We start from the raw sequence: 144,179 nt of genomic DNA, 5'->3' as shown, positions 1-144,179 counted from the left end.
CTGCTTCTGCTTTTCGCAGATCTGAGAGAACCTTTCTCTCTCTAGCTACTAAGCTCCTTTTGCCAGTTAAACTAAAAACATCGGGGCGGGATTCTCCATCGGTTGATGCCAGAATCGAAACGCAATTGGGCGGAGAATCAAATTTGACGGCAAAATCGTGGCGGCCGCCGGTTTCACACCAAATCCGGTGCCTTGACAGGGGCTTTGATGCACTCTACTCCGTATGTACAGTAAAAGCATTGACATATCATTAGCAGGACTGGCCCGGTATTCTCCGGGACCTCCGCGAGACTCCGCCTCCACCGAGTCGAATTCCCGACTGCGAGGTTCACTTGTCCCTTTAAAAATCGTGAAACAGATGAGGAAGAGAGAGGAGGTAGGACATGGAGAGGCACGATCGTGGGCTGCCGGTCCTGACACTGGCCTGGCAGATTGTGGTGGGGGGGCCCCTGTCAGGGTCAGGGAGGGAGTGTCGCGGGGGTGGGCCGTGGGGCCGGGGTGACCCCCCACGGGACTGGGGAGGTGCCGAGGCAATGACCATCATTGTCGCAGCCTGAAAGTCAATCATCTTGCTGTGCAGACCACGAATCACCCACCTTGGCCCCAAGTTCTGCAAAGTGCCACCGGCCGCATAGGTGCTCCAATCCTCGCACCCCAGCCCCAACTCACGCACCCCACCAACCCCAGCAACCAGCCCCCATCGTCCATCCCACCACCCTCGCACCACACCCTCCACCATACCCCCCCCCCCCCCCCAATCCGGCTGCCACCCCCACCGGCAGGGCATCACGTGGCCAACCCAAGGGTAATGCCCTCAGTAGCCCCCAGAGAGGGGTGCCGGAATGGGGCCGCGGAGCATACCACAGTGCCAGGCGACGGTACACCTGACAGGCGGCAGGGCCAGTAGCCCCCACGGTGCATGGGCACTGGCGGGGCAAGGGGTGCAGGGATGGGGAGGAGGGGGCAGGCACATGCGAGGGCAGAGTCCGTTGTACCAACCGGGATCACCATGTTGCCCATTGAACCTGGTTGGGTACGGGGGTATGCACCATGCTAACATGTCAGCCTTTCACCCCCTGCAACTACAACCAGCAATTGTCTTTCCTCCTATTGGATTTGCGTTTGATTTATTGTACCAAGGTACTGTGAAAAGTATTATTCTGTGTACAGTCCAGAAGATCGTTCCATACCTGAAAAAACATAGGACAGACATAAATACACAATGTAAATACATAAGCAGAGGCATCGGATGAGCATACGGAGTGTAGTACTACTCAGTAGAGAAGATGCGTGGAGAGATCAGTTCCTTCCATAAGAGGGTCATTTAGGAGTCTGGTAACAGCAGAGAAGAAGCTGTTTTTGAACCTGTTAGTGCGTGGACTCAGAGTTTTGTATCTCCTGCCTGATAGAAGAAGTTGGAAGAGAGAATTACCCGGATGAGAGAGTCGCCGCAGTCCTGGGGGATGCCCTGCAGCTGTACGAGCTGGAGTTCCTCGAGGAGGAGGAAGCTGCAGCAGCAGAGCTTTCAGCAGCGGAATGTGCCCCAGAGAAACAGGAGACAACCGCTGAGGATGGAGAGCTGGCCACTCAACAGGCTGAATAGGAGGAGGAGGTGCAAAGGAGACACCGCATGAGGGTTGGCTCTTGGGCAATGGGGGTTATCCACTGCGGTTGTGGCTGATGAAGCCTATCCGGAGTCCACAGACTGAAGCGGAGGCCCCAACAATGATGCCCATGCCGCGACCAGGGACATGATCGAATGGTGCTTCGGCCTCCTGAGGATGCGGTTCAGGTGCCTGGACCGCTCTGGAGGGCCCCTCCAGCATGACGCTGGGAGGGTTGCCCGCATTATGGCGGCCTGCTGTGTCCTCCACAACATGTGCAGCAAAGCAGACAGGCGTCGTGCTAGAGGAGGAAAATGAATGGCAGAACTCGTCCGACAAGGAGGATGTGGGGGGAGGGGGAGGATGGGTAGGACATGGGGGCCGGGCAGGCACGGGAGGCCACACAGCGCAAGGACCAACACACAAGTGATGCTCTGATTGTCTCCAGGGTCAGCAGCTTGGGGAGGGGGGTTGCAGCCAGGGGCATGGTACAGGTGCTGGATGCTCACTGGCAGCCCCTCATGTCCCCGGGTGTGCGACTTCAACTCCACGATTGATGGGACTGACCATCCCAGAAGCCCCTCGGGTGTTCCTACCTCCACCTGATGTACCAGAGCATTTATGTGGTGAGCACCAGATAGTCTCCCAGGAGCCTGTTCACTAAAGTGCCCAACCGAGGTGAGTGTCTCTGGGATGGTGGAGGGTGTTGGAGACAGCTGCAAAGAGATATCTGAGTCATCATCTGTCTCGAACCTCGGGCCGTCCTGAGTCTCGGGTTTAGCTCTCCTCCGCATCAGTATCACCCTCGTCACTGTTTGGCACCCTGGGCTCTGGCTGTAGCTGGGGACGGGGGACACCAAGAAGGACTCACCCCATTACCTGCAGGTCCTGGAACACACAAGACAGGGAGCATGATTAGACCGTGAGCTGCTGGGGAGTGGGTGTGTGTGGAGAACAGGTGGTGTGGGGTTGAGGGTGGTGTGGGGTGAGGGTAGTGTGTGGGTGAGGGTGGTGTGAGGGTCATCTGGGGGTGGTGCGAGGTGAGGGTGGTGTTGTGGGGGGATGACACATTGTCATGGAGAACCGCAACTCAGCGGGTCTCACTTCCTCACCCGAGGTCGATCTCCACCCCGGCTACCGCCCTTTCCTCAGGTCCGTCGACCTCGTCCAGGGCCCCCTGCTCTGCCACGGTGAGGGGCCGCAGGTCCGCCAGTCCCCCTCCAGTTTTCTTCCGCTCCCAGCAGTTACGGGCGGCCTGCAGTTTTTACCTGGCACTGTTGGCCGGTCCTCGTGGTGTTGCCTAGGGCGCTGATTACCTCTGGCACCTGCATCCAGGCACTGCAAAATGCTCTGGTTGGCAGCCTCCTTTCCACCCCGGGGTACAGAGTCACCCGACTCTCCTCCACAGCATCCAGCAGCATCTCGAGTTCGGCATCCGTGAAACGGGGTGCCGCTATCTTTGCTGCCATCTTATTGGCTGGGATGGTGTATATAGGGAGTGCAGTGTGTATATGTGGCTGCAGCTTGTCAGTGTCCTGAGTGTCAATTGCAAATCTGGTTAATCCGGCACCCTTTTCTTTTTATTCATTTACGGGATGTGGGCATCGCTGGTTAGGCCAGCATTTATTGCCCATCCCTAGTTACCCTTCAGAAGGTGGTGGTGAGTTGCCTTGAACCAATTCAGTCCTTGAGGTGTAGGTACACCCACTGTGCTGTGAGGGAGGGAGTTCCAGGACGTTGCCCCAGCGACAATGAAGGAACAAAGTTTTATTTCCAAGTCAGGGTGGTCAGTGACTTGGAGGTGAAACTCCAGGTAGTGATGCTCCCAGGTTTCTGCTGCTCTTGTCCTTCTAGATCGCAGAGGTTGTGGGTTTGGAAGGTGTTGTCGAAGGAACTTTGTTGAGTTACTGCTGTGCACCTTGGAGATGATACACACGGTTGCCACTGTTCATCGGAGGGTTTGAATGTTTGTGGAAGGAGGAGCAATCAAATGGGCTGCTTTGTCCCGGATGGTGTCAAGCTTCTTGAGTGCTGTTGCAGCTGCACCAATCCGGGCAAGTGGAGAGAATTCCATTACACTCCTGACTTGTGCCTTGTAGATGGTGGACAAGCTTTGGGGGGGGGGGGGGGGGTCAGGAGGTGAGTTACTTACCGTAGGATTGCTAGCCTTTGACCTGCCCTGGCAGCCACCGTATTAATATGGCTAGTCCAGTTCAGATTCTGATCAATGGTAATCCTGCAGGACATTGATTGTGGGGGATTCAGCGATGGTAATGCCATTGAATGTCAAGAGGCAGTTGTTAGACCCTCGCTTGTAGGAGATGGTCATTGTGTGGCACTTGTGTGGCGTGAATGTAACTTGCCACTTGTCAGCCCAAGCCAGGATATTGTCCAGGTCTTGCTGCATTTGGACATGAACTGCTTCATTATCTGAGGAGTCACAAATGATGCTGAATGATGCTAAATGTTGTGCAGTCATCTGCAAACATCCCCACTTCTAACCTTATAATATAAGACAGGTCATTGATAAAGCAGCTGAAGATGGTTTGGTCTGGGACACTACCCTGAGGAACTCCTGCAGTGATGTCCTGGAGCTGAGATGATTGACCATAACCATCGTCCTTTGCGCCAGGTATGACTCCAACAAGCGGAGAGTTTTCCCCGTTTCCAATGACTCCAGTTCAGCTAGGGCTCTTTGATGCCACACTTGATCAAATGCTCTCTTGATATCGAGGGCAGTCACTTTCACCTCACCTCTGGCATTCAGCTCTTTTGTCCATGTATGAACCAAGACTGTAACGACATCAGGAGCAGAGTGACCCTGGCAGAACGCAAACTGAGCGTCTGTGAGCAAGTTACAATAATAATCTTTATTGTCACAGTGTTTACATTAACATTGCAATGAGATTCGTTTGTGAGCGGAGCGGTCGCAGCAAAAAGGCTCCCGCAGTTCCATGAAGTCGGGGCCCCCGGATTTTTAAAAAAAATGTTTAGAAAATTTTTTTTAAAAAAAGTTTCCCGCGAAATCGATCGGGAGCAGGGGAACTGGGCCCTCGGGAGTGGAGCAATTTGGCGGCACCCCCCCCCCCCCCCCCCCCCCCACCATGCAGGGCAGCAGAGCACAGGGCAGGACAAGCGGTGGCCAGGACCGAAGCGGCGGCCAGGACCGAAGCGGGGGCCGAACCTGCAGGGAGGAAGGAACGGAGGAGCGACCAAAACCACCTCCCCCACCCCCAGCAGGAGAGCGCAGGATGCGAAGAGCGGCAGCCCGGATCGAGCAACGGGGACAGCAGCGGGGAACGAAGCGGGTACCGACCGACCACCAACCACCCCACCCCCCGGCGGCGACCACCATGAGGCAGGAACAAAGAGGGACTGCGGGCCAGAAGCCACTCTCTCTCTCTCGACCTGGGTGAGTGAGGGAAAAGGAAGGAAAAAAGAACTTTTGCAAAAACAGAACTCTGAAAATAAAACTTTTAATACTTTTTTTAAAAAAAAATTACTTTTGCACTTTTCTTGTTCTCACCCAAAACATGTTCACCTGAGAAGAATTTTATAAAAGAGGGAAAAATAAAGTGGTAAAGGAGAGAAGGGAGGGGAGATGAAAAAGGGAAGGGGAAGAAAATAAATAAATAAATAAATAAATAAGAGGGGGGGAGGAAAAAAAAGAGGGGGAAAAAATGTCATAAGGGAGCCAAAGCAGAGGGAGAAGGGGCACCAAAGGCAGACGGGGCAATGGGCGAGCCAGTTATGACGAGCCAATCAGCGAGCAAAGCGGCAGAACGGAAGTATCGCCGCATCAAAAAGAGCTGGGCCAGCTGGTGCAGTCTCCCCCGGGGCCAGTGGGGAGCTCGAACTGGAAGGCAGCCTTTGCCGATGCGCTGAGGGAACATCAGCAGGTAAACAAGGCAGAGGCTAGGGCAGACATAGAGGCCCCAGTGCAGGCAGCAATGGCCAAGGTCCTGGTGGAGGTGCAGCAGGCCCTGGGCAGAGCAGAGGAGAAATTGGACGCCCAAGGGAAGAAACTGGAAGCCCAAGAGGCAACCATCAAGGAGCTGGAGACAGCAGCGACTGACGTGACGGACCGGATCACGGCCCTGGTGAGGGAGGTGGCGAGACTGGGCACAACACAGGGGAGCCTGAAGGGCAGAGTGGACGACCAGGAAAACCGCTCGAGGAGGCAAAATGTCAGGATAGTGGGCTTACCAGAGGGGATCGAGAAACCCCACGGCATACGTGGCCAAGATGCTGGGCAACTTAGTGGGGAAGAAAACCTTTCCCAGCCCACCAGAAATGGACAGAGCACACCGGTCGCTGCGCCCGAAGCCCAAAGCAGGGTAACACCCGAGAGCAGTTATAGCTAAACTGCACCGGTACCAAGATAGGGAAACAATCCTATGCTGGGTCAGAAAAAACAGAACCTGCAAATGGGAAGGACATGCCATTAGAATTTACGAGGACATTGGGGCAGACCTAGCCAGGAGACGGGTCGAGTTTAATCGAGCGAAAGCTGCTCTTCACAAGAGCAACGTGCGTTTTGGTATGCTGTACCCAGCGAAACTCTGGGTCACATACCAAGAAAGAGAATAATTCTTTACAGGGGGATCCTGAGTTTAGGAGTTGAGGAGCCTCAGCCCTTGACCTTGTCCAACAGGTATGAGGTACTTGCTCCCTGTGTGGATGAGGAAGAGGGCTGTAGGGAGGATGCGTTGACTGACCACTGCACCGTGGTACAGGAAACCATTCAAGAGGGGGGAGCAAAAAGACAAGTGGTAGTTGTAGGGGATTCTATAATTAGGGGGATTGATGGCATCCTTTGTAAGCCAGATCGAGAGACCCGCATGGTATGTTGCCTGCCCGGTGCCAGGGTGAGGGACATCTCTGATCGGCTTGAAAGGATTTTGGAGAGGGAGGGGGAGGATCCAGTTGTTGTGGTCCACGTTGGGACTAACAACATAGGTAAGACTAGGAAAGAGGACCTGTTTGGGGATTATCAAACACTAGGGACTAAATTAAAGGGCAGGTCCTCCAGGGTTATAATCTCTGGATTAATACCCGAGCCACGTGCCAATTGTCATAGGGTTGAGAAAATTAGAGAAGTTAACACGTGGCTAAAGGAGTGGTGCGGGAAAGAGGGATTCCATTTCATGGGGCATTGGCATCAGTACTGGGGCAGGAGGGACCTGTACCGTTGGGACGGTCTTCACCTGAATCATTCTGGGACCAGTGTTCTAGCGAATCGGATAAATAGGTTGGTCACAAGGACTTTAAACTAGCAAGTTGGGGGGGGAAGGGAAGTGTAAAGCTATGGACAGTATAATGGTTAATGGAGATCAAGGCAGCAGGTTACGTGACAGGTTATTATGTAGAATTATGGGTTCAAAGACAAGGAAAATTAGGAGAAAGGGTAAGAGGAAAAATAAATTGCGAAAAGTTACTGATCAAGGTGTTAGGATTCATAACAAAGACATAAAAAACAGCATAAGTGTACTTTACCTGAATGCTCGTAGTATACGAAATAAGGTAAATGAGTTGATGGCGCAAATCATCGTGAATGACTATGATTTGGTGGCCATTACTGAAACATGGTTAAAAGATGGTCACGACTGGGAATTTGGACGGTAAGGGCGGTGGTGTAGCTTTGTTGTTTAAGGATGGCGTCCGGGCAATAGTAAGGGATGCTATTGGTGCTATGGAGGACAAGGTTGAATCAATTTGGGTGGAAATCAGGTATAGTAAGGCGAAAAGGTCACTGATAGGAGTAGTCTATAGGCCACCAAATAGTAACAGGATGGTAGGGCAGGCAATAAGCAAAGAAATAACGGATGCATGTAGAAATGGTACAGTGGTTTTCATGGGAGATTTTAATCTGCATATCGATTGGTTTAACCAGGTTGGTAAAGGCAGCCTTGAGGAGGAGTTTATAGAATGTGCCCGGGATAATTTCCTGGAACAGTATGTAATGGAACCTACAAGGGAACAAGCGGTCCTAGATCTGGTCCTGTGTAATGAGGCAGGATTGATTAATGATCTCATAGTTCGGGATCCTCTTGGAAGGAGCGACCACAATATGGTGGAATTTAAAATACAGTTGGAGGATGACAAGGTAAAATCAAACACTAGTGTTTTGTGCTTAAACAAAGGCGATTACAATGGGATGAGAGAAGAACTAGCTAAGGTAGACTGGGAGCAAAGCCTTCATGGTGAAGCAGTTGAGGAACAGTGGAGAACCTTCCGAGCGATCTTTCACAGTGTTCAGAAAAGGTTCATACCGACAAAAAAGAAAGACGGTAGAAAGGGGAAAAATCGACCGTGGATATCTAAGGAGGTGAGGGAGAGTATCAAATTGAAGGAAAAAACATACAAAGTGGCAAAGATTAGTGGGAGACTAGAGGACTGGGAAGTCTTTAGGGGACAACAGAAAGCTACTAAAAAAGCCATAAAGAAGAGTAAGGTAGACTATGAAAGTAAACTGGCTCAGAACATAAAAGCAGATAGTAAAAGCTTCTACAAATATATAAGACAAAAAAGAGTGGCTAAGGTAAATATTGGTCCTTTGGAAGATGAGAAGGGAGATTTAATAATAGGAGACGGGGAAATGGCTGAGGTGCTGAACAGGTTTTTTGGGTCAGTCTTCACAGTGGAGGACACAAATAACATGCCAGTGACTGATGGAAATAAGGATATGATAGGTGAGGACCTTGAGATGATTGTAATCACGAAGGAGGCAGTATTGGGCAAGCTAATGGGGCTAAAGGTAGACAAGTCTCCTGGCCCTGATGGGATGCATCCCAGAGTGTTAAAAGAGATGGCTAGGGAAATTGTAAACGCACTAGTGATAATTAATCAAAATTCATTAGACTCTGGGGTGGTCCCAGAGGATTGGAAAGTAGCAAACGTGACACCACTGTTTAAAAAAAGGAGGTCGGCAGAAAGCGGGTAATTATAGGCCGGTAAGTTTAACTTCGGTTGTAGGGAAAATGCTGGAATCTATCATTAAGGAGTGTAGCGCACAAAGACTCCATGAGACGAATAGAGTGAAGTCGATGAGGCTTTATTAAGCGTGTCTGTTCCCCCGCAGCTCGATAGTAAACTGGCCTGCGGGGGAAGACTCCGGCTTCTTATACTCCGCCTTCAGGGCGGAGCTTGAGGTCAACGGCCAACCATGACCCGGGATCTGTCAGCCAATGACATTAGGGCTTCCAGTCCCACATGACCCCCAATACATACTACCACAAGGAGGAAATAGCGGGGCACCTGGAGGGAAATTGTCCCATTGGGCAGACGCAGCATGGGTTCACAAAGGGTAGGTCGTGTCTGACTAATTTGGTAGAATTTGTTGAGGATGTTACCAGTGCAGTAGATAACAGGGAGCCAATGGATGGATATCTGGATTTCCAGAAAGCTTTTGACAAGGTGCCATACAAAAGGTTGCTGCATAAACTAAAGATGCATGGCATTGAGGGTAAAGTGGTAGCATGTGTAGCGGATGGTTAACTAACAGAAAGCAGAGAGTGGGGATAAATGGGTGTTTCTCTGGTTGGCAACCTGTAACTAGTGGGGTCCCTCAAAGATCAGTGTTGGGCCCGCAGTTGTTCACAATTTACATAGACGATTTGGAGTTGGGGACCAAGTGCAATGTGTCAAAGTTTGCAGACGACACTAAGATGAGTGGTAGAGCAAAAAGAGCAGAGGATACCGGATGTCTGCAGAAGGATTTGGATAGGTTAGGTGAATGGGCTAGGGTCTGGCAGATGGAATTCAATGTTGCCAAGTGTGAGGCTATCCATTTTGGGAGGAATAACAGCAGAATGGATTATTATTTAAACGGTAAGATGTTAAAACATGCTGCTGTGCAGAGGGACCTGGGTGTGCTGGTGCACGAGTCACAAAAAGTTGGTGTGCAGGTGCAACAGGTGATTAAGAAGGCTAATCGAGTTTTGTCCTTCATTGCTAGAGGGATGGAGTTCAAGACTAGGGAGGTTATGCTGCAATTGTATAGGGTGTTGGTGAGGCCGCATCTGGAGTATTGTGTTCAGTTTTGTCTCCTTACCTGAGAAAGGACATATTGGCACTGGAGGGAGTGCAGAGGAGATTCACTAGGTTGATCCCAGAGTTGAGGGGATTAGATTATGACGAGAGGTTGAGTAGACTGGGACTGTACTCATTGGAGGTTAGAAGGATGCGGGGGGGATCTTATTGAGACATATAAAATTATTGAGACATATAAAATAGATGTGGGCAGGTTGTTTCCACTGGTCGGGGAAAGCAGAACTAGGGGGCATAGCCTCAAAATAAGGGGAGGTAGATTTAGGACGGAGTGTAGGAGGAACTTGTTCACCCAAAGGGTTGTGAATCTCTGGAATTCTTTGCCCAGTGAAGCAGTTGAGGCTCCTTCTTTAAACGTTTTTAAGAAAAAGATAGATGCTTTTCTAAAGAATAAAGGGATTCGGGGATATGGTGTACGGGCCGGAGAGTGGAGCTGAGTCCACAAAGATCAGCCATGATCTCATTAAATGGCGGAGCAGGCTCGAGGGGCCAGATGGCCTACTCCTGTTCCTAGTTCTTATGTTCTTATTACAGCCCCTGCCGAAGCAAACAAGTTTGTCGAGGAACACGGGCTGGAAAACCACCAGCGAAGGTAGAAATGAGGGGCCCCTGGCAGGGGGCAACAACACGCTGACGGGGGGGAGGGGAGGGGTGAGGCAACGCCAGGCCCCCCCGCCCCCGCCACGGCAAGCGCACCCTGAACTAAGAACAGACCACTGCCCGAGGGACCGTTTCAGGTGGGAGGCCAGACCCCAGCACGAGGGAACGAAGGGAGAGCAAGCAAGAGGAGTGCAGGGTAGGATAGGGGAAGAGCGGGCAGAAAACCGTAGAGGCCGGGCAGTGAGACAATAACTCCCGAGAGGGGGGCCACCGTACTAGCGGGAAAGCTAGCTCTGGGGGCATGCAATAAAGCAGGGCCGCAGCGCGCCCCCAACAGGGGGGAAGGCGCCAGGCTGGAGGTGGGGGGGAACCACTCAACAGAGACGGGAGAGCAAACTGGGACAGGAACAGGGGAAAGAGGGACAAAGGAGGGGTACAAGGGAGAGAGGGGAAAGGGGAGAGACCGGGAAGGGGGGGGGGGCACAGGGAAGGAGAGACCGAGGAGGGGCTACACAGGAAAGGTGGGACAAACAGGGCTAGAAAAGGAATTGGGCTACAAAGTGCCACAACCAAGGTCTCGAAACAAGGAATCGCTGCAAGCACCCACCCAGTACGGTCTCTGGGCGAAGGGAGACCCCAGAGTGCAGGGGACTACCCGCATGGCGGACGCATAGTGGGCGGCCACGTCGGGTGCCCCTGGGACAAAGGGAAACCCTGGAGCGCAGGGACCCAACCGCATGGAGAGAGCAGTGACAGCGGCCATCCTGGATGGCCCCCTAACAAAGGGAAACCCCAGAGGGCAGGGGCGCGTCCACCAGGTAAGTATGGTTAATCCCACAGGAGCGAGGGGACAGAAGCCCCCCACCAGGATAGTCACCTGGAACGTAAGGGGACTCAATGGCCCAGTAAAGAGATCCAGAGTCCTCACCCACCGAATAAATATGAGGGCCGACATAGTCTTCCTCCAAGAGACGCACCTGAGCGAGCAGGACCGACTGCGGGTAAGACAGGGCTGGGTGGGACAAACCTACCATTCCTGCTATGGAACAAGGGCCAGGGGGGTGGCGATATTGATCGGCAAGAGGACGATGTTTAGGACAACAAAGACGGTTACGGACCCAGGGGGATGGTATATCATGGTCAGCGGGGCCCTGGATGGGGCACCGGTAGTACTAGTTAACGTGTACGCACCCAACTGGGAGTAACAAGCTTCATCAAAAAGACCATGGCAGAAATCCCTGACATAGTGACGCATCGACTAATCATGGGGTGGGGGGGGCGGGGGACTTCAACTGTGTACAGGACCCAAAGACAGACAGATCAAACCCCAAAACGGGGAAAACCTCAAGCATGGCAAGGGAACTCAGACACTTTCTGGAGCAGATGGGAGCGGTGGACCCCTGGAGGTTCACCCACCCAGGGGAGAAGGAATTCTCCTTCTTCTCCCCAGTACACAACGTATACACCAGAATTGACTTCTTTGTGGTTGGGAAAACGGTGCTTCCAGAGATAGACAAGGTGGACTACTCCGCAATTGTGATATCAGACCACGCTCCACACTACATGGACGTGAGGCTGGAGACGGGCAGGGCCCAACGCCCCACATGGAGGTTGGACGTCGCCCTACTAGCGGACAAGGCCTTCAAAGAAAGGTTATCACGGGCCATTGCAGAGTACACAGAGAACAACCAGAACGGGGAGGACTTACCCTCCACTTTCTGGGAAGCACTAAAGGCCGTACTAAGAGGGGAAATCATCGCGTTCAAAGCGCAAAGAGGTAGGGAGGAAATGGTGGCGAGGCAGCAGCTGGTCGACTCCATACTGGAGGTAGACCGTAAATACTCTGAGGCTCCGACCGTAGAGCTCCTGGCGGAGAGGAAAGAGCTACAAAGGAACTTTGACCTGCTCTCCACCAGGAAAGCAGTGCACCAACTATGCCAGGCACGTGGGACCCTACACGAACACGGAGACAAAGCCAGCCGCCTGTTGGCACACCAGCTGAGAAAGCAGGCAGCCACCAGAGAAATTGCACAAATCAGGGATACCTGAGGCACACTAAAAACAGAACCAGAAAAGATCAACAAAACCTTCAAGGCATTCTACCAAGGGCTGTACACCTCAGAGCCCCCAATGGGGAAGTCTGGGATGAAACGGTTCCTTGATGGACTGGACATTCCAGTCGTGGGGGAGGGCAAAAAACGGGGCTTGGAAGCACCACTAGCACTGGGACAGATCATGGACTGCATTAACTCCATGCAGACGGGGAAGGCGCCGGGACCCGACGGGTTCCCGGTAGACTTCTACAAAAAATTTGCGACAAGCACTGGCCCCGCACCTGCGGGAGATGTTCACAGACTCACTAACGAGGGGCACACTGCCGCCCACGCTAGCACAGGCCTCAATCTCGCTGGTATCTAAGAAAGACAAAGACCCAATGGAATGTAGGTCATACAGACCCATCTCACTGCTGAATGCAGATGCCAAAATACTGGCCAAAATCCTAGCCAAAAGAACATAGAACATTACAGCGCAGTACAGGCCCTTCGGCCCTCGATGTTGCGCCGACCTGTGAAACCACTCTAAAGCCCATCTACACTATTCCCTTATTGTCCATATGTCTATCCAATGACCATTTGAATGTCCTTAGTGTTGGCGAGTCCACTACTGTTGCAGGCAGGGCATTCCATGCCTTTACTCCTCTCTGAGTAAAGAACCTACCTCTGACATCTGTCTTATATCTATCTCCCCTCAATTTAAAGGTATGTCCCCTCGTGCTAGACATCACCATCCGAGGAAAAAGGCTCTCACTGTCCACCCTATCCAATCCTCTGATCATCTTGTATGCCTCAATTAAGTCACCTCTTAACCTTCTTCTCTCTAACGAAAACAGCCTCAAGTCCCTCAGCCTTTCCTCATAAGATCTCCCCTCCATGCCAGGCAACATTCTGGTAAATCTCCTCTGCACCCTTTCCAATGCTTCCACATCCTTCCTATAATGCGGCGACCTGAATTGCACACAATACTCCAAATACGGCCGCACCAGAGTGTTGTATAGCTGCAACATGACCTCATGGCTCCTAAACTCAATCCCTCTACCAATAAAAGCTAACACACCGTACGCCTTCTTAACAACTCTCTCAACCTTGGTGGCAAATTTCAGGGATCTATGTACATGGACACCGAGATCTCTCTGCTCATCCACACTGCCAAGAATCTTACCATTAGCCCAGTACTCAGTCTTCCTGTTATTCCTTCCAAAATGAATCACCTCACACTTTTCTGCATTAAACTCCATTTTCCACCTCTCAGCCCAGCGCTGCAGCTTATCTATGTCCCTCTGTAACTTGTAACATCCTTCCGCACTGTCCACAACTCCACCGATTTTAGTGTCATCTGCAAATTTACTCACCCATCCTTCTACACCCTCCTCCAGGTCATTTATAAAAATGACAAACAGCAGTGGCCCCAAAACAGATCCTTGTGGTACACCACTAGTAACAGGACTCCAGTCTGAACATTTCCCATCAACCACCACCCTTTGTCTTCTTCCAGCTAGCCAATTTCTGATCCAAACTGCTAAATCACCCTGAATCCCATGCCTCCGTATTTTCTGCAGTAGCCTACCATGGGGAACCTTTTCAAACGCTTTACTGAAATCCATATACACCACATCAACTGCTTTACCCTCATCCACCTGTTTGGTCACCTTCTCAAAGAACTCTATAAGGTTTGTGAGGCACGACTATCTCTGTTGGCTATCTCTAATCAAATTATTCCTTTCCAGATGATTATACATCCTATCTCTTATAAACCTTTCCAAGATTTTTCCCACAACAGAAGGAAGGCTCACTGGTCTATAGTTACCGGGGTTATCTCTACTCCCCTTCTTGAACAAGGGGACAGCATTTGCTATCCTGTCTTCTGGCACTATTTCTGTAGACAAAGATGATTTAAAGATCAAGGCCAAAGGCTCAGCAATCTCCTCCCTAGCTTCCCAGAGAATCCTAGGATAAATCCCATCCGGCCGAGGTGACTTATTTTTTTCACACTTTCCAGAATTGCGAACACCTCCTCCTTATGAACCTCAAGCCCTTCTAGTCTAGTAGCCTGAATCTCAGTATTCTCCTCGACAACATTGTCTTTTTCCTGTGTGAATACTGACGAAAAATATTCATTTAGCCCCTCTCCTATCTCCTCGGACTCCAAGCACAACTTCCCACTACTGTCCTTGACTGGCCCTACTCTTACCCTAGTCATTCTTTTATTCCTGACATATCTATAGAAAGCTTTAGGGTTATCCTTGATCCTACCTGCCAAAGACTTCTCATGTCCCCTCCTGGCTCCTCTTAGCTCTCTCTTTAGATCCTTCCTAGCTAACTTGTAACTCTCGAGCGCCCTTACTGAACCTTCAAGTCTCATCTTTACATAAGCCTCCATCTTCCTCTTGACAAGTGTTTCGACTGCCTTAGTAAACCACGGTTCCCTTGCTCGACCACTTCCTCCCTGCCTGACAGGTACATACTTATCAAGGACACGCAGTAGCTGTTCCTTGAACAAGCTCCACATTTCCATTGTGCCCATCCCCTGCAGTTTTCCTCTCCATCCGATGTATCCTATGTCTTGCCTCATCGCATCATAATTGCCTTTCCCCCAGATATAACTCTTGCCCTGCGGTATATACCTATCCCTTTCCATCACTAAAGTAAACGTAATCGAATTGTGGTCACTATCACCAAAGTGCTCACCTACCTCCAAATCCAACACCTGTCCTGGTTCATTACCCAGTACCAAATCCAATATGGCCTCACCTCTCGTTGGCCGATCTACATACTGTGTCAGGTTAGAAGACTGTGTACCTGAGGTGGTCGCAGAGGACAAGACAGGCTTTGTCAAAGGTAGACAGCTTACCTCGAACATCAGGCACCCGCTGAACGTGATAATGACCCCCTCCGGGGAGAGAACACCAGAGGTGATCGTCTCCCTAGATGCAGAAAAGGCCTTCGACAGAGTCGAATGGAAATACCGGAGCGGTTCGGGCTTGGAACAGGGTTCACCTCCTGGGTAAAGCTCCTGTACAACGCTCCCATGGCGAGCGTGCGGACCAACAATACCAACTCCCGATACTTCCAGCTGCACAGGGGCACCAGACAAGGATGCCCACTGTCCCTGCTGCTGTTCGCTCTAGCGATCGAACTACTAGCAATCGCGCTCAGAGCAGCAAAAAGCTGGAGGGGTATCCGAAGGGGAGGCAGAGAGCACAGAGTCTCACTCTATGCAGATGACCTGCTCCTCTACATTTCGGATCCACAGAGCAGCATGGACGGAATCATCGCGCTCCTGAAAGAGTTTGGCGTCTTCTCGGGCTAGAAACTCAACATGAGCAAAAGCGAGATCTTCACGGTACACCCACAAGTAGGTGGTGAAGCCCTAACGGGACTGCCGCTTACACAAGCCCGACACAAATTCCGCTACCTGGGGATCCAAATAGCCCATGACTGGAAAGGGATCCACAAATGGAACCTCACTAGTCTGACAGAGGAAGTAAAAAAGGACCTGCAAAGATGGAACACACTCCCACTCTCCCTCGCGTGGAGAGTCCAGACGATCAAAATGAACGTGCTGCCCAGGTACCTCTTCGTATTCAGATCCATCCCGATCTACATCCCCAAGGCCTTTTTCAAAGCACTAGACAAACTAATCATGACATTCATATGGGGGGGAGGGGGGGGGAGGGGGGGGGGGGTGGAATAATGCTAGGATCCCAAAGAAGGTCTTACAAAAAACAAAATCCAGGGGGGGGCTTGCCCTCCCAAACCTACAACTTTACCACTGGGCGGCGACGGCCGAGCGAATAAGTGGATGGATCAAGGAGCCAGAAGCCGAGTGGGTGCGCCCGGAAGAGGCCTCCTGCATGGGGACCTCCCTCCGGGCCATCGCCATGGTGGCGCTCCCATACCCATCCCCACCCAAAAAACACTCCAGCAGCCCGGTGGTAATAGCCACCCTCCAGTCCTGGAACCAACTACGGCAACAATTTGGCCTGACCAGAATGTCGGGTAAAGCTCCCATCTGCAACAACCATAGGTTCACACCAGTGCTGACTGACGCCACCTTCAAAAGGTGGGGACAGGACAGAAGGACACTGACAGTCAGGGACCTATACACGGACGGCAGGATTGCAACACTGGTCGAACTGACAGAGAAATTCCAGCTAGCCACGGGGAACGAGCTAAGGTACCTGCAACTAAAAAACTTCCTACGAAAGGATACAGGGACATCCCCACAACCACCACGACAGACACTACTGGAAGAGTTACTGGATGCAAGCATACTAGATAAAGGAAACTGTAGTGACATGTATGACCGACTGGTAGAGGGGGCCGACACTGTATTGGATGCAACAAGAATGAAGTGGGAGGAGGACCTGGGGATCGAAATAGGATGGGAATTCTGGAGCGAAGCACAGCATCGGGTCAACTGCACCTCCACGTGCGTAAGGCTCAGCCTGACGCAACTAAAAGTGGTACATAGAGCCCACTTAACAAGAACCCATATGAGTAGGTTCTTCCCGGAGGAGGATGACAGGTGTGAGCGGTGCCAAGGAGGCCCAGCCAACCACGCCCACATGTTCTGGTCCTGCCCCAGACTTGTGGAGTACTGGACAGCCTTCTTCGAGGCAATGTCCAAGGTGGTGGGGGTGAGGGTGGAGCCATGCCCGAAAGTGGCAGTCTTCGGGGTTTCAGACTAGCCGGATCTATTCCGGGGAGAAGGACGGACGCCCTTGCCTTTGCCTCCCTGATCGCCCGCCGTAGAATCCTGTTCGGCTGGCGGTCAGCAGCACCACCCAAAGCTGCAGACTGGCTGTCTGTCCTCTCGGAATCTCTCCAAATGGAGAAAATCAAATTCGCCATCCGAGGGTCAGACGACGGCTTCCACAGAACTTGGGAGCCATTCACCCAATTGTTCCGAGACCTGTTTGTGGCCAACGAACAAGCAGAAGAATAGCCAGGTAGCCAAGAAACAGGGGAGAGTAACCAAAGCATGAGAGGGAGAGATAGACCGGGGAGGGTGGGGGGGGGGGGGACGGCAGCGAACTCCGTCCGGGAGAAGCAAGGGACGACAACACCATGAACAGATGCCTACTTATGTGTAAATAATTTTACCAAGTGTACAGAGCTGCTGCTGTTGAGCAGGGGCATAATGCCGTCCGATAGCTTCTCAGGGCAAATTAATGAAATGAAATGAAAATCACTTATTGTCACAAGTAGGCTTCAATGAAGTTATTGTGAAAAGCCCCTAGTCGCCACATTCCGGCGCCTGTTCGGGGAGGCTGTTACGGGAATTGAACCGTGCTGCTGGCCTGCCTTGGTCTGCTTTCAAAGCCAGCGCTTTAGCCCTGTGCTGAACAGCCCAACGTCAGCAGCAGCAGCGACCTGTGTGGGGAGTGGGGGTGAGTGCTCCGTTGGGAGGGTGTGGGAAGACTGAGGCGCGTGGGGTCACGTCTAGTCAATTGCTGTTGTACATTCTCTTTTTGCACTATGTTAATGTTCACTCTATTTTGCTGTGTTAGGATTATTACTATTTATTATGAAAAACTTTGCAAAACTTTAATTAAAAAAATATTTTTAAAAAAACACTGCAATGAAGTTATCGTGTAAAGTCCCTAGTTGCCACATTCTGGTGTCTGTTCGGGTACACAGAGGGAGAATTCAGAATGTCCAAATTACCTAACACTTGTCTTTTGGAACTTTTAGGAGGAAACCGAAGCACCCGGAGGAAACCCACGCAGACACAGGGAGAATGTGCAGACTGGGAATCAAACCTGGGACCCTGGTGCTGTGAAGCAACAGTGCTAACCACTGTGCTACCATGCCGCTGAGTAAGTGCCGCTTGATAGCACTGTTGATGACTCCTTCCATCACTGCTGATGATGGAGTTTAGACTGATAGGGCGGTAATTGGATGGGTTGGATTGGTCCTGTTTCTTGTGTACAGGACACACCTGGGCAATTTTCCACATTGCCGGGCAGATGCCAGTATTATAGCTGTACTGGAATAGCTTGCCTAAAGGTGCGTTGCGGCCAGTCCTGGAGAACAGGTCTTGAGTACTATTGCTGGGATATTGTTGGGGCCCATAGCCTTTACAGTATCCAGTGCCTTCAGCCATTTCTTGATATCACGTGGAGTGAATCGTATTGGCTGAAGACTGACACCTGTGATGCTGGGGACCTCCGGACGAGTCCGAGGTGGATCATCTACTCGGCACTTCTGGCTGAAGATTGTTGCGAATGCCTCAGCCTTGTCTTTTGCAAATATGTGCTGGGCTCCTCCATCATTGAGGATGGGAATATTTGTCGAGCCTCCTCCCCCAGTGAGTTGTTTAATTGTCCACCACCATTCACGGCTGGATGCGGCAGGACTACAAATTTTAGATCGATGGGTTTTTGAGCAATTGCTTTGCTTTGTCTATTACTTGCTACTTATGCTGTTTGGCACACAAGTCGTCCTATGTTGTAGCTCCATCGGGTTGACACCTCATTTTTCGGTATGCCTAATGTTGCTCCTGGCATGCTCTCTTGTACTCTTCATTGAACCAGGGTTGACCTCTTGGCTTGCTGATAATGGTAGGGTGGGGGATATGGCTGGTCATGAAGTTGCAGATTGTGGTCGAATACATTTCTGCTGTTGCTGATGGCCCGCAGCGCCTCATGGATGCCGTCTTGAGTTGCTAGATCTGTTCGAAGTCTATCCCATTTAGCACGGTGGTAGTGCCACACAACACGATGTAGGGTATCCTCAATGTGAAGACGGGATTTTGTCTCCACAAGGACTGTGTGGTGATCACTTCTACCGATACTGTCATGGACAGATGCAGCAGACAGATTGGTGAGGATGAGGTCAAGTATGTTTTCCCTCTTGTTGGTTCATTCACCACCTGCTGCAGCCCAAATCTAGCAGATATTTCCTTTAGGACGTGGCCAACTCGGTCTGTGGTGGTACTGACGAGCCACTCTTGGTGATGGACATTGAGGTCCCCCACCCAGAGCATATTCTCCGCACTTGTCACTCTCAGTGCTTCCTCCAAGTAGTGTTCAACATGGAGGAATACTGATTCATCAGCTGACGGTGGCCGGACGTGGTAATCAGCAGGAGGTTTCCTTGCCCATGTTTTTTTAAATAAATTTAGAGTGCCCAATTCATTTTTTCCAATTAAGGGACAATTTAGCTTGGCCAATCCACCTAACCGTCACATCTTTGGGTTGTGGAGGTGAAACCCACGCAAACAGGGGGAGAATGTGCAAACTCCACACGGACAGTGACCCAGTGCCGGGATTGAACCTGGGAGCTCAGCGCCGTGAGGCATCAATGCTAACCACTGCGCCAACGTGCTGCCCATCCTTGCCCATGTTTAACCTGAAGCCATGAGACTTCATGTGGTCCAGAGTCGATGTTGAGGACTACCAGGGCAAATCCCTCCCAACTGTATACCACTGTGCTGCCACCTCTTCTGGGTCTGACATGCTGGTGAGACAGGACATACCCAGGAATGGTGATAGTGGTGTCTGGGATATTGTCTGTAAAGTATGATTCCCTGAGTATGACTATGTCAGGCTGGTGCTTAACTAGCTTGTGAGACAGCTCTCCCAACGTTGCTGTCCCAATTTTGGCACAAGCCCCCAGATAGTAGTAAGGAGGACTTTGCAGGGTCGACAGGGCTGGGTTTGCCATTGTCATTTCCAGTGCCTGGTTCGATGCCGGGTGGTCCGTCCGGTTTTATTTCATTTTTGCATTTTCGTAGTAGTTGAATACAACTGAGTGGCTTGTTAGACCATTTCAGAGGGTCACCACATCGCTGTGGTGTCTGGAGTCACATGTCGGCCAGTCCAGGTAAGGATGGCAGATTTCCTTCCCGAAAGGACATCAGTGAACCAGAGGGTTTTTACAACAATCAACAATGGTTTCATTGTCATCATTAGACCTTTAATTCCAGATATTTTATTGAGTTCAAATTCCATCACCTGCCGTGATGGGATTCGCACCCGGGTCCCGAGATCACTATCCTGAGTCTCTGGATTACTAGTTCAGTGACAATCCCATTATGCCACCACCTCCCCCATTTGAATCAATTGTGTTCCATGGTGGTGCTGGTGCTAGCCCCTCAGGTCGCTGAATCGGTCCAGGTGCGGCACCAGTTTTGCTGTCGTAGAAATCCACGAATCCTGCCTTACCATCAACATTTAGGGCGCAATTCTCCAGAAAAATGTCCAATTGCTGTAGCGAGCGGGAATTGCCGGAAACTCTATTGAACGTTAATTCGTCCACTTAATGAGGCCTCACCGGCTTCCCGCCCCGAATGCCAGCTGATTCACCGGGACCGCGCACACCAGTCCCCCACTAACAACAGCACTTAGGCTGCACTTGCTCAGCTAACCCCAGCCAGCTCACAACAATGGTGCCGAGGAGCCCGGCCCCAAGATTCGGCGATGCTGACCTTGGCAGGCTCCTGGACACTGTGGAGGCCAGGATTGATGTCTTGTTCCCCCGAGGGTCCTGGAAGGTGAGCCACAAGGCAGCCAGTGCTGCCTGGGATGAGGTGGCAGCAGCAGTCAGCTTGGAAGAAGGTCAACCATCTACACCGGGCAGCCAGATTGAGTAGACAGCAATGTCCCACACCTCAACCCCCAAGGGAGTATCCCCCAGGTGTACTCCAACCCTCCCTTCATCCCCTCCCCCTTCAGCACTCCCTGCATCCAACCCTTCAACTCCCCCTCCACCCCAACCTTCCCTTCACACAGCCCCTCCCCCCCACAACTCAACCATGTGTGTGGCTAATGATGCCCTCCCTATGACCCCTCAGGAAAAGCTCTCCCATTATCGTAGGGATAGGGCCCAGACTGGCGTTGGGGTGCCGGACTTGAAAATCCTCACCTGCTTCGAGGAGAAGGCCCTGGAGGTGACTCATGTGGCGAGGACAGGGCGGTCATGCATGTGGAGGCTGGCGGACGCCGCAGAGATGAGGAAGTACTGGGCCCCACCAAAGGACCTGTCAACCGTGAGTAGTGTCAAAGATAAATGGGAAGTGGAGTTGGGAGGGTAAATCAACTGGGGAGCATGGAGTGAGGCACTGCGTAGGGTAAACGGGACCTCCTCATGTGCAAGGATGAGCCAGGTACAGTTTAAGGTGGTGCACCCGTAGTGGGTCGGATTTCAAACAATGACGAGACAAAGTACAGGAATGAGATAGAGAATCTGGTGAACTGGTGCGACAATAATAATCTCTCCCTCAATGTCAACAAAACAAAGGAGATTGTCTTTGACTTCAGGAAGCATAGTGGAGAACATGTCCCTCTCTACATCAATAGGAACGAAGTAGAAAGGTTCAAGCTCTTCAAGTGTTTAGGTGTACAGATCACCAACAACCTTTCATGGTCCCCCCATGCTGACACTATAGTTAAGAAAGCCCACCAACGACTCTACTTTCTCAGAAGATTAAGGAAATTTGGCATGTCAGCTACGACTCTCACCAACTTCTACAGATGCACCATAGAAAGCATTCTTTCTGGTTGTATCACAGCTTGGTATGGAGCCTGCTCTGCCCAAGACCGCAGGAAACTACAAAAGGTCGTGAATGTAGCCCAATCCATCACGCAAACCAGCCTTCCTATCTATAATTCCCGGACACCACTCACCCCGGGCATACACTCTTCCATCTTCTTCTGTTAGGAAAAAGATACCGAAGTTTGAGGTCACGTGCCAACCGACTCAAGAACAGCTTCTTCCCTGCTGCCATCAGACTTTTGAATGGACCTACCTCGTATTAAGTTGATCTTTTCTCTACACCGTGCTTTAACTGTAACATTATATTCTGCAGTCTCTCCTTCCTTCCCTATGTACGGTATGCATTGTTTGTACAGCATGCAAGAAACAATACTTTTCACTGTATACTAATACATGTGACAATAATAAATAAAATAAAATAAAATCAGAGTGCATATGACTCGGGGGAGAGTGAGTCGGTTCTTACAGGGGGTAGCAGATAAGTGTAAGAGGTGTGGGCGAGGTTCACGTTTTTAAAAAGGTGTACTAATCTGCGCCAGCATGTGCACTTGCTGGGGAGGCCGGTGAATGACAGGAGGCCGTTGGATGACAGGTGGCTCTCGTTAATTGTATGGAAATGGGGCCTAAGTGGTGATAATTGGTTTCTCGCCATGCTATGGCAAGATTCCGATTTCACCTATGGGAGAGGCCAGTTGCATCCCAAACTGTTTAGCATCTCCCCCGGTACCTGTTTTTGGCCTCTCCCGCTATTCAGCTGCCTCGTTATGCTTCAGCGCATGTGTAACAAGGCCAGAAGATCGCGCCCTTAGTCTCAGGAACAGAGAATTTCACTGCAGTTCTTTCATCTGAAAATGGGTCCTGGTTGCTAAGCAACAGCTTATTCTTTCCCCAAGTTTTTGTTTACTTTCATGCCATAAGTACAACACAGGCACAGTTTGAACTGAAACCAAACACCCCAAACATGCAAACACCTTTGTTTAACATGATTCTAACTTGAATGTTACCCTTCCTTACACAAAACCAAACTCCCTAAATCTATGTCTTATTTTTAATATCCAACTATACAACCATAGATTACAACCTCTGCTTCCTGGAAATTTACGATCATGAAGTAATTCAGGATGATGGTATATTTCTTCCTCACAAACCTTGAAATCCCATCAATTTCATCCCTGAATCTGGTACAATATATAAGCTACAGATGTAAACTTGTGCCTCTTGTTTCCCCTCCAAACCACACCCCAAACAGCCTCTCTCTCATGCTAATCTTTCCCCTTATGCATATATGCTTTCAGTTACACAAGGACTGCTATTTGCCCAACCAGTGATGCCTGAGAACAAAGCAGAGTGGAAGAGCAGATTCTGATGAAGAAGCATAATAACTTTACCTGACATTCAGTCACTTGTTCAGATACTGGCACCGCATTTACTTTATAGGGTAGTTTATAGGTGACACATGGGGAGATATTGGACACGAATGGCTGAACCAGGGTAGGGAGAATAGACAGCCCTTGAGGTTGTAAAAAAATTCTGCTACAGGGGACTCAGATGAAGACTTCAATGGGGTGGCATTTAGGAAAAGGCAGGCACAGAGAAATGTTTTGTCCATTGGCAGGGAACCACTGTTTACTGTCAAGCAGCATTCTTTCCAACATGGAGGCTCTGGCCAACTTTATGACTACCGTTGCAAACCCCGTGATGGTGCAGTCTGAAGACTAATTAATGTCTTAGCTTCCCCTGAAGTACAGGCAATGGCCGTACAATGTCTGAATGCTGCAATGGAAGCACAGATTGGGGTCAGGAGCTGCTTGCCATTCTGGAAGCACAGTCTGCTGCCATGCAGATTCAGATGACTTTCTTCAAACTTCTGATGGCAGTTCTCAAAGGGATTTGCAAGTTTCATATCAGTCCAGTAATCTATAAGTCTGCAAATTTTTCAGATTGTTAAGGTGTCCTTCTGAGGAAATAGCAATGGCTTGATGGAGACATCTCAAGATGACAACAGTCAAACTCTCACCGCTGCCATTCAGTCAGCGCAGCCACTGTTGACTGTCAGTCAGCTGCCCAAATTAAGATTGCATATGCTGAGGTAGTACGGTCTTCAACCAGGACTTCAAGGTCTAGAAGTGCCCGACTTTATCCTGCAAGGCTATCGGCAATGCCCCTTATTGAAATTCAGCACTGCTCCATGCTGCAGTTCACAACAGACACTAAAGGAAGACACAATGGTCAGTGGTTGAGAATTCTATGTCATTAGATTAATAATTGGATACAGTTGATATGGAATGGTTGTTTTATTACAGAATCTTTCATTTCAGGGTTTTGGCCAAGAGGATACCATGATCATCTGTAACGGAGGGCTGGTAAAGTATGGAACTGTGGAATATTTCACTCTACTCATTCCCTCTGATTGTAAGAACTTTTATCAATGCCTGCAAGACTCTGCAGCAGGAAGAAGTCAAAGGCATCTCCCCTGAAAATTGGATAACGGCAGCTGTAAATAGCATGGGTATGAGGCCTTCATGAGCCTGAACGCTGAAGAAAGAATGTGCAAGGTTACGGAGATAAGACAGGGACGTAAAACAAGTACGAATGTTCTTTCAGACAGCCAGTACAGTCTTGATGGGCCAAATGACCTCCTTTTTCACTGTAAAGATTCTGTGATTCACCGGTGCATATATAAGAGGTGTTCACAGCATTAATGAGGTTGGAAATGGCAGGTTGTGCATCAAATCAGCATTGGACACTGGCTGGCATGATAGAACCATAGATTTCTTACAGTGCAGAAAGAAGCCATTTGGCCAATCAAGTCTGCACCAAGCCCCCAAAAGAGCCCCCCCCCCCCACCTCATCTAATCTTTGGTCACTAAGGGGCAATTTAGCATGGATAATCCACCTAACATGCACATTTTAGGCCTGTCTACTTTGCATATTTACAGCACACTGATGGGATGCTCATGCTATATTACTCTTGAAAACATTAATTGGTGTGGACTGTGTTAAAAGTATTAGGGATGGACACACCTGCCATTTTCACCTAGACTGGCACTCATAGCACTGCTGGTATCGCTGAATCCAATTTTGCAGCCTATGGCTTTATTTCTCTTTCCACAAATGGGGTCCTGCTGAGTATTTCCAACATTTTCTGTTTTATTTCAGGTTTTAAATATCAACAGTATTTTGTTTGTAATATCTTCAGTAGGTTTGAGAACTTAAGCAAGGGCAGGAGAACATTTTAGAAGGGAGAAAGAGAAAGCAGTCACCAATTTTAAATAACCTAAAGTGGTTGAAGTCATCCAAAATTGGTAAGTTACAGCCACTGCTGCATATTTAGGTGACAGCAAAAACAAATTCAGTCAAAATTAAAAAGGTAATGAAGTGAAAAAGAATGGGAGAAATTGTAAAATATCTAATAAATATTTACCTTTCTGAATGGACATGAATTCCTCTTGAATAGTATCGGTGAAAGAAGCAATCTCTTTTAAGGATAACAATAATATTATTAAACACAAACAAACCTGTATCTACCAGTACATCTATAACTAAATATTTTCCCTACTAATATCAATAAAAAATCAAACATTCCTAATCCTGGCAAGGTAGAAAAGGGTAATGAAACCACAGAGCAGATAATGTTGTCTCAAAACAGAAGCAGAGGAACCATTTCTTCTCCACAGCACACACCTGTAACACAGACCTCACACTATGATGTAAGTTCATCCCATTGCTATGTTATTGTGACATGATTGGTGTTCAGCATGTGACAAGCTGGAATCCTTCCAGGATCAAGGGGCATAGCATCCAGAACCCACAGCCTGTCAAGGGCTGATGCTGATCGTGAAGTAAAAATGCTATTTAGGAGCTCAAATATCTGTTGTGAGGTAGATCTAGGCCTGGGCATTCCCAATTGTCACTAAACTCCTCCTGCTAGCATAAAAATTGAGGCTGGACAGAAAAATGGCATTGTGGTTATTAATTGGCCAGTTAAGGGTCTCAATTGGGACAAGGACGGGTTGGCCAGGCTGGGCCTTGCCACTCACATCGTAACATTGCAGAGGCGAGGGTGGGCAGGAGGCTGTTAGGAAGACCATCCAAGGAATGTTAGGCCCACTCTCCTGCCTGTAAACCTGCTGGTGGGGGAATATAACATTTTGCCCATAGAGGTTTTTAGGAGTAAGCTCTGCAGAGAATGATGCCTCTATTTCATGAACAAGACTGTCACTGTGCTACGCCATCTGTTCCGAGCCAACCTGCAGATTTCTTCAACAAGATGACTTTTCACATAAGCGCAGAAGTCAACACTGCATTGATAATTTTTACTGGGTGCTCCTTCTAAGCGACCACTGGAGAGCAGGCCAGATCACCTGATCTGCTGTCCATATAAATTCAATTAAATCAAATAACAAGTGTATGCATGAAGGGCATAACATATTCATTTATTTTCACGATGGATATAGGTATAAGCTGAACAGATCATTTTTTATTTTGTTGGTGATGGGGTGCCCTGTGGTGTCCACAGTAACTCCATGGTTGATATGAACAGAAAGGATTTCCACCCAATCAATATGCAAGTATCATTGTACCTGTAGGAATTATCATGAAAACCAGTACCAAATACCCTCAGGATATCCTAATAATTCCTCCATATTTTGCCAATCATTCGTGCCTAAATTATTTCAAGGCACATAGGAATTGGAGAAATGACAATGATCGGGATTATGGTAAAATCAACATGGATTCCAAAATAGGATCAATTTATGTTTGGAAGGAAAATTCTCAAGTATCAGCTGATGTCATAGAAATTGGAACAATTAATTTAAGGCAAATTTTCTGTCAGAAGCTGCCACTGAAATAATTTTTGAGCAGGACAAAGAACTAAGGAAATGCACATATTAAATTGTATGGATACAGATAGTAACATTCTCCAATGTCCATCTAATGGCATACATAAAAAATGTAGAGTAATAACTCGTGAATATAATTACATTGACAAGTAAACAGAGAGATTGCTGAGTAATGACATATAGTTTGAAGCACTACCATATACATGCATTTTTACATACCTTTTAGCTTGTGACAAGAATGAAAATCTGATTTTTCACCACCTTTTTTTGATTCATCTTTTGTCCCTGAAATTCATTACAAAAGTTGTATAATAGCACCAGGTAAGATGTAGAAAGGTAACTTTTTCTATTTTCCTTTCTGTTCAGTTCCTCGATCCATTTCAAGAATAACAATTACAATTGCTTGCATTGATTAGCGTGAATAATAACATTAAAAATCCCAGCTATAGGCACATGTAACTGCCCACCTGATCAAGTTTAGTGAAGAGGGGCAGTGAGTAGGGGGGAGTGCAGAACTATTTCTCGATTACACAGCTCTGCACTTTTAAGTCTTCCCGTCTCACCACTCCTCATGCTACCTATTGCTACCAGATTTCAGTCCTTCTCCGCCTCCTGCTGCTGCAGTCACGCTGCTATTTCTAACATTGTATTACTACTTTTCTCACTTCATGGGCGGGATTCTGCCGTAATCGGCGGGGCGGGCAACTCCGGCGGGAAGGAGTGTCGTGAACCACTCCGGCGTTGGGCCGCCCCAAAGGTGCGGAATCCTCTGCACTTTTAGGGGCTAGGCCGGCCCTGGAGCAGTTTGAGCCCCGCCGACCGGCGGGGATGGGGCTTGGCGCCACGCCAACCGGCGCCGAAGGGCCTCCGCCGGCTGGCGCGAGTTGGCGCATGCGCGGGAGCACCAGCGTGTGCTGGCGTCATTCCACGCATGTGCAGAGGGCTTAATTTCCGCACCGGCCATGGCGGACCGCTACAGCCGCCGGTGCGGAAGAATAGAGTGCACCCACGGTACACCGTCCTCCCGCGCCGCCAGGTCCCACCGATAAGGACCTACTCTAATTTACGCCGGCAGGACCGTCAAAAACCGGGCGGCCACTCGGCCCATCGCGGGCCGGAGAATCGCCGGGGGGGGGGGGGGGGGGGGGGGGCGCTGCCAGCGGCCGCCGACCGGCACGACACGATTCCCGGAGAATTCGGCAGGCGGCGGGGGCGGGATTCACGCCGCCCCCCGCCGATTCTCCGACCCAGCGGGTGGTCGGAGAATCCCGCCCCATATATCTCAGCTAAAGTTGTCACGACCCAACCATGACATGCACATCTTTAAATCATCTTCTAGGCCACCCAAACACACTCCCTTCTTTCTTGTAGTACAAGCCAACACACAATGGCTGGAATTTTATGCCCCCGCCCCCCAAGGCAAATTTGATTGTGCGCCATTTAATTGCGCAGCATAAGACCATAAGACCATAAAACCATAAGACATAGGAGCAGAATTAGGTCACTCGGCCCATCGGGTCTGCTCCGCCATTCAATCATGGCTGATAGGTTCTCATCCCCATTCTCCTGCCTTCTCCCCATAACCCCTGGTCCCCTTATTAATCAAGAACCTATCTATCTCTGTCTTAAGACACTCAGTGATTTGGCCTCCACAGTCTACTGCGGTAAAGAGTTCCACAGTTTCACCACCCACTGGCTGAAGAAATTCCTCCTCATCTCAGTTTTTAAGAAAAATATGTTTATTCAAATTTTTCCAACAAAATTTTTATAACAAATAAACCCCCCCCCATAACAAAAAGAAGAACACAAACATCACAATCAAAAATAATAAACTACTGATACATTGGGTTTCTCACACATACATTAACCTCCCCATATAACATTCAAAAGTACCCTTGGGGAAACCCCCCCTCCCACCCGCCCAGAGACCCCCCCCCGACAGAGACCCCCCCCTGGTTGCTGCTGCTGACCTCCTCCTAGCGCGCCGCGAGATAGTCCAGGAACGGTTGCCACCGCCTGAAGAACCCCTGCACAGACCCTCTCAAGGCAAACTTTATCCTCTCCAACTTAATGAACCCTGCCATGTCATTTATCCAGGCTTCCACACTGGGGGGCTTCGCGTCCTTCCATAATAGCAAGATCCTCCGCCGGGCCACCAGGGACACAAAGGCCAGGATACCGGCCTCTTTCACCTCCTGCACTCCCGGCTCGACCGTTACCCCAAATAGTGCCAACCCCCAACTCGTCTTGACCTGGACTTTCACCACCTTGGACATAGTCCTCACGAAACCCCTCCAAAACCCCTCCAGTGCCGGGCACGACTAGAACATGTGGACGTGATTCGCCGGGCTTCCCGAGCACCTCCCACATCTGTCCTCCATCCCAAAGAACCTACTCAACCTCGCCCCTGTCATATGCGCTCTGTGAGTAACCTTGAATTGTATTAGGCTGAGCCTGGCGCAAGAGGAAGAGGAGTTAACCCTACTCAGGGCATCAGCCCACAGATCCTCATCAATCTCCTCCCCAAGCTCCTCCTCCCACTTGCCCTTTAGCTCCTCTACCGAAACCTCCTCTACTTTCATCTCTTGATAGATCGCCGAGACTTGCCCTCACCCTGTCCTGAATCCTCTGTGCCGGGAGCAACGGGAATTCCCTCACCTGCCGCCTCACAAACGCTCTCACTTGCATATACCTGAACGCATTTCCCGGGGGTAACCCAAACTTCTCCTCCAGCCCCCTAGGCTCGCAAACGTCCCATCTATAAACAGGTCCCCCATTCTTCTGATCCCTGCCCGATGCCAGCTCCGAAACCCCCATCCATCGTTCCCGGGACGAACCGATGGTTCTCCCGAATCGGGGACCAAACCGAGGCTCCTACCTCGCCCCTAGGCCGTCTCCACTGCCCCCAGATCTTCAACATTGCCGCCAACACCGGACTCATGGTGTACCTTGTCAGCAAGAGCGGCAGCGGTGCCGTCACCAGCGCCCTCAGGCTCGTGCCCCTGCAGGACGCCATCTCCAACCTCTTCCACGCCACCCCCTCTCCCTCTATTACCAACTTACGGATCATCGCCACGTTGGCTGCCCAATAGTGGCCGCACAGATTCAGCAGCGCCAGCCCTCCCTGTCCCTGCTACGCTCCAGAAACACCCTCTTTACCCTCGGGGTCTTATTTGCCCACACGAAACCCATGATGCTCCTACCTACCCGTTTAAAAAAGGCCTTGGTAATCATAATGGGAAGGCACTGGAACACAAAGAGAAACCTCGGGAGGACCATCATTTTAACTGACTGTACCCTGCCCGCTAGCGAGAGTGGCAGCACATCCCATCTTTTGAAATCCTCCTCCATCTGCCCCACCAACCGCTTCAAATTGAGCTTGTGCAGGGCCCCCCAGCCCCCAGCCACCTGGATTCCCAAGTACCGAAAGTTCCTTTCCGCCCTCTTCAATGGTAGGTCGTCTATCCCCCCTTCCCTGGTCCCCTGGATGCACCACAAAGAGCTCACTTTTCCCTACGTTGAGCTTATAGCCCGAGAAGTCCCCAAACTCCCTTAGGATCCGCATGACCTCCACCATCCCCTCCATTGGATCTGCCACATACAGCAACAGGTCGTCCGCATACAGCGACAGCCGATGTTCCTCTCCCCCTCGGACCAACCCCCTCCATTTCCTGGACTCCCTTAGTGCCATGGCCAAAGGCTCGATTGCCAATGCAAACAACAAGGGGGACAGGGGGCACCCCTGCCTCGTCCCTCGGTACAGACAAAAGTACTCCGACCTCCACCGATTCGTAGCCACACTCGCCACCAGGGCTCTATATAGGAGCCTGACCCAACTGATAAACCCCTCCCCGAATCCAAACCTCCGCAACACTTCCCAAAGATACTCCCACTCCACCCGATCGAAGGCCTTCTCCGCGTCCATAGCTGCCACTACCTCCGCCTCTCCCTCCACCGATGGCATCATAATCACGTTGAGGAGCCTCCGCACATTAGTGTTCAGCTGCCTGCCCTTTACAAATCCCGTCTGGTCCTCATGAATCACCCCAGGGACACAGTCCTCAATTCTCGTAGCCAGCACTTTTGCCAGCAACTTAGCATCCACATTGAGGAGCGAGATCGGTCTATACGACCCACATTGCAGTGGGTCCTTCTCCCGCTTCAGAATCAGCGAGATCAGCGCCCCGGACATTGTTGGGGGCAGGGTCCCCCCCTCCCTTGCCTCATTGAAAGTCCTCACTAACAACGGGCCTAGCAGGTCCACATATTTCCAATAAAACTCGACCGGGAACCCATCTGGCCCCGGGGCCTTCCCCGCCTGCATGTTCCCCAATCCTTTAACCAGCTCCTCCAACCCAATTGGCACCCCTGAACCAGCCACCTCCTGCTCCTCCACCCTCGGGAACCTCAGTTGATCCAAAAATCGTTGCATCCCCTCTTCCCCCGCTGGGGGTTCAGATCTGTACAGCTCCTCGTAGAAGTCCTTAAATACCTCATTTACTCTCTCCGCACTCCGCACCGTATTCCCCCTGCTATCCTTAACTCCACCTATCTCCCTCGCTGCCACCCTCTTACGGAGCTGGTCTGCCAGCATCCGGCTCGCCTTCTCCCCATACTCGTACGTCGCCCCCTGTGCTTTCCTCCACTGTGCCTCTGTTTTCCCTGTGGTCAACAGGTCAAACTCCGCCTGGAGGCTTCGCCGCTCCCTAAGTAGCCCCTCCTCGGGGGCCTCTGCATATCTCCTGTCCACCCTTAAGATCTCCCCCACCAACCTCTCCCTCTCCCTGCCCTCTCTCTTCTCCCTGTGGGCCCTAATGGAGATTAACTCTCCCCTGACTACCGCCTTCAGCGCCTCCCAGACTACCCCCACCTGCACCTCTCCGTTATCATTGGCCCCCAAGTATCTCTCAATGCACCCCCGCACCCTCCCGCACACCTCCTCATCCGCCAGTAATCCCACATCCAGACGCCACAGCGGGCGATGGTCCCTCTCCTCTCCTAACTCCAGCTCCACCCAGTGCGGGGCGTAGTCTGAGATGGCTATGGCCGAATACTCTGTTCCTTCCACTTTCGGGATTAGCGCCCTACTCAAAACAAAGAAATCTATCCTGGAGTAGGCTCTATGTACATGGGCAAAGAATGAGAATTCCCTGGCCAGGGGCCTAGCAAACCTCCATGGATCCACTCCCCCCATCTGGTCCATAAACCCCCAAAGCACCTTGGCCGCAGCCGGCCTCTTCCCCGTCCTAGATCTGGAGCGATCTATTGCTGGATCCAGCACCGTGTTGAAATCCCCACCCATTATCAAGCTCCCTGCCTCCAGGTCCGGAATCCGACCCAGCATGCGCTTCATAAATCCGGCATCATCCCAGTTCGGGGCATATACGTTTACCAGTACCACCCACACCCCCTGCAACCTACCGCTCACCATCACATATCGACCTCCATTATCCACTACAATATTCTTGGCCTCAAACAACACCTGCTTCCCCATCAGTATTGCAACCCCTCTGTTCTTCGCATCCAGCCCCGAATGGAATACCTGTCCTGCCCATCCCTTTCTCAACCTGACCTGGTCTGCCACTTTCAAATGTGTCTCCTGAAGCATGACCTCGTCTGCCTTCAGTCCCTTTAAGTGCGCGAACACTTGGGCCCTCTTAACCGGCCCATTCAGGCCCCTCACACTCCAAGTTATCAGCCGGATTGGGGGGCTTCTCACCACCCCCGCCGACTAGCCATCTCCATTTCTAGGCCAGTCACGTGCCCGCACCTCCCGTACCCTCCAGTCCCCCAGACGGCAGACCCCCGCCCCGACCACCTCTCCTATTTCCAGTTCCCCATTGGCCAATGCAGCAGCAACCCTATACACCCCCCTCCCCCCGCTAGATCCATATCTAACTCTTTTGCTCCCCCCATAACACTCCCGTAAGTCAGCTGACTCCTGCTGACCCCGGCCTCTCCCGCCTTCCCATCAACCCCCCCAGTGTGGGAATCCCCCCTCCCCTTCAGTCAGTGTGCGCTCCTCCGACCCCCACCGCCGTCCTTCCCTAGCGCGGGAAAAAGCCCGCGCTTTCCTGAGCCAGGCCCGCCCCCTCTGGCGCAGCTCCTTTTGCGGCCTTATCTCAATTCCCCCATCCCCGGGCCTCCCCTCCCTCCAACACCGGCGCCCACACTCTCCCACAGCTTCGCCATCAAATCCTTTCACCCATCCCCATCCAGCAGCCAACCAAGCGAACATTCCCTACACGTGGTTAAAACCATATATACAGCAGACATCCCCCCCACAACCACAGACCCTCAATTTGAGTCCAACCTTTCAGTCTGTATAAAGCTCCAAGCCTCCTCAGGCATTTCAAAATAGTGGTGCCGATCTTGGAATGTGACCCACAATCGCGCTGGTTGCAGCATACCGAACTTCACCCCCTTCCGATGGAGCACCGCCTTGGCCCGATTAAAGCCAGCTCTCTTCTTGGCCACCTCTGCACTCCAGTACTGGTAGATTCAGATCTCCGTGTTCTCCCACCTGCTGCTCCGCTCTTTCTTGGCCCATCTCAAGACACACTCTCTATCCATAAAGCGGTGAAACCTCACCACTACAGCCCTTGGCGGCTCGTTGGCCTTGGGTCTCCTTGCCAGGACCCGATGAGCCCCATCTAGCTCCAGGGGGCTCGGGAAGGCCCCCGCGCCCATCAGCGAATTGAGCATCGTGCTCACATATGCCCCGGTATCGGGCCCCTCAACTCCTTCAGGGAGACCCAGAATCCGAAGATTCTTCCTCCTCGACCTATTCTCCAGGTCCTCAAATCTTTCCGCCCACCTCTTGTGCAGCGCCTTGTGTGCCTCCACCTTCACCGCCAGGCCCAAGATCTCATCCTCATTCTCCGAGGCTTTTTGTCGCACCTCCCGGATCGCCGCCCCCTGGGCCCTCTGGGTTTCCACTAGCTTCTCAATCGCCGCCTTCATTGGCGCCAGCATTTCTGTCTTCAGCTCCTCAAAGCAGCGTTTAAGAAACTCCTGCTGCTCCTGTGACCACTGTGCCCATGCTGCTTGGTCTCCACCCGCCACCATCTTGCTTTTTCTCCCTCTCACTTTTCGCTGCTCCAAGATCCCTTTTTTCACCGCTCCACTCCTGGTCCAATCCATACACTGTCGGGGGGACCTTGCTGTCACCTTCCCACACTGGAAGCCGTCGAACAAGTGCCGTTGGGGCCCCTCTAGAGAGCCCTAAAGTCCGTTCCCGGCGGGAGCTGCCGAACGTGCGACCCATTCAGGCATGGCCGCAACCGGAACCATCTCAGTTTTAAAGGATCGTCCCTTTAGTCTGAGATGGTGTCCTCTGGTTCTAGTTTTTCCTACAAGTGGAAACATCCTCTCCGCGCCCGCTCTATCCAGGCCTCGCAGTATCCTGTAAGTTTCAATAAGATCCCCCCATCCTTCTAAACTCCAACGAGTACAGACCCAGAGTCCTCAACTATTCCTCATGCGACAAGTTCTTCATTCCAGGGATCATTCTTGTGAACCTCCTCTGGACCCTTTCCAAGGCCAGCACATCCTTCCTTAGATATGGGGCCCAAAACTGCTCACAATACCCCAAATGGGGTCTGACCGGAACCTTTTACAGCCTCAGAAGTACATCCCTGGTCTTGTATTCTAGCCCTCTTGACAGGAATGCTAACATTACATTTGCCTTCTTAACTGCCAACTGAACCTGCACATTAACCTTAAGAGAATCGTGAACAAGGACTCCCAAGTCCCTTTGTGCTTCTGATTTCAGTCTATGCCTAAATTCCTCCTTCCAAAGTGCATAACCTCACACTTTTCCACATTGTATTTCAAGGATAGGTTGCCTCCTTAAGGGTTTCAACCTGCCGCTGCTATTATTCACCCAGTGGCTTATGTGGGGGAGACTTGCTAAGCGGGGAGCCCAAAAAATTACAAAAGCAAATCCTGTTGGGGTTGCTCGTGGAGTTATGGGAGGGAGTGGAGTTCCTCATAAAAAGGCATTCAGTGCCTGATTAAAGACCTGGCATCGGGAAGAGGTGGGCCTGCTTAGAGCGAACTTCCTGCCCTTGTTGCTGACCCTTTTACACCCCCTCCTCTGCAGTCCCCACCCCACAATTTCCCTCCTGCCATCACTCACTAGTGAGCCAGTTCCCTCAACTAACCAAGACATTGGATGGGTGTATTACAAGTTGCAGTGACCTCCACCCTAGTGGCATTCCAGCCAATGGGTGAGATTTTCCTTGTTCACTGTTGTAAAGATCACTGGTAACACATTGCATGTATTACGGTACTGCCACTGTATTACAGGTGCCACAGTAAATCCCAGCCTGCTGGCTCTTCCCAGCCGGCGACGTATAAAAGTGTATGCTCTCCTGCGCTGCTCCCATTCTGGTTCCAACTGCAGGAGGCTCAACACCTTGTGCAATAAAGCCTCGATTGTTTCACCATTCTCGTCTCGTGGCAATTGACGGTACATCAATTTATTGCACAAGATTTTAAAAGATGAACATCTTAATCAAGCCTGATCGCCTGGAGCTGAGCCCTCACGCAGCCAATGCACGTCCACCTTCGAGCACTGGCTAGCCTGCTTCGAAGGCTACCTCAGAGCAGCCACTGAAGAACTCTCGGAACCACAGAAGCTCCAAATCCTCTACTCACAGGTGAGCCCTCAGGTTTTTCCCCTCATCCAGGATGCGTCTACCTACAGAAGCGATGCCGCTACTAAAGGGACACTACATTAAGTCGGTGAATCTAGTGTACGCCAGGCACCTCCTGGCCACGAGACGGCAACTCCCGGGGGAGACTCTGGGCGATTTCTTGCGGGCTCTACAGATTCTCAGTAGGAACTGTGACTGCCAGGCAGTTTCGGCAGTCCAACACACCGAACTACTAATCTGAGACGCTTATGTCACGGGCATTAAGTCTACGTACGTTCGCCAGCGACAATTGGAACGGGGTACGCTCGATCTTGCAGAGACTGTGTAGCTTGCTAATTCCCTAGAAGTGACCTCCCGTAATCTGGAGGCCTACACCTCCGACCGCGCGGCACCCTTGTGGGCATCGTGGGTCCCACCAGCTGCCGACTCGAGTACACCGCAAGCCTGCGCCGCGCGGCAGCCAGCCAACTCCGGAGGGCCCAAATGTTAGTTTTGTGGCCAGAGAAAACATCCCAGGCAGCGCTGCCCGGCGCAGAGCGTGACCTGCAATGGGTGCGGGAAGAAGGGCCACTTCGTTTCCGTTTGCCAGGCCCGGTCGGTCGCCGCTGTTTCCAGGCCCAGCATTGCTACACCCCCCGCGTGCGATCCAGGGGTGCCGCCATCCTCTCCACCACAGGCCACGTGCAGCCCATGGGCGCCGCCATCTTTGATGCCGCCCGCCATGTGCACCCCGTGGGCGCCACCATTTTTGGCGCAATTTTGGACCGTGCCTCAGGACCCCTGCTCGTCTGGCCATTCGCTGCCCGCTGATACCTCCGCAACCGCTGATCAGCCCGGGACCTCCTAACATCTTTCGCAGCTCGCCTCCATCACCCTTGATCAGTCTTGCCCCTCAACCTCGCGACCGCTACGACGACGGTGAAGATCAACGGGCATGAGATGAGTTTCATCCACCCGGCAGTGGGAAGGCGCTGCTCCCACCCGGTACTCCCCGTCACCCAGAAAATCTCCCTGGCCTCCGGATTCCATCCCGTGCAAATCCGGGGATACTGTGTCGCGACCCTCACCGTTCAGGGCATAGAGTACAGCAACTTCAGGCTCTACGTCGCCCCCCATCTCTGCGCGGCCCTGTTACTAGGTCTTGATTTTCAATGCCACCTCCAAAGCCTTACTTTGAAATTCGGCGGACCCCTGCCCCCCATCACCGCCTGCGGCCTCACGACCCTTAAGGCCGATCCACCTTCACCTTTTGCAAACCTCACCCCGGACTGTAAACCCGTCGCCACTAGGAGCAGACGGTATAGTGCCCATGACAGGATCTTCATCAGGTTGGAGGTCCAACTACTTCTGCGAGAGGGGATCATTGAGGCCAGCAACAGCCCCTGGAGAGCTCAAGTGGTGGTAGTGAAGACTGGGGAGAAGCACACGATGGTCATTGACTACAGTCAGACCATCAGTCAGACACACAGCTCGACGCGTACCCCCTCCCATGCCTATCTGACATGGTCAATCAGATTGCGCAGTATCGAGTCTTCTCCACAGTAGGCTTGAAGTCCACCTACCACCAGCTCCCCATCCGCCCGGAGGACCCTCAATACACTGCGTTCGAAGCAGATGGCCGCCTCTATCATTTGCTGAGAGTTCCCTTCGGCGTCACCATTGGGGTCTCGATCGTCCAGCAAGAGATGGACCGAATGATTGACCAGTACGAGCTGCGGGCCACCTTCCCGTACCTAGATAATGTCACCATCTGCGGCCATGATCAGCAGGACCACGACGCAGACCTCCAAAAATTCATCCATACCGCCAAACTCCTTAACCTCACCTAAATAAGGAGAAATGCGTGTTCATCACAACCGCTTAGCCATCCTTGGCTACGTAGTGGAAAATGGAGTCCTAAGGCCCGACCCCGACCGCATGCGCCCCCTCCTGGTACTCCCTCTCCCCCACTGCCCAAGGCCCTGAAACGATGCCTGGAGTTTTTCTCATATTACGCGAAGTGGGTCCCTAATTATACGGACAAGGCCCGCCCACTCATCAAGTCCACAGTTTTTTCCCTGACGGCTGAGGCCCGCCAGGCCTTCAACCACATGAAGGCAGACATCACCAAGGCCACGATGGACGCATTCGATGAGACCCTCCCTTTTCAGGTGAAGAGCGATGCATCAGACGTAGCTCTGGCCACCACCCACAACCAGGCGGGCAGACACGTGGCTTTCTTTTTCCGCACCTTCCATGCCTCCGAAATTCGGCACTCCTCTGTCGTAAGGGAGGCCCAAGCCATTGTGGAAGCTGTGTGACATTGGTGGCATTACCTGGCCGGCAGGAGATTCACTCTCCTCATTGACCAACGGTCGGTTGCCTTCATGTTTAACAATACGCAAGATCAAAAATGACAAGATCTTGAGGTGGAGGATCGAGCTCTCCACCTGTAACTATGAGATCTTGTATCGCCCGGGGAAGCTCAATGAGCCCCCGGATGCCTTGTCCCGCGGTACATGTACCAGCGCACAAGTGGACCGACTCCGGGCTCTCCACAATGACCTCTGCCACCCGGGGGTTACCCGGTTCTTCCATTTTGTCAAGGCCTGCAACCTGCCCTACTCCATTGAGGAGGTCAGGGCCGTCACCAGAGACTGCCAAGTCTGCGCAGAGTGCAAGCCGCACTTCTACCGACCAGATAGAGCGCACCTGGTGAAGGCCTCCCGCCCCTTTGAGCGCCTCAGCAAGGACTTCATAGGGCCCTTCCCCTCCACCGACTGCAACGTGTAATTCCTCAACGTAATTGATGAGTACTCCCGGTTCCCTTTCGCCATCCCATGCCCCGACATGACTTCTGCCACGGTCATCAAGGCCCTGCACAGCATCTTCACCCTGTTCGGTTTCCCCACCTACATCCACAGTGATCGGAAATCCTCCTTCATGAGTGATGAGCTGCGTCAGTTCCTGCTCAGCAAGGGCATCGCCTCGAGCAGGACGACCAGCTACAACCCCCGGGGAAACGGGCAGGTGGAGAGGGAGAACGGGACCCACCCTCCCACCAGCGAACCTCACCGCAGCCCCCACCCCAGCAGGATCTGTCCCCCCACTGGATCCACTAAGGGGTGACAAAGGAGAGGACAACACGCTCCCGGAGTCGCAGGTGACCACATCGGCGCCCACACCACCCCCAGGACTGAGGCGATCGCAGGGGAGGGTCAGAGCCCCCGACAGACTCAATCTGTAATGTTTTCTTCACCCCCGCTGGACTTTGTTTAAACAGGGGGTGAATGTGGTAAATGTCATAATATACACCAGTATATCATGGTGCAGATACACACACACTGATGGACACACAGCGGGACCAATCAACACACACAACACCGCAGCCAATCACCAGTTAGAGCACACGCACTATAAAGACAGGGGCATCAGAGTTCCTGCTCATTCGAGCTGCAGCCTCCTAGAAGGACAGAGCTCACAGCCTGCAGCACAGATCTTCACCATGTGCTGAGTGCATAGACTGGTTAGGACAAGGCATAGGTCTTTAGTTCAATCTAATATCGTGTTAACCCACAGTGAAAGTATGTTCAACAGTTTCTGACTTAATAAAATAGTGTTACATTATTTTAAGTGTTGGTGGCCTGTATGTGTTCCACGGATCCAGAGCACCCAACACATCATGATACCAGGAGTTGAGGGATATTCAAACTTTTTAGACCTCCCTGCAAGTATCCACCAGCATACCGTCTTCCTGCAAAATGGACAGTGTCTGCCCGCCGCCCCCGCGCCACATCACCGGTAACCTAGGGGCCAACTGGAAGATATTCAAACAACGCTTCCAGCTCTACCTTGAAGCCACAGACCGGGAGGATGCCTCGGACACCAGGAAGATCGCTCTCTTCCTATCCACGGCCGGGGGATCATATCATCCACATTTTAAATTCTCTCACCTTTGCGGATGATGAAGATAAAACAAAGTTCAAGACGGTCCTTCTCAAGTTTGACACTCACTGCAGCATAGAGGTGAATGAAAGTTTCGAGCGCTTTGTTTTCCATCAGCGTTTGCAGGGTAAGGATGAACCTTTCCAGTCCTTTCTCACTCACCTCCGCATCCTTGCGCAGTCCTGTAGCTACGGACCCACCTCCGACGCCATGATACGCGACCAGATCGTTTTCGAGGTTCAGTCTACCAGCCAGCAGCTCCTCAAGGTAAAGCAGCTCACCCTAGCGACCGCCATCGAGACCTGTGTGCTACACGAAAATGCCACAAGTCGGTATTCCCACATCCAAGCGGCTGAAACGGCGCGGCAAGGTCCCACGAGGCGGAACGGGTCCGTCCCCACGAGGCGGAACGGGTCCAAGCAATCGTGCAACTCCAGGGCCTCAGCCTGGATGAGGGCTGCCATTTTGTGCGCTTTTCGCGGACTCCCGCGCACCAAACGAGGGGACGGCGACGTCGACGAACGAAATGCGCAGGCGCGCACCACGTACGACCGTACCACGCATGCGCGGTGACGCAGCAAATGTACTGACGCTCCGACATGCGGCAACTGTGGCTCCGCCCATTTAAAGCGGCAATGCCCTGCCAAATCCCGACAATGCCTGAGATGTGGCAAACTTGGACACTATGCTGCCTTATGCAGAGCAGCTCAGCCTGCCAACTCACATCGCTTCAGCCAGCCTCGCAGGAAAGTCTGGGCCATTCAACACACGGTCACCGAGTCCGATGCAGGCGTACTACCCAACATTGACACCAAGGACCAGAAGGCGCCTTTTCGAGTCGGTATCGTTACAAAAAACAGGGTGTCCCCAAAGCAAAGAATCCAGCCTCTATCGGCATACAGCATCGATCCAGACAATGAATGGTGTGCCACCCTGACGGTCAACTGGTCCCAAATACGATTCCGCCTGGACACTGGTGCCCCAGCCAATCTCATTGCGCGGTCCGACCTCCAAAGCCTTCGTGTCAAACCAGCCATCCTTCCATCAGCCTGCCAGCTATTAAATTACAATGGCAATGCCATTGATGCCAGCGGCTCGTGCCAACTTGAAGTGACGCACAGGTCACGCAAAGCCATCCTTCCTTTTGAAATCATGGGCTCCTCGAAAGCCTCCCTGCTTGGCGCGCAGGCATGCAAGCTGTTGAACCAAGTTCAGAGAGTTCACTCTCTCTCTCCTGATGACACGTCTGCCTTTCAGGACACCGACTTCAGGGCGCAACTCGACGCCATTATCAATCAGCACCACAATGTCTTCGAGGGCATGGGCACGCTCCCATACACCTACAAGATCTTATTGAAACAGAATGCCACGCCTGTGGTGCACGCACCTCGCAGGGTCCCAGTACCCCTTAAGGACCGCCTCAAGCAGCAGCTGCAGGACCTCCAGAACCAAGGAGTGATTTCCAAAGTCACAGAACCAACCGACTGGGTCAGTTCCATGGTATGTGTAAAAAAGCCTTCTGGCGAATTGAGAATTTGCATTGATCCCAAGGATCTAAATCGCAATATCATGAGGGAACATTATCCAATTCCCAAGCGCAAAGAGCTCACATGTGAGATGGCTCGCGCCACGCTCTTCACCAAACTCGACACCTCAAAAGGATTCTGGCAAATCCAGCTCGACAAATCCAGTAGGAAACTTTGCACATTTAATACCCCCTTTGGCAGACATTGTTCCAACAGGATGCCGTTTGGGATCATATCTGCTTCAGAAGTGTTCCATAGGCTTAAACAAAGGAGATTACAATGGGATGCGAGAAGAACTAGCTAAGGTAGACTGGGAGCAAAGACTTTATGGTGAAACAGTTGAGGAACAGTGGAGAACCTTCCAAGTGATTTTTCACAGTGCCCAGCAAAGGTTTATACCAACAAAAAGGAAGGACGGTAAAAAGAGGGAAAATCGACCGTGGATATCTAAGGAAATAAGGGAGAGTATCAAATTGAAGGAAAAAACATACAAAGTAGCAAAGATCAGTGGGAGACTAGAGGACTGGGAAGTCTTTAGGGGGCAACAGAAAGCTACTAAAAAAGCTATAAAGAAGAGTAAGATAGATTATGAGAGTAAACTTGCTCAGAATATAAAAACAGATAGTAAAAGTTTCTACAAATACATAAAACAAAAAAGAGTGGCTAAGGTAAATTTTGGTCCTTTAGAGGATGAGAAGGGAGATTTAACAATGGGAGATGAGGAACTGGCTGAGGAACTGAACAGGTTTTTTGGGTCGGTCTTCACAGTGGAAGACACAAATAATATGCCAGTGACTGATGGAAATGAGGCTATGACAGGTGAGGACCTTGAGAGGATTGTTATCACCAAGGAGGTAGTGATGGGCAAGCTAATGGGGCTAAAGGTAGACAAGTCTCCTGGACCTGATGGAATGCTTCCCAGAGTGCTAAAAGAGATGGCTAGGGAAATTGCAAATGCACTAGTGATAATTTACCAAAATTCACTAGACTCTGGGGTGGTCCCGGCGGATTGGAAATTAGCAAACGTGACACCACTGTTTAAAAAAGGAGGTAGGCAGAAAGCGGGTAATTATAGGCCAGTGAGCTTAACTTCGGTAGTCGGGAAGATGCTGGAATCTATCATCAAGGAAGAAATAGCGAGGCATCTGGATGGAAATTGTCCCATTGGACAGACGCAGCATGGGTTCATAAAGGGCAGGTCGTGCCTAACTAATTTAGTGGAATTTTTTGAGGACATTAACAGTGCGGTAGATAACGGGGAGCCAATGGATGTGGTATATCTGGATTTCCAGAAAGCCTTTGACAAGGTGCCACACAAAAGGTTGTTGCATAAGATAAAGATGTATGGCATTAAGGGGAAAGTAGTAGCATGGATAGAGGATTGGTTAATTAATAGAAAGCAAAGAGTGGGGATTAATGTGTGTTTCTCTGGTTGGCAATCAGTAGCTAGTGGTGTCCCTCAGGGATCAGTGTTGGGTCCACAACTGTTCACAATTTACATAGATGATTTGGAGTTGGGGACCAAGGGCAATGTGTCCAAGTTTGCAGACGACACTAAGATAAGTGGTAAAGCAAAAAGTACAGAGGATACTGGAAGTCTGCAGAGGGATTTGGATAGGCTAAGTGAATGGGCTAGGATCTGGCAGATGGAATACAATGTTGACAAATGTGAGGTTATCCATTTTGGTAGGAATAACAGCAAAAGGGATTATTATTTAAATGATAAAATATTAAAACATGCTGCTGTGCAGAGAGACCTGGGTGTGCTAGTGCATGAGTCGCAAAAAGTTGGTTTTCAGGTGCAACAGGTGATTAAGAAGGCAAATGGAATTTTGTCCTTCATTGCTAGAGGGATGGAGTTTAAGACTAGGGAGGTTCTGCTGCAATTGTATAAAGTGTTAGTGAGGCCACACCTGGAGTATTGTGTTCAGTTTTGGTCTCCTTACTTGAGAAAGGACGTACTGGCACTGGAGGGTGTGCAGAGGAGATTCACAAGGTTAATCCCAGAGCTGAAGGGGTTGGATTACAAGGAGAGGTTGAGTAGACTGGGACTGTACTCGTTGGAATTTAGAAGGATGAGGGGGGATCTTATAGAAACATATAAGATTATGAAGGGAATAGATAGGATAGATGCGGGCAGGTTGTTTCCACTGGCGGGTGAAAGCAGAACTAGGGGGCATAGCCTCAAAATAAGGGGAAGTAGATTTAGGACTGAGTTTAGGAGGAACTTCTTCACCCAAAGGGTTGTGAATCTATGGAATTGCTTGCCCAGTGAAGCAGTAGAGGCTCCTTCATTAAATGTTTTTAAGATAAAGATAGATAGTTTTTTGAAGAATAAAGGGATTAAGGGTTATGGTGTTCGGGCCGGAAAGTGGATCTGAGTCCACAAAAGATCAGCCATGATCTCATTGAATGGTGGAGCAGGCTCGAGGGGCCAGATGGCCTACTCCTGCTCCTAGTTCTTATGTTCTTATGTTCTTATGATTATGGAACAAATGATGGAAGGCATTTAAGATGTTCGCGTCTACGTCGACGACATAATCATTTGGTCCACCACCCCGCAGGAGCATGTTAGTCGCCTCCAGCGCATATTCAAACGTATACGTGAGCATGGCCTCCGCCTCAACAGGGCCAAATGCTCTTTTGGTCAGACGGAACTCAAGTTCCTCGGGGACCACATCTCCCAGTTGGGTGTGCAGCCGGATGCGGACAAGATAGCTGCTATCACAGCTATGAAAACACCAGAGGACAAGAAGGCGGTCCTCCAATTTCTGGGCATGGTCAATTTTCTAGTGAAGTTCATCTCTAACCTCGCCTCTCATACCACGGCTCTCAGGAACCTGGTTCGGAAGACGACAGACTTCCAATGGCTCCCTGCCCACGAGCGCGAATGGACAGAACTCAAAACAAAACACACCACGGTCCCGGTCTTAGCTTTCTTTGATCCAGCAAAAGAGACCAAAATTTCGACCGATGCCAGCCAATCCGGCATTGGGGCAGTGCCCCTTCAACGTGATGAGGCCTCATCATGGGCCCCCGTTGCATATGCGTCACGCGCCATGACCCCCACGGAGCAGCGCTACACGCAGATAGAAAAGGAGTGCCTGGGCCTTCTGACCGGTGTGGTTAAGTTTCACGATTATGTCTACGGACTTCCTCAATTCACCGTCGAGACCGACCATCACCCGCTGGTCAATATAATACAGAAAGACTTGAGCGACATGACGCCTCACCTCCAGCGTATTCTTCTCAAGCTCCGGCCATATGACTTCCAGCTGGTATACACCCCAGGCAAAGACCTCATCATTGCTGACGCACTCTCCAGGGCAGTCAACACTCCATGTGACCCAGCGGGATTTGTCTACCAGGTTGATGCCCATGTGGCATTCGCGGCCTCCAATCTACCTGCAACGGATGAACGCCTCGTCCAAATTCGCCGCGAGCCGGCGGCTGACCCTTTGCTACAGCGTGACATGCGCCACCTAACAGACGGGTGGCTTTAGGGCCAATGCCCTCAGTTCTATAATGTCAGAGATGATCTGGCGTTAGTAGACGGGGTTCTTCTAAAACTGGACCGCATTGTCATCCCGCATAGCATGCGCCAGCTCATCCTGGAACAACTACATGAGGGCCACCTTGGCGTGGAAAAGTGCCGCCGGCGGGCCCGAGAGGCAGTGTACTGGCCCGGCATCAATGAGGACATAGCCAACACAGTGTTCAACTGCCCCACTTGTCAGCGCTTCCAGCCGGCCCAACCACATGAGACCCTGCAGCTCCATGAGTTGGTCACGTCACCATGGACCAAAGTGGGCATCGACCTGTTCCACGCGCTGGGGAGAGACTATGTCCTGATCGTGGCCTACTTTTCGAATTACCCGGAGGTGTTACGGTTGCACGACATCACCTCGTCTGCAGTCATTCGTGCCTGTAAGGAAACCTTTGCTCGACATGGCATCCCGCTCACGGTTATGACGGACAATGGCCCCTGCGTCGCCAGCCAGGAATGGTCCAACTTTGCCAGGCGGTACAATTTTGCCCATGTGACATCCAGTCCCCTGTACCCCCAATCCAACGGCAAAGCAGAGAAGGGAGTACATGTAGTCAAACGGCTCCTCTGCAAGGCTGCCGATGCTGGGTCTGATTTCTATCTTGCCTTGCTGGTCTATCGCTCCGTCCCACTGTCCACTGGCCTGTCACCAGCCCAGTTTCTCATGGGTCATACCCTGAGGACGACCGTGCCGTCCATTCATGTCCCAGACCTCGACCACGTTCCGGTCCTTCACCGGATGTAGCTGTCTCATGCACAGCACAAGACGGCTCATGACTCCCGTGCAGCTGATCCCCCGGCTCTGGCTCCAGATGACAACGTCCGCATCCATCTTCCGGATGGTGGCTGGTCTGCGACCGCTGTTGTCCTTCGGCAGGTGGCCCCCCGCTCGTTCCTGGTTCGTCTACCGGATGGCTCCATTCTGCGCCGCAATCGACGCGCCCTTCGTCTCGTTCCACGCTTGCTACGTGATCCTCCTCTGTCGCCTTGCCCTCCTGCTGACCCGCCACGGACTATGCAGAAATCCCTGTCACTCTGCATCCCCCTGACTCTGACACAGTCCAGCCCGCTCCTGAACCAGCGGCTCTCGACCGACCCTTGAGGCGGTCAACCAGAATTTGTCGCCCACCTCAGAGAGTAAATTTATGAACTTTGCGGACTTATAGACATTCTGAACTGTTTCGTTACTTTGTTTGATCGTTTACCTGGTTTGTATACAGTGTTCATCTCGTTATTCTTGTTGCATACTGCTTCTCTGCACCAGGCACCTTCCCATGTAAATAGCTTAGTTCTCATGTGCGTAGTCCTGTAAATATGTCTTCACACCCCACACGTAGTTCAGGACATTCTCACCATACACTATTTATTGCCACACATACACATTCTTTTATAAAAGGGGGGATGTCATAATATATACCAGTATATCATGGTGCAGATACACAAACACTGATGGACACACAGCGGGACCAATCAACACACACAACACCGCAGCCAATCACCAGTTAGAGCACACGCACTATAAAGACAAGGGGCATCAGAGTTCCCGCTCATTCGAGCTGCAGCCTCCTAGTAGGACAGAGCGCACAGCCTGCAGCACAGATCTTCACCGTGTGCTGAGTGCATAGACTGGTTAGGGCAAGGCATAGGTCTTTAGTTCAATCTAATATCGTGTTAACCCACAGTGAAAGTATGTTCAACAGTTTCTGACTTAATAAAATAGTGTTGCACTATTTTAAGTGTTGGTGGCCTATATGTGTTCCACAGGTCCAGAGCACCCAACACATCAGTAAACACCACTGGTAACACATTGCATGTATTACGGTACTGCCATTGTATTACAGGTACCACAGTAAATCCCAGCCTGCTACTCCTCCCAGAGGGCAGCGTATAAAAGTGTATGCTCTCCTGCGCTGCTCCCATTCTGGTTCCAGCTGCAGGAGGCACAACATCTTGTGCAATAAAGCCTCGATTGTTTCACCATTCTCGTCTCGTGGTAATTGACGGTACATCATTCACATTAACTTTTGCCCAAGATATTAGTGACGCAGGTGAATGTCAAAACAAAGCAAGGCTACACCAGGAATATATTCTTTATAATATCTCCAGGTATTCATCTCCAGGTGCACACCTAAAGCACACTGTGCCCCCTTGACATAATTACATTGATGAAAATAGAGAGATTGTCTTTGTTAACATAAAGGGCTGAATTTTTCGGCCCTTCCCCTGTTATTCAGATCTTCTGACTACACCAATGCCCCCCTCCCCCCCCACAGCAGGTTCCCCAGTGGCAAGGCAAGCACAACACAAAACGTCTTTGACATTTGCCGATGCAGAAGATCCCACCGGTGGACAATGGTACGCCACCTCCACCACCAGAAAAGTGGGAGTAGGGTGGAACATTTCAGCCATTGTTTTGATGCGACCATCAATTCACACGAGACAGAGAGTTGAAGTGAACAGTGGCTTTAATCAACTAGAACAATGCCTGCCTGCGACTGTTCTGCACTGAGAGCCGCCTACAGGACAGCTACTCTAAATACCTCCCTTCAAGGGGGCAGAGCCAGGGGCGGAGCCCACAAGGGCAACAACATAGTACAATGCAATACAGTGGTGAATGATTGCCATAATATGTTTACCGCATTCACACACTGTTAAAAAATTGAAGTCCAGCGGGGAGTGAAGGGCTCACAGATTGAGTCTGTCCGGTGCCCTGATCATGCGCTGCGATCGCCTGAGCTCTGGTTTCGCAGCGGGCACGGGTGTGAACTCGTTGGTGCGGGCATGGGTGTTGAACTCGTCAATGCGGGCATGGGCGTTGAACTCGTTGATGTGGGCACTGGTGTGCACTCCGGGAGCGTGTCTTCTGGAGCTTCATCCCTGTAGGCCGGCAATGGGGGGAGGGGGTATAGGAGGGGGTGTGGAGGCCATGTAGGGGCGGGGGCGCTGTTCGGAGTAGGTTGGGGGGGATAGGGGATGGTCGTAGGGGATCCTACGGGTGCCAGGTCCCGGAGGGAGACCGTATCCTGTCGGCCGTCGGGGTGCGCCACGTATGCATACTGGGCATTGGCGTGGAGGAGCTGGACGCTCTCGACCAGGGGGTCGGACTTCTGGCTCCTCACGTGTTTCCGGAGGAGTACGGGCCCCGGTGTCTTCAGCCAGGCTGGAAGCGAGACCCCAGAGGTGGATTTCCTGGCGAAAACAAATAGGCGGTCATGAGGGGTCTCATACGTGGCTGTGCAAAGTAGTGACCTAATGGAGTGGAGCGTGTCGGGGAGGACCTCCTGCCAGTGGGAAATTGGGAGATTCCAAGACCGCAAGGCCAGGGGAACGGCCTTCCATACCGTCGCGTTCTCCCTCTCCACCTGTCCATTTCCCCAGGGGTTGTAACTGGTAGTCCTGCTCGAGGCGATGCCCTTACCGAGCAGGTACTGACGCAGTTCGTCGCTCATAAACGAGGAGCCCCGGTCACTGTGAACATAAGTGGGGAAACCAAACAACGTGAAGATACTATGTAGGGCCTTAATGATGGTGGCCGCGGTCATGTCGGGGCAACGGATTGGAAAGGGGAAGCGGGAGTACTCGTCAACGACGTTGAGTAAATATGCGTTGCGGTTGGTAGAGGGGAGGGACTCGAAGGACCGGGATGCCTTCACCAGGTGGGCCTCATCTGGTCGATAGAAGTGAGGCTTACACTCCGCGCAGATTTGGCAGTCCCTGGTCATGGCCCTGACCTCCTCGGTGGAGTAGGGCAGGTTGCGGGCCTTTATGTAGTCGATAAGCCGGGTGACCCCCGGGTGGCAGAGGTCATTGTGGATGGCCCGGAGTCGGTCATCTTGCACGCTGGCGCATGTGCCGCGGGACAGGGCATCTGGGGGCTCATTGAGCTTCCCAGGACGATACACTATATCATAATTATAGGTGGAGAGTTCGATCCTCCACCTCAAGATTTTATCGTTCTTGATCTTGCCCCGCTTTGTATTGTTGAACATGAAGGCTACCGACCATTGGTTGGTGACGAAGGTAAACCTCCTACCAGCGAGCTAGTGCCTCCAGTGCCGTACAGCTGCCACGATAGCTTAACCTTCTTTTTCGACTGAGAAGTGTCGAATCTCAGAGGCGTTGAGGGTACGGGAGAATATTGCTGCGGGCCTGCCTGCCTGGTTAAGGGTGGCGGCGAAGGCGACCTCTGACGGGTCGCTCTCCATCTGGAACGGGACGGACACGTCCACCGCGTGCATTGCAGTTTTGGCAATATCTGCCTTGATGCGGCTGAAGGCCTGCAGATGGTGACATTGTCCAAGTATGGAAATGTTGCCCGCAGCCCGTACTGGTCCACCATTCGGTCCAACGTTCTTTGGAACACCGAGACCCCGTTGGTGATGCTGAAGGGGACCCGGAGGAAGTGGAAGAGGCGGCCGTCTGCCTCAAAGGCCGTGTAGTGGCGGTCCTCCGGGCGGATTGGGAGCTGGTGGTATGCGGACTTCAGATCTACCGTGGAGAACACCCGGTAGTGTGCAATCTGATTCACCATGTCCGCTATCCGGTTGAGGGGGTACGCATCGAGGTGCGTATACCGGTTTATGGTTTGGCTGTAATCTACAACCATCGCTGGCTTTGAAAGCAGACCAAGGCAGGCCGGCAGCACGGTTCAATTCCCGTAACAGCCTTCCCGAACAGGTGCCGGAATGTGGCGACTAGGGGCTTTTCACAGTAACTTCATTGAAGCCTACTTGTGACAATAAGCGATTTTCATTTCATTTCATCTGGTTCTTTCCCCCGATCCTGACGACCACCACCTGGGCTCTCCAGGGGCTATTACTGGCCTCGTTGGTCCCTTCCCGCAAGAGCCGCTGGACCTTGGACTTGATAAAAGTCCTGTCCTGGATACTGTACCGCCTGCTCCTGGTGGCGAAGGGTTTACAGTCGGCGGTGAGATTCGCGAATAGCGGGGGAGGGTCGACCTTCAGGGTCGCTTGGCTACAAACAGTGAGGGGGGTTAGTGGCCTGCCGAACTTTAGGGTCAGGCTCCTGAGGTTGCACTGGAAGTCCAGTCTCAACAGAAGAGGAGCGCAGAGATCGGGGAGTACATATAGTTTAAAGTTTGCGTATTCGATGTCCTGTATCGCGAGGTTCGCAAAAGTGTACCCCCGGAACTGTACTGAGTGCGATCCGGAAGCGAGGGAGATTGTTTGAAATGCGATGGAGATTTGGAGAGAACAGCGCCTTACCGTGTCTGGGTGTACAAAGCTCTCCGTGCTCCCGGAGTCAAACAGGCAGGGCAATTCATGCCCATTGACCCAGACAATCATCATGGAGTTCCTGAGGTGCTTTGGGTGTGACTGGTCGAGGATGACCATGCCGAGTTGCGGGTAGCCGGCGTGGTTAGTGGTGGTGGGGTGGTCCCAAGATGGCTGCCCCCGTCGGTCGCACATATCGGGCGGCGTTGAAGATGGCGGGCAAGATGGCGGCCCCCGCCAGTCGCACATGTCGGTCGGCGATGAAGGTGGCGGCCAAGATGGCAGCCCCTATGAGTCGCACATGGCGGGCCGCGTGGGTGACGGCGGCCAAGATGGCGGTCCCCGTGAGTCACACGTGTTGTGTAGAGTCGAAGATGGCTGCCACCATGGACAACACGAGGTGGGTGACGCGTCCGAAGGGGGTGGTACCGGCAGGCACGCAGCCACGCTACGGGGTCTGCGGGTCTGTGAGTCTGAGAGTCGGGCCTGTGGTTTGGAGGACTTGGACCTGGCCAGGCAAGCTTTGGTAAAGTGTCCTTTCTTGCCGCAGTCGCTACAGTTCGCGTTCCGAGCCGGGCAACGCTACCTGAGGTGCTGGTTCTGGCCGCAAAAGTAGCAGGGCAGCCCCCCCGGGTTGGGCAGGCAGCCGCGCGGCACAGGCCTGGGGTACTCTCTGGTCGGGTGTCCACGAGGGGGTCGCTTGGTCGGAGAGGAAAGCGTTGAGGCTCTGAAACGCTACTTCTAGGGAGGTGCCTAGTTTTACCGTCTCTTCTAGGTCGAGGGTGCCCTTCTCGAGCAGGCGCTGTCTGGCATAGTTGGACCGGACTCCAGCCACGTAGGCGTCCCGGATGGCGAGTTCCATGTGTTGCGAGGCCATGACGGCCTTGTAGTTGCAGCTTCGCGCGAGGACTTTCAGGTCGCGTGGGTACTCCTCCAGCGATTCCCCGGGGCATTGGCGGCGAGTTGTGAGGAGATGCCGCGCGAACACTTCGTTCACCAGCCTCACGTATTGCCGCTTCAGGATCACGAGCGCGTCTGCGTATGTGGTCGCTTCCTCGATTTGCACGGAGATTCCATGGCTCACCCGGGCGTGGTGGAGGCTCAGCTTCTGTTCATCGGTGATGGAGTGCGAGGAGGAGGCGGCGAGGTAGGCTCGAAACATCGGAGCCAGTGCGAAAAAATCCCTTTGGCTTCCGCGGCCTGTGGGTCGAGTTCCAGTCGGTCAGGTTTGAGGGCTGCTTCCATCGCGATATTGTAGTTGATAAAATTGATGCAACCATCAATCCACACAACACAGAGAGTTGAACTGAACAGTGGCTTTAATCAACTAGAACAGTGCCTGCCTGCGACTGCTCTGCAGCTGTTCTATATACCTCCCCTCAAGGGCACCCACATGATACAAGCGGTGTAATACAATACAATGGTCCATAGGTGGAGCCCACAAGGGCAACAACACAGTACAATACAATACAGTGGTGAATGGTTGCCATAATACCTTCACCACTTGTTTAAAGCACTTTATATACCTTTTCGTTTGTGACAAGGATCAAGATCTGATAGTTCAGGTTTTTTTAAATAATCTTTATTGTCACAATAATAGTAATGATAATCTTTGTTGTCACAAGTAGGTACGTTACCTCGGGGGTTCACGACTTTGTTTCCAGGGAGCAGTCACAAGTAGGCTTACATTAACACTGCATTGAAGTTACTGTGAAAAGCCCCTAGTCGCCACATTCCGGCGCCTGTTCACAATTTCCAAATTACCTAACAGCACATATTTCAGGACTTGTGGGAGGAAACCAGAGCACCCAGAGGAAACCCACGCAGGCACAGGGAGAACGTGCAGACAGCGACCCAAGCCGGGAATCGAACCTGGGACCCTGGTGCTGTGAAGCAACAGTGCTAACCCTGTGCTACCGTGCTGCTGGACTCTCATCTGAAATATGTTTCAGGTTTAGTGTAATTAGCATCTGGTGAGGTAGAAAAAATAACTCTTCCTTCTTTCTTTCATTTCTATTCCATTTCTTAATCTATTTTAGCCAAAGCTACTACAGTTACTTGCGTCGAATAGCATGAATAGTGCTTTAAGAGTTTCAACTTGTCCCTCAGGCATTAAAAAACCCCAGCTCTCTTGCTTGGTATATAAACGTCAGAATCATTGAAAATGAAAATGTGGGACTTCCGGTGGCAGTGATGTGGTGAACAGTTGCACACGCAGTGGCTCCCGCCAGGGTCTTTGGTTTTTGGCCCGTTCTTCCAGGTGTATGGGCGATTTTCTGGAGGAAATTAGTGTCATTTGATGAAATAAGGCCCTCATGATCGAGCAATGTCCGGCAGAAATAGTTCAAAGCAGAAGTAGGGCAAAGGAACGTCAACAGAATCAAAAGTTCCCCAATCCCAGCAGGGGGGAATATGGTGGTAGCCTTTGCTTGAATAGGTGGCCCCTCAGTGGATGACTGAGATGCTGGTTAGCTTCTTGACTGACAAATTTAAGAAGCAGCGGCAGACGGTCACTGAGGATCTGGAGAAGGCAATGGATGGGGCTTTGGTCCCAATTCGGGTGACCATGGACAAGATGGATCAACAGAGAGAGGTTCATGGGGTGACGATTCAGAAGGTGAAGGCGGCACTCTCTGACCACAGTGATTGGATTGCCTCCTTGGAGGCAGAGATGGCGGTGCTGGAGGCTAAGGTTGAGGAAAGGAGAACCACTCCAGACCATATGGCCAAGATGTTTGGAAAGTTTGTGGGGGATGTAGCCACTTAAAATGGCTAACTCCCGATTTAAAATGGCGAATGGCAAAGGCTGATGGGAAAGTCAGCCAACAGGACACAAACGAGCAGCTGCAGGTTGACTGTGTATTTACCTCTGGAAAGGCCAGACAAGAACGATACCAGCAACCATCAGCATAACAAAACACCAGCCATCTGCATACTAATGAGCAATTCCCAGGAACAATGAGCAACATTTAGACACATAAAGCAAAACCAGACACTTCGGCACTAGCAGAAGCCTACACCAAAGGAGGTGAACGCCCACCTCAAGACCGCCCATCGATCAGGGAACCGCTCCAGCATTGGAGAAAATCGAACCAAGTGATTGGGACAAAGTCCAATCACTTGGAACCAGGTACAGGGTCCGCCCCGAAAGGTGGGAAGCCCCTGGGGACTATAAGAATTGAGCCCCAAGTTCAAGGTGCTCTCTCTTCCAGCCCTCTTCCACCTCTCTTCAACCACTTCCAGCTCTCTTAACTCTTCAACAGCCGCTCAAAAACTGTAAGTCTTACTTCAACGCTCGCTACGAGATAGGCGCTCCTAGCTACCAATCTGTACCAACTTCGAATCCCGCAGGCTCAGAACCCGAATGAAAGGCCATTCGTTTCCCTGACCTGTTGGGCCAGTTCCAAGTTAAGTATTGGCCTGTTAGCTGTAGAAGTAGCTTAGACGTAAAATTTGTACATGAGGAGTGATTACTGTGTATAATAAATGTGCTTTGATTTAAATCTTACTAAGCGGTGTATTGAATTATTGATCATTACTCGGACTTGAACCACGTGGCGGTATCATAAGGATACCTGGCGACTCAAGAGCAAAGGTGATAAAACAGAGCAATTAAACTAAGGCAAAGTTAGCTACAGGGAGGGGGTCTTCTTAACCCTTCCTGAGTTGGACTGGGCCCATAGATCGCTGAGGCAGAAGTCCAGATCGGGGGAGCCACCTCAAGTGATCGTAGTCAGGTTTCATCGATATCTGGATAAGGAGAGGGTCCTGAGGTGGGCAAAGGACCATCAAATCTGTAGATGGGAGGGCCATGCCACCAGAATATACCAAGATGTTGGGGCAGAGTTGGCGAGAAGGCATTTAATAAAGCCAAGGCCACGCTGTACTAAAGCAACACGCAGTTTTGTGTGGTGTACCTGGCTCGTTTTCGGGTAACTTTCAAGGACAGTGGCTATTATTTTGACGCGCCGGAGAATGCGAATGAATTTGTCAAGAAGTGCATACTGGAGGTAAACGAAAATGCTTGAGTACTACAGAGTTTCTTGTTTGCTCATTGTTAAGTTCATACGTATTTGTATCTTGTGGAGGATTTTTGTAATGTGGGAGATCTTGGGGTTATGCCTGGGCTTGTTGGTCGGTGTTCGTTCTGGGTGAAGTTGGGGTGGGGGGAGCTGAGGCTGCCGATCTGGTTGATAACCTGAAATATGAGGGGGTTAAACAGCCCCGTAAAAGGTCCCGCCCTTGAAAGGTTTGAAGGTGGATGTGTTTTTTTTTACAGGAGACCCATCTGAGAACAAAGCATCAAACAAGGTTGCGGAAGAGATGGATGGGGCAGGTATACCACGCGGGTTTTGATTGTCGGGCGCTGGGGGCAGCGGTGTTGATTCATAAGAGAGGGTTTTTTTTCTGCGAGCAATATATTGGCAGACATGGGTGGGAGGTATGTAATAGTTAGTGGGTGGTTGGCAGACATGCTGGTGGTGCTGGTCAATGTGTCTGCACCAAAATGGGCCGACATGCCATTCATTAACAAGGTACTGGCAGCTATCCCAGATCTTGATTCTCATCGGCTAATTATGGGGGAGCACGGGACTTGCCAGCCACACTGATACAGGCGTTGATTTCCTTGAAGAAGGACAAGGATCCAGGGAAATGTGAGTTGTATCGGCCAATCCCGTACAATGCTGACGCTAAATTGTTGGCGAAGGTGTTGGCAATGAGGTTGGAGCCCTGCCTACCAGGAGTGATTTTGGAGGAGCAGACTTAGGGCCGGCAGTTGTCAGCCAACATTAGGGGTTGTTTCATAGAATTTACAGTGTAGAAGAAGACCATTCGGCCCATCGGATCTGCACCGGCCCTCGGAAAGAGGACCCTTCTTCAGCCCACATCTCCACCCCGTAACCCAGTATCCCCACCCAACCTTTTGGACATTAAAGGACAATTTAGCATGGCCAATCTACCTAACCTGCACATCTTTGGACTGTGGGAGGAAGCCGGAGCACCCTGAGGAAACCCACGTAGACACGGGGAGGAAGTGCAAACTCCACACAGTCACCAGCGGCCGGAATTGAACCCGGAACTCAGGAGCTGTGAGGCAGCAGTGCTAACCACTGTGCCACAGTGCCGCCCATGTCGTGTTGCCACCCTCCTCACTGGCCAAGCGAGAGGTGATTATTTCAATAGACGCAGAGAAGGTGTTCAATAAGGCGTTCGCTAGGGTTGAATGGGAGTACTTCTTTGGGATCCTGGGATGGTTTGGCTTTGGACCAAAATTTATTTCATGGATTAAGTTTTATACAAGGCCCCCACAGCAAGTATACATACAAATGCCCTAAATTCAGATTATTTCCAACTGAACACGGGTACAAGGCAGGGGTGCCCATTTTCTCCACTGTTGTTTGCCTTAGCAATCGAGCTGATGGCCATTGGATTGAGCGTGGGGGGAAGGAGCATAGGGTGTCCTTATATGCGGATGATTTTTTACTATATATTATGCACCCTCTCTCCAATATGTGGGAGATGATGGAGCTCAGGAAGTTTGGCTATTTCTCGGTGTACAAGCTAAATCAGGCAAAGAATGAATTTTTTCCAGTGAACCCCCCGGGGAGGGGATTTGATTTGGAGAGGTTGCCATTTTGTCCAGACAAGTGTAGCTCCGGTATCCAGGTGGCCCCTGATAGGGCCCCACTTCATAACCTTAACTTTTCTAATCTGGTGGATGGGTTGAAGCCTAATTTGAAAAGGTGGAATGCCATCCCTCTGACCTTGGCGGGAAGGGTACAGACAGTGAAGATGAATATTCTCACGAGGTTTGTTTTTTGTTCCAGTGTCTCCCAGTCTTTCTTCCCAAGGCTTTCTTTTGCAGGATTAACAAATTGATTCTACTTTTGTTTGCGCTGGTAAGACTTCTTGGGTTCGTAGGTATCGTACATAGGGTCATGTCTGAGAGTCCTGGTTACAGCGCCACTCCCTTTTTCCCCTGCTAGATTCTCTTCTTGTATGGTGGTGATAGCCACTTTAAGGATTTGGAATCACTTCAGGCAGCATCTTAAACTGAGCTCCATAGGGGCGGCACTGTGGCGCAGTGGTCAGCACTGCTGCCTCACGGCCCCAAGGACCCAGGTTCGATCCTGGCCCCGGGTTACAGTCCGTGTGGAATTTGCACATTCTCCCCGTGTCTGCGTAGGTCTCACCCCCACAACCCAAAGATGTGCAGGATAGGTGGATTGGCCATGCTAAATTGGCCCTTAATTGGAAAAAAAAGAATCGGCTCCATGTCTCTGTTGGCTCCGATTTGTAGAAGTCGTAGGTTTGTGCCATCTGGCTTAGATTCATCATTTAGGATACGGGGAGGGAGGGGTTGGAGAGCTTTCGAGACATGTTTCCGGAGGGTAGATTCACCGGCCTGGGTGCGCTGTTAGAGAAGTTCCAGCTCCCAAGAAGGAATGCATATAGGTAGGAAGGAACTACTTTCATGTCCTCTGATGCCATCGCCCTTGCTTACATATGTGGTCCTGTCTATGGCTGAGTTAGGGGAGGGTAGAATTTTGGATATTTATGGGCAGATGCTGGCGATGGAGCAGGCATCGTCAGAGAAGGTAAATACAAAATGGGAGGATGAGCTGGGTTTGATCTTGGAGGGGGGGTGTGGACTGAGGCTCTTCAGAAGGTCAGTTTCACATCCTCATGTGCGAGGTTAAGCCTGATCCAGTTCAAGGTGGTGCACAAGCATGCACCTTACTAGGGCGCATACGAGTGGGTTCTTCTCGGGGGTAGAGGATAGGTGTGAGTGGTGCTCTAGGTGGCCGGCGAATTTCAAGCAGACGTTTTGGTCTTGCCCCAAGCTTGTTAGTTTGTCGGTCTCTTTTCTTCATAAAATGTCAGGGATTTGAGGCGTTCAGCTGGAACCTTGCCCATTGATGACCATTTTTGGAGTATCAGACTTGCCAGTGCTGCAAACGGAGACGAAGGTGGATGTTTTAGCCTTCACCTTGCAAGTAGCCCGGAGGCAAGTTTGCTTGGGTGTTGGTCCCGGTGCCGCCAGATTTTGGCTTTGTTGGGGGACTTGTTGAGATTTTCGCACCTGGAGAAGATCAAATATACCACAAGGCGGTTGGTGGAAGATTTCTACTCGAGGTGGCAGCCTTTCATCTCCTTTTTCAGGGAGCTGGTTACTGTCAGCTGTTTGGAGGGGTGGGTCTGCCTTTTTAGTTAGGTTAAGGTTTTGTCTTCTTTGTGGGGGGTTAGCTGGATGGATGTGTTTTTGAGAGTGGGAAGGTTGGTGGGGTTGGTTGTATTGTTGGATTTGTTATGATGACATTTTTGTGTGAATAAAATATTTTTAAGAAAGGAAAATGAAAATGTAATTTTTTTAGAACAGTCATCCCATCCAACCCTAGTAGTCAAACGGTACAAAATAAATGTTTCAACTCTTCGCAAAAAGACTGGATTGCACCTGAATATATTTGCGCAAAATTGGTTGTGCCTTAGTCATAGAATCATACAGCACAGAAAAGGCCTTTCAGTCCATCGCATCTATGCTGATAAACAACAACCATCTAACTATTCGAATCCCATTATCCAGCACTTGGCCCATAGTCTTGTATGCTTTTGGGATCGCAAGTGCACTTATAAATACTTCTTAAATGTTATGAGGATCTCTGCCTCCACCCTTTCAGGCAGCAAGTTCCAAACTCCCACCACCTCTGGGTAAAAATGTTTTCCCTTATGTCCCCTCAAAACCTCCTGTGAGAACACACCTCACCCCAAACCAAATTAATACAAAGAAAAATCAACCCCCAGTGCCCCCACCCCCTCCTCCGATATCCTATCCTTCTCCAGGATCCCCCATAGATCTCTGAGGTAACCCCCTCCTCCATGCTCACGAACGACAGCACTCTAACAGCGAGGAGGACGGCATCACCAGACACTGGAAAGACCGTCGTTGTAAACCCCCCCCCCCCCACCCCCCGCCACCCTGCATATGCCAGAATTTTTCTGATCGTGGGATCCCAAACTTCTCCGTCAACACTTCCAAACTCGCGAACCGCCCCTTCAGAAACAAATCCCTCATTCCTCCCACCCCCTTATTCTCCAACCCCAGATCCGAACTTCTAACCAAGCCTGTTCAAACAGGTGATTTGCACAGATCAGCATCATCTTCAACACTGTCCTTGGCTTAAAATGCTTTCAAAATTGCCTCCAAATCTTCAGTGTAGCTAACACCACCAAATTGTCCGAGTATTTCCCTGGGGAGAACAGAAGTGGTGTCGTCACCAGGCCCGCTACACCGACCCCTTACATGAACCCGGCTCACTCTTAACCTAAATTTCCTCCTGATGCCTGCACTAACCCAGCACCTTCTCGGCATTCACCGCCCTGTGGTAATAAATCAAATTTGGTAGCGCCAAATAACCCCCCCACCCCCGACTGTCACCCTCTCTGAAGTACCTTTTTCCGAATTCTCCTACCGTACCTGCCCAGCCATGATCAACCGCTTCACTCCCAGAAAGAATGCTTTCGGCAAAAATACTGGCAGGCATTGGAATAAAAATAGAAATTGTGGTAAAATATTCATGTTTACCTATTAAATAGCTGGCCAATGACAGTGGGAAGCTCTGTAGATTTGCTTTGATCCGACCCACCCGGTTCATGAAGTTCAACTTATGGAGCCAGGTCCAATATTGAGCCACCTGCTCTACGATACCTAAAGTGGGTAGTCGCCACAGTAAAGGGCAACCCCCCTGAAATCTTAACCCTTCCCCAGTGGGGAAACCGAAAAACACTCACTCTTCCTCAAGTTCAGTTTGCATCCGGAAAAAGACCCAAATCGAGTCAGCATCCCCATTATATCCCCCACCATGGAGACCGGCACCGAGATATGCATAATAAGGTCATCAGCATATATGGAAACCCGAACAATCTTCCGGGAGGCCACCTGCTGCCTAAGTTGGCCAGCCAACAAACGGCTGGCCTTCTCCACATATTCATACATTGCTCCTTTTGCCTGCCTCGATTGGCACACCGCTTTACCTGTGGACAACAGCTCAATCTGTGACTGCAATACCTTCCTACTGGCCAGAAGCACTGGGGTGGATCTTCCGCACACTTGCCATCAACCTCCAAAATTTCATTTACCAGTCATTGGCGCTCCTCCTTTGCCTCCTTCCCAACCTGCACCTTATGCGAGATTATCTCACCTCTCACCACCACTTTCAAAACCTCCCATAGCACTGATGACGAAACCTCACAAGTTTTTATTAAACTCCACATACTCCAATTATCCTCACCATCTTCACACGGAATTACAAGTCCACTAGAAACCCCACATCCAACTCCACGCCGGCAGCCGTGCCGGCCCTCTCCAATACGACATCCAACAGATGTGGGGCATTGTCACTCCTGCTAACTTTTCTCCAACAAATCTCCGCACTATGTTCAGCTCTGCTGGCAGACTAGTGCTCACTCTCTTTCTCCCAAAAAATTTTCCTTGGGATTTCTACAGCCTCTACTGTCCACCACTCTTTTAGGACAGGTTTACAAAGCGGCATGGTACCTCAGTGGTTAGCGCTGTTGCTTCACACAACAGGGACCCGGGTTCGATTCCCGGCTTGGGTCGCTGTCTGTGCAATAATAATCTTTATTAGTGTCACAAGTAGGCTTACATGAACACTGCAATGAAGTTACTGTGGAAATTCCCTCGTCACCACACTCCAGCGGCTGTTCGGGTACACTAAGGGAGAATTCAGAATATCCACTTCACCTAACAAGCATGTCTTTTGGGACTTGTGGGAGGAAACTGGAGCACCCGGAGGAAATCCAGGCAAACATGGGATAACGTGGAGACTCCGCACAGACAGTGACCCAAGCTGGGAATCGAACCCGGGTCCCTGCCGCTGTGAAGCAACAGTGCTAACCACTGTGGTGCAGTGTATCCGAACAGGCACCTTAATGTGGAGACGAGGGGATTTTCACAATAAAGTGTTAATGTAAGTCTACTTGTGACAATAAAGATTATTATTATCAAAGACATTTCCCCCCAAAACTGGGTGAAAAGGGCCAGAAACTGAGGAATCTAGCGGGAGCCAGCTAATGTGCAACTCCACCTACATGTCACCACCGGAAGTCACCAGATGTATTCTTAACCACCCTATCCACCTGCTCTGCTACCTTAAGGGACTGGTAGACATGCACACCGAGGTCCCTTTGATCCTCGGTGCATCCCAAGATCCTGCCGTTTATCACGTATTCCCTTACCTCGTTTGTCCTTCCTCCGTGCATCACCTCATACTTATCTGGATTGAATTCCATTTGCCACTGATCAGTCCATCTGATGAGCCTGCCTATAGGGCAGCACGGTAGCATTGTGGTTAGGACAATTGCTTCAGACCTCCAGGGTCCCAGGTTCGATTCCGGCTTAGGTCACTGTCTGTGCGGAGTCTGCACATCCTCCCTTTTTGTGCGTGGGTTTCCTCCGGGTGCTCTGGTTTCCTCTCACAGTCCAAAGATGTGCTGGTTAGGTGGATTGGCCATGATAAATTGCCCTTAGTGTCCAAAATTGCCCTTAGTGTTGGGTGGGGTTACTGTGTTATGGGGATAGGGTGGAGGTGTGGACCTTGGGTAGGGCGCTCTTTCCAAGAGCCGGTGCAGACTCGATGGGCCGAATGGCCTCCTTCTGCACTGTAAATTCTATGAAATCTATATCCTCTTGTAATCGAAGGATATCCTCCTCACTATTTACCACCCCACTAATTTTCATATTATCCTCAAACTTACTGATCATGCCTCCTATCTTCATATCTAAATCATTTATATAAAGCACAAACAGCAAGGGTCTCAACACTGATCCCTGCAGGGTCCCACTGGAGACAGGCTTCCAGTCAGAAAGACACCCCTCGACCATCACACTCTGCTTCCTGCCACTCAGCAAATTCTGGTTCCAATTTAAAAAATTTCCTCGGGTCCCATGGGCTCTTACCTTCACTATCATTATCCAATGTGGGACCTAATCAAAAGCTTTGCTGAAGTCAAAGCAGACTACGGCAAATGCATTTCCCTCAGTTACACACCTGGCCACCTCTTTGAAAAGTTCAATCAAGTTGGTCAGACATGACCTACCCTTAGCAAAGCCATGCTGACTGTTCTTGATTAGCTCCTGCCTCTGCATATGCAGGTTAATTCTGACTCTCAAAATTGCTTCCAGCGAGCGGCCCGGTGGTGGAGTGGTTAGCACTGCTGTCTCACGCCGCCGAGGACCCGGGTTCTATCCCAGCCCCGGGTTACTGTCCGTGTGGAGTTTGCACATTCTCCCTGTGTTTGCGTGGGTCTCACCTCCACAACCCAATAATGGGCAGGCTGGGTGAATTGGCCACACTAAATTGCCCCTTAAAGAAAATGTTTTTTAAAAATTATTTTTAAAAATGAATTGTTTTCAATAGTTTCCCCACTACTGAGGTTAGACTGAATGGCCTGTAGTTTCCTGGTTTATCCTTTCCTCTCTTCTTGAATAATGAGACCACATTGCCTATCCTCCAGTCCTCTGGCCAGAGATGAATTGAAGATTATTGCCAGCGTCCCTAGTACTTCCTCCCTTGCCTCACTCAACAGCCTGGGATACATTTCATCTAGCCCTGGATATTGTGTATCTTAATGCCTGCCAAGCCACGCAGAATCTCCTTTCTGTCTGTGTTAATCTCTACAATTTTATACAGTCCTTCTCCCCGATTTCTCGACCCAGTGTCCCTCACACGAGTGAACACTGATGCAAAGTATTCATTTAGAACCCAACCTACATCCTCCGGCTCCACACACACATTATCACTGTAATCCTCAATGGACCCTACTCTTTCCCTAGTTAACCTTGTACATGATACGTACTGCCTCCCCAGTGGCACTGGCAAGCAATGAAGTGTGATTTCTGAGTAGTTGACTGCTCTTGATGGGTGGGAATTCAGTACACAGAGTCCTTGATTGCAAAGAAGGCCCATCCCTGCACTAAGTAGCTTAATTCTGCAGGAATACAGGGGCAGCACGGTGGCGAGGGTGGGTAGCACTGCAGCCTCACAGCGCCGAGGTCCCAGGTTAGATCCCAGCTCTGGGTCACTGTCAGTGTGGAGTTTGCACATTCTCCCTGCGTTTTGCGTGAGTTTCGCCCCCACAACCCAAAGATGTGCAGGGTAGGTGGATTGGCCACGCTAAATTGCCCCTTAATTGGAAAAATGAATTGGGTACTCTAAATTTTTTTTTTTTTAAATTCTGCAGGAATATGCAAAAAGAGGTGACGTGGGGCTCTCACCGGCACTCTAGACCATTGGTGAGGACCCCTTTTCCCACATTATATTGGACAAATTTTATTGATGATGCAGCTAAATACCAAAGCAAAGCAAGGCCACACAAGGAATAAATGCTTCAAATCTCCAGTTGCATATCTACAGCATATAGTGTTTCCTTGACATAATTACATTGGCAAAAATAGAAAGACTGACTATTGATAACACAGGGTAGAATTTAACGCTTGACATGCGTGCTCAGCGTGCGAAACCGGAAGCTTCCATGAATGCCAGTCTGTCCTGGGTCTAATAAAAAGTCAAACGAATCGAAGCTGTATTGGGCGAGCAGGGGTGGGTGTACAATGAGCGCCGTCCAGGGGCGCTGCACCGTGAACATTAAAAATGGCATCTTCATGCTGCTGATAGATTGTGGCTGCAGAATAGCCAGGGCAGGAAGCCACAGCAGGCTGGACAGGAGCTTCGGCGGCCAGCTGCCAATGCGTTAGATTTTTGGTGGAGTTTGTTATTGAAAGGAAGTACATCCTGATGCTAAGGGATGGAAGGAGGAGGCCTCCCTATATAATCAAGGAGTAAACTGAGGTGGCAGAGGTGCTCAACGACCATGACTGGTCTGGCAAACCTGGATCCAGTGCCGGAAAAGGTTTAATTGCCTTCTGCACTTGGCACTGGTGAGTTCTAAATGGACATTGTGTAGGATAGGGCACCGAGGTGGCCCAGTGGCACAGCGGTTAGCACATCTGTCTCACAACGCCAGGGACCCGGGCTAAATTCCAACCTTGGGTGACTGTCTGTGTGGTTTGTACATTCTTCCCATGTCCGCATGGGTTTCCTCCGGGTGCTCCGGTTTCCTCCCACAGTCCAAAGATGTGCAGGTTAGGTGGATTGGCCATGCTAAATTGCCCCTTCGTGTCCAAAATGTTTAGGCTGGGGATTGTACCTGGGTCAGGTTCTCCTTCGCAGGTTCAGTGTAGACTCAAGGAGTTGAATGGCCTCCTTGAATAGCACTGCAGGAGTTCCATGATTCTAAGGAACAGTTTCCATCCATTCTTACGAACCTACCTGAGGGTTTCAAGAAGACCCAGAATATACATACGTCGGTACGTCTCAAAGCTAGAGAGGTGAATCAGCAGCCTTTGGCCCAATAAAAGGTTTGTGGGCATCACGGTAGCATAGTGGTTAGCACAGTTGCTTCACAGCTCCAGGGTCCCAGGTTCGATTCCCAGCTTGGGTCACTGTCTGTGCGGAGTCTGAACGTTCTCCCCATGTCTGCATGGGTTTCCTCTGGGTGCTCCAGTTTCCTCCCACAGTCCAAAGATGTGTAGGTTAGATGGATTGGCAGTGCTAAATTGCCCTTAGTGTCCAAAAACAAAGGTTGGGTGGAGTTACTGTGTTACGGGGATAGGGTGAAGGTGTGGGCTTGGGTAGGGTGGACTTGCCAAGGGCCAGTGCAGACTCGATAGGCCGAATGGCTTTCTTCTGCACTGTAAATTCTATGAAAAGGTGAGGTGTCCAAAGGGGCAGTACCATTCTCAACCTTCTTGAGGGTGTTCTAATTTAGGGGGCTGTGGTAGTATGTATTGGGGGTCATGTGGGACTGGAAGCCCTAATGTCATTGGCTGACAGATCCCGGGTCCTGGTTGGCCGTTGACCTCAAGCTCCACCCTGAAGGTGGAATATAAGAAGCCGGAGTCTTCCCCCGCAGGCCAGTTTACTATCGAGCTGCGGGGGAACAGACACGCTTAATAAAGCCTCATCGACTTCACTCTATTCGTCTCACGGAGTCTTTGTGCGCTACAGGGGCAGAATGGTATGACGTTGGAGGTGAAGGTTTCAACACTCTATGGAGTGCACGTATTTGCAGAAGGAATGTAGCTACAATAATCATGAGTGATCTGCCAATGGTAGTGGGTGACAAACCTGGTGAACCTCACTAGCCATGAGCTGGGAACCTAGGAGCACAAGGATGAGTGAGGAGGGAGATCATTGTATTGTGAAGAGTTTAGCGTTTCGGGGGGAGGTAAGAGCCCGGTGGACTGAAGCACAGTAGGTTGAGAGTGCAAATAATGAAAGAGCATTGCGTTCATCAGAAGGACCTCAGCTGTGCACCAGTCACTGAGACAGCTCAATGCAACTGAGGCCAATTGCAATGGGCAGCATGAGCTGAGAATTTAATTTGTGCGATATGAGTCTATATCATACCATTTGTTTTCATCCCTCAGATGAGCCATCCCCCAGAGCCAGACAAGAAGCTGACAACCTCCCTGAAACCCTGGACATCAAAGTACACAGGCATGGCACACCATTGATCAGCACAGAGCTCCAGTGCAGATACTGGCATACTGGTGGCTGTAATCATATCAGATGAATTGTTAGGGCACAGCAATGAGGGCACATCATGTTCATTGGTGCAGGTGGTGGAGGCAGGGAATGTCCAATGCGCAAGCAGTCCGAGGACTGTTGGAGACAAGGACCATGCTGAGTCTGAGGAAGATTATGAATCTCTGGAGTCGTCTATCGGATGGTTAATATTGGATGTCTGGCAGGCTGCACAAGGAGATCTGGTGGAGTTTTCTGTGGGTCTGCGTGCCACGGTATCTGTCATGAAAGAGTCCTTGTGGAGCATGAGCTCTGCACTGACCCTGAGCTCTGAGGGCACAGCCGTATCCATTAGGAAGGTGGCAACTCTCATGAAAATCCAGCTCCAGTAGTACAATGAGGCATTACTGGGGTTGCGCTTGGACCTGCAAACCCTAAGTAGGCGTTGACCTCAGGAGGTCAATGTTCTGTTGGAAGAAGGATGAAGTACCAGTCTCACCAATAGTCGCCCATCCACCATTGGTGAGCATGGAGATAAGGATTAACATCACAATGGTGGACCAGATGACTGTCATCTCTGTGGGCTCTTCTCAAAGGGCCACAGAGGAGGGCAGCAGCTCCTCCATCTCGCTGCCAGTCACTGCTACACTCTCTGAGTCCAGAGTGATTTGAGGATTACCCGGCAATGTTGCTGAGCGAACCCTCGAGCGCTGCTCAGGCCCTGCCAGCCAGAGGACAACTGCCAAATTCATCTGCGCCAGCAGGGCAACCAAATCATCAATTTGATCTGATTTGATTTATTGTCACATGTACCGAAGTACAGTGAAAAGTATTTTTCTGCAGCAGAGGGAACGTACATAGTGTGTACACAGCAGGCAAAAGAATAATCAACAGAGAACATTGACAAATAGTACATCGACAAACAGTGATTGGTTACAGTGCGGATCAAAGGGCCAAACAAAGCAAATACATGAGAAAGCAGCATAGGGCGTTGTGAATAGTGTTCTTACAGGGAACAGATCAGTCTGAGGGGGAGTCTTTGAGGAGTCTTGTAGCAGTGGGGAAGAAGCTGATCCCATGTCTGGATGTGCGGGTCTTTAAACTTCTGTACCGTCTGCCTGATGGAAGGGTCTGGAAGAAGGCAATGCCTGGGTGGGAGGGGACTCTGATAATGCTGTCTGCCTTTCTGAGGCAGCGGGAGGTGTATACAGAATCAATGTGGGGGTGGCAAGCTTGTGTGATGCGTTGGGCTGAGTTCACCACACTCTGCAGTTTCTTGCGATCCTGGACCGGGCAGTTGCCATACCAGGCTGTGATGCAGCCGGAAAGGATGCTCTCTATCGCACATCTGTATAAGTTTGTGAGAGTCGATGCAGACATGCCAAATTTCTTTGGCTTCCGTCGGAAGTAGAGACGTTGTTGGGCTTTCTTGACTGTTGCATCAACGTGAGTGGACCAGGACAGACTGTTGGTGATGATGAACCCCAGAAACTTAAAGCTATCGACCATCTTTGGAGCCATTGATGCAGATGGGGGGGTGTCATGCTGCGCTTCCTGAAGTCGATGGTCAGTTCCTTGGTCTTTCCAACATTTAGAAAGAGGTTGTTTTCGGTACACCATGCAACCAAGTGATTTATCTCCCTTCTGTAGTCTGATTTGTCGTTGTTTGCGATACGGCCCACCACAGTCGTATCATCTGCAAACTTATAGATTGAGTTGGAGTTAAATCTTGCCACACAGTCATGTGTGTACAGAGAGTACAGTAGAGGACTGAGCATACATCCTTGCGGGGCTCTGGTGTTGAGGACTATTGTGGAGGATGTGCAGTTGCCTATCTGGACAGATTGCGGTCTGTTGGTGAGGAAGTTGAGGATCCAGCTGCACAGACGAGGGCAACCTGCCTCATTTTCCACTTTCAGCGAGAGGGGGCACCAAGATGTAGCACCCGCAAACAAAAGCTCAAGACACACTAGTCATAAATAGGGGGTTTCATTTCAATTCAAAGAACTGTTAATCCGGATGGATTTGCCTTGATTTGTTTTGTGTGAATTTTCTCACCATAAATCACTTACTGCATTCAGCCTCATCATTGCCTGTTTTTTAAAAAAAATATATTTATTAAAGTTTTTTAACACAATTTTTCTCCCTTACAAACAATAACTCCCACCCCCGTCGTAACAAAAAAAAAAACGAGAAATCGCGCAGAGCAAGATAGATACATGGCAAAATGATATATTTACACAGCTTTGTACACTGGCCCTCTCCCGTACGTGCCAGTTTCCCCAACCCTTCATGTTATCTCTTGCTCATCATCCACCCTCCCAGGCAGTCCCCCCTTTCCCCCACCCACCCACCCCCACCCACCCCCCCCAAGGTTGCTGCTGCTGCTGACCGACCTTCCTCTAACGCTCCGCGAGATAGTCTAGGAACGGTTGCCACCGCCTGTAGAACCGCTGCGCAGACCCTCTCAAAGCGAACTTAATCCTCTCCAACTTTATGGACCCAGCCATATCATTTATCCAGGCTTCCAGGCTGGGGGGCTTCGCCGCCTTCCACATTAGCAAGATCCTTCGCCGAGCTACTAGGGGCGCAAAGGCCAGAATGCCAGCCTCTTTCGCCTCCTGCACTCCCGGTTCGTCCACTACTCCAAATATTGCTAGCCCCCAGCTTGGCTTGACCCGGACTTTCACCACCTGAGATATTGCTCCCGCCACTCCTCTCCAGAACCCCTCCAGTGCCGGGCATGACCAAAACATATGGACATGGTTCGCTGGGCTCCCTGAGCACCTTCCACGTCTGTCCTCTACCCCAAAGAACCTACTCAACCTTGCCCCCGTCAAGTGCGCTCTGTGGACCACCTTAAATTGTATCAGGCTGAGCCTGGCACATGAGGAGGAGGAATTAACCCTACCTAGGGCATCAGCCCACAGACCTTCCTCAATCTCCTCCCCCAGCTCCTCCTCCCATTTACCCCTCAACTCTTCTACCAGCGCTTCCCCCTCTTCTTTCAACTTCTGGTGCATTTCCGACACCTTGCCCTCCCCGGCCCATACACCAGAGATCACCCTATCTTGAACTCCTTGTGCCGGGAGCAACGGGAATTCCCTCACCTGTCACCTCACAAAAGCCCTCACCTGCATATATCTAAAGGCATTTCCCGGGGGTAACTCGAACTTCTCCTCCAGTGCCCCTAGGCTCGCAAACGTCCCATCGATGAACAGGTCCCCCATTCTTCCAATCCCCGCCCGATGCCAGCTCTGGAACCCCCTGTCCATCTTCCCCAGGGCAAACCGGTGGTTACCCCTGATCGGGGACCACACCGATGCTCCCATTGCACCCCGGTGCTGTCTCCACTGGCCCCAGATCCTTAGCGTTGCCGCCACCACCGGGCTCGTGGTATACTTTGTCGGCGAGAGCGGCAGCGGTGCCATCACCAACGCCCCCAGGCTCGTTCCTTTACAGGACGCCATCTCCATCCTCTTCCATGCCGCCCCCTCTCCCTCCATAACCCACTTGCAGATCATCGCCACATTTGCTGCCCAGTAGTAGCTCCCCAGGTTTGGCAGCGCCAACCCTCCTCGGTCCCTACTGCGTTCCAGGAACCCTCTCCTTACTCTCGGGGTCTTATTCGCCCACACAAACCCCATAATACTCCTGCCTACTCTCTTAAAAAAGGCCTTAGTGATCACGATGGGAAGGCACTGAAACACAAACAGAAACCTCGGAAGGACCACCATTTTGACCGACTGCACTCTACCCGCCAGCGAGAGCGGTAACATGTCTCATCTTTTGAAATCCTCCTCCATTTGCTCCATCAACCTCGTCAGATTCAGTTTATGTAGGGTCCCCCAACTCCTGGCTATCTGGATCCCCAGATACCGAAAGCTCCCCTCCGCCCTCCTCAGCGGTAGGTCCCCTATCCCTCTTTCTTGGTCCCCCGCCTGTAATACAAAGAGCTCACTCTTCCCTACATTGAGCTTATAGCCCGAAAACTCCCCAAACTCCCTTAGAGTCTGCATGACCTCCACCATCCCCTCCATTGGATCCGCCACGTACAGCAACAGGTCATCCGCATATAGCGACACCCGATGCTCTTCTCCCCCTCGGACCACCCCCCTCCATTTATTAGACTCCCTCAATGACATGGCCAATGGTTCAATCGCCAATGCAAACAACAGGGGGGACAGGGGGTACCCCTGCCTCGTCCCTCGGTACAGTCGAAAGTACTCCGACCTCCGCCAGTTCGTCACTACACTCGCCATCGGGGCTCTGTAAAGGAGCTTAACCCAATTGATAAACCCTACCCCGAACCCAAACCTATGCAGCACTTCCCAGAGGTACTCCCACTCTACTCGGTCAAAGGCTTCTCCGCGTCCATAGCTGCCACTATCTCCGCCTCTCCCTCCTCCGATGGCATCATTATCACATTTAAGAGCCGCCGCACATTGGTGTTTAGTTGCCTGCCCTTTACAAATCCCGTCTGGTCCTCGTGGATTACCCCCGGGACACAGTCCTCGATCCTCGTGGCCAGCACCTTTGCCAGCAACTTTGCATCCACATTGAGGAGCAAGATCGGCCTGTACGATCCACATTGCAGTGGGTCCTTGTCCCTCTTTAGGATCAAAGAAATTGTCGCTTCTGACATTGTCAGGGGCAGGGTCCCCTCCTCTTTTGCCTCATTAAAGGTCCTCACCAGTAGCGGGGCCAACAGGTCTGCGTACTTCCTGTAGAACTCCACCGGGAATCCGTCCGGTCCCGGGGCCTTCCCCGCCTGCATGCTCCCCAAACCCTTGCTCAGCTCCTCCAACCCAATTGGTGCCCCCAAACCAGCCACCTCTTGCTCCTCCACCCTCGGGAATCTCAGCTGATTTAGGAATCGACTCATCCCCGCTTCCCCCGCTGGGGGCTGGGATCTGTACAGCTCTTCATAAAAGGCCTTGAATACCTCGTTTATTTTCGTCGCACTCCGAACCATGGCTCCCCTTCCATCTTTGACTCCCCCTATTTCCCTCGCTGCCATCCTCTTACGAGCTGGTGTGCCAGCATCCGACTAGCCTTTTCCCCATACTCGTAGGTCACCCCTGCGCTTTCCTCCACTGTGCCTCCGCCTTCCCTGTGGTCAACAGGTCAAACTCCATCTGGAGCCGTCGTCTTTCCCCAAGTAATCTTTCTTCTGGGGCCTCTGCGTATCTCCTGTCCACTCTCAAAATCTCCCCCACTAACCTCTCCCTTTCCATACCCTCTGTCTTCTCCCTATGAGCCCTAATGGAAATTAGCTCTCCCCTGATCACCGCCTTCAACGCCTCCCATACCACCCCCACCTGCACCTCCCCGTTGTCGTTGGCCTCCAAGTACCTTTCGATACACCCCCTCACCTTCCCACACACCACCTCGTCTGCCAGCAGTCCCACATCCAGCCGCCACAACGGGCGTTGGTCCCTCTCCTCTCCCAGCTCCAGTTCCACCCAGTGCGGGGCATGGTCCGAAACGGCTATAGCCGAATACTCCGTCCCCTCCACCCTCGGGGTGAGCGCCCTACCCAGAACAAAGAAATCTATCCGGGAGTAGGCTTTGTGTACATGGGAGAAAAAAGAAAATTCCCTGGCCTGCGGCCTTGCAAACAGCCATGGGTCCACTCCCCCCATCTGATCCATAAACCCCCTAAGTACCTTGGCCGCCGCCGGCCTCTTTCCAGTCCTTGATTTGGAGCGGTCCAGTGCTGGATCCAACACTGTATTGAAGTCCCCTCCCATTATCAGGCCTCCTATCTCCAGGTCCGGAATGCGCCCCAACATGTGCTTCATGAATCCTGCATCATCCCAGTTCGGGGCGTATACGTTTACCAACACCACCTACGTCCCTTGCAGCCTACCGCTCACCATTACATATCGCCCTCCATTTGCTGCTACAATAGTCTTGGCCTCAAATGACACCCGCTTTCCCACCAATATTGCCACCCCTCTATTCTTCGCGTCCAGTCCCGAGTGGAATACCTGTCCTACCCATCCCTTTCTTAACCTGACCTGGTCCGCCACCTTCAGATGTGTCTCTTGGAGCATGGCCACGTCCGCCTACAGTCCCTTTAAGTGCGCGAACACTCGAGCCCTCTTCACCGGCCCATTCAGGCCCCTCACATTCCACATTATCAGCCGGATTGGAGGGGCTCTCACCCCCAACCCCAACGCCCCGCCGACTAGTCATCTCCTTTTTTGGGCCAGTCCCGTGTCCACGCCTCCCTCACCCTCCAGTCCCCCAGAGGGGGAACCTCCGTCCCAACCACCTCTTCTGTGTCCCATTCCCTTTCGACCAGTGCAGCAGCAACCCTTTTCCCCCCCTCCCTTCCCCCCCTCCCCCCGCTAGACCCCTGTCTAGATTTTTTGCTCCCCCCATGTCACTCCCGTAAGTCAGCTGACGCCTGCTGACCCCGGCTTCCCCCGCCGTCCCATTGACCTCCCCGCGTGGGAGTCTCCCAATCCATATGCATTCCTTCATTCCCCTTCCCGCCTTTTTTCCTGCGCGCGGGAAAAAACCCGGTGTTTTCCAAAGCCCGCTCCGCCCCCTCTGGCGCAGCTCCTGTCGCGGCCTTGTCTCTCTCCCCCAGCCCATGTAACATTTCCTGCGTATAATTGACCCTTTATATACAACAACCATCACACATCAAACCCCAAAACATCCCCCCCACCCTCACAAACCCTCAGTTAGAGTCCAACTTTTCGGCTTGTACAAAGGTCCACGCCTCCTCTGGCGTTTCAAAGTAATAGTGTTGGCCCTTGTGTGTGACCCACAGTCGCGCTGGCTGCAGCATTCCGAATTTCACTTCTTTCCGGTACAACGCCGCTTTGGCCTGGTTGAAACCCGCTCTCCACTTTGCAACCTCAGTGCTCCAGTCCGGGTATATTCGGATCTCTGCATTGTCCCACTTACTGCTCCGCTCCTTCTTGGCCCATCTCAGAACCCACTCTCTGTCCGTGAACCGGTGGAACCTCACCACCATCGCCCTTGGCGGCTCATTTGCCTGGGGCTTTTTCGCCAGCACCCGATGTGCCCCGTCCAACTCCAGCGGCCTCGAAGGGGCCTTCGTGCCCATCATCGTCTCGAGCATCGTGCTCACGTATGCCCCGGCATCAGCCCCCTCCACTCCCTCAGGGAGACCCAGGATTTGCAGATTCTTTCTCCTCGACCTGTTCTCCAGGTCTTCGAGTCTTCCCGCCCACCTCTTGTGTAGCGCCTCGTTCTGCTCCACTCTCACCGCCAGGCCCACGAGCTCGTCCTCGTTCTGACTGACTCTTTTCTGTACCTCCTGAATCTTAGCTTCGTGGGCCTTCTGCGTGAGCCCAAGTCCTTCAATTGCCGAAAGCATAGGCGCCAACATCTCTTTGCGCATCTCCTCGCGCTGCTCCTCGAAGCAGCGCTTGCTGAACTCCTGCAGCTCCCCTTTGTCCCTGGCCGCCGCCATTTTGTTTTCTTCCCTCGCTTCTCCCGTTGCTCCAGTGCCGCTCCTTTGGCCGTTACACTTCTGGTCCGTTTCATAGAAGTTGGCAGTGTTTGCTTCACCAGTCTGCCCCAAAAAGTCTATGGAAACTCCTGAAAAAGGTCTGAGAGTCGGTACCAGACGGGAGCTGCCGAATGCGTGACCTGCTCCTCCATGGCCGCCACCAGAAGCCTCGTCCCCGCCTCTTCAGTGACCTTGGTAGATCCTTTCACAGTTGTTCCCTCTGCTGCTAGAATTCACCTTTGATAGAGTCAAGTCAGATTGCAGCTTTAAGCTTGCCCTTCCCCCGCCTGCATGCTGGAAGAGGCCTCTGTCTATTGCTGCAGATCAAGCCAAATCCTTCACTGTTTCTGCCGGGTCTGGCAGCCAAAAGACACAACATTCCTGGGGGACACCGTCAGGGGAATGCTGCAGTCTTCTTCCCACACCGGGAAATGTCAAACAAATGCTGTGGGGGCCCTGTAAAAGAGCCCAAAAGTCCGTTCCAAGCGGGAGCTGCCGATTATGCGACCTAGCTCTGCATAGCCGCACCCGGAAGTCTCATCATTGCCTGTTGAGAGAAGTCTGGGGTGTCAAACTTTATTTGGATGAGAATGGTCTCATGGAATGGCTGAATCTTATATGTTTGAGATTGAGGTAGTGCCCAATGAGTATGCAAGAAGGCAGGAATGCCATCCTAGCTGAAGAACTGTTGAATCAGGGAGTGCCTGCCCCCCCGCAAAAGGTTCCTGATTGCAATCACTTCACCAGTGTCCCCACCTGAGGCAGGTACTGCAGGGTGCCCCTGAATCGGTTGAATGCTTTGATGGGGCCTTGACTGACATCTTTGTATCCTCATTGGCTACCGGTGAGATCACAGAGGACTAGTGTTGTGAATGTATAATTACTGATAATTCACCAGTGCACTGTGTTATGTTATTAACCCTGTGGGCTCTACCTATGGGCCATTGTGTGGCTTCACCCACAGGGGATATATTGGGGCATGTACGGACTCTGCCCATGGATCCACCCCCTTTACAGGAAGTATAAGAGTTGTCGACCTGTGGGGCCGCCTTCAGTGTTGTACGGTCTCAGGCAGGCTCAGTTCTAAGCTGATTAAAACCACGGTTTACTACTCCACGCATCTTCGAGTGGATTGATGGTTGCATCAACTAGAGAATAGCTAATGTGGTACCCCTGTCTGAGAAAGGTAGCAGGGATAATCCTGGAAAATATAGGCCAGTGAGCCTCACGTCGGTAGTAGGTAAATTATTGGAGAGAATCCTCAGGGACAGGATTGATACCCATTTGGAAACAAATAGACAGCATGGTTTTGTGAAGGGGAGGTCGTGCCTCACTAACTTGATCGTGTTTTTTGAAGAAGTGACAAAGATGATTGATGAGGGGAGGGCGATGGATGTTGGTTACATGGACTTCAGTAAAGCCTTTGACAAGGAGCCTCATGACAGACTGTATAAAAGGTGAAATCACACGGGATCAGAGATGAGGTGGTAAGATGGATACAGAACAGGCTTGGTCCCAGAAGGCAAAGGGTAGCAGTAGAAGGATGTTTTTATGAATGAAAGATTGTGACTAGCGGTGTTCCCCAGGGATCGGTGCTGGGTCCTCTGTTGTTTGTAGGATACATAAACGATGCTGGTCTGATTTGTAAGTTTGCGGATGACACCAAGATTGGTGGAGTGGCAGATAGTGTTGAATATTGTCAGAGTATACAGAAGGACATAGATTGGTTGGAGACTTGGGCAGAGAAATGGCAAATGGAGTTTAATCCAGAGAAGTGTGAGGTATTACATTTTGGTAGGTGTAACATAGAGGGGAAATGTACTGTAAATGGCAAAACTCTTGGGAATATAGAAAGTCAGAGAGATCTGGGCGTGCAGGTCCACAGATCTTTGAAGGTGGCAACACAAGTGGACAAGGTAGTCAAGAAAGAATATGGAATGCTTGCCTTCATTGGACGGGGCATCGAGTATAAAAACTGGCCAGTCATGCTGCAGTTGTATAGAACCTTGGTAAGGCGGCACTTGGAATATTGTGCACAATTCAGGTCGCCACACTCCCAGGAGGATGTGGAGGCTTTGGAAAGGGTGCAGAGGAGGTTTATCAGGATGTTGCCTGGTCTGGAGGGTGGTAGCTATGCTGAGAGGCTGAATAGACTCGGACTATTTTCATTAGAAAGACAGAGGTTGAGGGGTGTCCTGATAGAGGTCTACAAGATTATGAGGGGATTGGATAGAGTGGATGGGCAGGCACTCTTTCCCAGGATGGAGGGGTCAGTCACCAGGGGGCATAGGTGTAAGGTCTTTGGGGCAAAGTTTAGAGGAGATGTGCATGGCAGGTTTTTTAAACAGAGGGTGGTGAATGACTGGAACGTGTTGCTCGGGGAGGTTGTGGAAGCAGATACATTAATGGCGCTCAAAAGGCATCTTGACAAATACATGGATAAGATGGGTATAGAGGGATACGGCACAAGGAAGTACTGAGGGGTTTGGCCAAGGTAGGATGACCGGTGCAGGCTTGGGGGGCCGAAGGGCCTCTTCCTGTGCTGTATTGTTCTTTGTTCATTGAGGCACCAGAACCTCCAGCAGCCCAATGGTCCTCTCTGCCACCTCATTTGTTGGCACATGGCAGTGGTTGTGTCTTTTGTCAGTGTCCGTTTTTATGCATCTGACAGGTGTCAGCAGCCACCTTTTCTTTTAAAAAAAAAATTTCTTCTAAATTTAGAGTACCCAATTACTTTTTCTCCAATTAAGGGGCAATTTAGCATGGCCAATTCACCTAACCTGCACATCTTTGGGTTGTGAGGGTGAAACCCACACAGACACGGGAGAATGTGCAAACTCCACACGGACAGTGACCAGGGCCGGGATTGGAACCAGGTCCTCAGTGCCGCAGTCCCAGTGCTAACCACTGCGCCACATGCTGCCCAAGCAGCTACCTTTTCAATGGGTAACCTTTGTCGCCAATCAACTAGCTGTCAAGGCAAGGTGGATTAGCGAAGAAACTGGGCGCCTGTGAATGGCGAAGAATGGCTGAAGTGTGTAAACTGCACCAAATTCTTGCACACACATGCCGTATGTGAGCACATACAGTCTGAACATTCATAAAGTGAAAACCCTTCCTGTTAACAAAGACACCCAGCTGGCTAGCTATCGCCTTGATGGACACTTGGGTGCAATCAATGATACCCTGGATAAAGGAGGAAACCTGAAATGGTGTTGAATCCTCTCGCTTGCTCACCCTGGGTAAACTGGTCCTTCCTGAAATGAATGAATCTTCTCACATGCCTAAACAGGAAGTCAGTGACCAACCTGATACAGCTGTGTGCTGCTGACTGGGAGACTCCACACATATAACCCGCAGTACCTTCTGAAGCATTAAAGTTAGTGCCACAGTGGTCTTCAGAGCCACGGGCATTGGAGTTCACCCACACAATTGGGTGACAGAAGCACGTCATAGTTTCCTTTAAAAGACAGAGCTTCCTGCGGCACTGGATCTTTGTCATGTCAAGGTAGTTTGATCCCAGTCTGTGCACCTTGGTATCAGGGTAGTGGCATCTTTTACGGGGTCTCCTTCTCCTCTCTGTTGGTTTTGATCATCCTGTGCCTACACCTCTGCCCGAGAGGGATGCCTGTGCCCACCATGCCTCCTCACTCTTTGTTTCCTCTCCTCTTCAGAGGAGGAGGTGTTCATTGCCAAGTGGACAATACTCACCTGCAAGTTCAAAAATGGGGCTCAGCCACGCGCAAAGGGTAAGAGAGGGATCCAAACCTCCAATACCAGAGGACAAAAATATCTTGTGAGCTTCAAACTGTGATGAACCCAACACAGAAAACAGTCCATCAACACTCAAAAACATGACCTCACCTCACTCCAGTCACACATGGAAAGCACACGTTAGCTCCTTGGCATAATTACAAAATTGCAAGGATGGAAAGATTGTCTACTGAGGACATATATTTTAAAGTACTTTCTATACCTGTTCGTTCACGACAAGGATCAAGGTCTGATAGTTCAGTGTCATGTTCAGAAAGACCTTCATTATCTGAAATATGCATCAGAATTTGTGTAATTAGCATCTGGTGAGATATAAAAGATAATTCTGCCTTCTTTCAATTTCTGTTCAGTTTTTTAATCTATTTCAGCCAAGGCTATTAAGGTTACTTGCACTAATTGGCATAAGTAATGCGATAGACCTTCCAACTTGCCCCTCAAGCATAAACCTAGCTATACAGATTTGTTGCCTCGTGTACAAATGAAAAAATCATCCAAGTTGAAAAACTGATTCATTTTTCTTACAATAGTTATCCCATCCTCAACACCAGTTTCATGTGAAAATCTACTAAGATGTTCCAAAAATATTTTCCAATTGTTTGCAAAAAGATTGGATTGCACCTGAATATTTGTGAAAAATTGGATGAGTGCAGGCTATTTAGGTGGGTGGGTGCATTCCAGCTGCAGTCACTGCCTCCCAGTGGCACTTCCAAACAATGAAGTATTGCTGTTTTTTGATTGCAGCTCTTGGTGTGCAGGACCTCAGCTCACAGAGTCTCAGAGATTGCGGGGAAGGCCCACCACTGTCCTGTTAGACATATACCAAAACGTGGTGATGAACTCCATCATCCAGACATTGGTGATACCTCCTTCACCTACACTATATTGGGCAAAATGTATTGATGATGTGGGTAAATACCAAAGCAATCTTTACATCTCCAGTCACAGATCTAAAACACAGTGTCTCCTTGGCATAATATCATTGGCAAAAATAGAAAGATTGACTCATGACATATATTTTAGGATATTTTATATACCTTCTCGTTCACGACAAGGATCAAGATCTGATAGTTTCGTTCCACGTTTAGAAAGACCTTCCTTATCTGAAACACGCAATAAAATTTGTGTATTTAGCAGCTAATGTGATATAAAAAATAACTCTTCCTTCTTTTCCTTCATGTGGAGATGCCGGCGTTGGACTGGGGTGAGCACAGTAAGAAGTTTTACAACACCAGGTTAAAGTCCAACAGGTTTGTTTCGATGTCACTAGCTTTCGGAGCGCTGCTCCTTCCTCAGGTGAATGAAGAGGTATGTTTCAGAAACATATATATAGACAGATTCAAAGATGCTAGACAATGCTTGGAATGCGAGCATTAGCAGGTGATTAAATCTTTACAGATCCAGAGATGTGGGTAACCATCTCAAGGAGCGTAACAGACATCTACAGACGTTGAAAGATGCCCTCGTACGAACGGGATATGGCGCTTGACTCATCGATCGACAGTTCCAACGCGCCACAGCAAAAAACCGCACCGACCTCCTCAGAAGACAAACATGGGACACAACCGACAGAATACCCTTCGTCGTCCAGTACTTTCCCGGAGCGGAGAAACTACGACATCTTCTTCACAGCCTTCAACACGTCATCGATGAAGATGAACATCTTGCCAAGGTCATCCCCACACCCCCACTACTTGCCTTCAAGCAACCGCGCAACCTCAAACAAACCATTGTTTGCAGCAAACTACTCAGCCTTCAGAACAGTGACCATGACACCACACAACCCTGCCATGGCAATCTCTGCAAGACGTGCCAGATCATCGACATGGATACCACCATTACACGTGAGAACACCACCCACCAGGTACGCGGTACATACTCGTGCAACTCAGCCAACGTTGTCTACCTCATACGCTGCAGGAAAGGATGTCCCGAAGCGTGGTACATTGGCGAGACCATGCAGACGCTGTGACAACGAATGAACGGACATTGTGCGACAATCACCAGGCAGGAATGTTCCCTTCCAGTCGGGGAACACTTCAGCAGTCAAGGGCATTCAGCCTCTGATCTCCGGGTAAACGTTCTCCAAGGCGGCCTTCAGGACGCGCGACAACGCAGAATCGCCGAGCAGAAGCTTATAGCCAAGTTCCGCACACATGAGTGCGGCCTCAACCGGGACCTGGGATTCATGTCGCATTACATTCATGCCCCAACATCTGGCCTGCGAAATCCTATCAACTGTCCTGGCTTGACACAATTCACACCTCTTTAACCTGGGGTTACCCCATCTCTGGATCTGTAAAGATTTAATCACCTGCTAATGCTCCATTCCAAGCATTGTCTAGCATCTTTGAATCTGTCTATATATATGTTTCTGGAACATACCTCTTCATTCACCTGAGGAAGGAGCAGCGCTCCGAAAGCTAGTGACATTGAAACAAACCTGTTGGACTTTAACCTGGTGTTGGAAAACTTCTTACTGTTCTTTTCCTTCAGCTTCTTAATCCACTTCAGCCAAAACTATTCTAGGTACTTGCACTAATTGGCATGAATAATGGGATAGATCGTCCAACTTGCCCCTCAGGCACAAAAGTGGCTATTGTGGTGACCCTAGCTTTAAGGCCGATTAAATTGGATATGCTAAATTGAAGAATTGGGCATTTTAAAATTATACTACAGTCAAACCTCAGACAGGCTGTTGGAATTTGACCAAAGTCAAATACACAAGCAACACACAAACTGCCAGAACATGTCTGGACCCGCCTCCCTAATCACCCTTCAAGGAGATCATTGCACCCTATTGATATGCACAGGTCTACTGATCTTGGGTACCTCGAGTATTTTGTGGGTAATATAAGGGTTAATTGTGTTAATAAATATTGTTGAATTTTGAACTTGTGTTTGTGGTTTGTTTCCTCGTAGATACAGACACCCGAGGTAACTTTAAGTAAGTAAACTGGTCGAAAGTACCTGTGGTTTTACAGGTATAACATTATACAGATCTGATGCTTGGTCTATTAATGTCAAAATTATCCAAAATTAAAAAGTGATTTTTTTTTCTTACAGTAGTTATCTCATCCACATTACCAAAGTCTATTCAAAAGTTACAAAAAAATATTTTCCAATCGTTTGCAACTGGATTGCAACTGAATATTTGTGAGAAATTGGATGAATGCAAGCTATTTAGATGGTGTGGGCTGCACGGTGGCACAGTGGATAGCACTGCCACCTCACAGCTCCTGGGTACTGGGTTCATTTCTGGCCTCGGGTGACTGTGTGGAGTTTGCACTTTCTCCCTTTGTCTGCATGGGTTTCCTCCAGGTGCTCCAGTTTCTTTCCACAGTCCAAAGATGTGCAGGTTAAGTGGATTGGCCAAACTAATTTTCCCCTTGGTGTCCAAAAGGTGAGGTGGGGTTACTGGGTTATGGGGATAGGGTGGAGGCATGGGTTTAGGTGGGTGCAGACTCGATGGGCTGAATGGCCTCCTTCTACACTTTAAATTCTATGATTACCGGCTGCAGTAACTGCTTCCCCAGTGGCACTACCAAGCAATGGAGTGTTGCTAGCCTTTCATTGGCCTCTGCATGTGCAGGACATCAGCCCATAGAGTTTTTGATTTTGGGGAAGGCCCACCACTACCCTACTAAGTGGATGATTGGCACTTAATTCTGTAGGTATACCCAAAAAGAGATGACATGCAGCTTTCGCAGGTGAATACCAGATCAAGGTCACACAAGGTATAGATGATTTACATCTTTACATCTCCAGTCATACATCTAAAGCACACATCGGCAAAAATGGAAAGATTGTCTGCTGGTGACATAAATTTTAAAGCATTTCATATACCTTTTTGTCCACGGCACGGTTCAAGATCTGACGATTCTGATCCACGTTTAGAAGAACCTCGTTTACCTGAAATATGCATCAAAATTTGTGTATTTAGCACCTGGTGAGGTATAAAAGATAACTCCTCCTTATTTTCTTTAATTTATGTTCAGTTTCTTAATCTACTTCAACCAAGGCTATTATTGTTATTTGCACTAATTGGCAGGAATATCAGGATAGATCTTCAAATTTGCCTCTCAGCCATAAAACTAGCTATACAGATCTGTTGCTTGGTGTACAAATGACAAAATCATCCAAAATGAAAAACTGATTTTTTTTCTTCCAACTGACATCTCATCCACATTGCCAGTTTTATGTGAAAACATACGAAAATGTTAAAAAAAATATTTTCCAACCCTTTGCAGAAAGACTGGATTGCACCTGAATATTTGTGGGGAATTGGATGAGCGCAGGCTATTTAGGTTATTGGGTGCTTTGTCGACTGCAGTTACTGCCTCCCCAGGGGCACTACCAAGCAATTAAGTGTTGTTGGCCTCTGATTGGCCCGCAGCTCTTGGAGTGCAGGTTGTCAGCCCATAGAGTCCTTGGTTGCAGGGAAGTCCCATCACTGCTCTGTTAAGTGCTTACTTGACAATTAATTATGGAGGCACATGCCAAAAAAAGCTGACGAGTAGTGTGATAATCCTCAGGAGGACCACGGGGGATTGCTGATTAATCTCTCCCTGGTCTTCGTAGAATACGAGTTCCTGTGGTGAGCGGGCAGAGTCCCGTCCAGCTAGAGCTCATTAGCGGGACCTTTAAATGTAGCTCCCAGACTGGGAGTTCCCGATAGTCCTGGGCTGGAATGTTTGCTTTGTGTGCCGTGCAGTGGCTTTATTTTCAGTTAAAACATTTTTAAAATCTGTTCATGGGACATGGGTGTAGCAGGCTGTGCCACCATTTATTACCCATCCCTAATTGCCCTTGAGGGGGCAGTTAAGAGTCAACCACATTGCTGTGGGCCTGGAATCACATGTAGACCAGACGAGGTAAGGCCGGCAGATTTCCTTCCATAAAGGACATTAGTGAACCAGATGGGTTTTTATGGCAATCGACAATGGGTTCATGGTTATCATAAGACTTTTAATTCCAGATATTTTTTTTTTGAATTCAAACTTCATCAGATGCAGTGACGGGATTTGAACCTGGGTCCCCAGAAAATTACTCTCGGTCTCTGGTTAACTAATCCAGTGACAGTACCACTGTGCTTGGGTGGTGCAGTGGTTAGCACTGCTTCCTACGATGCTGAGAACCCGGGTTTGATCTCAGCCCCGGGCTTGATCCCAGCCCTGAGTTTGCAAATTCTCCCCATGTCTGCGTGGGTTTCACCCCCACAACTCAAAAGATGTGCAGGGTAGGTGGATTGGCCACACTAAATTGCCCCTTAATTGGAAAAAAATTATTGGGCACTCTAAATTTATTTTAAAAAGACAATACCACTGCCCCACCGCCTGCCCAGTTTGGCCTTTAACTCCGCGCCTCCTGGATCAAGGACAGAATTCTGAGCAGCCTTTTTGAAACTCTCCGACGACAACTCTGGGAAGAAACAAAGCAATAAGAAAAACCCGGTAATGCCTTTGTTTGGGGGGATTGAGTCTTATGTTGCAGACGTGGAGAACTGGCCCATGTATGCCGAATGCATACGCCACTTTCTCCGTGCCAATGATATAGTAGGGAATGCCAGACATAAAGTAATCTTTTTGACAGCATGCAGGGCCATGACGTCCAGCATTATTAAGAGTTTAACTTGTCCTGCAGCTCCTTACACTAAAACGTTCAATGAACTTGTGGATCTAGAAATGAACCATTGCAACCCAAAGCAATCCATAATCCTCCAGCATTACCGATTCAACGTGGCTGGGAGGACCCCTGGGGAGCCCTGACAGAATTCCTGGCTAGATTAAGGAAGCTGGCTGAATACTTCGAGTTTGGCCCATCCCTAACGGTAGCATAGTGGTTCGCACAATTGCTTCACAGCTCCAGGGTTCCAGGTTCGATTCTCGGCTTGGGTCACTGTCTGTGCGGAGTCTGCACGTTCTCCCCGTGTGTGCGTGGGTTTCCTCCGGGTGCTCCGGTTTCCTCCCACAGTCCAAAGATGTGCAGGTTAGGTGGTTTGGCTGTGCTAAATTGCCCTTAGTGTCCAAAATTGCCCTTAGTGTTGGGTGGGGTTACTGGGTTATGGGGATAGGGTGGGGGTGTGGGCTTGGGTAGTGTGCTCTTTCCAAGAGCCAGTGCAGACTCGATGGGCCGAATGGCCTCCTTCTGCACTGTAAATTCTATGATTCTAATTCTCTGATTCTAACCAAGATGCTACGCGACTAAATCGTGTGAGGGGTCAATAATGCTGCGATACAAAACAAAGTTTTGGCAATACCCACCATCAAAAGGGCTATAGAATTTTCTCCAGCCTTGGAGAGCACTGAGAAAGGGGCCCAAGAACTCAAAGGGCTGATTGTTAGTAGTGTTCTCAGGCTATGAGGGGGGGGGGACCCACAAATCCAGCATTCCCAGCCAAGGCACTCACCACCAATTCAACCTTCAGCCAGGACATTCTGGCATCTCAGAAGATGGCAGGAGAACCCTAGAAATAACAAGGATGTGAGTCGCGAGGCTGCTGTAAGTGTGGCCAAAGGACACTACCCAGGCAAAGCTGCCGGAATGTTTCAGGGAACTGTCAGTCCAATACGCTTTACTTACCAAAATAGAGACTGATCTTGAGTGATTAGAGAGCCGAAGGATTATATGGCCAGTGCAGTTCACAGAATGGGCTGCACAAGTAGTCCCCGCCTCAAGCCCAACAAGTCGGTCCACCTTTGCAGGGACTATAAACTAACAGTTAATAAAGCTTCAAATTTAGATTGGTACCCCATGCCATACGTAGAAGACCTATATGCCAAACTGGCAGGGGGGTCAAACCTTCACCAAACTAGATATGAGCCATGTATACCTCCAGCTAGAGGTAGACGAATCATCAAGGAAACGCGTGACAATTAACACCCATTAGGGTTTATAGAAATACACACGCCTGCCCTTCGGAGTCTTGTCGGCATGTGCCATTTTTCAACGTGTGGTGGAGAACATTCTTCAAGGGCTAACTTTATAATAATCAGTATTGTCACAAATAGGCTTACATTAACATTGCAATGAAGTTACTGTGAAAAGCCCCTAATCGCCACATTCCGGCGCCTGTTCGGGCACAGTAGAGGGAGAATTCAGAATGTCCAAATTACCTAACAGCACATCTTTCGGGACTTGTGGGAGGAAACTGGAGCACCTGGAGGAAACCCACGCAGACTCAGGGACAAAGTGCAGACTCCACACAGACAGTCACCCAAGCCAGGAATTGAACCTGGGACCCTGGCGCTATGAAGCAACAATGCTAACCACTGCGCTACCGTGCCGCCATTCTGTGCTCCCGTACCTAAGATGACAGTCCACTTAGATGATGTACTCGTCACAGGAGCCATGGTAAAAGAGCACCTCGCAAACCGAGAGGAGCTTTGATGATTTTCTAATGCAGGTGTACATCTAAAACAAGAAAATTCTGTTCTCCAGTCAGGCAAAGCGATCTGCCTAGAGTGGCAAGTCGATAAAAAAAGGCCTACACCCAATGGAGTATAAATTTAACGTCATCAAAGAGGCACACACCCTTTGAAATACAGCAGAATTAAAACATTTCCAAATCCTCGTAAACGATTATGGGAAATTTATATTTGGCCACTTTATTGTCACCCCTGCACACACTGTTAAAGAAACATCTGATGTGGTCATTGCAAGTGCCGAAGGATGAAGCTTTCGTGAAGGTGAAGCAGCAGTTACTATCATCAAATATCTTGGCTCAATACTGTGATGATATGACTGTGAATAATATTGCATACACTCAGCAATGCGACTTCACACCAGCGGGTGGCATCAGACATCAGTCATGTGACATCCGGCTACTGGCAGTTGGTAGGAAGGCTTACACAAGGACAATCACACATCGGGTAGTTCCAGCACAACCTAGTCTGCATAGCATTCTGTATGTTATCCTTCTACGTGTTGACTAATAAATCATCATTCCAAGTAAGTCATCAGCAGTTCTGTATGAATAATTGCAAGGGCAAGACAACAGAATACAACAGTTACGACCCCAAGAGAGAATTGATATTAACGTAATGCCTCTCCACATGGAATAACGGCAGTCCTTTCCCATTGATGGGACGATGGCACAGAGAAACTTATAGTATAGGCATCCAGAACCTTTGGCGGACCTGGAAAGATGCAATTCTCAAATCGAACAGGAAAGATTGGCTATTATTTTTGAGTGAAGAAATTCCACCCTTATGTCTACGGCTGACATTTCACAATTGTAACAAATTATAAACCCCCGTTGGGAGTTTTAAAAGAGGATAAAGCGATTGCCCCCCATCGTCTCGGCTCGGATCCGGCGTTATTGTTAGAAGCCTATTAATATTCTCTCAAGCACTGCCAATGAACACACATTGCCAACACCCTGAGTCATTCCAATTGCCCACAAGCTTGGCTCCTGTGCCGGCATTGGAAGACGTCGTCATGACCCTGAATTTCCTGAATACCTTGCCAGTATCCGTGAAGCAGATTCTTTTTTTAAAATAAATTTAGTGTACCCAAATAATTTTTTCCAATTAAGGGGCAATTTAGCGTAGCCAATCCACCTAGCCTACACATCTTTGGGTTTGGGGGCGAAAACCCACGCAAACATGGGGAGAATGTGCAAGCTCCACACGGACAGTGACCCAGAGCCGGGATCGAACCTGGGACCTCGGCGCCATGAGGCTGCAGGGCTAACCCACTGCGCCACCGTGCTGCCCCCTCCGTGAAGCAGATTCAAGCGTGGACCCAGAAAGACCCCACACTGGCAAAATTGTATCAAATGACCTGAGTGGTGGAATCCGTGGACAGCACACAGATGACATGAAACACATCCACTAAACGACAAGAGCTGAGTGTTGAAGATGATATCATCCTGTTGGTAGCCCGAGTAATCATTCCCTGCCCAGCTCGGCAGGGAATTTGTGTATTCGATTTGTGTAGAAGATTGTAGTTTAGTCGGGCAGTATGGTCGGCACGGGCTTGGAGGGCCGAAGGGCCTGTTCCTGTGCTGTACATTTCTTTGTTCTTTGTTCTTTGTTCTCGGCGCCCAATCCTGATAGAATTACATGTGACACCCCAGAGTATCCAAGATGAAAATGTTTGACAGGAGCTACGTCAGGTGGCCCGAGCTCATTACAGACATAGAAAATCCGGTGAAGCAGTGCTCCTTGTGCCAGGAGAACCAGAAGCTTCCACCTTCAACCTCTTTCCACCCATGGGAATGGTCAGGAGGACCACGGGTACGAGTGGATGTTGACTTCGCTGGCCTCTTTTGGGGATTGATGTTCCTTATTATGGTTGACGCACACTCTAAATGGTTAGGAGTACACCATATGTCCTTCACGACTTCTCATGCAACAATTGACAATCTCCAGCCACACGTCTGTACCCATGGCATTCCAGGCATCGTCGTATCCAGTAATAGCACCACCTTTGCCTATGGAGAATTTCAGGTAAATCAAACAGCATTAAACATCTGAACAGCGCCCTACCATTCATCGTCTAATGGACTGGCCAAATGGGCAGCTCAAACATTCAAAACCAGAATGAAGAAACAGCCTGCTGGTTTCCTGGGCATGCAAGTGGCCCGGTTCCTCTTTGATTATGGAAACACGCTGCACACAACAGTAGGATTGCACCAGCAGAATTGTTACTGGGACGATGATCGCACACCAGGCTTAGCTTGCTGTTTCCCAACTTTGGGAGGGGGTGGCGGAATCAAAGCAGGACACCTAAAAAAGGAACTAGATACTAGAAGACTCAAAAGGACCTTCAGATCAGGAGATGCCATATTTATGTGGAACTTTGAAGTTAGCTTCCAATGGATCCCAGGAATTGTGTTGGAAAAGACTGGTCCAATTTCTTATAGTCAACATCCCAGGGAAGGCTGTGAAAAATACACCTGTAGCGCCCAAGAAACAGGGAGTGGGATTCTCCGTAATCGGCGCGATGTCCGCCGACCGGCACCAAAAACGGCGCGAATCAGTCCGGCATCGCGCCGCCCCAAAGGTGCGGAATTCTCCACATCTTGAGGGGCCGAGCCCTTACCTTGAGGGGCTAGGCCCGCGCCGGACTGATTTCCGCCCCACCAGCTGGTGGGAAAGGCCTTTGGTGCCCCACCAGCCGGCGCGGAAATGACTTTGCCGGGCGGCGCATGCGCGGGAGTGTCAGCGGCCGCTCACGGCATGGCCGCGCACGCGCAGTGGAGGGGGTCTCTTCCGCCTCCGCCATAGTGGAGACCATGGCGAAAGCGGAAGGAAAAGAGTGCCCCCTCGGTACAGGCCCGCCCGCGGATCGGAGGGCCCCAATCGCGGGCCAGGCCATCGTGGGGGCACCCCCTGGGGCCAGATCGCTCCACGCCCCCCCCCAGGACCCCGGAGCCCGCTCGCGCCGCTGTGTCCAGCCGTCCCAAAGGTGGTTCAATCCACGCCGGCTGGCGTGGGTTGACAGCGGCGGGACTTCGGCCCATCGCGGACCGGAGAATTGCCAGGGGATTCCCGCCGATCGGCACGGCGCGATTCCCGCCCCCACCGAACCACCGGTGACGGAGAATTCGCGACACGGCAGGGGCGGGATCCACGCCGACCCTCGGCGATTCTCCGACCCGGTGGGGGGTTCACGCCCAGGAAACCTACTCCACTGGCGACAATTTCAACAGAAACAATGTCCTTGATGTCCTGTTGCGACTACTACGAGCAAGGGATACAGCCTCTGGAGTCCTGAGAACACGCCCACCCCCCCACCCCCACCCCTCCGGTATCAAGATTTGGGATCCAGAATGGAGATAGATCGGTGGTCAGCACCGAAAATAAATCTCTGTCTGTGGCATTTTAGCACTCAACAAGAAAGTGCGATACCGAGTCTGCTTCACATCCCCCAATTTGGTTGCAACAGCTGCCAATTCGAGGCCTTGCACCAAGTGATGAAAGAGGCCTCATCGCCATGGGGATGTGGTGGATGATTTGGGCTTGAGGGGAGAGGGATGTGATAACCCTCATGAGGACCGCAGGGGATAATTTATTGGTCTCTCCATGGACTTCATAGAATACAAGTTCCCCTGGGGAACAGGCGGAGGCCCACCAGCTGGGGCTTGTATGCCACACCTGTAACTGTCAGGACTAATAGTCCTGGGGTGAGTCTTTTGTTTTGTGTGACATGGTAGCAGCTTTATTTTCAGTTTAAAATAAACCAGCTTGACCTTTCGTTGGAATTATTACACATGACTTTTATAGGCATTCCAGCCAATGGAGAGATGTCATTTACTTGTATTTCATTAGGCAAAATCTATTGAAGGTGCAAGTAAACATCAAAGCAAAGCAAAGCCACACAAGACAAAAATGCTTTACATCTTTATATTCCAGTCGCACATCTAAAGCATATATTGCCTCCTTGGCATATTACACTGGCAAAAATAGAAAGATTGTCGACTGATGACATATATTTTAAAGCATTTTATATACCTTTTCGTTCCCGACAAGGATCAACATCTGATGATTTAGATCCACGTTTAGAAGAACCTCGATCATCTGAAATACACTCAAAATTTGTGTAATTAGCACCTGTGAGGTATAAAAGATAACTCTTTCCTTTTTCTTTCAGTTCTGTTTCTTAATCCACTTTAACCAATGCTATTTAATTACTTACACTAATTGGCAGAATAACAGCAGAGACCAGTACAAACCAGACGGTCTGCACCTGGGCAGGACTGGAACCGATGTCCTGGGGGGGGTGTTTGCGAGAGCTGTTGGGGAGGGTTTAAACTAATGTGGCAGGGGGATGGAATCCGATGTAGGAAGTCGGAGGGAAGTAAAATGGGACCAGAAACAAAACAGCAGTAAGGGAGAAAGTGTAAGGCAGAGAAGCCATAGTCAAAAATCAAAAAGGGCCACAAAAAGGGGCTGGTTTAGCACAGGGCTAAATCGCTGGCTTTGAAAGCAGGCCAGCAGCACGGTTCAATTCCCGTACCAGCCTCCCCAAAAGGCGGCGGAATGTGGCGACTAGGGGCTTTTCACAGTAACTTCATTTGAAGCCTACTTGTGACAATAAGTGATTTTCATTTCATTTCATTTTTTTCAGGACAGGGTACAGTGACTGAGGAGAGTGTGAAAAGGGAGGTGGCCAATGAAGGATTGAGGGTGGCGTACCTAAATGCGCGCAGTATACGGAACAAGGTAAATGAGCTTGTTGCGCACATTGAAATTGGCCGGTTTGATGTTGTGGGCATCACAGAGACGTGGCTGCAAGGGGATCAGGGCTGGGATCAAAAATATCCAAGGATATGTTTCCTATCGAAAGGACAAGCAATGGGCAAAGGGGGCGGAGCTGCATTGTTAGTAAGGAATGAAGTTAAATCGATAGCAAGGAGCGATATAGGATCAGAAGGCATAAAATCTCTGTGGGTAGAGTTGAGGAATCGCAAAGGTAAACAGACCCTGATGGGAGTTATGTACAGGCCCCCGAGCAGTAGTCAGGATGTGGGGCAGAAAATAAATCAGGAGATAGAAAAGGCATGTAAAAAAGGCAATATTACAATAATCATGGGGGACTTCAATATGCAGGTGAACTGGGAAAATCAGGTTGGTAGTGGATCCCAAGAAATGGAATTTGTGGAATGTCTAAGAGATTTTTTTTGGAGCAGCTTGTGACAGAGCCTACCAGGGAACAGGCAATTCTGAATTTGGTGATGTGTAATGCAGCAGACTTGATTAGGGAACTGAAGGTGAAGGAACCCTTAGGAAGCAGTGACCACAATATGATAGAATTTACCCTGCAGTTTAAGAGGGAGAAACTGCAATCAAATGTAACAGTATTACAATTAAATAAGGGTAACTACAAAGACATGAGGGAGGAGCTGGCCAGAGTTGATTGGAGAAGGAGCCTAGCAGGGAAGACAGTGGAACAGCAATGGCAGGAGTTTTTGGGGGTTATTAGGGAGGCACAACAGAAATTCATCCCAAGAAAGAGGAAACATGCTAAGGGGAGGACAAGGCATCCATGGCTGATGAGCGATGTCAAGGACAGCATAAAGGCTAAAGAAAAAGCATATAAAATGGTGAGGATTAGTGGGAAACCAGAGGATTGGAAAGCCTTTAAAAGCAAGCAGAGGAACACTTAAAAAGCAATAAGGGGAGAGAAGACGAAGTACGAGTGGAAGCTAGCTAGTAATATAAGGAAGATAGGAAGAGATTTTTTCAATATATAAAAGGTAAGAGAGAGGCAAAAATAGACATTGGACCACTAGAAAATATGGCTGGGGAAGTAATAATAGGAAACAAAGAAATGGCAGACGAACTGAATAGTTACTTTGCATCAGTCTTCACGGTGGAACTCACCAGTGGGATGCCAGAGCTCCAGGAGAATCAGGGGGCAGAGGTGAGTGCGGCGACCATTACTAAGGGGAAGGTTCTGGGGAAACTGAAAGGTCTGAAGGTGGATAAGTCACCTGGACCGGATGGACTACACCCCAGGGTCCTAAAAGAGATAGCTGAGGAAATTGTGGCTGCATTAGTGGTAATCTTTCAGGAATCACTGGAGGCAGGAAGGTCCCAGAGGACTGGAAGGTGGCTAATATAACACTGTTTGAGAAGGGAGGGAGGCAGAAGACGGGAAATTATAGGCCGGTTAGCCTGACTTTGGTCATTGGCAAGATTTTAGAATCTGTTATTAAAGATGCGATTGCGAAGCACTTGGAAGTGCATGGTAAAATAGGACTGAGTCAGCACGGCTTTGTCAAAGGGCGGTCGTATCTGACAAATCTGTCAGAGTTCTTTGAGGAGGTAACAAGCAAGTTAGACAAAGGAGGATCAGTGGATGTGATTTATTTAGATTTCCAGAAGGCATTTTACAAGATGCCACATAGGAGAGTGTTCAATAAGCTAAAAGCCCATGGTGTTAAGGGTAAGATCCTGGCATGGATAGAGAATTGGCTGACTGGCAGAAGGCAAAGAGCGGGGATAAAGGGGACTTTTTCAGGATGGCAGCCAGTGACTAGTGGTGTGCCTCAGGGGTCGGTGCTGGGGCCAGAACTTTTTACAATATACATTAATGATCTGGAAGAAGGTACTGAAGGCACTGTTGCTAAGTTTGCAGATGATACAAAGATCTGTAGAGGGACAGGAAGTATTGAGGATCAAGGGGGCTGCAGAAGGACTTGGACAAGCTAGGAGAGTGGGCAATGAAGTGACAAATGAAATACAATGTGGAAAAGTGTGAGGTTATGCACTTTGGAAGGAGGAATCTAGGCATAGACTATTTTCTAAAAGGGGAAATGCTTAGGAAAGCAGAAGCACAAAGGGACTTGGGAGTCCTTGTTCACGATTCCCTAATGTTAATGTGCAGGTTCAGTCGGTAGTTAAGAAGGCAAATGCAATGTTAGCATTCATGTCAAGAGGGCTAGAATACAAGACCATGGATGTCTTTCTGAGGCTGTATAAGGCTCTGGTCAGACCACATTTGGAGTATTCTGAGCAGTTTTGGGCCCCATATCTAAGGAAGGATATGCTGGCCTTGGAAAGGGTCCATAGGAGGTTCACATGAATGATCCCTGGAATGAAGAACTTGTCATATGAGGAATGTTTGAGGACTCTGGGTCTGTACTCGTTGGGAGTTTAGAAGGATGAGAGGGGATCTTATTGAAACGTACAAGATACTGCGAGGCCTGGATAGAGTGGACGTGGAGAGGATGTTTCCACTTGTAGGCAAAACTAGATCCACAGGACTCCATCTCAGATTAAAGGGACAATCCTTTAAAACAGAGATGAGGAGGATTTTTTTCAGCCAGAGGGTGGTGAATCTGTGGAACTCTTTGCCGCAGAAGGCTGTGGAGGCTAATTCACTGAGTGTCTTTAAGACAGAGATAGATAGGTTCTTGATTAATAAGGGGATCAGGGGTTATGGGGAGAAGGCAGAAGAATGGGTATGAGAAAATATCAACGATGATTGAATGGCGGAGCAGACTCGATGGGCCAAGTGGCCTAATTCTGCTCCTATATCTTATGGTCTTTCAACTTGCCGCTCAGTCATAAAACTAGCTATACAGATCTGTATTGGTGGAGCAGGTGAACACCAAAGCAAAGCAAGTCCACACAAGACACAGATGATTTACATCTTTATATTCCAGTTGCACATCTAAAGCATATATTGCCTCCTTGGCATATTACATTGGCAAAAAAAAAAGATTGTCGACTAATTACATATATTTTAAAGCATTTTCTATATCTTTTCGTTCACGACAAGGATCAAGATCTGATAATTCAGATCCACGTTTCGAAGAACCTCGATCATTTGAAATACACATCAAAATTTGTGGAATTAGCCCTGGTGAGATATAAAAGATAAGTGTTCCTTCTTTTCTTTCAGTTCTGTTTCTATAATCCACTTCAACCAAACCTATTGTAGTTACTTGTCCAAATTGGCAGAATAACAGCAGAGACCTTCCAACTTGCCCCTCAGCCATAAAACTAGCTATCCAGATCTGTTGCATGGTGTGCAAATGACAAAATCATCCAAAATGAAGAATTGATTCTTTTGTTACAGCATTCACCCCATCCACAACACCACATTTACGGAAACTCTACTCAAATGTTACAAAAAATATTTTCCAACCCTTTGCAAAAAGACTGGATGATTGCACCTGAATATTTGTGAGAAATTGGATGAGTGCAGGCTATTTAGGTGGGTGGGTGCATTACAACTGCACTCACTGCCTCCCAGTGGCACTGCCAAGCAATGAAGTATTGCTGGTTTCAGATTGGCCTGCAGCTCTTGCTGTGCAGGACCTCAGCCCACAGAGTCCTTGCAGGGAAGGCCCACCTCTGCCCTGTAGGCATATAATAAAAAAAGGTGACGCGTCGCTTTCACTGGACTCCAGCCAATGGCGAGACCTCCTTTACCAACACTACTTCAGGGCAAAATGTATTGATGGAGCAGGTGAACACCAAATCAAAGCAAGTGTACACAAGACACAGATGATTTACATCTTTATATTCCAGTTGCACATCTAAAGCATATATTGCCTCCTTGGCATATTACATTGGCAAAAAAAAAGATTGTCGACTAATTACATATATTTTAAAGCACCTTTTCGTTCACGACAAGGATCAAGATCTGATAATTCAGATCCACGTTTAGAAGAACCTCGATCATCTGAAATACACATCAAAATTAGCACCTGGTGAGATATAAAAGATAACACTTCCTTCTTATCTTTCATTCTGACCACTTTCTTAATCCATTTCAACCAAGGTTATTATAGTTACTTGCACTAATTTACAGAATAACAGCAGAGACCTTCCAACTTGCCCCTCAGTTATAAAACGAGCTATACAGATCTGCTACCTGTTGAATAAATGGCATAATCATCCATAATGAAAAAGTGATATTTTGTCTGACAAAAGTCATTCCATCCACATCACCAGTTTTATGTTTAATTCTATTCAGATGTTACAAATATATTTTCCAAATCTTCGAGGAAAGACTGGATTCCTCCTGAATATTTGTCAGAAATTGGATGAGTGCAGGCTATTTAGGTTGTTGGGTGCATTATTGACTGTAGTCACTGCCTCCCCAGTGGCACTGTCAAACAATGACATGTTGCTGGGCTTTGAATGGCATATTACTAGATTACATTTGAATATTTGTGAGAAATTGGATGAGTGCTTGCTTTACGAGCCTATTCTATTGGGAACAAGGACCATTTCCTATTGGTTCCTCTTCCAAATTAGATCAAAAGAGGCAGCTGCAAGTGCTACTCATGCTTTTCACTTAACAACTGACCTGATGGTGGTTTACTGGGCTGGGCAGGGGGCAGAATTGGTCCTTCAGTGCCACACCCTCTTAGGTCTTCCCATCTCTGCTCCCCTTCAACAACTGCTAATTATTGCAACCATCTATCATTCAATGTATTCCTGCTGCTCCCATCACAATCTGCACTACTGACTGCATTATTAACTTGCTAACTTTTCATATCCCTGCGGTTTGCACACAACATTTACATTACTCAATCCTGTTGATGTTGTAATGGACAGGACAGACCTCTGGTGGTGGCCATGGTCTGACCGGTCTCACACAAGGTAGCTTCTGCTTGGAGGTGTTGGTTTTGGACCCTCCTGCCCATTGTGACCTTTGTGGATGAAGTGAGAAGTAAAAGGAGGGTAGTGGTTTCTCCCCCAGAGTGGAATGTCGGCGGGGTACCAGACCTGGCAAAGGCCTTAGCTCAGGAGTTGAAGGACACTCAAGGCGCAGCACCTTTGGAAAAATTTGCGGAGGGGGAAGGGTCATCGTCGCCTGCCACACTACCTATGGAACAGTTTATGGACTTTATTAACGGGGAATTTTGTGAACAGCGAAAAGAGAAGCAGGGGACTGGTCTCGTGTAATTGAGGGAGCAGTAGTCCCTCTTCACAGGACTTTGGACTGTGTGAGAGTATTTGGAAGCGCAAGGTGCAATGATCCAATGGTGGAAAGGGCAGTGTTGGATTATAATGACCGGATTGTTCCATTGGAGGTGGAGATGGCGATGTTGGGGAAGGATTGCAAGGCGCTGCGTGCAGGGTGGATGACCAGGAGAATTGGTCCAGTTGGCAGAACGTGCGAATCGTGGTCTGGTGACGCAGTTGGTGTTTTAGCTGTGATTAGGGGTCGATGGAAGGGGCGGCCATTTTGGATGGGCCCAGCTTAGGGGGGGGAACGGATGACTGAGTGGAGTTTGGATTAGGTGCTGATCACGGACCTTAGCACAGGGGGAAGTCAGAAACCACTGGTGAAGATTGTAATGTGGAATGTGCAGAGGTTAAATGGTACGATTAAATGGTCTTGGGTATTTGCGCACTGAAAGAGTTTGAGGTCAGATGTCATTTTCCTGCAGGAGACACAGCTACAGGTGAAGAATCACATGCGGTTAAGGAAGGGATGGGTGGGGCAGATGTTCCACTCGGGGTTTGACTCTAAGCTGAGGGGGTAGCAATACTGTTCAGCAAAAGGATGGCTTTTGTGGTGGTCGGGGAGATGCGGTACACGGGAGGTATGTTTGTGATGGTGAATGGGATTTTAGTGGGGCAGCGGTGGTTCTAATGAATGTATACACATCCAATTGTAACAACGCAGACTTTATGAAGAAGCTGCTGGTGTCCATCCCGAACTTGGATTCCCATCAGTTGATTGATTGATTGATTGATTGATTGATTGTCACATGTACCAAAGTACAGTGAAAAGTATTTTTCTGCGGCCAAGAGAACGTACACAGTACGTACATAATAGATAAGAAAAATAATCGACAGAGTACATTTACAAATGGTGCATCGACAAATAGTGATTGGTTATAGTGCGGAATAAGGGGCCAAACAAAGCAAATACATGAGCAAGAGCAGACTAGGGCATCATGAATAGTGTTCTTACAGGGAACAGATCAGTCCGAGGAAAAGTCATTGACGAGTCAACAGCTGTGGGGAAGAATCTGTTCCTATGTCTAGATGTGCGGGTCTTCAGACTTCTGAATCTTCTGCCTGATGTGGGAGGGGTCTCTGACAATGCTATGTGCCTTCCTGAGGCAGCTGGACATGCAGATAAAATCAATGGGAGGGTGGCAGACTTGTGTGATGCATTGGGCTGAGTTCATCACACTCTGCAGTTTCTTGCGATCTTGGACCGAGCAGTTGCCATACCAAGCTGTGATGCAGCTGTATAGGATGCTCTTTATGGCACATCTGTAGAAGTTTGTGAGAGTCGATGCAGACATGCCGAATTTCTTTAGCTTCCATAGGAAGTACAGACGTTGTTGGGCTTTTCTTGACTGTTGCATCAACGTGAGTGGACCAGGACAAACTGTTGGTGATGGTGACCCCCAGGATCTTGAAAGCTATCGACCATCTCCACTTCGGAGCCACTGATGAAGACGAGGGGGAGGTTGCGATGCTACGCTTCCAGAAGTCAATGATCAATTCCTTGGTCTTTCCAACATTTAGAGAGAGATTGTTTTCGGCACACCATGCAACCAAGTGATTTATCTCCCTTCTGTAGTCTGATTCACCATTGTTTGAGATGCGACCCACCACAGTCGTATCATCCGCAAACTTATAGATCACATTGGAGTTGAATCTCGCCACACAATAATTTGTGTATAGGAGTATAGTAGAGGACTGAGCACACATCCTTGCGGGGCCTTGGTGTTTAGGACTATTGTGGAGGAGATGCTGTTGCCTATCATGACAGATTGCAGTCTATTGGTGAGGAAGTCAAGGATCCAGCTGCACAGGGAGGGGGTCAAGTCCGAGATTGCAGAGTTTGGTTACTATTCTTGTCGGGATAATGGTGTTGAAGACGGAGCTGTAATCAATGAACAGCAGTCTCACGTAGGTGTCTTATTGTTGAGGTGTTCGAGTGCTGATTGTAGGGCCAGGGATATAGCATCTGCTGTGGAGTTGTTGCAGCGACAGGCGAACTGCAATGGATCAAGACCATCTGTGATGCTGACGTTGATCTGTCTCATGACTAGCCACTCAAAGCATTTCATGATAACAGACGTTAGTGCCTGCTTTGCAAATGTAACCAGCATAGTACAATGTCAACCAATGTACATTTTTAAATTAGGATTTTACTAAAAAAAAAACTCCATTTTCATTTTTAAATATTAAAAAATTTATACGGTCGGTATGTCGTTGAGGCAGGCTACCTTGTTCTTCTTTGGTACTGGTATTATGATGGTCTTCTTGAGGAGGTGGGGACCTCAGAGTGGAGAAGTGAGGTGTTGAAGATGTCTGCGAATACACTCACCATCTGGTCTGAACAGGGTCTGAGTGCTCGCCCAGGGACTCCTCCGGGGCCTGTCGCTTTCCACAGGTTCACTTTCAAAAAGGCAGCTCTTACCTGAGGCTGTAATAGTGGGTATGGGTGTGTCAAGGGCTGTTGGGGTGGGTGGTACTGATGTATTGGCTGACTGTTCAAAGTGGGCATAGAACTTGTTCAGTTCATCGGGGAGGGAAGCTCCAGCTCCAGACATTCCGCCTGGCCTTGTTTTGTAGCCTGTGATCTCGTGTGAGCCCTGCCATACACGTTGTGCGTTTGTGTTGTTGGCCTGAGACTCTAGCATTGTCTTTTAACGTCCCTGATGGCTTTCCGTACGTCGTACGTGGATTTCTTTTATAGGTCAGGATCGTCAGACTTGAACGCCACCGATCGGGACTTCAGCAGGGAGTGAACCCTTTGGTTGAGCCAGAGTTTCCGATTGGGGAATACCCGTATTGTCTTCTTTGGTACACATTCCTCGACACACTTACTGATGAAGTCTGTGATGGTGGGTGTGTACTCGTCCAGGTTAGCTGCTGCGGCCTTGAATATGGACCAGTCCACAGACTCCAAGCAGTCACGGAGGATGTCCTCTGATGCCTCGGACCAGCACTGCACGGTTTTCTTGACTGGCTCAGCTTGAGTTGCTGTTTGTAAGCCGGAAGTAGGAGTACCGACTTGTGGTCGGATTTGCCAAAGTGTGGTTGGGGAATAGAGCAGTAGGCACCGAGCAGTGATCCAGGGTGTTTGCATCTCTGGTGGGACTCCACTTATGGGGGAGCGATTTTAATTGCTAGGGTGGTGGATAGATCAAGTACCAAGCCAATGGCTAGCTTAGGAATGACGAGGGCGTTGGGGGTATTTTTTTATTTTAACCCCCCTCCCCTAGAGTTGGGGGTATTTATGGATCAGATGGGGGGTAGGACCCATGGAGGATTAGAGACCTGGGAGAGAGGGAATATTCCTGCTTTCACATGTTCATCGGGTATACTCAAGTATTAATTTCTTTGTGGTGGGGAAGGCGGTGTTGTCAGGGGTTGTGGGGGCAGAGTACACAGGGATTGTAATTTCGAACCATACGCCACATTGGGTGGACGCAAGGATGAGTGCAAAGACCGGGGTGGAGGTTTGATTCAACACTTTTGGCAGATAAAAAGTTTTGTGATAAGGTGGCATTGGCGATAAAGAATTACGAGGAGTTTAATTAAAATGGGGAGGTTTCTGTGGTCACGTTCTGGGAGGCACAGAAGGCGGTGGTTCGGGGGGAGGTTATTTCTTATAAGGCCTATAGGGGTAAAGTTGAGAGGGAGGAGACGCTGTTGGAAGTTATTGTCCATGTGGGTCTTAGATATTCGGAGGCCCCGGCTAAGAAATTGTTGGCAGAAAGGAAGAACTTGCAGGGGCAGTTTGATCAGTTGACATCGGGGAAGGCTTCGCCGGGTAAGGGGGGATTCAGTATGAGTATGGGGAAAAGGCTAGTCGCCTGCTAGCCCACCTGAAGGCGGCAGGCAGCGGCATGGGAAATTGTGCAGATATGGGAGGCAGGGGTGTGGGGAGGTTCCTGAGGGCAATGGAGAACATCAATGAGGCATTTGAGTCCTTTATGGGGTTGTATAGATCTGAGCCCAAGGGGAGGAGATGGATATGGGGCATTTTTTGGATGGGTTGGAAGAGAAGTGGCAGGCATTGGAGGTGCCATTGGGGCTGCACAGGAGATAATGGAGTGTGTGGGGTTGATGCAATCGGGGAAGGCGCCAGGGTTGGATAGCTTCCCGGTACCCTGTACTTGATCCCCCCGCCCCCCACCAGGGTGGCCGCGGACTGAGTCCCGACCGGCCAGACGTGGTTAGAACCATGCCATCGGGAATTCGGCCGGTCGCGACCGGAGCATCCCTGGAGGGCCTCTGGCAATAGACCCCCAGCCACGCTGCGTAATTTGTGCGCGAGCGATTCTCCAGGTGCGGTGCCGAGCCCAATCCTGTCGTAAAAGTGGATTCTCCGCCCCTGCGCCAAACGCGATTTCGGAGCAGGACTGCAAGAATCCAGCCCCGTAACTTTTACATTTTTTTATAAGACATGAGGAATAGAGTCACAGGACTGCGAACTAGTTTTAACAGTAAGGAAAAAAAAAATTATTGAACATGAAAAGTTGGATTACGATACAATACTCCTTTACTCCCCTTATCTTAACAATTACACACAGGTTTTAGGATTAATACGGATTACAAAGTACACCTTGATCTACACTGGTCTCATTATTGCAAAGTCCCTTTTATGCACACAAGGTGACTGTGGGCAAATACACCCCCCCCCCACCCCCGCCCCCCCTGAACCCCAAGTGAATGTTTGTGGATGGCTCTTCAGAATCCCCGCATGTGATTGTCATGTGAGAGTTTCCAAACTCCACTTCCAAAAACACGCCTTAAAATCTTCTCTTATAATTATGCTTTCCCTTAGCAGTTTGTAATACATACATACATAGAAGATAGGAGCAGGAGGAGGTCTTTTGACCCTTCGAGCCTGCTCCACCATTCATCACGATCATGCCTGATCATCCAACTCAATAGCCTAATCCTGCTTTCTCCCCATAGCCTTTGATCTCATTCTCCCCAAGTACTATATCCAGCCGCCTCTTGAATATATTCAAAGTTTTTAGCATCAACTGCTTCCTGTGGCAATGAGTTCCGTAGGCTCACCACTCTCTGTGTGAAGAAATGCCTCCTTATCTCTGTCCGAAATGGTGTACTCTGAATTCTCAGACTGTGACCCCTGGTTCTGGACGCACCCATCATTGGTAACCTCTTCCTTCATCTACCCTGTCTAGTCCTGTTAGAATTTTATAAGTCTCCATGAGATCTCCCATCATTCTTCTGAACTCCAGCGAGAACAATCCCAACCTAGTCAATCTCTCCTCATATGACGCCATCCCTGGAATCAGTCTGATAAACCTTCGCTGTACTCCCTCAAGAGCAAGAACATCCTTCCTCAGAGAAGGAGACCAGAACTGCACACAATACTCCAAGTGTGGCCTCATCAAGGCCCTGTACAATTGCAGCAACACATCCCTGCTTCTATACTGGAAACCTCTTGCAATGAAGGCGAACATACCTTTAGCCTTCTTTACCGTCTGCTGCACCTGCACGCTTACCTTCAGCGAATGGTGCACAAGGACACCCAGGTCCTGCTGCACACTTCCCTCTCCCAATTTACAACCATTCAAGTAGTAATCTGTCTTCCTGTTTTTGCTTCCAAAGTGAATAACTTCACATTTATCCAAATTATACTGCATCTGCCAATGATTTGCCCACTTGCCCAACCTGTCCAGATCATACTGTAGGATCCTTGCATCCTCATCACACTTCACCCTTCCACCCAACTTGGATCAGACTCTGACTTAATATTCTGAAATCCAGACATGATTTTCCAAATGACACTTTTAAACAATGCTTCATACCACTTTTACCAGTAAATCCAGTTCAGGATTTCACACCAACCCCTTCAGGATTTCTTGGTCTTGACTGCTGTGCAAACTGCTCACAATTGTTTTAAGTCGCAATTCCTAGACTATTATACAAATTTCATCTACCTTTGAAGTCAACTGTCCCAGTTGCTATGATTGTCTATTTAACCCTAAAACAGTTTATTTATTCTTCCTTGAATTCTACTGAACAATACTTTGATTTCTAATCATTTAACTCAAGTCATCTTAAACATTCATCTGTCCCAATTCCATGGTTATCTGGACTGTTATTTGTACTTTAGGAAGCCTGCCTCTTTGCAGCTGCTGTCCTGATAAGTCTTTCTTCCTTATGTTCACTCCCTGAGATCTAGGGCTGGATTCTCTGATTTTTAGGATGTGGTGGCATTGTATGACAGAAAAGATGGTGTAAAACGGACACTGGTCCTCCATGTGGTGGGGGCTAGCATCAAGGCAGCGTAGAGCGCCTGGATCTATCTGCCGATACGGACCGGAGAATTGCCGGGTCCGTGGCCACGCATGCACATGGCAGCGGACTGCAGCGGCTGCGCTGTGCAACATGGCGCCGACCACATGCGGATCCAGCCTCTGAAATATTTCCACCCCTTTGGCCGGCTCGCGCACCGCGGACCACCCCCCAACAGTGCCCCCAGCCCCTGGCAAAGTCCCTCCTGCCCTTGGATCTGCCCTCCTCCGCTGTCGGGAACTCGGCCGGTCAGGGCGGAGCATCGGGGAGTGGGCCTCAGGCAATGTCCCGAGGCCGTTGGTACGGCGCATGGCATACTCTCTGAGTACGCCACTTTGGAGAGGGTGGAGCATTGCGAAAACGGCGCCGCCCCCGATTCAGTCGTGAATGGGGATTCTCCGGCCGAACCTAATTTTGGCGTCGGCGACCAGAGAATCCCGCCCCTGGTCTCTAACTGTCCACCAATTCAGCTAAAAGGATTATGACACAATTTAAAGGATTAACATATGCACACATTTTTATTTACCTTCTTGTTCGTGATAAGGTTCAGGATCTGATATTCTAGATCTACGTTTGGAACTAATTTCTGTACATGAAAGATTTTCAGAAATTCAGTAATTAGTATCAGGTATGGCAAAGACATCATGCAGCTTACCTCACTTTATTTTTATTCATGTTCTCAATCTAAACAATAGCAAATACATTTACTTGTACCAATAAACATAAATAATAATGGGATGGATGTTTAATTTGTCACTGAAGGATAAAATTGGCAATGAAGACCGTTTTACTCCTTCTACAAAATCAATTGGAATAGTCACACCATTCATAACCACAGTTTTACAGGAAAACCTACTTCAATGTTACAAAAAAAAAAACATTTTCCAACTCTTCATTCGATTCTGAACAGGTGTGTGAACTGGGCTGAATGCACGTTACATATGACACCCCGGGCTCTGGCCTCGGCTCTTCTCAGGCGCCCCCGGGCTCCAGCCTTGGCTCTTCTTGGGCCCCCGCGGTCCTGGTTCCTCTTGGGACATTCGGCCCTTGTTCTTCTCAGGACTCGCGAATCCACTGACCACGGAATCCATGCAGAGATCCCGCAGAGTTTGGGAACTCCTGCTTTAAGTATTAACATATACACATATTTTTATTTACCTTCTTGTTCAGAACAAGGATCAGAATCGGATATTCTAGGTCGATATTTGGGAGTAACTTGTGTATCTGAAATATGTGTTTTAGAAGTTGTATGATTAACATCAGGTAAGGTATACAAAGATAGCTTTTCCAACTTTTATTTTAGTTCAGTTTCCCAATGCACATCAACGACAATAATAACGATTACTTATTTTGATCAGTTTTAATAAAGGGAGAGAGTTTTAACTTGTCACTCAGGGATAAAACCAGTTGTAATTTAGGATTTAAGCACAGGAGTGGACAAAGGTTAGAAATAGCTTCCTTTATTCCATCAGCATCAAAACCATATAAACTGTCAAGGGAAAGCTTTACTCTAAGAAACAACTATTTACAGTGAGTATTCACTGACGATGGTCCAGGTCTCTGTCCAAGTCCGGGCCTTGGGTCCTCAGCACAATACCCCCCAGGTATCTTCAGGCTTGTCCTGCTGCATAGACTCTGGTGGCAATCCTACTCCATCTCTCCAAAAGGCTTCTCAGACTCAGGGGTGCTGCCAGTCAGTCTGACTAGGTACCAATTCCACTTGCTGGCTCTTCAGCCACCCTCAGGGGCTTCAAGCCAGCCTAAGCTCATGCCACTCAAGCTCTGGCTACTTTCTCCCTCACCTCATGGCATTTGGCTCTGTGTCAAGCTTACAAGCAAAAATACTGTGGATGGTGGAAACTGAAACAAAATCAGAAAATGCTGGAAAAACTCAGCAGCTCTGGCAGCATCTGTGGAGAGAGAAAATAGAGTTAACGTTTTGAGTCCATATGAGCTGAAGAAGTCATACAGACTTGAAATGTTAATTCTATTTTCTCTCTCCACAGATGCGGCCAGACCTGCTGAGTTTTTCCAGCAATTTCTGTTTTTGTTCCACCCCAAGCTGATTAAAGTCACAGCTCAGTGTCCCACTGGGGCTGACCAGTTCCATGGTTTGTTGCTCTCCCTCACCATTACCACCTGTGCAGTAGGCCACACTCCATAGCAGTAAAGATCAACTGCCCATCGTAAAAAAACAAAGAAAGCAACAGAAACTGTGTTTTTTTAGAACAGTCATCCCATGCACAGCACTGGTTTTACATGAAAATCTACTCGAATGTTAGAAAATAAATTTTCACCCCTTTGCAGAATGATTGGATTGTACCGGAATTTTTGTGTGGGAAATGGGCAGAGTGCGCACCGCATCTGCCTGTTGAAGTGGATGCAAGGAGCACGGCCTTTAAGTTTTTTTTCATTTATTAGGTAAAACTCGGAATTGCCAGTGATACTCAGTGTTTCGAATTTGGCTACTGACTTGATTGGGGTGTGTTGGACTGGGATGGGGGGAGAATTGGTCCTTGATTGACACAGCTATATACACTCAAGTCTTCCCTTCCTGCTACAATTTGATAAGCCATATGTATCACTACCATGTTTTGTTTCATCCCCATCTACTGTTAGTGCAATACCGTATTTGCAACCCATCTACATTATTTCCCTCTCCTCAAATAGTCCTGCAATCTGTCATGTTACTCTACCCTCACATGCATGGTGTTACTTTACTTGTATGTTGTTTCATATCAGTAGCACAGTGGTTAGCACTGTTGCTTCACAGCGCCTGGGACCTGCATTTGATTACCGGCTTGGGTCACTGTCTGTGCAGAGTGTGCACATTCTCCCCGTGTCTGTGTGAGTTCCCTCCGGGTGCTCTGGTTTCCTCCCACATGTCCCGAAAGACGTGTTTGTTAGATGAATTGGATATTCTGAATTCTCCCTAGGTGTACCCGAACAGGTGCCGGAATCTGGCGACTCGAGGATTTTCTCAGTAATGTCATTGGAGTGTTAATGTAAGCCTACTTGTGACACTAATAAAGATTATTATATCTTCATACCTTTTCCTTCTTTGTGCAACAGAGGGAATATATTGGAAGGGTTAGTAGGATGATTGTCAACCATTTGAATTTTGTAATGAATGCTCCTTCCGTAGGAAACAAGTCATGTGGCTGAATAATATGGGGGTAGGAAAACAGGCAGCGCGGATTGTTCACACCAACACTCACCACCCCCCTCCAAGTGAGTTCCGTGTGGAGCCAAAATGGTCCATGCCAATCTGAAGCCATAAAATGCAGAAGGAAAAGGTATGAAGATATAATAATCTTTATTAGTGTCACAAGTAGGCTTACATGAACACTGCAATGACGTTACTGAGAAAATCCTCTAGTCGCCACACTCCGGCGCCTGTTCGGGTACACCTCAGGCAGAGCAGAAAAGGTGGCAAGTGTGAAAAGGGAGGTGGTCAATGCAAGATTGAGGGTGCTGTACCTAAATGTGCGCAGTATACGGAACAAGGTAAATGAGCTTGTGCACACATTGAAATTGGCCAGTGCGATGTTGTGGGCATCACAGAGATGTGGCTGCAAGGGAATCAGGGCTGGGATCTACAAATACAAGGCTATATGTCCTATCAAAAGGACAGGCAGATGGGCAAAGGGGACGGGCTTGCATTGTTAGTAAGGAACAACGTTAAATCGATAGCAAGGAGCGATATAGGATCAGAAGGCATAGAATCTCTGTGGGTAGAGTTGAGGAATCGCAAAGGTAAAAAGACCCTGATGGGAGTGATGTACAGGCCCCCGAGCAGTAGTCAGGATGTGGGGCAGAAAATAAATCAGGAGATAGAAAAGGCATGTAAAGAAAGCAATAGTACAATAATCATGGGGGACTTCAATATGCAGGAGGACTGGGAAAAAAGGTTGGTGGTGGATCCCAAGAAAAGAAATTTGTGAAATGTCTAAGAGATGGTTTTTTGGAGCAGCTTGTGACAGAGCCTACTAGGGAACAGGCAATTCTGGATTTGGTGATGTGTAATGAGGCAGACTTGATTAGGGAACTGAAGGTGAAGGAACCCTTAGGGAGCAGTGGCCACAATATGATAGAATTTATTGTAGAATAAGGGGAGAGAAGATGAAGTATGATAGCAAGCTAGCTAGTAATATAAAGGAAGATAGGAAGAGTTTCTTTCAATATATAAAAGGTAAGAGAGAGGCAAAAATAGACATTGGACCACTGGAAAATGTGGCTTGAGAGGTAATAATAGGAAACAAAGAAATGGCAGACAAACTGAACAGTTACTTTGCATCAGTCTTCACGGTTGAAGACACCAGTGGGATGCCAGAGCTCCAGGAGAATCAGGGGGCAGAGGTGAGTGCAGTGACCATTACTAAGGCGAAGGTTCTGGGGAAACTGAAAGATCTGAAGGTGGATAAATCACCTGGACCGGATGGACTACAGCCCAGGGTTCTAAAAGAGATAGCTGAGGAGATTGTCAAAACATTGGTGATGATCTTTCAGGAATTACTGGAGGCAGGAAGGATCCCAGAGGACTGGAAGGTGGCTAATGCAACACCCCTGTTTAAGAAGGGAGGGAGACAGAAGACGGGAAATTATAGGCCCGGTTAGCCAAACTTCGGTCATTGGTAAGATTTTAGAGTCCATTATTAAAGATGAGATCGTGGAGTACTTGGAAGTGCATGATAAAATAGGACTGAGTCAGCACAGCTTCGTCAAGGGGAGGTCATGTCTGACAAGTCTGTTAGAGTTCTTTGAGGAAGTAACAAAGAAGTTAGACAAAGGAGAACCAGTGGTGATTTATTTAGATTTCCAGAAGGCCTTTGACTAGGTGCTGCATTTAAAGACTAACCCAGATATATATTTTTATTTACCTTCTTGTTCCTGACAAGGTTCAGGATCTGATATTCTAGTTCTGGATTTGGGAGTGTCTTCTGCATCTGAAACGTTTGAGAAGTTGTATAATTAGCATTATGTGAGGCGTACAAATATGGATTTCATCACTTTTAACAGAATCCATAGAATAGAATCATAGAATCCCTACAGTGAAGAATGAGGCCATTCAGCCCATCGACCATCGACCCTCTGAAAGAGCACCCTAACTTAGGGGCCCCCCACCAAACATATTCCTGTAACCCCACCAAATCTGGCATGGCTAGTCCACCTAAACTGCACATTTTTGGATTGTGGGAGGAAACCACAACACCCGGAGGAAACCCACAGGAGACGTGGGGAGAACGCGCAAACTCTACACAAATAGACTGTTCAATCCTCCATTTCTGTCATCGTAATTATAATTATTTGTATCGATTAATGTGAAAAATGGGATAGATTTTCACATCATTTTATGTTCCTCAGATACAAAACTAAAATGCAGATGTTTTGCAATTGTACAAATGATGGAATCAATGGAAGTGAAAAATCAGGTTTGGAAAAAAACGTCCCATGGCACAGCATCATGTAAATTCAACTCCAAAGATAAAAAAATTCCAATCCTCAGCAGAAAGATTTGCTCACTCCTGAATATGTGGGTGAAATGAGCTGTGCACATGTTACAAATGAAATTGCGTTCAGCAAACATTAATTTATAGGACAAATAGTGATGCTCTCCACGATCCATTCCTTTCCTCATTTTTTGAGACAGGGCAGTATCTCCTAAATATAATTAAATTGGCTGGGATTTTCCGCTCCTGTTGGTGTTGGGTGTGTTTGGCAACGGGAGCGAAAAGTATTATAAGGAGTGCAAGGTCACTTTTTACGTCAGCATAAAAGCACAATACGATTGTTCCTTCGTCAGTAAGTGGCCGGGGGGCGGGGGGGCACGGTAGCACAGTGGTTCGTCCTGTTGTTTCACAGCGCCAGGGTTCCAGGTTCAATTCCCGGCTTGGGTCACTGTCTGTGCAGAGTCTACACGTTCTCCCCGTGTCTACGTGGGTTTCCTCCAGGTGCTCCGGTTTCCTCCCACAAGTCCCAAAGACATGCTGTTAGGTGAATTGGACATTCTGAATTTTCCCTCAGTATACCTGAACAGGCACCGGAGTGTGGCGACTAGAGAATTTTCACAGTAACGTCATTGCAGTGTTAACCTAAGTCTACTTGTGATAATAATACAGACTATTATTATTATTATTAAGTGACAGGCCATGTTCCAAACGTTCAATGGTTGGAATGTTATTATAATAAATTAATGCTAGTGTGATGACAGAATGGCGTGAAGCATAACTGCTCTCTGAAAGCGCGCACCTGTTGGGCAGACCTCCCAGGGCAACTCAGATCATTGGTGCGCTCAGGGGGGAGAGGGTGATACTTGGATAGTGCTCTGGTATCAAGTTAGCACCCACTGCCATGTTCCAGGTAGTGCCAGGGTAGTGGTGGTGGTGGGGTATGCCTGGGTGAACTAGTTTGCTCGCTCTCCACTGGGCAGTCTTTAAAAATGGCACCCTGGAGTATCAAGTGACAAAGTAGATGGCAAGGCGGATGAATCAGAGGCTAGCCCGCCAGCGATACTCCATGGGACCAGTGACTTTAACATTTTTTCTTCAAAGTGCTGCACTACATGGCAGATAAAACCGCTTTTGCCACTGGCAGCTTCAATGTTGCTTTTCCCACCTGACATCTGTCTTTACTGAGATTGGGGAAAATCCTGGGTTGACTTGAAAATAGAGAAAGGTTTCAAGCATTAATATGTATACTCATTTTTAAGTACCTTTTAGTTTCTGACAAGTATCAAGGTCTGATTGTCCACGTCCATATTTGCCTTCTTTACCTGAAATATATATCAGAAGTAGCATAAGGTTTATTAAGGTCCCAGACCAGACCCCAACAGTTGTTAAGATACTGGACAAGAACCCCAAACACTTCTTTTCTATTTGTAAAACTGTGAGGAAAAGGTACTTCACTCCAGGAGTGATTCCACTGATAAATAGGGATATATTATATTAAAACAAAATGTATTATTAACACAGGGTTAAACTATAATAAAATCATAGAAAATAGCTCACAATTAACAGTTAAACAATTATTAACAAAAAAAGGAAACAGTTTAACTTCTAACTGATATCTTCTCTAACTGCAATTAAGCAAAGCCCAACACAGGTTAAAAGCCACTGATAAATAAAGTTAGCAAACACAAGGATACTTGCTGTACACTCTGGATAGTGATTTCTAGGAAATACTGCTTGTTTATAAGATGATCAGGGGAATAGATAGAGTAGACAGTCAGAGACTTTTTCCCCGGGTGGAACACACCATTACAAGGGGACATAAATTTAAGGTGAAAGGTGGAAGATATAGGAGGGATATCAGAGGTAGGTTCTTTACCCAGAGAGTAGTGGGGGCATGGAATGCACTGCCTGTGGAAGAAGTTGAGTCGGAAACATGAGGGACCTTCAAGCAGCTATTGGATAGGTACATGGATGACGGTAAAATTATATAGTGTAGATTTATTTGTTCTTAAGGGCAGCACGGTAGAATTGTGGATAGCGCAATTGCTTCACAGCTCCATGGTCCCAGGTTCGATTCCGGCTTGGGTCATTGTCTGTGCGTCCTCCCCGTGTCTGCGTGGGTTTCCTCCGGGTGCTCCGGTTTCCTCCCACAGTCCAAAGATGTGCGGGTTAGGTGAATTGGCCAATGATAAATTGCCATTAATGTCCAAATTGCCCTTGGTGTTGGGTGGAGGTGTTGAGTTTGGGTATGGTGCTCTTTCCAAGAGCCGGTGCAGACTCAAAGGGCCGAATGGCCTCCTTCTGCACTGTAAATTCAATGATAATCTATGATTAATCTAGGACAAAGGTTCGGCACAACATCGTGGGCCGAAGGGCCTGTTCTGTGCAGTATTTTCTATGTTCTATGTTCTATGAAACAGCCTGCAGAGCCTTCTGTCTGTGTCAGACTACTGCTTAACCTGACAGAAATTTGAGAAAAGCTCCTGCTCAGCTTAAAGCTCTTAGCAGACGATAAATTAAGCTCCCAGCTTCAGACCTGGTTCCTCCCATTAATTACATCATCTTTATCCCATTTAGATTCCCGGATCTGCTTACCTAAATCTAAACACAATGGGAGCGATTCAAACACCGTGTTGCGCTCGGCGCCGATCCGGGAATGCCGGATGAATAGCAGGAAAGGTTAAAATTGAGATCCTGGCCTGCTTCCAATGGTGAGTTCCAGATCTCACCCAAAAAAGGTGAGAAGGTCATTAAGCCTAATTTGCATTAATTTCAATCTCATTATCGAGATTGAAGTCAAATGTAACGGCCTCCCAGGTGTCAACCAACTCCCCAGTGAGAAATTACGCAGACGTCATTTAGTTCTCCTTTACAAAAATGGGAATCTGGCGGAATGTCGACTGAGAAGTAATGAGGAGGTGAGCAGCCCTTTCCATTTTCAGCATGCAGCCCAGGAGCACCAGATTTGCTGTTCCAGTGTTCGGGGAGGGTGGGGGCCCTTCAGGGAGGTTGGAGTTGTTTGCAGGGGATGGTCACCCCAGGGCTAGGGGTGAGGGGCTTTATGTCTGTGAGGCCTTCAAGCCATCATTAAATATTGGGGAGACCCATAACAGGGGCAACAGCAGCTGCAGCATGTATGTCCTACCAAACACTCCAGGGCAGAGCCTTGCTGCGGCTTCGCTCATGAAAGTCAATTTCACCACCTTTCACTGTGAGCAGCCTCCAGCTTCACAGCTGAAAGTTATTTCTAATGAGGGATTAACCTTGATAATTGTGATAGCACTTCACGCTCCTGAACTCTCAAGTGCCTCCTCGAAGGAACAGATGCCATGAGAGGATGATTAGTGAACTGAACGTCCTGCAACCATTGATGCTTGGACAGTGTGGCTAAACTCTAGGAACGTCAGTACCATAGAGGCAGCTGCCAACAATCAAACACTAAAGACCGGGGCTTCACTACTGAAGACCCTCTCACAGCTAAAGGGTAAATATCCAGATGAGCAGAGAACAGCTGAGTACAGCCTCTCTAATGTTGCTGGCAGAGGTTTGGGGTGTAGGAGTTCCTGATCCTGTCAAGAGTGTGCAGGGCGAGGTTTGCCAACACAACTGGCTCACTGAATAGCAGTCTGAGAGAAGGCTGGACAGTAATGGTAAGGGTGGGGAGACCTGGGGGATTTGAGGGTCCCGGCATGGAAGTCCTATCTGATTGTCAGTCTCTCTTTTTCTCCAAATCCTTCCGATACAAATATATTTGCTCATGTAGATCCCACAGAGCCTGCCCTCGTTCTGCTTGCTGCATTCGAGGAGGTCAGGCACCGTAAAAGGCAGCAAGGCCAACACAGGCTGTAAGCAGCATCACATGTGCACCCCCTGAAGACCTGGCAGTCCATCAGGCTGAGGAGGGGGCCAGAGGGAGAGGCTAGCGACATGCCAAGGTGTACAGGAGGCAATGGTCTTTCCATGAACGACTGGACAGCATATGCTGCAGAAGAGACAGTGCTGTGCCTGTGCCATGTACTCGCAGTCATGACATCCCATGCAGGAGGAGAACACCCACTGCCAGTGGGCGTGAATGTCACAGCAGCACTGAACTTTTATGTCACTGGGCCATTTCAGGACTTGAGCAGGGGCTGTGTGGCATATCACAATCTTCATCCCACAGGTACATCTGGGAGGTGTTGGAAGCTCTGTATGATTTGATGTGATTTGATCATCACATGTACCGAAGTACAGTGAAAAGTATTTTTCTACCGCCAAGGGAACGTACACAGTGCGTACATACTAGACAAAAAAGAATAATCAACAGAGTACTTTGTCAAATGGTACATCGATAAACAGTGATTGGTTACAGTGCGGAACAAGGGGCCAAGCAAAGCAAAATTATATAAGTGGAAAATAGTTTTAGTCGGTCACAACGGTGATAGGAGATAAAAGGAAAGGATCTGAGGGAGAGAATTCGCAGAGAGTCGTCATGCTCCGGCGCCATCTTGGATTATGCCCAAACATTCAACTATATCACCTTCAACCTGGACTAGGCCCACCAAGATGTCTGGGGTATATGATACTCCACCATCGCTGGGATGCCCCAGGTCCTTGGGGCCATTGATGGCACGCATGTCACTCTGCGAGCACCGGGGCATCAGGGAGTGCACAATATTAACAGGAAGGGATTCCACTCCTTGAATATGTAGATCGTATGTACATGAATAGGATGGGAATTACATGAATAGGATGGGAATAGAGGGATACGGACCCAGGAAGTGTAGAAGATTGTAGTTTAGGCGGGCAGCATGGTCGGAACGGGCTTGGAGGGCCGAAGGGCCTGTTCCTGTGCTGTACATTTCTTTGTTCTTTGTGTGCGACAAACACCTGAGGATCATGCACGTGTGTGCTCACTACCCTGGATATCTGCTGAGGTCATGGCTGATGACGGCAGTGCAGAGGCCTGAGACAGAGGCAGAGACTTGTTGTAATGAGGTCAACGCTGCCACCCTTGCTGCTGCTGAGCAGTGCTCTGGGGTGGTCAAAATGTGATTCCAATGCTTGTACCACTCTGGTGGGGCTCTACAGTACACCCCTTAGAGGGTCTCCCATTTTGTGGTGGTCGTCTGTACTATCCACAATCTGGCATAATAGTGGGGTGATATGCTGGAGCAGGAGAAGCAGGAGGAGGCAGAGGGACATGCGGCCTCGTATGAGGAGGAGGACCAGGAGGGGCAGGAGGACCAATCTGAGGAGCTGAAGGATGGAGGACAGGTGGCAGCAAGGGTCCGACATGCTTGGAGGACGAAGGAGGCCCTCATCGTCTCCAGATTCTTCCAGGACAAGGCTGTATCCATTAGCTCAACAGCGCCCCATCCCCCAATCACAGCGTCCGCTTCCCAACCACGTTGTTCCCAACTCCAAGGGTATATGTAACATCACTCCAGGCTGATGGGCCTATGTTGGCACTGGCAGTACGTCCCTATCCATGGCAGGAAAATGATGACCACTCTCTGTGAGGAGAGCTCTGGTGCTCCCCAGGATCTGATAAAGTCTGACTCCTGTATTTCTCTGAAGCACACTTATACCCTTCCTCATGTTGGAGTCTGTATCGGGAACCTTTGATCTTTGACTACTGTGCTGAGTGGGGGAAGCATAGAGAACAATAGTGGGGTGGCGGGGGAGCGGGCAGGCCCGCTGTGAAGACTAAAATTATAGTCTTCACATGTATCAAGTGTGACAGGTTTTGATAGTGAACATTTTAATGTGATAGATTTCCATTCCCCCTAGCTGATAGTGACCTCATGAGTGCTCCTCATTCTTCGAGACCTTCTGTGGTCTAGTGCTATGTTTAGGTGTTTCCCCAGACTATACATCAGAGGGGGAGGCAGCCTGCTGACATCTATGCTCTGAGGCCTTTGATGCCCCTGGCGGACGTCCTCTATAGGACCTCGAGCCGGATGGTCCCGGCTGACGTACCGGTGTCACAGGCATCACCGTGCCACCCAGTTCTGCCCTCTGCACTTCAGATGCACCAGTCAGGAGGGGGCATTCAGAAAAACTGGAGACCGCCTTAGCCTCCTTGGTGGCAGGCTCCAGGTCGGGCTCAAGCACTTCCTCCTCCCTGACATCTGCCCATAGGCCCTGGGTGACACCATGGGATGGAGGGGCAGCTGGAGTGACCATCAGAAGCCTCTGAGTCATCTGGCACTGCCAGTCCTAGAGACTCCCCATCGTCTGCTTGCACCAATCGCCCTTAGCGATTGCCCTCAGTGACTGGGCTATGGTTTGGAGTGCCTCGGCAATGTTCACTTGCATCTGGGTCATGGCCTTCAACAATTGGAACATGATGTCAAGCTCCTCAGCCATGGTCAACACAGATTAAGCCATGCCTTGGACATCACCACTTAAGGCACGGACGTCGGGCTCCAGGCTTCCCACTGCGATCACCATCCTAACAGTTTTGACCTCGGTGCCACGCATTATCAACATTATTTCCTGCACCTGAAGAGTGTGGATTGGATTGGATTTCTTTATTGTCACGTGTACCGAGGTACAGTGAAAAGTATTTTTCTGCGAGCAGCTCAACAGATCATTAAGTACATGAAAAGAAAAGGAAATAAAAGAAAATACATAATAGGGTAACACAAGGTACACAATGTAACTACGTAAGCACCGGCATCGGATGAAGCATAGAAGGTGTAGTGTTAATGAGGTCAGTCCATAAGAGGGTCATTTAGGAGTCTGGTGACAGTGGGGAAGAAGCTGTTTTTGAGTCTTTTCGTGCGTGTTCTCAGACTTCTGTATCTCCTGCCTGATGGAAGAAGTTGGAAGAGTGAGTAGCCGGATGAGAGCGGGTTTTGATTATGCAGCCCGCTTTCCCCAGGCAGCGGGAGGTGTAGATGGAGTCAATAGATGGGAGGCAGGTTCGTGTGATGGACTGGGCTGTGTTCACGACTCTCTGAAGTTCCTTACGGTTCTGGGCCGAGCAGTTGCCATACCACGCTGTGATGCAGCCAGTTAGGATGCTTTCTATGGTGCATCTGTAAAAGTTGGGAAGAGTTAATGTGGACTTGCCGAATTTCCTTAGTTTCGTGAGGAAGTAGAGGCGCTGTTGTGCTTTCTTGGTGGTAGCGTCGACGTCAGTGGACCAGGGCAGATTTTTGGTGATGTGTACCCCTAGGAATTTGAAACGGCTAATCATCTCCATCTCGGCCCCGTTAATGCTGACAGGGATGTGTACAGTACTTTGCTTCCTGATATTTTCTCACCCCATTCTCCTGCCTTCTCCCCATAACCCCTGATCCCCTTATTAATCAAGAACCTATCTAACTCTGTCTTAAAGACACTCAATAATGCGGTACAGAGTTCCACAAGATGGCAGCACGGTAGCATTGTGGATAGCACAAATGCTTCACAGCTCCAGGGTCCCAGGTTCGATTCCGGCTTGGGTCACTGTCTGTGCGGAGTCTGCACATCCTCCCCGTGTGTGCGTGGGTTTCCTCCGGGTGCTCCGGTTTCCTCCCACAGTCCAAAGATGTGCGGGTTAGGTGGATTGGCCATGCTAAATTGCCCATAGTGTCCAAAATTGCCCTTAGTGTAGGGTGGGGTTACTGGGTTATGGGGATAGGGTGGAGGTGTGGACCTTGGGTAGGGTGCTCTTTCCAAGAGCCGGTGCAGACTCGATGGGCCGAATGGCCTCCTTCTGCACTGTAAATTCTATGATAATCTATGAAGTTCACAGGTACCGAGCTGGAGACCCTGTTGGATGCGGAGGAGTAGCGGCATGGAAAGGAGGCTGCCAGCTGCCACCGTTCATTGTGCCTGGGCACAGGTGGCAGAGGCCATGAGAGCCACCAGCAACATCATCCAGGCCGACCAGCAGTGCCGGAAAAAACTGCACGACCTCCTCTTGGCGGCCAGGGTGAGTGTGCTCTGCCACCAGTCCAGTCCCACACACCCGTAACCCTAACCTCCCCCAAGGAGGGCGGCTAAATTCCCAACCTGCAACACATGCGGGTACCCATACCAGCCGCCATGGTCCTGCGCCCTGGCCAATGAGCAATACCTACCCATCCCCTGGGCTGCATGCGTCGGCCTGCCTAACACTGTCGGTTTATGTGTTCCCCCCACCAAAAGAAGGCTGCGCACAACTGCTGGGAGCAGGAGAAGACAGGAGGGGGACCGTCTGTCCTACTGCCCCTCACAATGGCAGAGCAGCAGGCCCTAACCTGGTTGGTGGCCAGGAGGAAATGGAAATCTCAGAGGTTGAGCTTGGCCACAGGCGAGGAAGTGAGACCCGGCTGAGTTGCGGTTCCCTGTGACACATATGTCAACCCTCCCAAAACCCCCACCACCCTCACCCCCTTACCACCCTCAGCCCACCCACACCCTCACCCTACACCACACCCACACCATCACCCTCAGCCCCTTACCACCCTAAGCCCACCTCGATTCTCTCCCGACCCATGGTCTAATCATGCGTTTTGTCTTGCAGGACCTGCTGGAGATGGGGCTGGTCCATCAGGTGTCCCCCGACCACAGCCAGTGTCACAGCCGGAGCTCCCTCCATGAGCCGAGCAGTGATGGAAATAATTCGTACACCAGCTCTCCGCCTGAGACACGCAGGACCCCAGAGCTCGGGTCGAAGGATGACACTGACTTTCCTTCTACAGCTGCCTCCAACACCTTCCACCATCCCATGACACTCACCTCGGTTGGCCATGTTAGTGAAGAGGCTCCTTGGACACTATCTGGTGCGCACCACACTGTTGACCCTGGCCAGACGGGTCTCGGGCTTCTGGAACAGACAGTTCCATCAATTGTGGAGATGCAGTCACAGAGCCAGGGACTACAAAGGGGCATGTCACCGAGTATCCAGCACCTGCCGGCACAGTTTGAGTTGTCCAACCATGCACAGCAGCAGGGGGTGGTGCCGACCATGTATGTAACCCAGGCCAACACCGCACGGGTGGCCTCCGCGTTGGAGGCATTGGGGACGATGATTTCAGCTATGTTTCAGCATGTTCAAGGTCTGGGGCATCCTGTGCAGGCATTGGCCAAGGCCCAGGACAGGGTCTCTGCATCCTGAGAATCTGCCACCTGCCCCTCTGCTGCATGCTCCGCTGCTGCATGCACCGCTGCTGCCCACTCCGCTGCTGCCCACTCTGCTGCTGCAGCTTCCTCCTCCTTCTCGAACAGCGCCAACTCTTACAGCCGCAGGGCATCCCCCAGGGCTGCGGCGACCAGCAGGAAGGCCACCATTGCAGGTTGTATTCCAATATCCATTGTCTGTAGGGGGTAAAAGGTCTACATGTTAGCTTTCTGCATACCTCCGCCCAACCAGGTCCACCGGGCTACATGGTGGCCCCAGTTAGCACTGTGGGATCCAACCCTGCATGTCCCTTCCCTCTCCATCCCCGCACACCTGGCCCCGTCGGTGACCGGCACCGTGGGGGCATCTGGCCCTGGCGCATATCCCTGATGCCAGGGATAACATTGGCTGACACTGCCTTCGCCAGGGGCTACTATGGGTGTTGCCCTGGGTGGGCCGTCAGTGGGTGAAGGCCGGGTAGGGGTGGGGTTTGGGCAGCGGGAGTGGGGTGGCGGATGAGTGGTGTGGTGGGCGGGTGGCGTGCGGGCCTGAGGACACCCATACCACCAGTGTCACACTGCAGAATGAGGGGCCAAGGTGGGTGGTCACCGTAAATGTTGTCAGTGCCTGGACACTGCCCAGTCCTGTGGGGGGGGGGGGGTCACCCCGGCCACCCAACCTGTTCCCCCCATCCACCCCACCCTCCCCTGGCCCTGGCAGTGTCTCCCCCACCCCAACCAGCCCGACAAGTGAGCGGACCAGCAGCCCACGGTCGCTCCTCTCCGTGTCCTAGCTCCCCTCTCTCTCCCTCAGCAGCCACCACCCTGGTTTCACGATTTTTAAAAGCACAAGTGAACTGCGGCCGGGAACTCAGCCCATCGAAGGCGGAGAATTGTGGAGAGCCTGGGGATAACCGGGTCAGGCCCGCTAATGACAAACAAACAGTGTCTATTGTACATGTGCTCCGGACCGCATTGACGCCGCTGTTCAGGTGATGGAGAATTGCGATTTGCCAACAAATCGTCACTGCTGCCTTTCTTGATTTTAATGTTGGCCAGCGGAGAATCTCACCCAGGACCTTCCAGACTGTCCCCCTCTTTGAGACGTAGGTTTCCCTGTACAGCCGATATCCTATTTCTTATGAGGTCATGCTGTTATGTTCCTGCCATCCTTTTTGCAGAAGTATTGATTGCTAGAGCATGGGCGGAATTTAATGGAAACATTTCTAAGTTCATTTGTGGTGGGTTTTTCAGGGAGTTTCCCACCTGCTCTGCCAGCCGTGGTAAACCACTGTATTGTACTGCAGTATTGTTACATGCCTGGGTTTGTCCCTGCTGGCTCCGAACCACTGTAGTATATAATATGTGTATTGTGGTAAACTGCCACTGTATTATACGTAATGTGGTAAACCACTGCCTGCTGGCTCCGCCTCCCCTCGGGCTCGGTATATAAGTGGCTAGTCTCCTCCGCAGCCTCAGTTCGGGATCCGAGGCCAGGAGGCTTTCTGTTTAGTTTATTAAAGCCTCAGTTACATTCACTACTCGTTTGTGTTCATTGATGGCACATCAATTTAATAAACTAAACATCTAAGATGAATTCATCGCTCAAGCCTGATCGAGTGGAGCCGGACCCACAGGTAGCCGACGCCACTGCAACATTCGAGCACTGGCTAAGCTGCTTCGAAGCATACCTCGGATCCTCCACCAACCTCCAAAAGAGGCCCGCAAGTTTTCCTTCTCATCAGGGACGCCCACTCGTATATGGAGGCGATAATGCTGCTAAAGGGACAATACGTAAAGTCTGTAAACGAGGTGTATGCTAGGCACCTTCTTGCCACGGGACGACAACGCCCTGGGGAATCACTAGAATTCCTGCGTGCCTTGCGGGTACTCAGCCGGAACTGTGGTTGCCAGGCAGTATTGGCTACCCAACACGCGGAGCTGTTGATCAGAGACGCCTATGTTGCAGGCATGAAATCGAACTATATCCGCCAGCGATTGCTAGAAGGGGGTACACTCGGCCTCCCACAGACAGTGCAGCTCTCAAACTCGCTGGAGGTGGCCTTCCAGAACATGGAGGCCTACACCTCTGACCGCGCGGCACCCTCGTGGACCTCGTGGGTTCCGCCACCATCCCACTCGAGTGCAGCGCAAGCCTGTGCCGTGCAGCAGCCCGCCAATGCCGGAAGGCCGAAGTGCTACTTTTGCGGCCAGGGTAAGCATCACAGACCACACTGTCCTGCACGGAATGCGACTTGCAATGGGTGTGGGAGGAAGGGCCACTTCGCGAAAGCCTGCCAGGTCTGATCTCTCCCTAAAACTCCTAGGCCCAGCAGCGCTGCTGGCTGCCTGTCGGGTTCACCCCCAGCTGCAGCGCCATGCGCCATGTGCGACCCGTGCAAACCACCATCTTCGCCGCCATCTTCAATTTCGCCCGCCACGTGCGGCCCATGGGGACCGCCATCTTTGATGACATCTTGTACTTCACCCGCCACACACGACCTGGGGCCCGCCATCTTTGACGCCATCTCCGATGCCACCTGCGACCTATGGGGGCTGCCATCTTGGGACCACTCCGCAGCCTCCCGGGAGCACTGCTCACCCGGTCGTACGCTGGCCGCCGCTACCTCCGACTGGCCTACCCATCACCTTCCGAAGCTCGCCTCCATCACGCTCGACCAATCCCGGCCTCTTCGCCTCACAAAATCTACGATGACCGTCCGGATCAACGGGCGTGAGGCGGCCTGCCTTTTTGACTTCAGGAGCACAGACAGCGTCATACACCCAGATACGGTAAGGCGCTGCTCCCTCCCAATTTTACCCGGAACCCGGAAAATCTCCCTGGCTTCCGGATCACATTCAGTAGAAATCCGGGGGTACTGTGTCGCGACTCTTACTGTACAAGACGTAGAGTACACTAACTTTAAACTCTACGTCCTTCCCCATCTCTGCGCTGCCCTATTACTGGGGCTCGACTTCCAGTGCCACCTCCAAAGCCTTACTTTAAAGCTCGGTGGACCCCTGCCATTCCTCACCCTCTGTAGCCTCGCCACCCTAAGGGTCGCCCCACCCTCGCTCTTCGCTAACCTCAACCAGGACTGTAAGCCCGTCGCTACTAAGAGCAGATGATACAGTGCCCGGGACAGGGCCTTTATCAGGTCAGAGGTCCAGCGACTCCTAGGAGAGGGGATCATTGAAGCTAGTACCAGCCCCTGGAGAGCCCAAGTGGTAGTCGTCAAGACTGGGGAGAAGCACCGGATGGTCATCGACTACAGTCAGACCATTAACCGGTACACGCAGCTTGATGCGTACACCCTCCCGCGCATATCTGACACGGTCAACCAGATTGAGCAGTATCGAGCCGTCTCCTCAGTTGATTTGAAGTACCACCAGCTCCCTATCCATCCGGAGGACCGCCAATACACTGCCTTCGAGGCAGATGGCTGCCTCTACCACTTCCTCAGGGTTCCCTTCGGCATACCATTTGGGTCTCGGTCTTCCAACGAGAAATGGACCGAATGGATGACCAGTACGGGCTGCGGGCCACGTTCCCGTACTTAGATAATGTCACCATCTGCGGCCATGACCAGCAGGACCATGACGAAAAGCTCCGGCACTTCCTCCACACCGCTAAACTCCTGAACCTCACCTATAATAAGGAAAAATACGTTTTCCGCACAACCCGCCTAGCTATCCTTGGCTGCGTTGTGGAAAACGGACTCCTAGGGCCCGACCCCGACCGCATGCGCCCCCTCCTGGAACTCCCCCTCCCCCACTGCCTGAAGGCCCTGAAGAGATGCCTGGGGTTCTTCTCTTACTATGCCCAGTGGGTCCCCAATTATGCGGACAAGGCCCGTCCACTTATTAAATCCACTGGTTTTCTCCTGATGGCTGAGGCCCGCCTGGCCTTCAACCGCATCAAGGCAGATATTGCCAAAGCCGCGATGCACGCTGTGCGGAGTCCATTCCGTTCCAGGTGGAGAGCGATGCGTCGAGCTTCGCTCTGTCCGTTACCCTCAACCAGGCATGCCCGTGGCTTTCTTCTCCTGTACCCTCCATGCCTCCGAAATTCGACACTCCTCCGTTGAAAAGGAAGCCCAAGCCATTGTAGAAGATGTGCGACATTGGCGGCATCACCTGGCCAGCAGGCGGTTCACTCTCCTCACTGACCAACGGTCGGTTGCCTTCATGTTTAACAATACACAGCGGGGCAAAATCAAGAACGACAAGATTCTGAGGTGGAGGATCAATCTCTCCACTTACAACCACGAGATCTTGTATCGACCTGGGAAGCTCAATGAGCCACAGTTGCCCTATCCCGCGGTACATGTGCCAGCGCACAAGTAGATCAACTCCGGGCCCTCCACAATGACCTCTGTCACCCGGGGGGGTCACCTGTTTTTTGCACTTTATCAAGACTCGCAACCTGCCTTACTCTATCGAGGAGGTCAGGACCATGACCAGGCACTGCCAGGTCTGCACGGAGTGTCAGACAGAGCGCACCTGTTAAAGGCCTCTCATCCATTTGAGCACCTCAGCATCGATTTTAAAGGGCCACTCCCCTCCACTGACCGTAACGTGTACTTCCTCAATTGTTGACGAATACTCAATATTCCCCTTTGCCAACCCATACCCTGACATGACCTCTGCCACTGTCATCAAGGCCCTGCACAGTCTTTTCACCTTGTTCGGATTTCCCACCTACATCCATAGTGATCGGGGTTTCTCCTTCATGAGTGACGGGTTGCGTCAGTTCCTGCTCAGCAAGGGCATCGCTTCCAGCTGGACGACCAGCTACAACCCCCGGGGCAACGGGCAGGTGGAGAGGGAGAACGTGATGGTCTGGAAGGCCGTCCTCCTGGCCCTACGATCGAGAAGTCTCCCAGTCTCCAACTGGCAGGAGGTCCTCTCCGATGCGCTCCACTCCATCCGGTCGCTTCTGTGCACTGCCACCAACGAGACCCCTCACGAACGTATGTTTGCCTTCTCCAGGAAGTCCACCTCCGGGGTCTCGCTCCCGTCCTGGCTGACAGTCCCAGGGCCCGTCCTCCTCCTGAAGCATGCGAGGAGCCATAAATCAGATCCCTTCGTCGAGAAGGTCATGCTTCTCCATGCCAATCCACAATATGCCTACATGGCACATCATGACAGGTGACAGGACACAGTCTCCCACCGGGATTTGGCACCTGCAGGTTCCTCAGCGACCATTACCACCACCCCCGATCCTACACTGTCTCCCTCCACTACTACCCAGTTACTTCAAGGTCTGGCACCCGCAGGCCCACCGGCGGCCACCACCACCACCCCCGCCCACACACCACCCCCCCCTCCACCGACTCAACTAATGGGTGAAGAAGAGGACAACACACTCCCGGACGCGCAGGTCTCGACACCGGTGCCCACACCACAGCCACGACTGAGGCGATCATGGCGGAAGGTCAAGGCCCCCGACAGACTTGATCTTTAAGTCCACTTCACCCCCGCTGGACTCTTTTTTTTAACAGGGGGTGAATGTGGTAAACCACTGTATTGTACTGTACTGTTGTATTGTTACACGCCTGGGCTTGACCATGCTGGCTCCGAACCACTGTAGTATATAATATGTGTATTGTGGTAAACTGTCACTGTATTATACGTAATGTGGTAAACCACTGCCTGCTGGCTCCGCCTCCCCTTGGGTTCGGTATCAAGGTGGCTAGTCTCCGCCGCTGCCTCAGCTCGGGATCTGAGGCCAGGAGGCTTTCTGCTTAGTTTATTAAAGCCTCAGTTACGTTCACTACTCGTTTTGTGTTCATTGGTGGCACATCACCAGCGAGTTCCCCACTGTTATCAAACAACAGTCTGTCAATTCTTTAGGCCCTGGGGTGTTTCTCACTGGTTTAGCCCACACTTAAGGCTGGGATTTTAGGCTGCAAGATCTTCACAGATTGGACAGGGACTATGTAAAGGTCCGTTGACCTTGAGCAGAGATTTCTGGTCATCGAGTGGGCCCGTCCCAAAACTCTCGCTTAGAATTTCTTTCAGCACCGGAGAGCCTAACTCGGAGATCGGGCTGCCATTTTGAACAGGTACGCCTATCTCTAAGTGAACGTATGTGTCCCCACACGCTCATGCATGGGTAATGTCACCCCCACCCCCCCCACACACATGGGCACTACCCCACACCCTCCCCAGTGAGGACAACTTGCTATGGGGTCCCTGGAGCTACCTTCTTCATGCCCCCCACACCTCCCTGCAGGCCCCCCCCACCCCAGGACACCCAGCTATCACTCGTAGAGGCCTATACGTAAATGCAATGCACTCTCCACCCTTCAAACTCCTCCACCCTTCTTTCAATGGTATGGTGCCCCTTTTCCTTGGCAGCACCACCCTGTCAGTGCTCCAGCCAGCTTGGCAGTGCCACCCAGGCACCTTGGCAGCATTAGGGTGACAGCACCAAGGTACCAGCTGGGCAGTGTCAAAGTGTCTCCATTCCAGGGGGAGGGCCAGGCGGCTACCCTGTCGTGTTCCTGACCACCCAGGGGCCTCCGATGTCCCTAGAGACTCCTTGGGTGCCGTCCCGCTTTGAGACGGGTATATCCCTCGAGGCACGTAGGCTGCCGGTAACCTCACGGGAGACCTCTCCCGGGATCTACCTGCCGCTTTGCGCTCTTGCTCGAGCGCAATGCCGGCAGTAGATCGCACTCCATGTGTGACATCTATTGGCCATTCCTGGTGTTCCTCTCTTGTTGGGGTTTCCCTTCTTTATCTGGGTAGCAGAGGTGCTGATACTGGCTCTGGTTTATCATATTTAATTTTTGAGGGTTTCCCTTATTTTGCTTGGAGGAGAAGAATTGTATCCCTTCCTGAGATACCCAGTTGGTGAGTGTCTTGACAATTCTTCTTCTTGCCAGTGGGGTTTCCTTAGTGGAAAATGGTTGAAGTTTGTTGTGTAGCGAGTCTTGGCTTACTGGTTCCTATATATTCGACTGTACACTAAGGATGCTCAGTCCAGGGCTTCCTCCATGAGCTTGGTGCAAAGTTGCCACTAATGCATTGGTGATTGGCAGAACACATGTCATACCTGTCTCCTGTAATGTACAGATGTCACTCATTCCCGTCAGTCTATGTGTGCCCTCTGCACCTCGATGTGCGGTTGCCTCCCCTCATCTCAACAGCCTCAGCCTCCAGTGACACTTAATCTCAAGGGTAGAGCTCATGAAAGATGCAATAAGATCAGGAGAGGTGGAGCTTTCCCACCTGCATCACCATGATGGGACCCTAGTCATTGAGAGCAAGCAATCTGGAATCAACCAGACAGGAGACAGATGTTCACAAAACCTCTGTGAAGGTATATGCAATGAGCTCCACTGCAAGTTGTCATTATCCTCCTGGAATGTAGGAACAATAGGCAACCACTGTGTCCCAATAACAGGGGCTTTATCACAGAGGGTGCACTATCATCAGTCAAATGGGAGTGCAATGCTCACAGAAGTAGTATGAAGATAATGGAATGTCCTCACGGGTGTCCTCATCACCTGTCATGAATTTAGTGGCATTGAATGAAAAATGAAAATGAAAATCACTTATTGTCACAAGCAGGCTTCAAATGAAGTTACTGTGAAAAGCCCCTAGTCGCCACATTCTGGCGCCTGTTCGGGGAGGCTGGTACGAGAGGCTAGCGCATCCCAAGCTCATCTGCCTCGTCTGGACATTGTCTCATGGCCGACATCCACTCCCTCGGGGACCTCCTCAGCCTTACCTCTTCAATGTGCTCTGTTTCAGAGGAAACATGCCATCCTTCATCTCCTCCTCAGGCAGATCCTACTCCCGTTGCAGCGCCAGGCTGTGCAGGGTGCAGCAACCGAACATAATGTGTGGCACCCTCTGCGGATTATATTGTAGGTCTCCACCAGATTAGTCCAGGCACCGGAACCTCAGCTTTGGCATTACAATGGTTTGTTCCACCAAAGTGCGTATTGCAACATGAGCCTCATTATACCTTGTATCAGTTGCACTCTGTGGCCTTCACACAGGCGTCAACAGTCACACCTTCAGTTGGTACCCATTGTCCCTGAGGGGCCAACCCTGTGGCCTCTGAGCACCTTGAAACATGCCAAGATTCTGAAAGCGGCTCAGGATGTAAGAGTCATGCACACTCCTTGGGACTTAAGCACACACCGAGGGGATGTGTTGGGTGTGGTCGCAGACCATATGGACATTCTTCAGCCAGTGGAAGCCCTTGTAGTCTACATAACTCACTGCTTGATGCTCAGGAAATGTGTGTGCCATGTGAGTGTAGTTGATGACACCCTGCCCCTGGTGAAAGCCAGAGATTTGTGCAAAGCCCATCGGTCTTGCACAACTTGCCTGATCCTTGTCGAAATGGACGTAATTGTATGCCCTCACGAAGGTTGCATCTGTTACCTCCTGGATGCACTTGTGCGTGGAGGCCTGCAAAATCCTGCAGAGGTCGCCTGTGGAGCCCTGGGAGGAGCCACTGTCTTACAAATTGAACGCTGCTGTAACTTTCAGCAATGCTGACAATGAATTCTCTCCAAGTCTTCTTGGTGACAAATCCTGCAGAAGGTGGAAGATGTGACCAACCAATTCCCTGGACATGCGTTGTCTTCGGCTACACTGGTTCTGAATATCTACAGATATGTTAGACGCCGTCGGTAGGCCCTGGGTCTCGCGAAGCGACCCGAGTGGCGGCTCTCTGGAGTTCATCCTCTGCATCCGGGGAATGCCCTGCCACCCCTTCCTCTTCTGCTCCTGTCTTTGGCGAGCCAGAGACCTCTGTTGACATCATCTCTTTCTCTCCTGTCTATGAGTGAGAAGAATGACAGAAAGAACCCTAGGCTCCATGTTTTGTACGTTCTCTCTGCAGTATCAAAGAGAGAGACTTGACGGTTAGCATTTGTCTCAAAAGGACCACTCTGCCCATTCACTGTCTGAAGCTGCCTCTCAAAGCTCACTGGCTCATGTCCTGACCACATTGATGCCCAGTCCTTATGTTGCATTTTGCTTTGACAAGACCCCACAACACCCTTGCTCTGCACCACATGAATGAGTGGTCACAGCTTTGGATACTCTACTGCACCCTTAACCCTCATCTCAGGCACAGACATTTCCCAGAGCTTCACTCTGAAGCCTTGCGCTCAACCTGGTCTGTGAGGAGGGCACTAGTCAATTCATACTACAGCACAGGGCCAAAGATTAGGAATGTTCTCCTCAGGCAGTGTACGACTGCCAACTCTCTAAGGGAGCGTAGTTGCTCGTCCAGTCTGCCGATGGTACAGGCACGGCCAGCAGTCAGCGATTTTGGAAGTCAGTGCACCAAGGGTGTTAAATGCTCAGCAGCAATCAATGTCAAACATACTTGTCAAACAAACAAGCAATGAACAAACAAGTTGCATGACTAGTTTGACTCCAAGCATGTCAATTGAGTTACAACTGAACAGTCTCAGTTGCAACATAGTACCACTGATCACTAACATGTCTTTTCATTTGCCTTGTCAATGTCATCATCCAGCCTCTAAAAGCTCCCCCTCCTCTCAGATTTGAGTGGAACCATCAGTTTGTGATGAGTCCCGACCCAGCCACTACAGTGCCTCAAACTTCCTTTCCCTCTGTGAGAGCGTTCCAAAAAACTCATGCCACAGCCTTCCTTTCCCTTTGTGAGATTCTTCCAAGAAATCTGTGGCCCAGTAGCAGAAGGCAACCACAGGAACGGTGCTTCCCCTCAGTACCCCCCAAGTCAACCCCCCAATAACCCCATGTCATTTCCCCAGTACCCTGAATCAAAGTCCTGGTAGCCTGGAATCTTAATACACCTGTCTCCCCTAACAAGGCCCCTGGCGCCCTGGAGTCTTCCCACTGGTATCCCCTGACTAGGCCCATTGACAGTCAATCCCTGCTGTACTCTTCCACTGTTACTCCAGTTCCCTTACAATGTTACCTGATCTCCCTCAACTGAAAACATGGTTGCCCCGAGTAAAGCCCAGTTGCTTCAGAGTAAAGGCTGATCACTCTCAAGTAAGATCTTGTACCCCCGAGTCAAAGGCTGGTCACCCCTGATTGAAAGGCTGGTCGTCCCAGGGTCAGAGCTGGTACCCTCGCGTCAAAGCCTGCTCACCCCGTGAGTCAAAGGCTAGCTTGTCCCAGATCAAAAGCTGGTTCCCCCAAGTCAGAGCCCGTACCTCCGAGTCAGAGCTGGTACCACTGAGCCAAAGGCTGGTCACCCCCAAGTGACCAGAAGCTTGGATAACATAGCATGTCTCCTTCTTCAGATTGTTGATGATTGACAGATAGTTTACTGTACAAATATTTGAACATACCTTTCCGTTTGTTGCAAGGATCAGAATCTGATTTTTCTGTTTTGCGTTTGGAAGTATCTTCTGCATTTGAAATATGTTTCATAAGAATTGTAATTAACATAATGTAAGATAAACTATCCTGCTTTCATTTCATAGAACATAGAACATAGAACAATACAGCGCAGTACAGGCCCTTCGGCCCACGATGTTGCACCGAAACAAAAGCCATCTAACCTACACTATGCCATTATCATCCATATGTTTATCTAATAAACTTTTAAATGCCCTCAATGTTGGCGAGTTCACTACTGTAGCAGGTAGGGCATTCCACGGCCTCACTACTCTTTGCGTAAAGAACCTACCTCTGACCTCTGTCCTATATCTATTACCAGTTTAAAGTTATGTCCCCTCGTGCCAGCCATATCCATCCGTGGGAGAAGGCTCTCACTGTCCACCCTATCCAACCCCCTGATCATTTTGTATGCCTCTATTAAGTCTCCTCTTAACCTTCTTCTCTCCAACGAAAACAACCTCAAGTCCATCAGCCTTTCCTCATAAGATTTTCCCTCCATACCAGGCAACATCCTGGTAAATCTCCTCTGCACCCGCTCCAAAGCCTCCACGTCCTTCCTATAATGCGGTGACCAGAACTTTACGCAATACTACAAATGCGGCCGTACAGAGTTCTGTACAGCTGCAACATGACCTCTCGACTCCGGAACTCAATCCCTCTACCAATAAAGGCCAACACTCCATAGGCCTTCTTCACAACCCTATCAACCTGGGTGGCAACTTTCAGGGATCTATGTACATGGACACCTAGATCCCTCTGCTCATCCACACTTTCAAGAACTTTACCATTAGCCAAATATTCTGCATTCCTGTTATTCCTTCCAAAGTGAATTTCTGTTTAATTTCTCAATGCATTTCAGCCACAGAAATTAAAATCATTTGCATTCATTAGCAAGAATAACAGGATAAATTTTCAACATGTCCCTCAGACATAAAACTACCAATGCAGATCGGTTGCTTGTTGTACAAATGATAAAATCAATGGAACATAAGAACACAACAACTAGGAGCAGGAGTAGGCCATCTGGCCCTTTGAGCCTGCTCCGCCATTCAACGAGAGCATGGCTGATCTTTTGTGGACTCAGCTCCACTTTCCCGCCCAAACACCATAAACTTTTATTCCTTTATTCTCCAAAAAACTATCTATCTTTATCTTGAAAACATTTAATGAAGGAGCCTCTACTGCTTCACTGGGCAGGGAATTCCATGGATTCACAACCCTTTGGGTGAAGAAGTTCCTCCTAAGCTCAGTCCTAAATCTACTTCCCCTTATTTTGAGGCTGTGCCCCCTAGTTCTGCTTTCACCCGCCAGTGGAAGCAACCTGCCCGCATCTATCCTATCTAATCCCTTCATAATCTTATATGTTTCTATAAGATCCCCCCTCATCCTTCTAAATTCCAATGGGTACAGTCCCAGTCTACTCAATCTCTCCTCGTAATCCAACCCTTCAACTCTGGGATTAACCGAGTGAATCTCCTCTGCACACCCTTCAGTGCCAGTACGTCCTTTCTCAGGTAAGGAGACCAAAACTGAACACAATATTCCAGGTGTGGCCTCACTAACACCTTATACAGTTGCAGCATAACCTCCCTAGTCTTAAACTCCACCCCTCTAGCAACGAAGGACAAAACTCCATTCGCCTTCTTAATCACCTGTGGCAGGTTCCCTGCAATTCTTAGAATTGTTGTCCGAAACAAATACATGGATTTTATGCAAAAATCTACCCAATGTTGCAAAAAGAATCTTACCAATTCTTCACAGAAAGGTTGGTTTGATCCTGAATGTGAGTGTAAAATGGGCTGAGGGCACGCTTCATATGCCTGTTTAAGTGTATGCAAGAAACAAGTAATTCCTAATTACATTAAACCGGCAGCTACCAGCACTGCTGAGGCCTCTGGCTGTTCAGCTGATCAATATGCGTGAAGTGTGGAGATGGGTACTGTAGAATTGCTCCTTGATTAGGGCAGTTACCCACCCTCAATGGTTGAGGCCTGATTCCCTTCATCCACCTGAATTACTTTCTATCAATTTTAATTTATCTCTTCCTGCTGCTATTGTGTAACTCAGCACTTTTTACAGGCCAGATTGTTACTTCTTTCATCTACAATATGTTTTCAATCTGTCATGCAAAATACAAACAATGCTACTCCAACTGCACACCCTCAAAATGTTTCCATTGGCCACAGCCACCTCACTCCCTTCTTTCTTAAAATACACATTGACACACAATAGGCAACAATGGGCAGAAGCGAAGCACAGTGTAGGCACATCAAGTACCCAGTGACAAAGAGATAGTTCTCATAGTCTGCACAGAAACTGACAAATGTATTAATTTTTTAAAAATTCATTGACAGGATGTGGGCGTTGCTGGTTGGGCAGCATCTATTGCCCATCCCTAGTTGCCCTTCAGAAGGTGGTGGTGAGTTGCCTTCTTGAATCACTGCAGTCCTTGAGGTGTAGGTACACCCACTGTGCTGTTAGGGAGGGAGTTCCAAGATGTTGACCCAATGACAGTGAAGGAACGGTGATATATTTCCAAGTCAGGGTGGTGGTGACTTGGTGGGGCACCTCCAGGTAGCGGGGTTCCCAGGTATCGCCTGCTCTTGACTTCTGGATGGTCGTGGGCGTGGGTTTGGAAGGTGCTGTCTAAGGAACCTTGGTGAGTTACTGCAGTGCATCTTGTAGATGTCACCCATGGCTGCCACTGTTCGTCGGTGGTGGAAGATTTAAATGTTTGTGGAAGAGGGAGCAATCAAGTGGACTGCTTTATCCTGGATGGTGTCTAGTTTCTTGAGTGTTGTTGGAGCTGCACTCATCCAGACAAGTTCAGAGTATTCCATTACACTCTTGACTTGCGCCTTGTAGATGGTGGACAGGCATTGCAGGGGGTCAGGAGGTAAGTTACTCATCTCAGAATTCCTAGCGTTCGACCTGCCCTGGTAGCCACAGTATTAATATGGCTAGTCCAGTTCAGTTTCTGATCAATGAAACCCCCAGGATGTTGAATGTGCGGGATTCAGCGATGGTAATCCCATTGAATGACAAGGGGCATGGTTAGATTCTCGTATAGAATTTACGGTGCAGAAGGAGATCATTCGGCCCATCGAGTCTGCACCGGCCGTTGGAAAGAGCACCCTACTTAAGCCCACACCTCCATCCTATTCCTGTAACCCAGTAACCCTACCTAACATTTTAGGACGCTAAGGACAATTTCTCATGACCAATCCAACTAACGTGCACATCCTTGGACTGTGGGAGGAAACCAGAGCACCCGGAGGAACCCACGCAAACACGAGGAGAACGTGCAGACTCCGCACAGACAGTGACCCAAATTGGGAATCGAACCTTTGACCCTGGAGCTATGAAGCAACTGTGTTAACCACTGTGCTACTGTGCTGCCCTTGGAGACTTGCATTCAACCTGGTGTCTTGTCGGAGGTGGTCATTGTCTGGCACTTGTGTGGCGTGAATGCAACTTGCCACTTGTCAGCCCAAGCTTGGATATTGGACATGGACAGCTTCATTATCTGTGTTGAACATTGTACAGTCATTCTCAGACATCCCCACTTCTGACCTTATGATGGAAGGCAGGTCATTGATGAAGCAGCTGAAGATGGTCGGGCCTAAGACACTATCCTGAGGAACCCCTGCAGTGATGTCCTGGAGTTGAGATGATTGACCTTCAACCACCACAACCATCTTCCTTTGTGCCAGGTATAGAATTTTTCATAGAATTTACAGTGCAAAAGGAGGCCATTCGGCCCATCGACAATGACTCCAACCAGCAGAGAATTTCCCCCCTAATTCCCATTGACTCCTGTTTAGCTAGGGCTCCTTGATGCCATACTCAGTCAAATGTTGCCTTGATGTCAAGGGCAGTCACTCTCACCTCTCCTCATTTATAGGACACTGATGCACGATCAATTACTGCAAAGACGAGGTTAAAGCATAACTGAAGGCTTTAATAGACTAGAACTGTTCCCCAGCAGCTCAGGTACAGAATGAGGGCTGCTGGGACAGCACCGATTCTTATACCCCGCCTATCTGGGCGGAACTACATACTATACTGCCAATGGTAAACCCCCAGGTTTGACCAATGGAACTACAGCCTCTCGGGTGCTGCAATACCTGATAATACCACAGACACAATGTGTCTTTTTTTTCTCTTCTCATTGCTGTTTTGCTAATGGCAAAATGCAGCAAATATGAGCAACTATTCATTTATAGGGTAGATAGTAATGCTCTCCAATCTCCATTCAGCTGCACACATGAATGATACAAAGCAGTGTCTACTTGATTATAATTACACGAGCAAGAAAATAGAGATTGTCTATTGATGATACATAATTTAAAATACTTAAATATGGACACATTTTTATATACCTTTTTGTTTGCGACAAGGATCAGAATCCGGTTGTGCAGTTCTAACTTTGCAAGTATCTTTACCATCTGAAATATGCAAAGAAGTAGTGTAATTAGCATCAGGCAAGGTATAGATAATTTTCAAATTCATTTCAAAGACAGCAATCACAATTGCTTGTAATGGTTGGCATGAAATGGGATAGATTTTCAACTTGTCCCTCAAGCATAAACCTAGCAAAGCAGATCTGCTAACCAATTTAAAATAAGGAAGTCAATGGAAATGAAAATCAAATATTTTTTTGAACAGTGATTCAATCTGCAACAGAAGTTATATGTGAAAATCAACTCCAATATTGCAAAACGAATTTTCCACCAGTTCGTAGAATGACTTATTTACACTTGAATGTATATATGCAATGGGATGAGGCATGCTCTATGTCCCCATTTAAGTGGACGCAACGACCATATCCTATTGGTTTTTCTTCTAAATTGGTTACAAGTAGGCCAGCTGTCATCAGTACCCAGGTTAAGGTTGTTCCTTGATCGAGGTACTTCCGCATTCTCAAGCCTATCCACATCTGCCTCCCTCAATTCTCCTCCAAATATTGCTACCCCATTTCAATCCACCTACAGTTGCACTGTACTTCCTACCATCCATATTATTCCTTCCCTAAACTTCGAGATCTCTCCAATCTGCATGCAACATCTTTAAAAATCTATCCTAGATATCCTCAGCATACCTCACGAGGCCAACTCAGTCAAACATTCTTTCGAGGGCGCTCCGCCATTCATTATGATCATGGCTGATCATTACGTTCAATACCCTGATCCCATATTCCCCCATATCCCATGATCCCTTTAGCCCCAAGAGCTTTATCTAATTCCTTCTTGAAATTACACATTTTGGCCTCAACCTTTCTGTGGCAGCGAATTCTATAGATTCACCACTCTCTGGATGAAGAAATTGATCCTCACCTCAGTCCTAAAAGGTTTACCCTTTATCCTCAAGCTATGTCCGCTGGTCCTGGACTCCCCCACAATCGGGAACATTGCTTCTGAATCGACACTGCCTAATCCTGTTCAAATTTTGTAAGTTTCTATGAGATCCCCTCTCACTCTTCTAAACCCGAATGAATATAATCCTAACTGACTTAGTCTCTCCGCAGGGCGGCATGGTAGCACAGTGCTTAGCACTGTTGCTTCACAGCGCCTGGGATCCAGGTTTGATTCCTGGCTTGGGTCACTGTCTGTGTGGAGTCCACACGTTCTCCCCGTGTCTGTGTGGGTTTCCTCCGGGTGGACCGGAGTCATCTGGACTCAAAATGTTAGCTTTTTTCTTTCCCTACAGATGCACGCCAGACCTTCCAGCATTTTCTCTTTTGGTTCCACCAACCTTTCCTTTCTGTCTGTCACTATTAAAAACTGAATAGCCCTCAATATTTAGTTCCCATCCTTGGTCACCTTGGAGTCATGTCTTCCTAATCCCAACTTTATCACATTCCTTTGCATCTATCTATGCAATTAATACATCCATTTTATTTCAAATTCTCCACGTGTTCAGGTACAAAACCTTGAGGCTAGTCCTTTTAATGTTCCTTGTCTCCTGCCTACTATTTTTTACAGTGCCATAACAGGCCCTTGATTTCTCTGCCTATCACTTTTCTTATTCTCTTTTCCATCTTTTTATCTTGTTCATGATTCACCCTGCTCTGAATCCTCACACAGGTTCCCATCCCCCTGCCATATTAGTTTAAACCCTCTCCAACTGCTCTAGCAAGCACCCCCTCCAAGGACAAGTTGAAAACAGGTGGAAGTAAGCAGAGGAACATAATGCCACAATTGTAGATACTCAACGAAAGGATGGTGTCATTCCGGACAGAGGAGACAGAAACTAACAAGGCTGCAGGCCACAACAACAGGGTTTCTTCAAATCATACCCTCCTTTCCCCTTTTCACTTGTATCTCTCCTTGCATGCTTTGCATGTCAAAATGAAGCTGCTTTGAGCAGCCATTCATTTATTGGATAGATAATATTGCTCTCGAATTTGCATGCAGTTGCACATATAAACCATATATAGCAGTGCCTCCTTGAATATCATGACATTAATTAGAAAATTAATTGTCTATTAATGACATATGGTTTAAAGTTTTGATATTTTATATACCTTTTTGTTTGCGACAAGGATTAAGATCTGATAGGTCAAATCGATGTTTGGAAGATCCTTGAAATATAAATATGCATAAAAATTAGTGTAATTAGCATTTGGTGATGTATGAATAGTAACTCCTTCTTTCATTTCTGTTTAGCTTCTTAATCCATTTCAACCACAACAATTACAGTTACTTGCATTGATTAGCCTGAGTAATGGATAGACTTTTAACTTTGTCATTCTGGCAAGATCTGTTGTGCTAGACAAATTATGAAATCAACGAAAATGAAAATCGGATGTTTTCAGAACAGTCAACCCATTCACAACACCAGTTATATTTCTAAATCCACTCCAATATTACAAAAATATTGCCCAACCCTTTGCAAAAATATTTGATTGCGCCTGAATATGTCTGATATTGGATGAGTGCATGTTGCAAGTGCCTAGTTAAGTGGGCGTGAGGAGCATTTCCTATTGGCTCCCTTCCTAATATCTAGATCAAAAAAGACAGCTGCCTGTGCTTCTCATGCCTCTAATTTAATTACTCACTTGATGGGTGTTTACATGGAGGGTAGGGGCAGAACTTGTCCTTCAGTGCCTTGCACTCTATTTTTAAAAAAATATGTATTTTATACGCATTTTTCAATGCATAAAATACAAAATAGAAGAAAAAATTACATAAGTCAAACATAAAAAACAGAAAAATAGAACAACCACTCACAAAACTTTAATCCCCTCCCCCTTAATAACTAACAGTGACCAATTCCTTGAAATTAACAATAAAAGGCTGCCATCTCTCATAGAACCCCTCGATTGCTCCCCTCGCGATGTACTTAACTTTCTCAAGGTATTAAAAACTCCATCAAATCCCCCAGCCACACCTAGGCACTGGGTGGAGATGGAGAGTTCGACTCCAGCAGGCAATCTGTGAGGTGAAGGCCAGAAAACCAGTCCCCTCATCCACCTGCAGCTCTGGCGAGTCCAGCATCCCAAATATGGCCAATAAAGGACCTTCTCCAGCTCAATATTCCGAATTGCCGAGATGGTGCTAATAAAGGAGACACAAAAACCCACAAGCTTGGGACAAAGCCAGACCATATGCGTGCAGTTAGCCTGACCTCCAGAACAGCGCTCACACCTGTCCTCCAACCAACCCTAAAAAGAAGTAACTCATTCTGGACTTGGTCAGGTGTGCCCTAAAAAAATACCATAAGTTGGATCAAACCCAACCTCGCACCGAGGACGTGGAGTTCACCCTGCGAAGGGCCTCACTCCAGACTGCATCATCCAATATGGACCCCGACTCCTCCTCCCACATAGCCTTAACCCCCTCCGATGATACCGAATCTTGTGACGAAATCTGTCCCCTGCCTCTGATCCCACGAGGGAAAGGACCCTTTCTAGTTGAGATGTTGGTGGCACCACAGAGAATGATGGGAAAATCCATCTTATCTTGGAGATAGCTGAATGAATTTGAACCCGAGAGTCCAAACATCACCGTCAATTACTTTGGTCTGGCAAACCGCCCCTCTACGAACAAATTGTCGACTCTCTTCAGTCTCTTCCCTTCCCCCGAATGTGGCATCTAATCTCGCCGGCTCGAACAGATGGTTAGCACAGATAGAAACCTGCTTCGACACTGACACCAGGTTAAAATGTTGTCAATATTGTCTCCATATCTTCAAAGTGGAAACAACGACTGGATTTATCTGTGAGAACGGGAGTGAGGACGTCACTAATGCCCCCAGACAAGATCCCCTACATGACATCATTCTATCTGCACCCACGTAGCCCCCGGATCACTACACCAACCCAACACCTTTTCTGCATCAGCTGCCCAGTAATAAAATATCACGTTCAGCCAGGCCCCTAACGGTCTATCCCTTTGAAGGACTTCCCTATGAATCCGCGAGGTCTTGCCCGCCCATATAAAGGATGTAATCATCTTCTCGATCTCCCAAAAATAGATTTAGGAAGGAAAATCGGCAGGCACTGGAAAAAAAACAAAAGTCATGGCAGAATGTTCATCTTGTTCGAATGGACCCTGCCCGCCAAGGACAGGGCAAAGTTATTATCCCACCTTTGCAGGTGGGTCTTGACTCCATTTACCAGGCTAGTATAATTCAGTTTACAAAGTTGGACCCAATCACGAGCCACTCAGACCCAAAGATACCTAAAACTGGATTCAGCCAAGCGAAATGGAAGCACCACCAGGTTGGCTCCCCTCTCAGGGGCGCTCACTGGAAAACACTCACTCTTTTCCAGATTTAATTCATAAACGGAAAAGGAGCCAAAGCACCTCAGTAATTCCATTATATCACCCATAGTGGGGACAGAGCCCATCACATAAGGTAAAAAGTCAACAGCATACCGGGGAACCCGATGCCCCACCCCTCCCTTAATTATCCCGCTCCACTTAGCCGAAGCTCTCAAAGTGATGGCCAAAGGCTCTATCGCCAATGTAAACAAGAAGGGTGGGAAGAGGGCCCCTGCCTTATTCCCCTATTTAATTGAAAGTACCCTGAGCTCGTGGTGTTGTTGCAAACACTAGCCAAAGGAGCCTTATACAACCTGTATATCCATGTCACAAACTTGGGACCCAACCCGAACCTCTCCAAAACCACAGAAAGATACCACCATTCTACCCTGTCAAATGTCTTTTCAGCATCCAACGAGACGATTACCTCGTGATTGGGCCCATCAGATGGGGAAAGAACCACATTTTGCAATCGCCGCTCATTGCCTGTACCAGCGTCACAGGAAGTAAGCCCCATGCTACAGTCTTCAAACATCCCCACCAGTAATGGAACCAACTGTCCAGCAAACGACTTGTAAAACTCCATTGGGAATCCATGTGGCCCAGGAACCTTACCTGTTTGCATCCGCCCTATTGCTTCCAGGACCTCCTCTGGACACAACGGTGTCTCCAGCTCCTCATGCTTTTCTTCTTCCACCTCAAGAAACTCTAAGCCCTCTAAAAACCCAAACATGTCCCCCTCCATCACCCCCCCCTCCCCCATTCCACCCCAACCCCAACCCACAGCTCCCACCTATTAGGTTTCCATTTTTAAAAATTCAAGTATTTTTATTCAAGGCTTTTCACCGAAAATCTTATTATAAAAAATGTCAAAAGAACATTTATCAACCCAACAAACAACCGCAAACCTCCAGCCCTCCTGACAGCTACACCCATCCACATCCCGTCTTCCCCATTTTAACCCCACTTACCCCCATCCCCCGAAAGCCCCCCTCAGCTCCCCGCTGACCCTTCAATCCTCCTTGAAGAAATAATCAGTGAATGGTTTCCACCTCCGGGTGAACCCTTCTACTGACACCCGCAGAGCGAATTGATCTTCTCCAACCACAAGAACTCTGCAAGGTCGCTCACCCACACCTCTTCAGCGACTCCGAATGCCACCAACATAACAAAATTCATCTCCGGTCTATCAGGGAGGCAAAGGCCAACACATCGGCCTCTTTCCCCCTCCGTGCACTTCCAGGTTTTCCAACAAACCAAATATCACCACCTCCAGACCCAGGGCCACTCCCACACCCAGAACCTCGGACATAACATCCGAGAACTCCTGCCAGAACCCCCTTAATCTTGAACACGCCCAGAACATATGGACGTGATTCGCAGCCCTCCCCCCGCGCCTCACCCACACCTATCCTCCACCCCCTCAAAGAACCTACGCATCCTCGCCACCATCATGTGGGCCCTATGCACCACTTAAAACTGGATGAGGCTTTACCTTGCACATGACGAGGTCACATTCACCATCCTCAAGGCCTCAGCCCATGTCCCAGCCCCCACCATCTCTCCCACGTCCTCCTCCCATTTGCGCTTAATATCTTGCATCAGGGCACCCTCCCTCTCCATCAGTTCCTTGTAAACATCCAACACCTTCCCCTATTTTGTCCTATTATTTCCAACAGAAGCTTATCTTGCAGCATCGGACACTGTGCTAATGGAGTACCTGGCCAGAGAGAACGGCAGAGGCACCAACAACAAAGCCCTCAAGCTCGTTCCCTTACATGATGCCACCTCTACCCATCCCAAACTGACCTCTCCTCCACGCCTCACCATCGCAATGATTGCAGCCCAAACATTTTGTAACAGAACACTTAAAAACAGGGGCAGGATCAGACAGAGTCAGCATGGATTTATGGAGGGGAAATCATGCTTGATATATCTACTGGAATTCTTCGAGAATTAATGAAGGGGAGCCAGCGAATGTGGTGTATCTGGACTTTCAGAAGACATTTGACAAAGACCCGCATAAAGGATGAACGTGTAAAATTGAAACACATGGGATTGGGGGTAGTATATTGAGTTGGATAGAAAATTGGTTGGCAGACAAGAAAGAAAGAGTAGGAATTAACAGATCTTTTTCAAATTGGCAGGAAGTAGTTGAGTCCAAAACAGTGTATGGTATCAAGAAGCAGTTAGATATAGCACTTAGGACGAAGGGGATCAAAGGATATTGGGGAAAGCAGAATTAGGCTATTGAGTTAGATGATAAGCCATGATCATAATGAATGGCGGAGCAGGCTTGAAGGGCCGAATGGCCTCCGCCTGCTCCTATTTTTTTTCTATGTTTTCTCAAGCCTGCCCCTCCCCCCTCGCCCCCCCCCTCCCCACTCCCGTTCCAGAAAAGCCAGTAGTACCAACTTCCCTGCCCAAACAAATCCCGAGATCAACCAATTAACTTTTCCTGAAAAACAACTTAGGGACAAAGGTAGGGAGGTTCTGAAACACGAACAGAAACCTAGGCAGCACCGTCATTTTTACTATCTGCACCTGCCCCGCCAGTGACAATGGCAAAACATCCCACCTCTTAAAATCTGCCTTTTTCCCCTCTACCAATCGAGCGAAGTTCAACCTATGCAGCTGGGCCCAGCCCCACGCCACCAAGATACCAAGGTATCTAAAGCTCATCCCCACCACCCTGAACTCCCCTAACTTCCCTTCCTGCCCCCCAGCATTGATCGGGAACACCTCACTCTTTCCCGTGTTCAATTTATATCCCGAAAACCCGGCCAAATTCTGTAAAATACCCATAATCCCCCTAATGCAGCCCAATGGGTCCTAAATATATAATAACAGGACATCCGCATACAGCAAAACCCTATTGTCGACCTCCCTCCCCCGCTCAATCCCTCTCCAATCCCTCGACACACTAAGCGCCATTGCCAATGACTCTAATGCCAAGGCAAAAAGCAACGGGTAGAGCAGGCCCCAGTATAGGTCAAAGTACCCCAATCTCTCTCGATTCATCCACACACTCGCCACCAGTGCCTTAAGACAGCAATCGGACCCAATCCACAAACCCCTGTCCGAATGAAAATGATCTCAGCACCTCAAACAAATATGCCCATTCCACCCGATCAAAAGCCTTCTCCGCGTCCATCCATCGCCACTGCTGGCATAAACCCCTGGCCCCCCGAGGGCATCATAATCATATTAAGCAACTTCCGCACATTCGCTGACAACATCATTCCTTACACAAAACCCATCTGATCCTCCTCAATCAACCCCGGCACGCAGTCTTCAATCCGCGATGCAAGCACCTTCGCCAATAGCTTGGCATCGACAATCAACAATGATATCGGGCGGTATGACTCACACTGCTCCAGGTCCTTATCATTTTTAAGAATCAGGGAGATAGAAGCCCGCGACAAAGTAGGGGGAGTTCAAGTAGGGGGAGTTCCCCCCTTTCCGTTGCCTCATTAGTCGCCCTCACCAGCAGTGGCCCCAGCTCCGTCCTCACAACTCGACTGGGAGCCCATCCAGACCCGGGACCTTCCCTGCCTGCAACACCCCCATGCCATCCATCACCTCCTGCAGCCCAAACGGGGCCTCCAGGCCCTGAACCCATCCCTACTCCACTTTGCGAATCTCCAACCCATCCAGAAACCGTCTAATTCCCTCTTCTCCCCTCGTGGGCTCTGACTTATAAAGCCTCCCATAAAAGGCCTCAAATACCCCATTCATCCCCTCTGGATTCATCACCACTTTGCCCCCTTCATCCCTCACCCTATCGATCTCCCTTGCTGCTCCTGCTTCCTCCACTGATGGACCGGCATCCTATTCGCTTTCTCCTGGACTCATAACCTGCCCCCCTGTCCCTCCACAACTGCCCCACCACCTTCCCCATTGACACCATCCCCCATCGACACTAACCCAAACTCCATCCTTCAACAACCCCTCCTCCAGTGCCACCGGGTACCTCCTAGCCATCCTCAAGATCTCATTGACCAGCCATAACTCTCCTCCCGCTCCACCCTCTCCCCATGCGCCCAAATCAAAATATATTCCCACAACATTAAGTGCCTCCCACAGCGTGGTGGCTGTGACCTCCCCCATATCATCCACATATCCCCGAATAGCAGCCCTCATAATCCCCTCATCGCAACAGCACCACATTTAACCTGTCCCCCTGAACCACACACAATACACCCAATGCAGCGTGTGGTCAGAGACCACGATCGCCAAATATTCCGAGTCGGCCACCCCCGCCAGCAGCGCCCTGTCCATTACAAAAAAATCGATCCTGAAGTACACCCAGTGCACATGGGAGAAGTACGAAAACCCATTTGCCCTCAGCTTCCCAAACCTCCACGGGTGCGCCCCCCCGCCCCCGCCCCCCCCCCCCCCCCCCCCCCATGCGCTCCATGAGCCCCCTCAGCTCCCTAGCCACTGCCGACTTCGGGCTCGACTGGTCCAGGCTTGGGTCCAGGACGATATTAAAATCCCCCCCCCCCCCAACCAGAAACTAAGTGCTGACGCCAGGACCAAATCAGTTGTGTTCTACGACAGCAAAATTGGCGCCATTCCCAGATCAATCCAAACATTAAAGGGCTAGCATCAGCGCCACATAGAACACGACCCATAACAATGAAAAATGATGTCTGATTTGCCAGATTCAGGATTGGCATTTGAGAGATTGACAAGCTGCAGCCGAATATAAGCACTCCACTCCCGGCACACATTCATCCCGGCCAATAGGATGGCAGCAAGACGAGTGGCACCATGATTCATTGATGCTGAACTGGAGACCCTACTAAACTCAGTGGAGGAGAGGCGGGTTACCCTGTACCCCATGGTGTGTTCACTGGGCCTGTGCGCAGGTGGGCGAGGTCGTGAGCAACACCGCTGGAACCGGCCAGTAGTGCTGCAAGAAACTGCACGACCTCCTCAGAGCGGCCAGAATGAGTAGATAGCACTGTGTCCCGGCACTGACCCATGACCTACAACCCCCCCCCCCCCCCCCCCCCGGGCACCGGAATGTGGCGACTAGGGGCTTTTCACAGTAACTTCATTTGAAGCCTGCTTGTGACAATAAGCGATTTTCATTTTCATTCAAATCCAGGTACGTTCTCCGCAAAGCCAACAGGGACGCCAAGAGGCAATACCAGACTAAGCTAAAGTCACAGGCTAATGACATTAACTCTCGTCGGTTGTGGCAAGGCTGAAACAATATAAGGCTACAAAGCGAAGCCGAGTAGAATCTCTGGCAACAATGCACCTCTCTCCGATGAGCTCCAATGCATTTTATGCTAGTTTCAAGCAGAAAACCAACAAACCATTGTCCACTGCCCCAACAGCCTCGGCACACATATGCCTACTGTCACAGCCTCCAAAGTCACGGCCTTTTTGAAAGTGAACCCTTGGAAAGCAATGTGTCCTGAGGAAGTCCCTGTCATGCACTCACGTCCAGCGCGAACCAACTGGCGGGTGTGTTCACAGACATCTCCATTCCGAGGTTGCCACCTGCTCCAAGAAGACCATCATCGTACCGGTGCCAAAGAAGAACCAGGCAACGTGTCTCACTGACTACGGGTCTTGACATTTATTATTATGAAGTGCTTCAAGAGGTTGGTCATGAGACATATCGGGCGGGATTCTCACTCCCACCAGCCAGCGAATGGGGTTTCCCATTGTGGGCAGTCCCACACCGTCAGGAAATTCTTGGACATGGGTGCTCTGCCTGCGCAACGGAGAAGCCCGCCAGGGGAGAATCCAGCAAGTCCAGACTCCCAGAAAGCCTTGATCCACTGCAATTCGCAGACCACCACAACTGGTCCACAGCAGATGTTATCTCCCTGGCTCTACACTTATCCCTGTAGCATCTTGACAACAATGACTCCTACATCAGACTTTTATTCATTGATTACAGCTCCGCCTTCAACACCACAATCCCTGCCAAACTCATATCAAAACTCCAAAACCTAGGACTTGGCTCTTCCCTCTGCAACTGGATCCTCAATTTCCTGACCGATAGACCACAATTGGAAAACACAAACAACATCTCCTACATGATAGTCCTCAATACTGGAGCCCCCCCAAGACTCCATGCTTAGCCCCCGACTATACTCTCTAGACACACACGACTGTGTGGCAAAATTTGGCTCCTGCTCCATCTACAGGTTTGCTGATGACAGGACCATAGTCAGTTGGATCTCAAACTGTGATGAGTCAGAGTACAGGAGGGGGATAGAGAACTTAGCGGCGTGGTGTAACAACAACAATCTCTTCTGAACATCAGCAAAACTAAGGATCTGGTCATTGACTTCAGGAAGCAAAGTATCGTCTCACTGCTATCTGCATCAACGGTGGCGCAGTGGTTGGCACGTCTGCCTCACGGTTCCGAGGTCCCAGGTTCAATCCCAGCTCTGAGTCACTGTCCGTGTGGAGTTTGCATGTTCTCCCCGTGTTTGCGTGGGTTTCGCCCCCACAACCCAAAGAGGTGCAGGGTAGGTGGATTGTCCATGCTAAATTGCCCCTTAATTGGAAAAAATGAATTGGGTACTCTAAATTTATATTTAAAAAAATCAATGTTGCTGAGGTGAGATCGTTGACAGCTTCACATTCCAAGGTGTGCACATCACCAACAATCTGTGCTGGTCCACCCACATCAGCGCTATGACCAAAAAAGCCTTTGCTTCCTCAGGAAATTAAGGAAATTCAGCATGTCCACATTAACTCTTACCAATTTTTACAGATGCACCATAGAAAGCATCCTATCTGGCTGCATGACAGCCTAGTATGGCTCAAGAGCGTAAGAAACTATAGAGTCGTGAACACAGCCTAGTTCATCACGTGTACCAGCCTCCCATTCATTGACTATCTACACCTCCCGCTGCCTTGGGAAAGCAGTCAGCATAATCAAAAACCCCTCCCACCCCGGTTATTCTCTCTTCCAACCTCTTCCATCGGGCAGGAGAGACAAGTCTGAGAACACGCACAAACAGTTTCAAAAACAGTTTCTTCTCCGCTATTACCAGACTCCTGAATGACCCTCTTATGGACTGAACTGATCTCTCCACGTATCGTCTCAACTGAGTAGCACTACACTCCGATGTTTATGTATTTATATTGCATATTTATCGTATGTCTTTTTCAAGTTTTAAATGATCTGCCTGGACTGTATGCAGAACAATAGTTTTCACTGTACTCAGTACATGTGACAATAAATCTAAATCTATATCTAACCTAACCGGCCATACCACCTGATCCAGTTCCTGTCCCGATGAATCCGGTCACCACTGGCCAACCGGAGTGACAGAACTCCAATGTGGCTTGCGTGACCCCCTACATTATGGCACAACTCACGGGTATTACTAAAGCTATTGGCATATTCAAACCCTCAGGGGACCCAAATGCACTTTTTGAGAGTGTTGCTCAATAATGTATTTTAAACGGCCCAGACGACGCAGAGGAGGTCAAGCTCATCTCATTATGTTTAACCCCGCAATCCGTTCCGCCCTACCCAACCCCCAAAACATGGCTGGGGGGCCCTACAAGAAATGAAGACAGCTGTTCTGACCGTTGTAGGGTACAATAGAGACGTGGGCGGTTTAAATAACTGCCAGCAGAAGTGAGGAGAGGATCCAACAGCATATAGCGGCCAGCTCTGGAATGAGTTCTTTTGGCTGTTTCGGCAGTTAATCAGAGTTCAATTAAACTCACACAACTGGTGCACATGGACCCGTACCCCGATAGCCCATGTCACCAACAGCGGTCACAAAGCATGTGACAATTACAACCCCAAGGATAACACCCATGACTTGTGTTGGGAGCGGGACGTTAAACAAATGAGAATCCCAAAACCCACAAAACCAGGAAAAATGAACCCCATCTGCCCAAACCCGCATCTTGGCTCGATGTGGCATAATGAGGGAGGGGGGAGGTAGAAGCAGGAGGCATGGAAACACCGGACACTCACCGCATATACCCATGTTCATAACCGAAGCAGGAAACCACAGCCCCGCGCAGACTCCCGATATCTTCCCAACTGCAGACACTGGGGACAGTACAGAGCCGCTCCCAGATACCCATCCTCACAAGAACAGTGTTGTAACTGTGGCCTGATCTGTAATTTTGTCAGAGAAGAGAGGGCACTGCCCCGGCAATACCCACAGCCTTATCTATGATTTTCTGATGAGGATCCCTGATCGATGCCATGAAAAGGACCTGCTTAATAGGCCACAATAATCCCAGTAGATGACCCAGACACTCCCTACAATTTATACCCCAATTAAACTCTGAGCCAGACGCATGTCAGTATCCAGCCTCTTCTACATGGGTGTGTAACGCTAAATGGGATAGTGTAGGTAGACCCCTGGTACAAGGCGAGGTAGAAGGCTGCCCAATTAAGTTTTTATGACAGACAGGATGATCCTGTACTACCTTCAACACACCACGCACCCTCGGTTGCTACATGGTGCACCAACAAAAAGAGGTCATTGACACCCACACGTGAATCCCCGATTGAGGTATCCACAGGAAAATACATACACTCAATTTCTACCATTGGGGAATTGTGGATCAAACCAACAGAGATGAGGATCCAGGAGCACAGGGCACATTAGCTAAATACACACAAGCGTTAGCAAACTACAAGCATGATACTGGTAAATGGCAGGGAAGTAATCATAGAAGGTCCCGAGCCAAAACCTCTGAGCAAGCCAAAGGGATTTTCTGAACTCGAATGTCTGGTACAATATGTTGACGATTTTCTCCTTGTCATGTGTGAGTACTTTTAAGAAATGGGTGTTTATAAGTGGGTGTGTATATAAATATCTGTAGTGAGAGTACTTTTAAGAAATGGGTGTTTACTACTGCTGAGCTGGGCTGTCTGTCAGCTTTTTACTTTCGTTTTAGGCTGTTTGCTGCAGGGTGTGCTTTAGTTTTGTTTTCAGTGTTGGAGCTGAAGCCAGACAGAGCAGGTGTACTGTTGATCTCTCTGCCATGAAAAGACTATCTCTTGATCATTTGGTGAATTCAGAATTATAAATGTTCTCAGTAGTGAATGTAAACCGAATGTGCTTCTGTTGAAAGGTGTTTCTTCTGTCTTCTGGATGATGTTTGGGAAGTTATTAAGGAATACTTAGTGTTATATTCTTTGAGGGTTGTATTGGAATTGATGGTTGCTACGATGTTCACTGTATGTTTTAAAAAGGTTAACTTCAGTTCATAGAATAAACATTTTGTTTGCTTTAAAAATTACTTTTCTATTTCTGCTGTACCACACCTGTAGAGTGGGCTGTGTGCTCCCCATGCCACAATCTATTAAAAGTTGTGGGTCAGGTGAACTCCATGATACACTTTGGGGTTCTTTAAACCCTGGCCCATAACATCCCACAAACTGAAAGCAGAGGGGAACACCTCAAACAATTAAAGGAACTGCTGAACCTCCTCACTACATTAGGATGAAAGGTAAATTCCAAGAAAGCTCACATCATGAGACCACAAGGTTCCTACTTCAGTACGGTAGTGATAGAGGGGATTGAAAGGAGGCAAATTGAATCTGGAACATGTCTTTCCCTACCAAAGGATGTGAGTTTGCTACGCTCCTTTCTAGGCCTGATGGGTTACTGCCGAAACCACATCAACGGTTTCGCCACAAAAGCCGCCCCCCACCCCCCTGCTTTCCGAGCTCCGACGCAAAACCACCCATGGTGCTGGACCGAACCGATACAATCCTTTACACAAGCCAGTGCCCTGCAAGTGCCTTACCCTGATCTTCCAGCTGCGTTTAAGGTAACGGCCACTGACAGCCGTGCTCCTTCAGGAACAACATGGCTGACTCGGCCCAATAGCCTGTGCTTCCTGCACACTAACTCAGGTCATAGACATAGAACATACAGTGCCGAAGGAGGCCATTCGGCTCATCGAGTTTGCACCGACCCACTTAAGCCCTCACTTCTACCCTATCCCTGTAACTCAATAACCCTTCCTAACCCTTTTGGTCACGAAGGGCAATTTATCATGGCCAATCCACCTAACCTGCATATGTTTGGACTGTGGGAGGAAACCGGAGTACCCGGAGGAAACCCACGCAGACACGGGGAGAACGTGGAGACTCCGCACAGACAGTGACTCAGCGGGGAATCGAACCTGGGACCCTGGCGCTGTGAAGCCACAGTGCTATCCACTTGTGCTATCGTGCTACCCTAATACCGTGCTGCCCATGGTTGACATAATTTGTCAACCATGGTTACTTAACTGCAAAAGTGCAGTCTTTGTCTTTTAGGGGTATATGATAACTTGAGGTATGAGCAGGTTTAGTGCAAACAAACTTAATCTTTATTGGGAACACTCAGTACAGGCAGCACAGTGTCTCACTCTATGCAGATGACCTGCTCCTCTACATTTCGGATCCACAAAGCAGCATGGATGGAATCATCGCGCTCTTGAAAGAGTTTGGCGCCTTCTCGGGCTAGAAACTCAACATGAGCAAAAGCGAGATCTTCCCAGTACACCCACAAAGAGGGGGGCAGCACTAATGGGACTGCCGTTTAAACAAGCTCGATACAAATTCCGCTACCTGGGGATCCAAATAGCCCATGACTGGAAAGGGATCCACAAATGGAACCTCACCAGTCTGACAGAAGAAGTAAAAAAGGACCTGCAAAAATGGAACACACTCCCACTCTCCCTTGTGGGGTGAGTCCAGACGATCAAAATGAATGTACTGCCCAGGTACCACTTCCTACTTAGATCCATTCCGATCGACATCCCCAAGGCCTTTTTCAAAGCACTAGATAAACTAATCATGGCGTTCGTACAGGGGGCGGGGGGGCAGGCCATCGGCACGGCGGCACTCCCATCCCCACCCAAAAAACACTCCAGCAGCCTGGTGGTGATAGCCACTCTCCAGTCCTGGAACCAACTACGGCAGCAATTTGGCCTGACCAAAATGCCGGACAAAGCTCCGATCTGCACCAACCATAGGTTCACACCAGCGCTGACTGCGCCACCTTCAAAAGGTGGGGACAGGACGGAGGGACACTGACAGTCAGGACACTGACAGTCAGGGACCTATACACGGACGGCAGGATCGCAACACTGGACGAACTGACAGAGAAATTCCAGCCAGCCGGGGAATGAGCTAAGGTACCTGCAACTCAAAAACTTCCTACGAAAGGAGACAAGGACACACCCACAACCGCCACAACAGACATTACTGGAAGAGTTACTGGACGCAAGCATAATAGATAAAGGAAACTGTAGCGACGTGTACGACTGAGTGGTAGAAAGGGCCGACACCGCACTGGACGCAACGAGAAAGAAATGGGAGGAGGACCTGGGGATTGAGATAGGGTGTGGACTCTGGAGCAAA

At 49.6% G+C, this 144,179-nt stretch overlaps 1 protein-coding gene across 1 annotated transcript; it reads right to left on the bottom strand.

The window, feature by feature from the left end:
• Positions 1 to 23,544: 23,544 nt before the first annotated feature.
• Positions 23,545 to 105,766, bottom strand: LOC140414008 (uncharacterized). Its single transcript, XM_072500953.1, has 12 exons — positions 105,707 to 105,766; positions 104,025 to 104,090; positions 100,303 to 100,368; positions 99,671 to 99,730; positions 91,499 to 91,589; positions 86,881 to 86,979; positions 79,268 to 79,333; positions 76,459 to 76,524; positions 75,627 to 75,692; positions 26,875 to 26,940; positions 25,236 to 25,289; positions 23,545 to 24,021 (listed from the first exon to the last, which is right to left on the bottom strand). The coding sequence occupies exons 1-12, from the start codon at positions 105,764 to 105,766 to the stop codon at positions 23,987 to 23,989; spliced, it is 795 nt and encodes a 264-aa protein (XP_072357054.1). The 3' UTR covers positions 23,545 to 23,986.
• Between the last annotated feature and the right edge of the window lie 38,413 nt (positions 105,767 to 144,179).

Source organism: Scyliorhinus torazame, chromosome 1 (genome assembly GCF_047496885.1).
Source record: "Scyliorhinus torazame isolate Kashiwa2021f chromosome 1, sScyTor2.1, whole genome shotgun sequence".
Lineage (NCBI taxonomy): Eukaryota > Metazoa > Chordata > Chondrichthyes > Carcharhiniformes > Scyliorhinidae > Scyliorhinus > Scyliorhinus torazame.
Note: the sequence above shows the minus strand (reverse complement) of the source record. Positions and strands in the feature narration are given on the sequence as shown.

Bases quoted from the DNA above. Each gene is read 5' to 3' on its own strand.
- LOC140414008 (XM_072500953.1), bottom strand. From the start codon at position 105,766: ATGTCAGGTGGGAAAAGCAACATTGAAGCTGCCAGTGGCAAAAGCGGT. The intron at 104,091-105,706 runs GTAGTGCAGCAC...CAAACGTTTCAG, and splicing joins AAAGCGGTTTTATCTGCCAT to ATGCAGAAGACACTCCCAAA. The intron at 79,334-86,880 runs GTATATAAAATG...TGCATATTTCAG, and splicing joins TCCTTGTCGGGAACGAAAAG to GTAAACGAGGTTCTTCTAAA.